Source organism: Poecilia mexicana, unplaced genomic scaffold (assembly GCF_051168715.1).
Source record: "Poecilia mexicana isolate PSO_F unplaced genomic scaffold, ASM5116871v1 scaffold_6, whole genome shotgun sequence".
Lineage (NCBI taxonomy): Eukaryota > Metazoa > Chordata > Actinopteri > Cyprinodontiformes > Poeciliidae > Poecilia > Poecilia mexicana.
In genome coordinates, this window is record NW_028263375.1 from 30,354,289 (window position 1) to 30,498,467 (window position 144,179).

General features: G+C 40.2%; 1 protein-coding gene across 1 annotated transcript; it reads left to right on the forward strand.

Moving 5' to 3' along the window:
• Positions 1-63,510: 63,510 nt before the first annotated feature.
• On the forward strand, positions 63,511-119,638 carry LOC148159494 (uncharacterized). The gene is made up of 3 exons (XM_088006752.1): positions 63,511-64,330; positions 66,787-66,888; positions 119,547-119,638. The coding sequence occupies exons 1-3, from the start codon at positions 63,511-63,513 to the stop codon at positions 119,636-119,638; spliced, it is 1,014 nt and encodes a 337-aa protein (XP_087862878.1).
• Positions 119,639-144,179: the final 24,541 nt, after the last annotated feature.

Below are 144,179 nucleotides of genomic sequence, written 5' to 3' on the forward strand. Positions count from 1 at the left end.
GACCTATAGGGCTCCATTCAAAGGAGAAAGGTCAAAATTTGGGTTTTTTTTTTTTCTCCAAACTTAGAAGATAAAACACTGAAGGCTATTTGTTATATGATAATACTCGTTGATCAGACGGGATATTCCTTCTTTTTATCTTCCAGATGTGACTCAGATTTGGTGTATTAGAAATGTAGGGGAGCCGACCTTGGCGGATGTCCTTTACATAGAACAGCAATATATTTAAACAAATTTCAGCAAGCCATTCTTTGTTTCACATTTGCTTTTTTATTTTAATTTCAGCGATCTTAAGCATGTCTTTTGGTTCATTTGAAACATGCATATCATATGCAATTGAATATTCACTTAACTCCACCTTTTTAACACTAACTTTTCTAACGGTTAAACAGAAGTAATTGTACTCTTGAGTGCAAATTACATTTGAAACATAAAAAAATATCTCACCATGGCAGTTCAATATTTACAGAATTTTTAAAATAAAATAACAGAGAAAAGAGCAAGTAATAGTCATATCAACAAGTGCAGGGCTGATTTGAAATATGACATATTAGTAACTATAAATGTTAATTATATTTTTAAAAGTTTATTATTCTGGGGTGAAAACTGAAAACTTGTCTGAATTTTTAACTGATTTTGATCTTTAAAAAAACAAAATTTATTCAGAGACTTATTGTAAATGACAAATGACTTGTCTGCATTAAAGTGATGGGAGATACTGAGATCTGGACTGCAGCACATAGGAAAGGTCTGGCTCAAAGGCAGTGGTATTGACAGGCCAGGTGGCATGGGCGGGCATTGGGGGACATTGCCCGCCCAGAGTCAGCCGTGACCCCCCTCCTGGACTGAAAGCTGTTTATTGTTTTTTTCCTCAGAATGGCCAACAGTCTGTTATTCCTATATCAATTTCATACAATAGGAGGTTCCGCACTTCCCATATCTGTGTCCTCTGTCACCTTTCCAGCAGTTAAAACAGTTTAATCCGTTGTTAACATGTCGTAACCTGTTTTTCCAGCCGCCTTTAAACGCAACATGAACGCTGAGATGCTTGCGCTGGGTTTACACCTGTGAAGGAGACCTGGTGCTGCTTGTCAAAGCTACAGGTGTGTTAGAATCATGGCAGCAAACCAGCAAAACGTAAATAACTTTGCACAGTTTTTCCCCCCAAACTAACCGACTGTTGAGTAAAGCTGTTGGATGAAGGTAATGTTAGCTAAAATATGACTAGCTAATAACAATACAGCACCTTAAGCTTGTTAACAAGTAGCCTGTAGGGCTACTGATGTTGTCTATGTTCAGCTACGTAGATTCATTTTACGTAGATTCATCTCTGCGTCACACTGCAGCTCAATGAGCTCCAGCTGCAAATGGTCTGAGTCACACGGGCTGCTGCCCTCTAGTGGGTAAATGAGGAACAGCATTTAATGTGTAAGCTACGCCCTATGCAGGTAACAGTACTGCTGCCCAATGTATTACTTCTACGTGCGGGCCAGACGTTATTGATTTTATGACAGAGGCTGCGGGCCGGATGAAATTTGACCACGGGCCGGACTTTGGACATGTCTGCTCTAGGACAACCTAAGATGAAGAGAAACAGTTTCTATAACTACTCTTTTCTCTTTAACATTAGATGCCAGGCTTTAACAAGAACCTGACTTTTACATACCGTTTTGTCCACAAAGCATTTATTTCAGCCCTTAAAATGAAATAAAAAAATTGCTGTTGGTACCTTGAACTGTGCCCTTGGCTCAATCCTCTATGAATAAACCATGCGGCACTATCGCAGCAAGGGAGTCAGCATCTCCCGCTCATCGGTACACAAGGTCTGATGTGCTGTCTGTTGAGCCAATGTCCCAGCATTGACTGGCGGTTGTAATTCTCTTAAGAGATTGGAGCTGACAATCTTCGGCGTGCCAACCGCAAAATCCTGTTTATCTGTCAAGGCGAGCCGCAGTAGTCCACCTCTCTCTCTCCCTGCTCTCTGTAAACTCTCTCTCCAGACAAAGTCTTAGACAGCATGAAGATGGAAACTCAGAGCCGATAGTAGAACTGGACGCATCAATTCACTCTATGAACACCAGATGGCTTAGATGGTGGAGGTTTACTCTGGACTGCATTCACATTCTATTTTGATACTTAAACTGCTGCCATGAACTAGATTTAGTTTACAAATGTGCATGAGACTGTCAATATTCTGCTAATGTCAAAAAGAGTCCAATTTTACAATTGCGGTTTTTCCATTAAGTAAGAAATGTGATCAAAATCACACGAGTGAGATTGTTCAAGCGACATGTCAGTAAATTTGAATTAGTTTCTCTTGCAAACAGAATTGGGTGGTTTTTAACCAGATGTACTTACAACAGGAGTGAACATTTTGCTCCACTAAAGACTCTGAGGTGTGTTCATTCTTACATTCTTATTGAGTATGTAACAAATCTGAGATATGTCACTTTTGAATTATGGAATTTCTATAAATACATATAGTTGGAAAAATATTATATAACGTATCACAGAGTGAAATTGTTTATTTAAATAAAGTGTTAAACTGTTAAAAATTAATACAATTTCAAACCATTTTGGTTTGTGTTTATTATCAATTTTTTTTCCAGATATGCGATTTATAAGGTGAAAAAATAATTTTCCTTTCACGATGATGTAATGCTAAAGAATATTCAGATACATTAAAAAGACCTAGTTAAACACAAATTCAAGAATTCTAATAGTTTCTTTGCTTAGCAACAAAAGGGAAGAAAAAATGACTGAAAAGGAAGGGAGAGGTGGAGGGGGTGGGGGTGCTCCAGACAAAGGAAATCAGTCAGTGACCGGAAATTACCAATTTGTCAGCTTGACTTGCCAGACACTTACAAATCCAATCTACTTTCGGTCAGTGATCGCACTATGACTAACTAACAGTTGGCACCAACAGTAACTCTCCTCGGTGTGGAAGTTGTAAATAAATGAAGACTTTTAAAGTTAGCTGTTCTGAGTCTCAGTAAGATGTTTACAATAATGACAGACAAAGCACAGCAGTGGTGAGAGGCTTTGTAAGAGGAAACTGCTGTTTATGGATTGAGTATTAGAAGATGTGTCATTTCCTTCATTTATTGTTGCAAATCATGCTGAACAAAGAAAGGAACTTAGCTGAACAGATATCAGAGCAGATGTTCTCTGTTGCAGGTGCTATGCTGTTCCCGCCAGAGAATGACAGATATGTTTAATTAGCACATTCCCCCAACCTCACAATCTCAATTAGGTTTTAATTAATAAATTGCAGAGATTTTAAAGTGTTAAAATTTTTAACTCAATTGGACAAGGCGATGGCACAGGGCGTCGCAAGTTGGAGTCCCGGCCCGTTGACCTTTTGCCACATGTTTCCCACCTCTCGAGTAAAACATTTCATCCCATTTCCTCCATGAAATGACTCCTGACAGAATGTAGCCTCAACAGCAACAGATTTTCAGCCATATCAAAACACTTTTCTCCATCACAGGTGTCACGTGATCAATGGTTGGATGTTACTACTGGAGAAAAGGACGAAGACGACGACAGGAAGTAGAAGTAGGATGATGGTTTTTTTGTGTTTTGTTTTTCCAGACAATGTGGAGCTGGCTCCACCAGAGCAAACACTGCATCGCACAATTCATAAAAAAAATGTGTCATTCCAACATGTTGAATCCATAACTCTTCTGTAAAATTAACTACAAGTCTCCTAAAACACTGCATACAAAGCTGCTCCCAAGTGGGCGGGGCTTGTCACTCCAATGCCTAGATGACGAGCGCTAGCACTACAGCTGAATTATGAATATATCTTATGTGACTGTTTATGTCTGTAACTGCCATGATTTTTAATGACTTATGGCGTGAATAAGCTTATTCACGTGAGATTTTAATTCCATTTCCTATTTAATGGAAACGCCACAATAGCAAAATCGTGTTTTGTCAACGTTAGCAAAATATAGATAAAGACTTGCATCTGTTTGCAATGGAAATGCAGCCAGCGTCACAGTTTATATTAAATGACCTTCTCTTATAATCTTTTTGGTACTAAAAATAAGAAGTCAGCAGGAACCACGTGAAGGCATCAGACCACTACAGTGTCGAGTGTTTCTGGTTTAACAGCTTACACACACTTGTTGTTGTAAGATGGACTCAAGACAGAGGGATTACAAAGCACAAGACATTGCCAGAGCGGACAAATGTGGAACTGCGAGAAAGATGGCAGCTGGGCCTGCTTTGGCGAGCGAGAAGGGAGGGCTGATGGACCTGCTGGGTGGAGAGGAGTGATGCGAGGCTGAGGTCGGGCAGATGGTGGCCGATAATGAGGGTGTAAAGGTGTGGGGAGGACAGGAGTCGTGCTGTTCTCAGGCTACAGCTCAGCAACAGAGGCTCCGCACTCAGAACGAGTCTGCAAGAAGGCGGTGTGGCAGCCGAGGCGGGGTAGAGAGGGAGGTAGGGAAGAAGGGGAGAGGGTGAGCCCCGTAGCTCGGTGCAACCTTTAACGAGTTCCCCCCCTGTCCTCACCAGATATCTGCACTGCCAGGCACCTACTGGTCTCAAAATGTTAGGAATATTCTTTATTTCTCCACGATTATATTTGCTAATTTTCTCCTGTCATGAATAGTTCATTAGCATTAATACATAATGAATGTATAACAAATTTTATGAGAGAGAGCGAACACACTCATTATGCTGCTGGGTCCAGCTCTTGGACAACATGCTCTCACATGCTACAGTTAATAATTTGGGGTAAAATACAGCCAGATGGGTCACGTCTGGGACAATTAGAGTTGTTTGTTTGGAAGAACTATCATGCAATCATAGTGAGTCTGGTTAAAAATGTAAAACTAAAAAATGTTTTTGTTGGGGTGTCTGCTTATGGAGTTTAACATTTTTGAAAGATATCAACGTTTTTAAAGAAATATTGTGAGACATTGTGTTTTTTTAGGTGTTTCTCATTCCTTTCATCTTTCTGCCTTATTTGGACATGACCATGGTTGATGAGCTCCACTGATTCTTTTCATTAGCAGCTCGTATCATCAGCACCGCGCCGGTGGTACACAGGAAATTGTATTCCGAATGGCGTCTCAAACACAATGCATTTCAAACACGAGCCCCCTCCGAGACATGATCCCCAGGGGCGAGCCGCTGATGAACACCTATTATCGTTATTGATCAACTAGCCGAATCACAGGGTCAAAGTCGCCTCCTGCTGAGGTTCCTCCATGTAAGATCCAGCTTTGCTTGTCATGTGTTCCTCCCCAGGTACCAAGGTTTATTGAGCTTTTGAAAAAGAAAAAATCTACTGAAATATTCAGATGGTTTTGGGCCTAGTCCACATGTAGTTGGGGGAAACTAACAGACTCTTATGCATTTTGGCCCTTCATCCTCGTGAAAACTCTGTTTAATGTTACTAAAAAGGATTGTAAAGGAAAAATATGGTTGTGTGGAAATGTTTCTGGTTGTGAAAGACAGACAATCCTGGAATGCTTAGGAGGAGCTAAGCATGCTCCTCCTAAGCATGCTTGGCTAGCTCTGTGCCTGGCTATGTTTTCACCTGTTAACTAGTTAAAATTGACTTATTGCACTTATTACACAATAAAAAGCTAAATTAGGACTTGAGCATGAAGAACTTGAAACATACTTCTGAGTTTAGCAGGTTTTGATCAATATTTTCTTAAGTCTTCATATTGAAATCTGAAAAGCGAATCAATCAAACTGATAAAATGATCATAACTTGAAATTTAAGCACTGTTGTGCCAGAATGAATTGAAATGAGCACATTCATGAGTGGAGCTTACATATTTTAGAAATCTGAACTCAACATCGGCGTTTTTAAGTGGACAGCCTGAAGGTAGCACACCTTTCATTTACGGCGCTCTGTTCGGGGGTGAACCAAAGAATCACACGTGGGCTTTTGGCAGCGAAATTTAGATATTTCACAAAGAGAGAGCAATAGCATTTCATGTCAAGTGTGCAACAGTAGAGATGCAGTTCAGCTTTGTGAGTTCCTCTATTAGTAATTTAAGCCCATGTGTCTCATCTTGTTTTAAACTGGAGTCTGTCGCCTTTGGCTTTGCTTTCTGTGTGAAACCTGAAGGCTTAAACTCCAACCTCTAAAACTGTCAGTTGACATTCAGGCTTTTCCAGCTGTCCGATGTTTTATTTCATTACTTTAGGGCAAAAGGAGAAGCTGCAGATAAAGACGCCTCTCTCCGACTGCTCTGCAGGTAAGGAATTGAAAGAACAAAACAAATGTTCTCAATTTACATGACAAAAGATGTTGTCAGCAAAAGTTTTAAAGCAGAATCAGGATTAAAGAGGAACATTGTGGTGTGTTAACTCCCTCACAAGCACAATTGTATATAGAGACCATCTGAATTTATTACGACTTTAATGGCTGTGAAATGCATAAAGGCTTTTTACTTCAACTTTCAGTCGTTCTCGTTTTCACAGTAACTCTCCGTTCACGTGCAAAAACGGCATTAGAAGAGTTAAATGTCACCGATGTTTCTAATGCAGCCTAAGTGGAACACTTTTCTGTAAAAAATGTTTTAAAAAAGACACGCACAGATATACACACACATACATACATAGTAAATATAAATTCAATTTCCCTTTGGGATTAATAAAGTATTTTTGAATTGAATTGAATATACATATATAGCTAAGTTATATATACAGCATCATACAGTATATAGCTCAGCTCCGGGAACAGAATTAAAATGTGAACAAGATCAACAATTTTGGAAATGCAGTCCTCATAAAATACATTTTTCTTGATATAAGGGGAAGAAATAGATGCTAGGCAATACCATGACCCATACGTATTTGTTAATGACATGATGACCAAAATTATATTTATTTTTAAATTTTATTTCAGACAAAATACAATACTTTTAAGAGAAGTAGTTCAAGCTGGGGCTGTGAACTTTAGTTTGTGAACTATGAACACAAATCATTTTGTTTCAACCTCAGACATTTCCTTGTTTTTCCTAGAAAAGATTTTTTGGTGGAAACTTACCTTCAATGGTTATCGTATACTAGCCTTTGAGTACACATAGCAATATTTTTAAATATGCAAATGATGCAAATCGCTTTGAAATGTTGCTGAAATGTGCTATACAAATAAACTTGGCTTTTCACCATATTCCTCTTTTCTCATTTCACAAGGGACTCCCCCTGTACCGCACAAAGATACTGAGGATATAAGACACATCAATCCTGAGCTTTGTTTAGTCCTGCTCTGGGTTTATTGTACGGGAAAGTTCCCCACGTTCTTGATCTCCATCTATGACACTGCAGCTGATACACAGGTATGCTCCTGGGCCCTCTGAGTCAATACCAGCATCAGTTTAAAACCTTTCATTAAGGTAGGTATAACACTTCACTGGCTATCTTATTTTCTCCTTCATCTTTGAGGCCAGAAGCAGGAAATAAAGCACAGGCAAAACCCTCAACTCCGTACGGGATAAAATCTATTCTCTATTATTGCACTGCTGTTGCTTGAGGGCCGTCAAGCTAAAGGTAATGGCATGGGCTAGTGATAAATTTATGGCAGAGTTACTCCGTGTCCATGAGGGGTGTAACGGGTTGGGAATTGTCCAGGTTGTCGAAGTCGTAGCGAAAATGACAAACGACGCTCCGGTGACCAATCAACGGAGTAGTTTGCGATGCCATTTGAATGACTGAGTGGGCAGCAATGGCAGCTAACACATTGTATTTACACAATGCTGCGGGAGCAGACAGTAAAGCTGTCAAGCCTCCAGAAGTGGTTTCAGGGAAGAGGATACAGAAAGGTTTGATTTTGCGCGGCGCGAGTTGCCTTGGAAACCGGCCTACGAGAGAATGCCAGTGGACGGCCAGCGGAACAGCTGGCAAGTGGTGATGCCTAGCCGAGGGCTCCGTGCGGACCATCTGAGGAGCTTGGCTTGCATCCGGTTTGTTACACCTGCTCTCAGCGGGTTGGACGCCGCGACTCCTCCACCTCAGCCATTCCCATCCATCCATTTGCCTGCTCCTCATCCTGCCAGGCAGAGAGACGGATCCTGTGCCAGTTAATCAATACTGAGGCTGAAAGTAAGCTGGCGCTACTTCAGCACAGCTAAGCTAATGGGGTGCTAAAATGCCTCCACATTTCCATCTTTTATATGGCATAAGACCATCTATTAAAATAGGGACACGGATCCTCAAGGACCTAACTTTTGTCGTCACCTACTCAATAATGATTGGTTTACCAAAGGTTAATTGCTCAATAGACACTAGACCATTGGAATTTAATTGTGCAGTTAAAAGCCTCAGTTGCAGCCCATTCTTTTGTAATAGCTCATTTGACTTGGAGTGAATGGAAAAACCGTTGGGTCCCCAGATGACTACTAAAGTCGCTAACTGTTGCAAAGAGCCTATTCCGAAATCAGACGCTATGTATCAGTGGTAGTTATTTAAGAACTACCTCCAGTGTCTATAGTTGAGCCTCTCGGAGCACCAACTATCTTTCATTTACTAATTAAGCACTTTTGATGATTTGTTTTCTGCTCCTGCAGCTTTTCATCCCGCATTAGCACCGGAAGATATACACGAGTCAGCAAGATCAGCTGCACATGGGAGACGTCTCTCCCTCAGCAGATAATGGAAGCATTAAAACGCCAACCTGGGACTTCACGAGCACATGCTTTATGCATATTAATTCTTACATCCCCTCAATGCTATCCGTTGCAAAGTAAATGGGAATTATTTCTCTTGACTGGAAGGGAATTAATGCAAATCTACGAGAGAGATTTGCTCTTGTGTTTAGCGGCAACTTTTCGGTTTAATAAAAGATAAAACTGTCTTCTTTCAGTGTCCTTCAGTCTGAAAGTTGACTCAGTATTCTTTTCTTCTTAACAAGACTTTGTTGTATAACATCAGAGAGCGACAAAAGATGTACGTTGGTGTTTTTGTACACGTGGAAAACATACTCCAGACCGTTGGGGAGGTGGCAAGGGAACAGTTTTAAGGTACACGCTGTTGAGAACACATCATAATGGAGGCTTTAATAAATTATAAGGATAGCATCCATTCCCTCTATCAGCTCATTTCCAAGTGGCTGAGGCAGAGCTGTATCAAATGAAGCTGCAGCAGACGTCTCGGGCCTGTTTATCAAACGTCCCCTGGCAGGTCGGCAGGAGCTGCACGCTATCGACTCAACTAAAACATAATTACTTTGTTTATGTGCTTCCTCTGCCCTGCCTCAGAGGGCAGATGTGACCCAATTATGACAAATGAGTGACAAGTTGCATTTTCGCCGCATGCTCTGGCAAATCAAAGCCGGTTACATTACAGAACGGGGGTTAATGCGCTGGTTGATCTCAGGGACGAAATGTTCATTGAGAGATCTGTGCTCTTTATTCTGAAGGAGACCTCTGATCTCGATGAAAACTGACAGTTTACTACACCCTTCAAAGGGCGAAATCTCAAAACTTTCCCAAGGCCAGACTCCAGACCTGAAAACATCAGGAAGCCCTGAGATAGACTGTGTGTTTTTGAACATATGGATGAGCAATACATGTATCCACATTCCATTATTGACAGACTGAGATATAAGAATTAGGAAATCCTGGTAATCTCTATATATATATATATATATATATATATATATATATATATATATATATATATATTCTTTACCTATGTTGGTAAAACAGGCCCCCTCTTTAGCAATTTGTAAATCTGCTCTTAAGACTTACCTTTTTTCATTTGGCCTTTGATTCAGTTTGAGATGCTGCTTTTCTGTATTAATCTGGGTATGTTTATGTATTATATAGAGTGTTTTACGTCACTGCACTGTTGGTTTTGATGTGTTTTAATTTTGATTTTTATTTGTTTAATCTTGTGATTGTACAGCACTTTGGTCAGTGGTACTGTTTAAAAGTGCTATATAAATAAACTTGCCTTGCCTTGCCTATATATATATATATATATATATATATATATATATATATATATATATATATATATATATATATATATATATATATATATATATATATATAATTTTATGTATTATTTTCTTTTCTTTTAGATTGTGTGCAGTGACTAGAATGGGCTGTTAGGGCAAGAAACTTTTAAAACACCTCACAATTGAAAGGGATGAGTCAGGCAAACCTGTCTCAGATCAGTGTTATGAAGCCTTGGCAAAAGTTCAATCTGGAAAGCTCTTTAGCCTCACCTGCCTCATCAATCAGCGCTTCCTCCTCTTCAACCTGGACCTATTAACGGTGGATCAAGCCTCGGTTCGGCCAATCATCGTTCGAGCTCCAGTTGAAAGGACCTCCTGGCCACGGCCTCCTCCGCTTACCAGCTGCGGTCAACCCACCTCCACCCCATCTTCACCTTCTGCTCCTGGCTCTCAGGCCACATCCTTCTTCGACCTCCGCCACCAGTATAGGTCCCGGGGAGATTACATTCCTATGCAGCATCAGGAATGTTTATCGAGTTTATCGAAATTTCAGCTCGAGATCCCCGGCCGGGGCCTGAACGCCAAAGGACGTAATGTTTATTTGTCATTAAACTTTCTTTAGTCGCTTTCTTTCTCTGTCTCTGAGTCTCTCCAGATTGAAAATAGTTAATAGGGTTACACCGTTAGCCAAAGGGAGTAACACAATTAGGAAGTAGGCACATTTTTATAAGTATTTTTTGTTTATTGGGTAGTGCATACTGATTAAACCACTTTTTTCCAGAGATGAATAAATTGAAGAAACTTCTAATGGGGTATCCTATTTTTTCACATATTCTTGCATACATCACACCTTCTACAAAGGAAGGAAGCTCATTTGACACATCTGAGTGCAGGCTGCCATGAGAAGTGATGTTCTTTTCCTGTTCTAAGTGATCCCTGTCCTGGCTTTTTCTTTGTTCTCTTCGACATAGCTTGTAAGGCTTCATGATAAAAAGCAATTTCCTCTGTTATATCAACACCGTCTGACACACAAGTGTTGATACCAGGTGATTATTTTTCTTTTTTTCATTTCACCGCGTGCCTTGTTGTATCACTGGAAAGGTTTTTCCTTTCAAAGAAAACCGACAACAGGTGCAGGAGAAAGTCAAGGCTATAGTGTCTACATCGCCTCCAACATGTTACAGAGGTAGAAACAACCCCCCGAGGCCAGCCCGTATGATTGAGGCCGGTGAAATTAGATTAACCGTCAACTTCCTGCTGTGGCTGTTGTGAGAGATCCTGCCGCCAAACGTTTGACAAGAATGTCACGCAGGAAAGCTGCTACCACCTCGGCAGGGCCGCCTGACCCCTGCGTGCGTCCGAGAGGCAACAAGTGCTTTCCATCTCATGCGACTGCTCCACCTGTCAATCTGCTTATTCAGAAGGTTCCCCTCCTTTCCCAGGAAAAGCTCATTTTCCCCTTCCTCCTCCTGGCCTCGGCAGTTTGTGTCAAGTCAGTTTTGATTTAACCGCATCCCTGAAGCCTCGCGCTACAGCTCCTGCAGTGGGAGTTCGGTGCGCCGTTGTGGACCTTCAGTCCAATTAGCACTGTAGGGGACAGGGGATTTTACAATCGGCGCCGAAGAGCCTGGGCCTTGCCCTGCACATCATCAAGACAGGCAGGAAATGTGTTCCCACGTGGAGGCTTTTAAAAAAATATACCCCAGCAAATCAAGTAAGAAGGCATAAACAGTTGAAGCAAATATCCATCCCCCAATCAGTCACATTAACCAATCTTTCAGTCATGTTGATAGGATCGCCGTTTTTTTTTTTTTTTTTTTTTTTTACACAGTAATATGTCTCTACTGAACTGCCTGCTTACTAGAATCCCGTTAGGCCCGAGGTCTGCCAACATGGCAGAGAAGTTGAATCTTAATAAAGCCTGAAGCCTGGTGTAGCTCCCAATCTGCAGCAGATTGAGGCCCTGTCTAAAAGAGTAATGAGAGACCTGTTCTGCCACAGAGATTTCCTCAAAGACTGGAGGATTAGGAATTCACAGGACTCACTGTTTCTGCAAGACAGCAAGCCCCGCTTTTCCCTGCAAATCAATTCTAATTTTGCTTTCTGCGTCGATATCCTGCTCGCAGCCTGCTTTTGTTTGGCCCAACTTGCCGTTTCCCATCATTGAGTTTCTTGCCATTGTTACTTTTGTGAACCAGACAACAACTTCCAGATTATTAAGCAGTGAGAAGACTCAATTCATGAGACAACCTCTAATTTTTCAGGGCCAGTAATTTGATTAGGCCAACAATTCTGAATTAAAAGGAAAAGAAAGGTAGGTACAATTTTACACATTAGACTCTTAATAGTCTGGTTATCCATTTGTATGCAGCCTCTTCAGCCTGACACCCCTACAACATCCACTTCACAGCTGTTCCGTGAAGTTAGTTGGAGAACATTTCAGAACACACAACATGATGGTGACCAATGACAATTTTAGACCAGCTAGTTATTATATAATTTGAACACTTCAGAGAGCTCATTTCAGTTCACTGTCTGAAAATGAACATGTTGCCATCCACCTTAACTGAAGCACCCAAGAGGCCTAGTAACACTGGAGGAGCTCCAGAGATCCATGACTCATGTGAAGAATCTTTCAACAATATAATGTTTAGTCACGTACTCCACAAATCTGGCCTATAAAGAGTGAAAAGTCATGATGAGGAAATTTGAAGGAAGGTGATCTGGTAACAGACAAAACCTACATGCAAAACACAGTGCAGAGGTGGGCACACTTCTGCTAATCTGCTAGTAGTAGAGATCATTTATTTTTTGTTTAGCGCTTTAGCTAACTCTGAAAATGTTCACCTCACCTTAGTTAGTAAATTTTTCTGGAGAAATTCAAAAACACCAATTTACTTGGCTGCTTTGCAAACTTTCAGTAGAATAAAGTTTGACATCTGTGTTGAGGTTTTTGTTGTTCACTGTTAAGAATTTGTCAAGTAGTTAGATGTTTATTTTTATGCTCTTATTATTAAGGGGTGAAGACTGCCTACGCAGCAGTTCTGTTTCCTCTCACATTCTCTCTTGTTGTCTTTCAAGGGCAGATATCATTTGGATTGAAGTTATCATTGTAGCATTAGCTTCTGCTAAAATCTGGGTTAGTGTAGTGCTTTAGTGTTAGCAGAAGTAATGTTTATGATTAGTTCTTTAGGGTTAGCGCAGCTATCGCTTTAGTTAGTGGTATGGCTACTGCCCTAAACAAACTATTTCCCTGATCAAACATGTTGGGTTCCAGGGACAGGGAGATGGTGAAGGTTGATGGGACGTGAAATGGCTTGAAATACAGGATAAAGCTGGAAGAAACGAAACTGTCTGTGGCTCCAAAATACCAACAACCCTAAAAATACAGCCAGAATGGTTTAGCACAGAGCTTATTAATGTGTGAGAATGACCCAGTCATAGTGCACAATTTAAGTCAAATGAGAATATATGCCAAGACTTTAGCCTCTAGATGTGTAGAGCTGGTAGAGACAATCTACAAAAGACTTGCAGTTACAATAGTGATGAAATTTAGTTTAGGATATATCGCCTGACAAGGGGTAATGCATAAAAATGAAAAACTATTTTTTTTCTTTTTTTTGCAAAATTACCTAATAACTACCCATCATTTTATTTCAACTTCACAATCTATCACACAGAACCCCAATAGAATACATTAAACTTTGTGACTGTAGTGTGAATATGAACTGAGTTGTGTTTTCAAACTAAATATCTTGACATCGTTTGAATTATTTCATCAAATTGGAGAACACAAACGTGACAATTAAGCCATTTTGTAAATTCCTCACATAAACTATCATTAACATTAGCATCTATTACAGATGTCGTCATCCTGATCTTCTGTTTAAAACTTGTGAAAAGCACCTGTAGTTCTCCTTGGTGCCCTTTATTTTCTTCTCTTTTCTCCCTGAACAGTCTGTTCTGCACATGTTAAACTGCTTCTTTTATTACAGGTGACATCTCAGCTCGACCGTTCATCTTTATTCAGCTCAAAAATGTATCAGCCATATCTGCACACTGTCACATTTATTATGCTGTTTATAATCAGGCAGCAAGCATCTGTTTAAATTACTGGCTCCTGAAGCCAATGGCTGCAAGGAACAAAACCGCAGGCAAGTAAGAAAAGGTAGCCATTTTGAGCAATCGGGACTTGATGTCATGTAGGGATGTGAAAATCTTTTTTTTTTGATGCAACTGTTGCTAATCTTTACAGGCAAATTAATTAGCATTATTGTAGTTTGAAAATGACAACGCTTATAATCGAATCCCGAAAACAAGCGAGCAAAATGAACTTCCTCCACAGGGGTTTTAGACCCACACTTCCACAGGAGTTAGTTGAGGTAAGTATGTTGGCTCAGAAGGGTCAACAAAATGCACAAGCCACAACACAACAACAAAAAGCCAAAACAAAAGTTATGCTAAAACTGTAGTTAAGCTTGCAAGTTCACCATGATGTCAATTTTATCATGAATTTTGTTTTAGCATAACTTTTGTTTTAGTAAAAATAATTGTTGCTATGTGGCTTTTGCATACATGTCTACAGGACTGAGTTGGTCTGGAAATATTTGTCCTGTCTACAGATGGCATGTGTTCAGGATTTGTGATGTATATTAACAGTAGTTTAATTGATTTGACGTATAAAACTTTTCTGTCATGACAGAAGTTCCTTTTTGACAGGAAATGCGACAAGAATACTTCAAAAGATAAATAACATAAAAAAGACATGTCTAAAAGTATCTATAACCCTCCAAAATTGCTACTTTCATTACTTTCATTCGATCATTAACTTTCATTAATGATCGAATTGTAATAAGAATTCCTGAGAAAAGATAAATCTGCAAAAAATTGTAAATTTATCTTTGGTGATACATTTATTCATTTGAAGTGGGAATGAATCCATTCTGTCTTGGTTCTCCAACCATCTCCAGTCAGAAGAAATATGTTGATAAAATACAAACGGTTACATTAATCTATATCTTCCAGCTGTATGAGCATGTTTTGCATGTAAGTATTTTCCTACTTAAAAAAAACAAAACAACAACTTCTTGTTTTAGAAGAATTCGAAAAAATTTACCTTTTTATCTCACACCCAGTATTACTGGAAAAAGGTTACAATATAGATTGTAGATAGTGAAGAACGCAACTCATGAAGATAAACGATGGGACCTTTAGAAATGAATCACAAACTCAAAAAAAATCAAATTATGTTTTAAAATCAGCGAAGATTCCCCAGCTGTGAAGCTTCATGATGACACCGCCTGTTGTCCTTTGACCTTTGGGTTTAGGTGTCATTCCCCCACGACCTCCAAAAAGATTAAACCGGTACTGAAAATGGACAGACGCTTCCCCCAGAACCCATGTACTTCCTTCTCTTCTGTGGCTCACTGCATTTTATTGGTGGACTTGATACGAGTTTGTCAGGTTACTGTACGACTTGCTGCTGCAGTGAAGAAACCGCCTCAGGGCAACATATTAAAACAAGTTGATAGGCTAGCTTTCCCTGGGGCGTCTTGTCAAAATAAGGTTTTGATGTCAGATGTGTGCATCACTCGAGGGTAGACTATATCACTAGAATAAGAACTGATGATTCTGACCACATCGATAAATTAACTAGAGTTACTTTAACTGACCCCCGATTGTATGTTTGTACATTAAGACACTGGCTAAATAAGAAATGCAAATAAAATCACATGTAAATAAGTTTGTTTACACAGTAAGTCATTAACAAACATGCCATACCTTCTTCCTCCCACCACTTCCTGTCGTCTTCTTTGTAGTTTTTACCAGTAAAACCATCCAGCCACTGATCACATGACTCTTGTGACACAAAAAAAGTTTTTTCATTGCAGTTTTGTGAAACATCTATTTCAATACAGCCAAAAAACTTGGCCTGACGCAAAAACTTTACTGTAAAACATAAGTTATTTTTTGTGTGTTTTTTTTAATCTGACGTGTTTCCAGTCAGCAAATTTATTTTCATACTTTCAATTTGTGCAATTTTATGGTGAATGTAAACCCGTATGCTTCAGAGTGAGCTTATTTTCTTTTTTCATCCTCTATCAAGATTAAATAAGTGCTAGTCAGTCATTTCAAACCGATGCACAGAACACGCATGATTCATAAAATTGTCCATCAAATTGAAGGAGAGAGGCTCCATTTACAAAAAAAACCCAGACATAAACACACTGAGGATGTTTGAAAGCTCCGCTGAAAGCCAAAGGCGTATCAGGGTAATTGTGACTTTCAACAACTCCTAATGCCAGATCTTGTCCTCTGGCTACAACGTATTGCCCCCTAAACACAAAAAGTCAGTAATTACGATAAACAGCGAGTCGGATGAAAGGCTGTTGGAAGGGGAGGGGGATTTTGGAGAAAAAAAAAAGAAAGCTGGACAGTCCAGACATAAAAAGGACAGCTGTGGCTGCTATCAGACGACAGAATGTGGCTATCAACCCCATAATCACAAAATTGGCCTCCGCAAAGGCAGCCAAGGTTTTTTTTTTTTTAACTAATTTCCTGTAGGTTCCGAGTCGCGCTGAGTAGAAAATTGCAGGGCATGGGCTCATAGATGCGTACCTGCTACTGTAGCACCTCTGTGAGATTATTTTGTTTGTTGAAGCCCATTTCTCATCCTCTGACTCACCGACTTTCATCAAATTTTCTGGATGGTGGCTTTTATCACAATAGCACTAATCACTTCTACTTCCCCAGGCTACAGTCATACAACACCAAAGACACACGGCATAATGATTGGGAAAACTGGGAGAATGGGAGAGGTATGATTTATAATCACATAGACTGGAGTGGCAAAAGAAATAAAAGAAAAATACATGAACATACCTTTTTAATCGATGAAAAAATTTATTTGGGCATGACGCCTGGTTTGATTGATTATATGTAGTAATCTTTTTAGGCAACACAACAAAACTACTTATGAAATGGGACATGCAATGTCTCAAATGGTGGGGAAAAATCATGGTAATTTTGTCATTTTTCTTTATCTAGCAGTTGTCAGACAGGAAGGCGGGTAATGAGAGAGGGGGGAAATATGCAACAAAGGTCATTCACATCAGGGCTCGAACCTCCGACAGCCATGTTCACTTTGGGCCTGCACCACCGCAGCACCACGTCTACCTGTCGTTTTATGGCAGCGGAGGAAGTGAACAAAGCTGTTCAGTCCATGTTGGCCACGCTTCTAAATATTGAGTTCACATTAACAGCCGCCTCGTTCTCAATGCAGACCAGAAGCTTCATAGCTGGCGCACTACATATGTCTGAGCCAAACGTTAGTGATATGTTAAAACAATCGCTTCTCAACAGACACAGCCCACTTTGGTGGAATTTTTCACCAAAGTTGAAAAGTTCAACTTTAAAATCCAATCCAATCACTAAATGTTAGTGACTGGGTAAAACTCCAGCAAACAATAATTCGTCTTCAAGAAATGTAGAACAAAGGACTGTTTATTTTCCCAGGTTAGCTAAACATAGTCCAAGACTAAGATGGTTTCATTTTTGTAGAAATATCCTATAATTTCCAAAATGTTAAAGGGAGTGAGTTTAGGAAAAGTTAGGAAGTACGAGTCACAGAGGGTTCACTTTGACAAGGTTAGACGAAGTTGAAAATGCTCTGGGAGCCGCATGGACACTTCCGGTGGTTCGAGTGCTAAACCAAACCACAGATATGATGCAATGGAGATCTGATCCAAAAATGTATCATAGTGAAGAAGACACTCTCAAGCGAATAAACTGGTGAGTTGGAAAGTTTCCTTCGTTTGAAGCCCGGGACCCTGAAAGCTTTGTCTCTGAAACAGCTAACGCACCGCTCTGCCGGAGAGAGGATCCGGCTCAGCCACGATCAACGACGCCAGCCTGCACCTACTCCTCTGTCGGATACGCCGCTGTGTGTTATCAGTGATCATCAAAGCCTCTGTCAAAAAAGTGTAGGACGCGGTGGAGGGGAGCTTCCATTGGCTGCTCGGGACGCGGCGCACATTTAAATGAGACGGGCTGAGTAATTCCTGAAAAGCCACACCACGTTTTTTTTTCCTCCCACAAGAGTCATTTTGGTACATTTAAAGATGATAAAAGCCTGGCCAGAGAGCTCTCTCTCTCTCTCTCTCTCTCTCTCTCTCTCTCTTTTCTTCCTCTGCACATACATCAAACATAATGTAGGCACACATCTTCATCTGATCACAAGATGATTACATCTCGCTTCAAAATGGCTGTCAGGATTTAGAACCTTTTGTTAATAAAGAAATAAGGTCATGTCAGCGTGAAAAAAAAGGATCTAAAACCACGAGCGGTGGATGAAACCTGCGGTTTGTATCTGCAACGCAGCTGGGTCAGACGGAGCTAAGTAGTACATATTTTAGGATATTTTCACACATCAAAAGGCGCTGAGTGCTGAGTGACGTGGATGAGTATTCTTTAAATCATTTCCAGAGGCAGAAAGTAAGTAAAGTAAAAAAAATAAAAAATTCTAGTCGTTCGGTTCGCTCTGATCCGGCTGCAGCGCTGACATGCGAACAAGGAAAAGTAGTTAATTCTGGAAAGTAAATCGCGATCGGAGAGAAGAGAAAAGGACAAAACCTTAAAACTTCTCAGCACCCCTCTCCCTCCTCAGCCGCGCCGCTCTGCAGTGTGTTATATGTGGAACATCAAAAGCTCTAATTTTCTTAATTACTCCTCCAATTGTAAGCAGGAAAGCTCCTTGAGACTGAAAATGGATGCGTTCCTATTGCAAAACCAGTCACTGAAATGCGTATAACTATGCAGTATGAGAGGCTTAATTGGTGAATTCATGGTTATCAAGGGGGTCTTCTTCATTATAATTCAAGAGGCTCCTTCATGGTGGCCATATTTTCACATAATGAATGTAATGCTTTTCCTGCCTCCGTGCAATAACTAATTGCAGCGACAGGAAGATCACCCCACCGCCCCCCCAACCCACCAACTGAACACGACCAACATGAAGTTCTCTTTGTGTGAAATTCAAAGCATAAATTAGAAATATGCTTTTTATTTGTGAAATAGTTTGCATAGGGTGCCAAGACTTCTCATACATAGCATATATTTTTTAACTAATTAGTTTCCATGATCATCATTACCAACATGGTGTATGAGTTACAACTGGAGCAACAGGATGCTAAACTGGCAAAAGAAAAATTCTTAAAGAGGCAGTATTATGTGTTTTTCAGCCATACAGAATAATTTTATAGCCAAATCAAGTAACTATGTTACTCTCAGTTGGGGTAAAAATGCTATATATATTAAGTATGACTTAAAAGAAACTTGACTTTGTAATTTATTGCCTCGAAATTGGGCCTATGTCTCTTTAAGAAACTCCTACTCTTGCCAAAAACTCCACCTTCAGCAAGTCATCACAACATCACTCCTCTGTTAACTCCTTAAAGGTGAAGTATTGTGTGATTTCCAGGCACATAGTGCCATTTTAAACCAGTCAAGTTACTATGTTGCCTTCAGTTGGTTTAAAAATGCCTCAGATATCAAGTATGACTTAAAAGAAATTTGATTTTGTAATATAACACATTGAAATTAGGTCTCTGTCTATTTAAGAAGCTCCTGCTCTTCATAACATTGCTCCTCTATTAACCCTTTAGCAACGTTTTTACCAGCTTTGCACTGAGAAGCAGCTTGTTTAGAGTTGTTTATAGATTCTGACAGTGAAGATTCTGAGCTTTCCAATAGATGTCAAACCCATGGAGATCAAGAAAAGATACAGCCGGTTGAATGTTGGCCCTTAGGAAATCAGATTTCTGAGAAGTTTCAAAAGATTTCTCCCCAAACCTGCTCAGCAACATTTACATTGCACTGACCCCACTCATCAAGCAACTGGTATGACTAGAGAGGCTTTTGTCTTGGTTATTTAGTTACAAATATCTACATTTTTATAAGCTTTCAGCTTATACTGAATTCTTTTACAAGGCAATATAGTACAAAAAAACAGTCAAACCTAGAAAAACCTTTTCATTGATACGTTTTCCAAGTTCCTGTACACATGTGGGTTTTCCTAAAACATAAATATTGGCTAATTTTGCTACTCTAATTTGGCCTTATGTAAGATATCCACACACAGCATTATGTTGCAGTGTTGAATTATTTTTTCAGTCAATATAACCTTTTGAAATAAATGTGTTGAAGATGATTCTTTGCCTAAGAGTTGTTACATATTAGCACTATCAACACCTGCAGCGGTTTCACATCGTACATGTCTGTATACAGACATTCCAGCTCTGTTTTCATCAACACAGAACGGGTTTATAACAGCAGAATGTAACAAATGGCCGGCTGTTTGAGTCCCTTCAGTTAGCTCCATCATGTAGCAATCCCTGCGTTACCTACAGAACCTTTGATCTCATCATAATTGATGTCATGTATTCAAGTATTATCTGTGTGGGTTTAAAATGGTGGCTACCTTTTGCTCACATGCTGAAAACATATTCTTTTTCCTGTAGAAAATGGGCAGAATGTGTTAATTTCTGTGGTGAAGAATCACGGTCCTGACATCTGCCCTTTTTTATTCAATCCCTTCTTGAAAATACTTGTGACTCCTCTTCCAACCTTGTTACCGGTTCAAAATAAGTTTTAAAAACTTTAATGAAATGTACTGAAAACAGGGTTAAGATATTTTCTTCTGGTTTAAAAAAAATAACTCAATTTAATCTTACTCTGTGTGTAATTGTCAGTCACACACTGGCTGCCAGCGTAGCGTTTACCAAAAATATAATTCAGATAGATTTTTTTTACTTCGTAAAAGGATCTTGTCCTTTGGCTGGAAAGTAGCTTTTCATTACACTTTCTGCTGCAAATTACTTAAAAGAAAAATAATAAAAATAAATAAATAAATAAATAAATAAATAAAACAAATATAAACTTATTTTTTGTGGGATTAGACTTGGGGTGATTTCACTCCTGATCGTCTGGTAGATTCAGTACTACTGGGGATCAAAGTTGCAACATTTGTTACATTTTCAGCTGCTGTGGTTCACTTTCTCACTCCAGTGTGTCAGATGATCAAAACTAGTAGAAAAACTTGTTCCCCTCCTTGCCTGTGGTGGCGCTGCACCAATAACTACTTGAAGAAATAACACCAAAACATCTGAAGAAGCCCTGAGCACTTCCTTCTTCACCAAAGGTAAACAAAAATGCAGTCTCATCAGCTTTGGAGGATTTCACTTTTGTCTTTGGCAAAAGAGGACAAGCCATCACTCCAGCTACAGCTGGACACATGGGTTTGTTTAGGTTGCTTTTACCCAGAATGCCCTGCGCATATAGTCTGCTTCCTGCTTTTGGATCTGTCTTGATAAAACTCAATTTTGTAATTGCGTAGTTTCCTTTAAATAAGAATCGCAATTAAAATCACATGTGAATAAGTTTGTTCACGCAAAACAAACTTATTCAAACACGCTGTGCCATCATTCTCCTACCACTTCCTGTTGTCACCTTCATCTTTTCAGCCAGTAGTAACACCCGGTTGTTGAGCACATGACTTGTGTGATGGAAAAAAAGTGTTTCCATAACAGTTTTGCGAAATACACTAATTTTGATACAATCGAAAAATCAGCTCATCCAAGCAGAAAAAACTTTTTAGAGAAAAACATGAATTTTTTCCAACGTTGGCGTGTTTCCATTAAGCAAATTTTTTGCATAATTCCAAGTTACGCAATTATACGATCAGCGGAAATGCAGCTATTGACACACAGGACAAACAAATGTGCAACATTTTTGGAGTAGTCAGTTATGTTGGTAAACATGACTATGAGGCTGGGATTCAAACCTGGGATCTTCTTGCTGCCAGGCAACAGAGCAGCAAGCAAAACCAAAGAAAACGTCTAAATTCTTCTTTTGAATGCCTCTGTGCACATTTAATAGATCAGTTCAAGACAAAATAGCATTATTTGCTTAAACTGGGAAATACTGCTTTGAGTTCATCGTACATGAGATTACAAGCAGAAAATACAAAGAGGCAGTGAAGAAGAACCAAACTTAAAAAGGCGCTCTGACCTGTTTTTCGTAAGTGTGATGAATAATGTGGCTGGACTCATTATGAGGTGCTTTGGTTCTTACAACAGGAGCAGAGGACAATTACAGAAGTTGACACTTCAGGGGATAAAAGCCCAGGCCAGTTGTTCAGCAAAGGCAGGAGTGACTGTCGGGGTTTGGGGTTAAAGGTTAGTGTTAGCTGCTCTGGGCCACTGCTGCCCGTTGACTCTGAACAGCAGGGTCAGCTGTGGGGGCGTGGAGACCTTTCCTCAAGGTGCGGAGTTCTAACCAGAACAAGAACTGAACATTTAAAGAAAAGATGGGAAACACACAAAACATGCTTGTTTTTAGCATGGAAAAAATCAAGTGTTACCAAAGTATTGTAGCAAAAAAAATCCAAGTTATTACATATGAAAGTATTTATAAATATCCCAAAGGATGAAAAATGGGTAATCAATGAATACATCAGAAACTTCAGTTTTAGCACAATTTCTTTTAGCCTGACTTGACCACAGAAACGTCCTTCACAAAGGAAATCACATTCAACTTCTCACACACTGATCAGCAGATTGATCAGCATGGAAGAGGACTGTGATCACTCAATAAAAAAGAATTCTGACTTTAATCTCAGAAGATTAGAGTCAAAATTCTGAGATTAAAATCGGAATGAATTCTGATAATCATTATTTGTGAACTTCCCCCACAAAAAATGTAAATAAAACTATTACATATAAAAATGGCTTGCTGCTAGAAAAAACGTACATTTTCAAACATGAATCATTCAAAAGACTCTTTTGAAGCGAACGGTTCCCTTCAAAGACCCATAAGTCGCACCGCTAACATACATGCTAATAATCATTTTGCGGCAGCAGAGGCGCAGATAACACGCATGCCGACTATGTATTTGTGCATCGACTGGAAATATGCATTACAACCTCCAGACCCCGAGTGTATTAACAGCAGAGTGATTGTCTTGTTGCGGCCCCTCAGGCTCCCGCGCTGAATATACTTGAATCTGAGAAGAAGAGGGGCTCCACGGTCGAGGGCTCCTCCCTCGCCGGCCGCCTCTTCAGCACCAACAGATAATTGTCTCCTCCTCTACCTGGAGAGAGAACGCCGGGTTTCTAGGACCTCCGCTCGGCGCTCCCCCTCTCTCGCGCAGCCCGAGATGTCACCGCGGTTTGCCATAATTACTTTTGCTGATAGAGGTGAGCGCGAGGACATTTGCATCAGATGAGGCGCCGAGAGGTTCAAGTCTCCCCCACTCGTCATACGCGGCTTTTAATGTCACCATAATCTCTAAAGGTTAGCACCGGCACCGCTACCGCTGGATCTCCACAACTAGCTGAATCAGTGATTTGGAAATAGGTTTGACATTGAGTTCGGCGAAACTCCAGAATGCACACAGTCTTGGGAACACACATACACACACACGCATACATACATACATATATATGTAAATACACACACACACACACACGCACACGCACACACACACACACACACACACACACACACAATGATAAGCACAAAGTAAATAAAGGGGGAAAACATGGAGTTATGCTGTTTGTCTTCCGTTAGTCTTTTGAGCCGTATCCCTGAACTAACATATCACACTGAGATTAGGGAGGTCAGGGTAACATCAACAGCCCCCTCCTTTTATGAACCATGTAGGCTGCAGGGATAAACCCACAACAGAATCAATAGATAATGAAATGTCCATTTGTTAAAAAATATAGATTTTCATGGGATCCATCTTCCTGTAAATATTTTCTCCCTCCTACTCTTTCTGAATCTTTAGGAAGTCATCAGAAAATCTCTCCTCTATTAACCTTTTAATAACGTTTTTACCAGCGTTGCACTAAGAAGTACCGCCTATAATGAGCTCAGCAGATGCATCATTTCACCAGGTATTTGCTAATTGCTGCTGGCTAGTCTGAAGGACCCGAGTGAGGGAGCGCTGCTCTGTGAAGCGGAAGTTTGGAAACCGCAGCTCAGAGGAGGAGCTTTGTCCTTGAAGGCGGAGCTAGGTCCAGCCAGGCGTTTTACACAGCTGAATGTTTGCTACGGGAGATCAAACATGCATGAAGGAATCAAAGCATCCAACACCAGTATGTCAAAAAAACTACCGACGTCAGCCGACAGTGATGTTGATGCCAATATGTCCCACATCCCTAGTTTTAATGTCATAGATAAATACTGCTCTCACATTACACTGGCACACATTTCCCACTCTAGAATGCACAATTTGAACAGCATATAAACTACCCTGCCACAGATTCTTTTGGACACGTCAGAAACTTTTGCTCCAACAGCGCCACAGTAAACAACCCATACAACCTACTGCTACAAATTCAATGCAGCTGCAACTAAAATCAGATAAAGATGAAAGGGAAACTTGTACCATTGCTTACTTGGCTAAAATCGGCTAATTCTGACCACACAGGTAAACATCAAATTGTCCTTCCCAGACAGTCAGTTTATCCTTTAATAACAACGACTTCAAATAAACGTAACACACCTGGTCATGGCACAGCAGAATACTGCAAATTGCACACCATTGATCCCAGTATACATGCACTACTCCGATCAGGAGAACATCAACAGTGACACACAGATTGATTGATATGTCAGAAATTTATATTCCACAAACTTTCCTTTATTATGTGTCGATCCACGTGATTTGGTAATCACCAAAATATGTGGGAAATAGGAAAAAAATCACAACAGAGGCAGTCAGTCAGGTTTGTATCAATAGTTCCCCCTACTTGGTCCACATAATAAATGATATCATCCTTTGGAAAAAAAAAATCATATTCTGATTATATTTGTTTGATATCAAAACTCCTTGATGACCTGGAACACTTAAGAATGACCACAAAAAGCAAAAACAGAAGGGGGCAAATACTCCACGGCACCGCACAACGCCTGTCAAAAATGTCATGCTGTTGTCATGTATGATCAGAAATGATAAAAATATTTTTTTAGGAAATTTTTATTTTTGGTTCCCACCAGGGCACACAAGCATGTTTTCAGGTTTTCTTGCTCGTTAGAAGGCTGGGAATGGAAGACGGTAACCTCAGAGAGATGCAATTTGGAAATGTCCTTGAATCCACTCGGCAGCTGAGCACCGACACTGCAGAGGTGTTCAATAAAGAAAACCTGCGTCTTTGCCTTTGTGTCACGGTTTCTATTCCTCCCGATCATCCACTCAGAGAGAGCGACTGCTTGCCGTAGACTCCAAATCCCACACCTCCCAGAGCACAGGCGTCTGTTCCTCACACTTTCCTCATTCTCTTCTTAGTTTTTTTTTTTTTTTTTTCTCCTGCTTCTCAGATTCTGGTGACATTTTCCCAGAGCCAGATCTTTGCCTTGAGACATTGTGCATGTGCCCACACCTCTCCAACCCCATGGAAGTACACACATGCGGCACGCGCAAAAGCAGACACACACACACACGCACACACACACACACACACACACACGCACACACACACACACACACACACACACACACACTGTTCGCCTGGAGTCAGGCCCCTCAGAGAAGCTGGAGCCCGGCGCAGAGCAGAGGCTCCGGCGAATTCTCTGCTCCGCCTGCCAGTGCTGCTCTTTTGATCTGCAGCCAGCTGATGACAGATCTACATTAGGCTCATAGTCTTCCCTGCATTCGCAATCCCCCCCCTACTCCCGACACCCATCCTCCTCTCATACAGGGAAGGATGCCCCTCTAAAATGTACAGCATTAGTAAATCTAGATTCCAGTGAGGTCACGACTCTTAAGAGTTTTCTTACATCAGACAGAGAACTGTTGGTGCAGACTGGCTTCCAGATGTCAGAAGACAACAGAATGTGTGTGGACTACAGATCCTGTAGAGCAAAAAAAAAGTCTGATATATTCATATCAGATTAAAAAAGATACTGAACTATGTTTTGTTGCATCAATCTGCATCCAGAATTCCTAGCATCCATCCATCCGTCCATCCATCCATGGCAGGGTTTACTTCAATTAAACCGAGATCAAAGTTTTAGGCGGATCAGAGTTTAGTTTTTGGTCTGCATCAGAGTTCGATTACACATCCCCAAACGAACTGGACCTTCAACACAAATGAGTTGATTAGTTGATGAGTTCGATTAAAGTGGACTAAACAGGGCCGCTGTGAACGCACCCGATTACAATGTTAGACATATACAAGTAATACAAACTTTTAGTAACTAAAGGTTTTAATTCTCCAACCCATCACATTACCATTCAGATAGTCACATAAATGTGTATCTTTCTCTAGAAGTGGTTTCAATTTAGTCAATAATTCTCTTAATAATAATAAACATTTTCAGTAATCCTTAAAGTTTAAATTTTATCCAACTTGGAGACATTGAACTCACAGCTGCTGAAGTGCAGTGAGTGACAGACAGCGACGGAGCAAAGAAAACCCAACCAGCTGTTCTGTCTGAGAGGCTGCCCCTGCCTTTCACTGCACTGAGCAGCAGGAATATCTGTTATTTGTCTTGGTGAGCATGTGGAGGTTAAGACCATATTGCTTCTGTTTGTTACTACAGACCTGTACTTTGATTCACTGAAGCAAAGCCTTTGTGCTGGCTGTAAATTGCCAATCAACCCTTCACATTACCATTCAGACAGTCGCCACGACGTCCCTATCAAAAGGTCATGGCCTGTCTCAGAGGAGTGCAGAGCGTTATTATGTCACACCCTCATAGGTCGTTTGATGCATTTTCTTGCCAGGAGGAGAGAGAGGTGCTCACAGATGCTCGGCGGCGTTGTGTTTGCATCTCAGAGCTTCGATGACGTCGGCGTGATGGAGATTTCTTTTGCCAACAAAACGAGGGTGGCAACGGAAGAACGAGCGCATCAGGACACACGGGAGCAAATTAGACAGAACAAATGTGAGGAAACACAGGAAACACGGGAGTCAGGGTGAACTGGGGTGGAGGGGGACTGCGAATGACGTCAGCAATGGATTCAGCATTGCGCCTAACGCCGAGCGCCCATCTGCAAATATCATACATTATCACTGCATCTGTCGCAAAACAGCCTAAAAATGTCAGCTGAATCGCAGGCGCGCCTTTTTATCTTGAGCCCTGCACGAGGGTGCCGCTTTGCTATTCAACAGGCGGCCAAATGTCAAGCAAAGTGTTGTATGGAAATGACTAATTTGACCTATATCAGCTGCTTCTTTTCTCTGCTAACACGGTTCACTCTGGTCTGCTATCAGACTGCAGGAAACACAGCGGTCCTAAACAGGTCTTATAAAAATACAGAGAATTCGTAAAGTATTCACGGCCACTATAACGCCCTGTAACGTTAGTATGGCTGAGGTGATGAGTCGATTTTTGAAATAATTCTCAACTAATTTAGGAATCAATTATTTACTCAAAAAAGAAGGCCATTTTCTAAAAGAACAACATACAGCTTAGTGATTACGGTAAAACTTTACAAATATAAATTTTTCTAAAACTCCTGAAGTGGCATCGTTTTGGCTAAATCTCCAAAAAAAAATCTCCTATTAAGCACTTTTTGCTACCAATTATTAATCTTTGAATAAAAAAAAAGATCAGTAGATCAACGCTACACTGTACTGATGTTAAGTCAAACAAAAAAGGCTGAACTTTTCACATGATGTTCAAAATGTTCTGTTAGCTGCAGATCTTTGTCCCTCTAAATGACAGGCCATTTACAGACAATGTGTTTTTTATACAGGTTTAGCTTAATCACTGACCTCAGTGTGTTGTTCTTTCAGAAAATGGACTTTTTGGAGTCTGTAGCGATTACACGATTACTAAATTAGTTGTTGATTATCTCAATAATCGATTAATCACAATTAATCTAATTAATCGTTTCAGCTCTAGTCCCTCACCTTAAGCTTGACAATTATTTAATTATATAGAGGAAAAATTTAGAAATATTAAACACTTTTCTGATTCACAGTAAGATTCCCAGAAGCTTGTTTCAGTGGCATTTTAAATCCCTACCCAGTTTTCGGACTATCTGTTGCAGGAGAGCATGCAGTCACTTCTTGCAAACAAATCAGCCGCCTTAGAAGCAACGCTCTTTGAAACTCTGCTCCTCCAAGGTTTCCCTCTCATTTGGAATCTAAACCTCCCTTCATTTTTCTGGGTAATTCTGTCCTGTAGGAGCAGCAGCTGTTTGCATGAATCTTTAATGTTCACCCACACTAAGCATGCCTTTCCAACAGATGAGAACCAAGACGATCACCTTGATTTGAAGTCCAGAACCCTTTCAGAATTTCAAATACCTCATTGAGCAACACTTTCAAATGTTGCAAATTAGTAGAAGAAAAACAACTCCAGTAAGAACGGTATGAAAGCGAGCCAGTCCAAAAGAAATGTTTGAAGTATAGAGAATAAAATGTTGGTGTTTAATCTCGGTTTACTCTTAGTTCACACTACATAGGAAAACAGAAAGCAGCACCTGTTTTTCCTTACTGTCTCACATCAAATCCGACCAAACTTTTCCTACACACTTTGCAGATTACATTTTTCTGCTCCTGGTCTGATTATTTAACTCTTCTTCGGTTGAAGATTGTGTCATTTAAACCGCACAAGCTTTTTATTCTGTGTACTTTTCCAAAGTTCATTTTTTTGCATGTGTGAAGTTTCAGAAAGACCGTCATACCGTCACTCCGCCCCACAGTCACTGTCTAACCGTGACATCTGCCATGCTCCTCCTGAGCATGGTGCTAAGACTGCAGGAGGATTAAGAGACTTTGGTCCATTGGACCCCTTTAGCTTTACCCCATGTGCGTTGTCCCGGCGGGGGTCACACCGATCCCGAGCGCGCTTTTACCCCCGACATTCCTCCTATCTGACCGTGACATATGCTGCACTCCTCCTGAGCGTCACACTAAGACCGCAGGAGGTTAAACCTGAATTAGATCCAGATAGTTGACGTTTTTGCACCTACCTCTTTAACAAGTTCTTCCTTTGCGCTCTCAGCCGTGCTGCTTCCCGCTAGTTCTGTTTTGATATCGACCAGTTACATCATCAACAAGTTTTAGCCGAAGGTTAGCCGGAAGACTACAGATCTCTATCATAGGCCAAATTTTTATTGTTTCTGCTGTATATATCGTGCATTATTAACGTGATAAAAGAAAAAGGATGAAATGGTTTGCTACTAATTGTCAACACTACGACAACTAGATAAGGCATCACATTTCACAGGTCAGGAAAAAGTTTAAAAAGAAACAGCAGGGCAGTGGGAAGTAGGTCAGTTATGCTAGCTTGACTTTGACAAGTTAACATGTAAATGTGCTGTGGAATTTGGTGTTTAGGTTCCGTAAAAAAAGAAATAAAAAAACTGATGACCCATACACTCTGACAGATCATCAGTAGAGCAGCTGCATAAATGAGCTAATCAACCACCGCTGTGTTCATACTATCACTTATTAATAATGGCAAAATAAACATTGAGTCTGAAAACATAAAACTGTAAGAGAATGAAGGTTATATTCTTTGTGTGGGAAATGTTTATGTCTTTTTTGGTGTTGAGTCTTGATAGATCAGTGTTGTAGCTACAGGTAGCGTAGTCAACACAGAGCGTGAGAAAATAAGATGAATACAAGCAGTTTTCAGTGTTTCTGCATTATTTTTCCAGTTGCTGTGGCACAAAGTTAATACCTATATCTCCAGGTTTCATTTTGTTAGCAGAATCGTCCTAGCGTGGCTATGGATGGCGAGTAAAAGAATCGTCTTTTGGTCCTCCAACATCACTTCTGAACAGAGAAGGGGATGATTTTGAATATGTTTTGAAAGTCGGACAAGCTTAGAATTAGACAAGAGTAAAAGGCGCAATAGAATTGTTAATCCTACATTGGAGTACTTTGTCCCAGGACCTGAATCGATCTCTTCCTCTCCACAGAATAACTGTATTTCTACATTTACTTAAGTTAAAAAAAGGTATTATCTTTTGCTTTTAAGGTGAACTTTCTTTGAAACAGTTGTTACAAGCATAACACAGCAGTATTAGGTTCATCACAACACAACAAAATTACAGCATCAACAATTCATGAAGCTGCCTCTGCTTGTTGCTTTTGCATACATGTAAGCAGTGAAATTTGAAGCTCATAATTACAGCAGCAGAGGGCCATGTGACGGCAGCAGATCCGCTGTGATGAACTAACGTCTTCAGCACGCTAATAATTAGGCAAGCTGATGTGCAGGGTGAGCATACTCAGAAAAAGACATTTGCACACACCCAAACATCGTTGTGTAATCTAAATTTAGAGGAAAATTAATCAGTTCTTTGGGTAAGTTGTTTAGCTATCGTACCAGGATATTTGGACTTGTTTAAACTTTATAAAAGGTTGCAAAAGAAATTTTAAAATAGAAAAAGCAATAATGGCACCAAAGTGCAACTACTGCAAGTCACTATCTTCGTCCATCCAACACAAGCATGGTTTGGTACTTTCAAATTGTCACCATAACCGAAAGTGAAGCCCAGAAGACAATCCTAAAATCATCATTTCTATTTACGGCTCCTTGTCTTGCCCCACAGCGCTCAAATACATCAGGTATAAAACTTTCAAGCTAAGGATCAAATCATAATCAACTTCATTGTTGAAAGCATAATAAACACTTTGCTTAAAAGCAAATGTGTTTTTATTGCAGCTGAGGCGCGTTTGCCTTTCCTAAAGCCTCCTCTCTGTGTGAGAGCAGCATTTTCTTTTTTACTAAAGCAAACGAAGGCAGCTGCAGGAAAACCCATTTGAACACAAACTACAAAGAGAAGAAGGGATTACCTTGAGAAGTTCAGATGCGTTTGTATGAGAGACTGCGTCGGGTGGCATGGACGGGACACATGAACACGTCTGCTTCTGCTGTACCTGGCAAACGATGACAGTGATCAGACATCAAACATCACTTTATCAATCCTGCAACACAACAGACAAAGAAAATGAAGAAAAGTTTGAACAGACAGTAGTCCAACTCACAACACACACAGAGTCATTCACACACACACACAGCGACGCACAAAAAAAAAAAAAAAAAAAACGATTAAAAAATGCTTTAAATTCCCAAAGCGGCCGTAGACTCAGCAGACTGCGTCGCCTGGCGCCTCACTGTTTAGGATGAATCTCCAGAGCCCCCCGCCCAGAGGAGAACAGCGCCGTGCCAAGGATGTCCAGAAACGTTAACTGTCGCCGTCTGTATTCCCGCTCAGACACTGAAGGCTCTGACGAGGAGGCGCTGCGCTCCCTACGCCGGGGCAGGGTAATTGGCTAGAGATGATGGGCCATAAACATACATCAGAGGGGCGGCGGAGCGCCAAGCAGACAGCTAACTAAAGGCTCCCCTTCTGCCGAGTGGCTCTTGTTTGTCGTACGCACATGTATACACGCGCTCTTCATTGTCTTGCTCTCCCTGGGCATTCACGCTCTTTGAACACATGGGCTGGCCCTCCGCTACTGTAGCAGAGAGAGGAAAAAGCCCGCCACTCCCCTCTATTTATCACCATAAACCCACATTGGCATGCTGTGTACGGTATTCTGACTGTTTCCTCTCAGCGTTACGGCCATGCCCGTCTCCGCCAGAATCCTCTTTCCTCCTGTTATCATCCACTGATAAAGGTAGTGCCCCATTCAAAATGCATCATAACCATAACTGATAGGATGTACCTCTGTCTTACCATTACTACCAGCACACAGCGGTGGGTAATAGGCTATCCTGTTCCTGCGGTGCTATCACCGCCATGCAGACTTCACATCCCATTACCATAAAAACTTGTGTCATAATAAGCAGGGAGATCCCACTGGTCATGACCACAACTCTTCCAGAGGAGTTCAGCCATGTCAGAGGGTCTCTGGGGGTTCAGCGAAAACAGGGCTGTGTGAGGGTGTTTCCATCCTGTTCCTTCTTATACCCCAACACAAATATTGAAGACACTCTTAAAAAATCTAAAAAATAAAAAAAAAAACTTAGAAAATGCCCCATGCTTCTACCACTCTAACTGGTTCTAAAATTCCATTTTGTAAGGTGACGTGTGGCGTGGTGGGTAGAGCTAAAGCCCCGTATGCCAAGGCCACAGTCCTTATTGCGGTTCTCCTGAGTTCTCCTGAGTTACATTCCTGACCTTGGTACCTTTGCCACATGTCTTCGGCCCCTTCTTTCTGCCCTCTTCCTGTCTACCTACTGTCAGAAAAATTTAAAAAGTTGTGTGTGCTCTAAACAATCATCCCCCACTGCAAATAGAGAAGTGCCAGGCCAAACAATATCTATGCCAGCAATAAAATGCTTCATGCTTTAATTGCTCGATATTTAGAAGCTGTCATGATCCGTGTTTTTCTGTTTATTTTGAGATTTTCTGTGTTTAGTCCTGTTTCCCTGAGTCTCTGTGTTGTCCTGTCAGCCCTTGATTGTTCCCAGGTGTGTCTCGTTCCCTTGATTACCCCTGTGTGTATTTAAATCTACCTGTTGTCTCTGTCTCCTTGTCAAACGTACGTTGTATGTCATTTGTCTGCCTGCCATCACGGTAGAACTGTAAAGCCCTGTGTTGGTTTAGCTCTCTTTTTCAGTCCTTTGTTTTTCAGTTGCTACCGGTAATTAGCAGTGTGCTAACGCTCTGCCATGCTGCCTGTTCTGGACTTTTGAGCTTTCTTCATTAAATCCATCATCATCTTTATCACAACCTGGGTCTCTGCGTCTCTCCTTACCACCTTGCAACCACCACACCTGACAGAAGTGTGGAGAACTCTGACTTAATAGTTTTGTTCACTTCCTCTGTTGCCTTTGTCAAACTACACACCCCAAGATAGACAAACTTAAATTCTAAAACGGCACAGAAAATGAACATCATCATTCACAAATTCTCCTAAATTGTCAATCGCAGGCAGGCTCAACCACCTTCACTCCACATAGTGTCAGGAGTCACAGGTGTTATAAATCTGGAAAAAAAAAAAAAACAGAAGCACACTTCTTTTGTAAAATTGTAGACTGTAAATTTCTGCTAACAGCGTTATATAAAACTGAGCGTTTTTCCACCATACATCTGATTAGCTTCGTTAGCCTTCGTGAGACGCCATCTTGTTACAACAGGTAAAAAAAACTGTTATCAATAATAACTTCATAGAGCTTTCCTCCAACAAAATCTAAACTACAATAAACCAGAATGGGATTCTGGAAAATTTTAGATTTAGAACCATAAGATTACAATGTCATAATACTGGTAACTGGCATATCCATCTGTTCTGGATATTTGGCATGTTTTCGATCATGAAAATGATTAAAGACCTTGAAACCAATGCCAGCTAATTTGGCTGACAGAGTAGCAGGTGCATGTACCATCTCATGATGCTCCCCCTAAAGATATTTCTTATATTCAACACAGCTTTGGTGTGACTTCTGACTAAGGATTTCCCAAATGGATTGGAAGTGTTTCTAAGACTCTATGTTTTCCGGAGACAAGTGGCAACCTGGAGACCCCTCCCTTCTCACAGTAAACTGAAACTTCAAGGGAAAAAGTATATCTGATGGCAAAAAGCAAGAGAGAGGAAGAGAGAGAGAGAGAGACGAAGCAACACGCTCATTATTCAGAGAGACACTCGAGGCCACAGGAAATGGCACACTTCATTTTTCTTGTCAAACTTCTCCTGGCTTAATGGTGTGCTCACAGCAAGCGCTGAAACAAAAGGGATGGCACGGCCAGCCCCGATACGTAGGAAGGAGGGCCGACCACGACGGCGGCTGCCGCCCCAAATTCCTCCTGGCGGCGGACCACCTGTGTCGCCGAAGCCGCTGAAGGCGTTCCGCCGGCAAAATAAATGCCTCATCTTTCTGGAAGGTAGACGGGCGAATACGGCGCGGGGCTAGCTTTCGCAGTCCAAAATGAAATATGGTCTCAATTACAGTCTAACTATGGAGAGGCACAGATGTTCCTATTGTTCCTCCCATTCCACATCCTCCTGAACCGTCCCTCATTATTGCCTTCATTACCGGTGCCATCGATATGGCAGGCAGCTGCCAGAAAACCTAGATGTATCCACAACTCATGATGCAAACAGCAATTAATCATCCGTCCAGCAATTACACAATGTACCTCGTATTGATTTCAAACGCTGACACTTTTTCTATTTAATTTATACGCCGCCAGCCCCAACGACGGAGGATACACGAGGCATGCAAAGCAATCTCTCTCCACATCCACAAAACTCCGGCTGTGTTTTGATCTGAGAAATGATGGGGCAGGTGTTACAGTACAGCCTTCATTCCGCTGCATTCCAGTTTTAAAGCAAGGCAGTGGGGCTGCGGTGTCAGACAGCCTCTTTTGTTCAACTCCTAATTGGAGTAATTTATTGTCCTAACAGGCAGAGCAGCTGTAGCTTTACAGCATCGCACCAATTAAAACCAGATGCTGGAATGAAAAGATGGGGCTGAACGTGACTGGGGGACCAATCACTAATATTAATTCAGATCACTGTGAGCTGAATACGGGAGGCTCCCTTCAACACTCTGCTTTTACAGTCGCACCGAACATGAGGGGTTTCATGACAGTCAGACCACCGAAACGTCACGCATCATTTCTAATAATGGAGGCCATTATCTGCCAGACTTAACAATGAAACAAAATCTACGGGAACGCCCAGCAGCCTCTGCAATTGCTAGAGAAGTGACATTCACATACGATTCAATTCTTCTGAACGGCTCTTTACCCTGAATGACACGATGGAGTTAATAAGTCATTCTTTGTTTTTCACAACTTCCATCCATTTTCTTTACACCCCTGTCCCTCAGTGGGGTCGGGAAGGATCCTGGTGCCTATCTCCAGCTGACGTTCCAGGCGAGGGGCGGGGTCACCCTGGACAGGTCGCCAGTCTGTCGCAGGGCAACACAGAGACACACAACCATGCAGACACACACTCACACCTAGGGGCAATTTGGAGAGGCCAATTAACCTGACAGTCATGTTTTTGGACTGTGGGAGGAAACCGGAGTACCCGGAGAAAACCCACCATGCACAGGGAGAACATGCAAACTCCATGCAGAAAGACCGGGGCCGGGAATCGAACCCAGAACCTTCTTGCTGCAAGGCAGCAGCTCTACCAACTGCGCCACTGTGCAGCCCTGTTTTTCACAATTTTTCTATTTTATTTAATTTAAAAATAGATTTATTTAATCTGCCAATGAATGAAAAAGAAGAAAGCAGCGCATAATCTCATTGGTCATTGCTTGTTTTTGTTGCATCTCATTGGCTGCTACTCTACCTGCATTTCCATTGACAATAAAATTGCGTATTTCAACATTTCCAAAATGAATTCACTTAATGGAATTATGCAATTTTGAAAAAAACACACATTTTTCAATAAAAAATTTTTATTTTTTGCAAAACTACAACAGAATCGCCTTTTTAATTGTTTTTTTTTTTAATCAACAGAGTCACATGATCAAAACCAAATGTTACCACTAGTGCAAATCACAGTCACGTTTTCTGTAATTTCTTTAAAATATATATATATTCAATATTACAAGTAGCACCAAAATTTTATTAATACACAGATCACATAAAAAATGGGTATTTGACATATTTTGAAATGTTATAGTTTATGAAAATACATACATAAAATAAATTTGTAAGATTGTGGTTATTTACTAAATACAGACGATTCCATTTATATATGAACTTCACTTTCAAAAACAATTACAAATATTATTATATTACGGCTAAAATGGCCTGTTCTCAGAAAAGTTTTCAAAAATGGATCATTTCAAACGGCACTGAAGTGAACAGAATCTGAAGATTCGGTTCCCTTCCAAGAGCAATAAGTCACATCACTAGCAATTAACCAAACTTTGAAAATCTTTCCCTGCCGTCAGTCTTTAAAGTAGTTTGTTGCCACAAAATGTCCAACCGAGTGTCGGGTGAAAACAAGCACGAACTCTGAGGAGTAAACGGGAGCGGCTGGGGGGAAAAAAATGAGGTCGCTGTGAAGATCAGATCTCTCCAGAGCAGAGGTAGCCTCGCCGTACTGCGCTTGGCCTTGACTGCCTGTTTAGTTCAGGCGCTTTACTTAAAGAACCCTGGGGACGGACGCAAACGTGACTAACGCGGTGAGATGGAGGAGGTAGAGAGGAGTTAACACCTTGCTACTGAGAACAACTTCTTTGGCTTAATATTCAGAGGCAGAAGGCAGTGAATAATGAGAAGGACCCAGTCGAGGTGTCCGCTCTTTAGCTCATCTGTCACTTCTATGGCATTTTAATAAAGTGTTTGTTTCTTCTGGCACCATTTGCGCTTAATGGAGAGTGTCACATGTTTGGCTTATTTATCATTGTGCTTTCTCCCCTGCAACAGAATGCTGCCATTTGTCATATAATGTATTGTGAAAGAAAAAGAGAGATTAACATGTTATTGATGATATATTATGATGGATTTTATCACTATTGTGTCAAAAAGTACAGACATACTATTTCCCCCAGCTCGAGTTTAAATGTGACCTTAATAAGTAGAAAATATTTTGGAGCCACCATAGTGGCCACTTTATTAGGTACACACTTTTGCTACAAAGCTGGGCTATGTAGCTTTTATCAAAAATATAAACCTAGGTCTGGGTTCGACTGAAGTGAACTCTGGGGTGGTTTGAATGCATATGTGAATGACAAGCGGACCATAAGCAAGAAGCAGACTGTAGCGCAAGGCATTCTGGGTAAATACAACCAACACAAATAAGCACGTCTAGCAGGAGAAATGGCTCGTGGTCTTTTGTCAAAGACAAAAGAGAAATCCTATAACTGCTGAAATTGGACACAACTCAGTTTTTGTTTACATTCTTTTTGGTGCAGCGCCACCACAGGCGAGAAGGGGGAACAGGTTTTTCACAGGATTTTGTTTAACACAGTGCAATGTGAAAGCCGTCCACAGCATCTGAAAATGTAACAAGCGTTGCAAGTTTGTTCACCAATCAAACTGAGTCTACCAGACTATCAGGTGTGAAAACACCCTAAATGAACAGTAGACATTCTTCAGATAAAAAATATTGACTAGATATATTTAGTTTCAATATTTTCATGGGGCACAGTCTTAAAGGAACACCTGTCCTGACTTCTTGTTAAAGCCATAACTTCTCTATCTACTTAGCAAATTAGTACATCTCTTTTGCTAGAACCACCACAGGCTTCATTGTTCAAGTTAAATGTGAGAATCAAATCAGATCGAAATCATTTAATAGAGTGCAAGTTTGACACGACATGAGTCAAACTCCATTTCTATAATTCATCTATATTATTGTTGTTCCAAGCGATCTTCTGAGAAACAATTAGGGACTATCGAGTCTACGTGGAGATAATTGCTTCGTTGGGACACGAGTGACTGAATCACACTCGCAGTTTCCACTAATGAAGAACCCAGCGGAGAGATGATTCATGGATTCGTTCGGCTGTTTGACACTTTCCGCTATCGGAATCCCGTCTCCGCCCGGAGTGCCTCCGAATCCCATTCCACTCCTCGACATGCAACCATCGACTTGAAACAATGAAACGACAATTTGGCGCGTCTTTTCGCTGTGGCCATGACAACGGTCGCACTGCTCCTGAACTTGGCGCCTCTACACTCCAGCTCACACTCTCACAGGGAGTCTGACTGTTTGAGGGCAAAAGAGCTGTAAGCCTCAACTGGATGCCAAGTAACCCCGGCGCTTTACGAGGAAAAGGAGCTCTGACCCAATTAGCTTTGTTAAATAAAGTTCCAGTGGCTCTCACCGCGTCCCACCTCCCCTCTTCCTCTGCTTGTGTTTTTACAGTACAAAGTGATTACAGATTTAATTAGCTGAAGACCTCGCTTCAGGGAGACTCCTAAATCCATATTGATATTTCTGCAGAGTTTGAAAATAAAGGCCTTGACTCTTGTGATGATGACTTAACGAGGGAAAACTTGGAAAGAAGAAAGGATTTGCAACTTCTCCATGCTGCTGTTTACCTTTTCCCCCCGGGGGCTAATCATTACTGCTTGGGAAAAAAAAAATAAAATCCTGAGAAATATGCAGAGAGCAAGAAGCTGATCGATACTGTCTCTCAGACATGGATTTAAACAAACCTCCTGTCAACATGCCAGCTTTCCTCTTTTGAAAATATGAGAAGTTAATAACTACTGTTTACCTCCCATAACACTTGTTTATTAGAAACGGACAATCAGAATATGCGTTTGGAGTGAAAATGCCCAATGCAGATGTTGAGTCCACACATGTAGAACAATGGAGATGGATGAACATATTGATGGGACGACTGAACCATACATCTTCGATAGATTGTAAAATAAATAAATACAAAAAAACATTGCTGAGTGAAAAATAACTCTAACCTTCAGTCAAGTCGCTCAGTTTAACCTGTTCGGCTCAAATATGGATGAATACAGCTGTGAGTTGACTTTACTCACAAAACCAGAGTTAAAGGTTTCATCTGGCAGAAACATTAAAAATGCATCCAAGCAACTAATGTCTAACATTAAGACATAACCTTAAGCCAGTAATATCTGGACTATAACTGAAATATTTTTTAGTAAGAGGGCATTTATGTATATATATTTTTTTAGAATAAAAGATAATTATTTTGGGAAACAGAAAAATACACAGTTTTAAGCGCTCTGAATGTTCAGGGCGAAGCGCCAAAATCGGCTCTCAGTCACTGTGTTGAAGGTTCTGCTTTGGACTATTTATGAAAAGTGTTGTAAATGTTGATGTATTCACAAAAACATCAACTCTTTTCCAGCTGTATAGTATAGCAGATTTAGATTTAAAATTATATTCATTCAACCAAGAAGTTTGATTCTAACAGAAAACCAGAGAGGGATCAATTCAAGACCATAAGACAATTGAAAACGAGAAATGGCGACAAATATCTGTTTTTAGGAGGTATTTTGATTTTTAAAGAAGTTCCCCTTAACATAACTTATAGACCTCCCAATACTTGATGGAAAAATCTTTATCTACTCCATAGCTGACTCCTGGTATTCATAGAGTTTAGGGACCACAGCAGCTAGAATCCGTGAACACTTAGACCCCCCTGACAGCTGCCTATTTTAAGTTTTCACACAACAAACATACCTTAACACACATAACTAGGCAAAGTAGAAACAGTCTTTGCACAACCACTGAAGCTAGCATTAGCTATGATCCAGTGACCATATAATTGCGCAATTTGATATTCAGAAAATAAATTTGCTTAATGGAAACACGCCAGTGTTCAGAGTTTTGGAGAAGATTGTGTACATTTTTGGACACCAGTCATATAAAGAACTGTGTTGTGTATCACTAAACCTGCTCACAGTAACTACAGTTAGGGATGTGCCGATCAGGTTTTTTCCTGCCGATACCGATCACCCATGAGGGCCGATACACCGATACCGATCACCGATACCGTTCACATAATTTTTATTATTATTTTTTTTTATCATAAACACTACCGGTTACATTATGTGGAAAAAGAAACCATGAATTCACCTTAATTTAGACAAAAACTTGTTTTTAATAACTTTTTTCAAGAAGAAAACTAAACAGATGGCAAAAACAGGTTCCATTACAATAAACAATCCAGAGTTACTGAATGAAAACTTCCTGATAGCAAGGCGGCTAGCTGATTACTGCTAGCTCTGATTGGCTGTTTCTGACTGAGCGGAGTAATTATGCAGATCAGGGAGGAGATCGATTATGTTTTTTAGAGATTATTTGTCTCATGTTAGGACAGCGAAAGTTTTAATACGTATGTAAAATTTATTTTTTTAGGTTAGATGCTGCAGCTTTAAGCAGGTTCGGTGTGAGAGTCACTACCAGGTGGAGCAGAAGCGGCGCTCCGTCTGTCAGATATTACTACCTGTAGCGTAGCAGCGGTTCAACAGGAGAGCAGAACCAGCGTCTTACATCGCAGCTCGAAGACTTAAATAATTTTGCGGGTTATTTGTTTAGCTTTCTGACCGTCATGCTAATCCGGGTGATTGTTTGTAGCTGTGCGCTGCTTTACCTGCTATCTGATCCTCCTTATGTCTTTTTTACTGCAGTGAGCCTCGATGTAGCCAAACTCCGTCAAGTATGGGATTGTTTTTATGTCGTATTAGCTTCGTTGTGTTGATGCATTTTGACTGCTTCAATTTTCCTCCGCAACACGCAAACTTCCCCATTCACTCAGTGCGTTATAGTTACACATCGCTTAGGATTTGTTGCTGCGCGTTTGCGCAGAGTGAAGGAAAGAGGAGACCAGCTGCAAAGGCAGGCTGGAAATTAGATGATCGGTATCGGCAACAAGAGCCAATCATGAAAATCGGCCCGATTATGATCGGTGACCGATCGATCGGCACACCTCTAACTACAGTTTATCATATTTTCAAATTTATTGATATTTACTGATACTCTCCATTAATAAAGCAATGCAAAAATAATTAATGATAACTTTAAACATCATTAATTGAAATTTATTGCGGCAATGATGAATGAAAATTCTTATCATTATAAGAAAATTATCACAATATATGATACGATGTAAGCCATCCCCCAATTCCATTCCAGACTCTGGAACTGAATATGGAAATAAATTGAAATCATTTTCTTGCTTTTATTGAAAGACACGCAGCCAAATGGTAGAAGTGCACCCAATACAGAAATTTCCAAAAGATTCTAAGCTGAGATTGAAAGTGTTTCCATTATGAGAAGGTGAGAAGAATCTTAAACAGAATACAATAAATTGCCAATTTTAGCATGAAAGCCTTCACAGACTAGTGATAAAAGCTTCCAATGAAATCTTTTCAGACATTGTTCCTGACGATATGCGGGCAGTTCTATTTTTAACATCCTATTTTCTCAGGTAAGTAATGTAAAAGCAGTGTGTGTGTGTGGGGGTGTGGGTGTGTGTGCGTGTGTGTGTGTGTGTGTGCGCCGTGAGTTTTTTTTTTAATCTCGACTGTACGGAACGCGTGGCTCGTAGCCGAACGGCAGACCGGAGGAGCTGGGAGGTAAAGTGCCGACGCAAGAGAGGAAATGAAAATGAGGGTGGAGAGAGCGGAGGTGTCAGAGCGGCTTGTCAAACTCTCCTAGCACGTACCGTGAATATTCGGCAGCTGACACACACACACACACACGCACGCACACACACACACACACACACACACACACCCCCACACACACACACACACACACACACAGCAGCCAAGCTGCACCCCTGGAGACAAACAAAGACAAAGAAACGAAGACAAACAGATTCTGGAGATAGATGCAGCAGGTAGATAGCCGTATGGATAGCCCTCCTTCTCCTCCTTCTCCTCCCACCCCGTACCCCACATGGATGGCTGTCTGGGCCTTCATCTCAGAGCAGTGCATTTTATGAGGCAGGGCTGACGGGAAGAGTTTCCCCACAGCTGACAGCACTGCCGTCCCACTCCTACCAAGGCTCGGCTGCATCACACAGGCAGGTGACACCCAGGACAGGCCAGCTGATTAGCGCCGACGCGGCTCTCAGGAAGACAACGGCTACTAATGCAGATTTAAGCTACGCTAAGGGCGGTCAATCGAGATGTAGTTTTATTTCGGTATTCTGTAGTTCTGCTACGATAACGACAAAAGTGATGATAAATCATGGTAACAAATTTTGCTGGGCGGTAAATCGTCCCAGAAGTTATTGCGATACACGATAATATTGTTGCTTTGAGACAATTTTCAAGTAACATAATAATAACTGCATAATAATGCAAGAACACATTCTCAAAGATCAATAAACCTTCAGTTCTAGTGAACATTTAACATTGGAATTTTAAATATTCAAAATAAACAACAGAAATGACAAAAAAATGAATTCTGAAGTCTCGGCCATCAGAAAAAGCGCAAGTTGAGTGTTCTCTGGTTTTATCGAGTACAGAGTAACAGAGCGACCTCTACCACTCCCGCCTGTTGCTAGGAGTAAGCTAACCCTGACCCCAGGATGTCAAGACTAAACATGCAGTATAAAGTCACTAACTTCAAGTCTTGTGGAACAGAAGAAATCACTCTAATAACTGAGCTTTTTTTGCCTCTCAAATTTATTAGAGCCGTTTTGTATTTCATTTAGCAGAGCGCAACTTTCGCCAAGAAACACTTTTTTTCTCTCTCTCTCTGTGGTAAATGTGATCCTAGAGGATTACCAAACTGCAACAGTTAATTTCTAGCTTCAGTCAAAGCTCTTGGAATCCAATTTTCCCCTTGGAGAAGTTTATTAATTCTAAATTTAGGCAAATAATGAACTTTCTTCTGTTTTTCTAGGATGGCGAGAATATTCATTTAACTCAAAGACTGCACCAGAAAAAAAAAAAAAAAACTGCATCAAATATTATGTATCAGATCACATGTAACAAACCGCCATAGGTTTTAATCTGGATTCCAGAGTCACATACAAAGAACCTTTAAGATGTGTTGTAATTTGCAATTTCCCACAAAAATGTTCAAAAACATCAGGTTAAGTGACTAACTCCTTCATGCAAGTGGCAGTACCTCTTACTTCTGCTGCACCACATAAATTAGGTGATTTTGATTGCCAAGACAAAAATATTGCTAAAAGAAAAGCAGAAATTCACACAAAATCAATATATTGCCACACTTTTTTCTTGGCAAATTTTACAAAATAATTTGTGGAAAATTTCAAAAACATTGGGTTTTAGTGATCCTGCAGGTGGCAGGATTTCTTAAATTGCTGGCTCAGCCTTACCAAGTTACAGTCTGTAATTGAAACGGTGAGTAAAAGTAAAGTAACGTTTACCGATATACATAACCTCAAAAACAACTTCATTTCTTACAAATTTTTCTTAACTGACGCTGCAAAGTCCACGATTTTGATTGTAAAATCTCACTAAAAACAATCACCCATCATTTTGGGACAGACGAATGTGAAAATATGCTCAATACCATTTAAATTCAAGAATGTATTGAATGCAGACGTTGCTATATATTCATATTTCAACGGTCTGCTAACGGATTTTATTGGTACTCTCTGCCACAGGCGGCCCTTTTGCAACATTCTTGATCTTGACTTGGCCTAAAAATGAAAATGCATTTGACACCTCCTGCATTAGATAGTCCAAGGTTGAGAAGTGAATATATGTTTTCATTCCACCAGGTTCATCCAACCAGGCCCGTTATGATTTAGGGAATGCAATGTATTCTGATCAATAGGCGGGGGCCCACAGGGCAGCTGGGGTGGAGGTCCACCGCGGCTGTAAATCAGACAGAGAAGCACTTACACTTATGTCCACTGTGTGTCCTCTGGGCCATTATCGCTGGGTACGTTCACACATCAAATTGGCAGGGGTCTTCCAGGCTAAAAAAGGAAGAAGAAAAACAAAGGGCCATTAAAGCGCAGAAACAAACCCAGCTCTGAGCACACACTTAAGCACCACTGCACAAGGACTGTGAAGAGAGTTTAGGGCCCACAGAGAAGGATAGAGATCAGAGGAGAGAGAGAGGGGACGTAACATTGATTTTTTCTCTCCCCCCTTCTGAAGTGCCAGTTCATCATTCTGTGAGACACACACTATCGATCCCTCGCCTTTCGTTTGTTTGTAATTTTGGGGGCTCAAAACTGTTCACAAAGATAGATACTCTTATATGCCACTTGCAGCTGAGATGAAGAAAGGAGGGATCAAAGGATGCGGCGAGATGACCTCATTTAACAAGGTTCTCCTCACGCCACTGCTCTCTGTGGCGTTGTTTATTATGGAGGCTTTAAAGGGAGCACGTTGTTATCCTTCCTGAGTGAAACTTTCTGTTTGTCTGTGTTCCGTAAATGTGTTTTATGAATGTGACGCACATGATCTGCATTGAAAGATCACAGACTATGGCTGCGTTTCCTCTGACCATATAATTGCACAGTTTGACGTTTCAGAAATAAATTTGCATAATGTAAACATGGCAATTAAAAAAAACTCTTTTTTTGATAGCAAGTTGTTTGGCTGCATCAAAATCGGTTTATTTAGCAAAACTGCAATGTTAACACTTTATTTTTCTTTTGCAACACACCAGTCACGATTAACAACTGGACGCTGCCGCTGACGCAAAGTTTTGAACACACTGGAAATGGAAACATAGCTACTAACCTTTAAAATGAGCCAAATTTCACTTCTCCTTATGCACACAGTCATCACAGTTGGAAGTTTTACCTGGTTTTCTTGCCTCTTCCAAGTAAACTAGAAACTTTTTTTTTATCTCCTCCTCAACCTCTTGAGGTACATTTTCAATTCTATTCTCTGAAAAGAAGTTAGTGAACTAAGTTTGGTCTTGCAAGTCAAGTGAGAGCATTTGATTGTAAATTGGGACTGTGTTTTATGTGCTTGTGGTTTGCGGGTAAGGCTGGTTGCCAGCATTGTGTTAGCAAGCGCAGCATCGACTGCGGCCTGTTTTCCACCGCTCCATCCATTGCTTCCAGGGAAATTCTCAACCTGGGAAAAGAACCACCCACGTACAGCGTTACCTTAGCATCTCCTCTGTTCTTCTTCACACCCTCGCTCCCTCCCACCACCACGTATTCAGAGCAACAGAGCAGTATCACCTGACAATTCCTACGGAGGATACTAGAAAGGTCAGCGCTGCCTGGAAAGCATGCTTTACCCCGGGTTCTGCAACCAAAACAAACACCTCCGTGTGTTCACAGAAAGGACTAAGCTAATCCTGACGCTTACATAGCAACATTCTAATTGCTCGCCTCAATATGAAATCATGTGTGAAGTGGTTTGCATTTTTGTCGGCATACAACGATTTGTGGAACATATGAGGAGAGGATGCTGATTGCCGTGTAGTAGAACGCAAGAACAAGCATAAAAATGCACACTCCTTTCTTTTTTCTTTTTTTACCTCCAATGAAATCAGTTAAAAACATTGTTCAAGTACCTGGTATTTGTTAGTATTTATACACTAACATAAAAAAGACCCAGAAATGTAAAGGTATAAAACAGCAGCAGTTTATTTATATAGTCTGAGTGTGTCTGGTTCACTGGCTTCATGTTGATGTTGCTCAACTTCCCACTGTGAAGCCAACAGTGCAAAAAGAAAAAAAAAACTTCGGGTTTCTTTTCCCACAAATAAAAAAGGAACTGTAGCAGAATCGGCAGCTTTAATATTAGTATAAATTGTTGTTTTTTTGGGGGAAAAAAAAACATCCCAGAATTTTAATCACAATGTGAGTTTGAGGTGTTCTGTAGAGAGACGTTGAGCTACTTATTGTCTTTACTTTGTTTGACCTTTATAGTCAACGAGACTAAAAACGCTTACATAGAACATTTATATGCCAGGTAAAGACAGAGAAATATATTCAATATCAGTAAGATAATTGACAATACTGAAACCAATTTCTACATCTTTGTCATATTTGCAATAGATAGTTAAATTAAATAGAGGTCCGAGGTTCTTTACATGGAAGACCATGGTCTGAGCATTGACCTTCAGTCTGTGAAACTTGCTAAGCCCGTGTAGTCAGAATAACAAACCGCTGCAAAGGGAACGAATTGGATCAGACAGAAGAAAAACACCAGCTGTTCAAGAAAATGCTGTTTTATTGATTTCCGCACTGCCTTAACAGGAATGCATATTGGGAGCAGCGTGGCGCATCACACCTGTCAAAGGATGCCTTTACCAAACTTTGTAAACATAGAGATGAAAAGGAGATTACTGTGCTTTGGCTGTGGATAGTTTCTTCAGCTACAGCAACCCAACAGAATATAACATGTTACAAAAGATCACTGGGTGTGGGGTCAGATGTAGCTTTTATTGTTAACATTTAAATAATTTGTGCTTTTGGTTTGTTACACAGCATCGTCATTGTTTGGGTTCTTGTTCTCTGTTGTGTATAACCACAGTTTTCTATATCAGCAGGCCATCCAATGACAGCACTTTCTAGGTCTAGAAAGAAGTACAAGGACATTTCAGATTTTTTTAGGCGTGACAGAAGTCTTCAGTTTTGGTGAACACCTAACTGATTTTATCAAGGTAAAGATGCTATCCAGGTGCCAAAATTGGTCTGGCCAGGTGAGAGAGAGGAGCTTGTGTGTGTGTCTGTGAGTTTTGATCAAAATGATTGTAGGGTTGTATGTGTTTGTGAGATTTTTGATCAGTGCGTTTGTTTGGAGCCACCTAGTGGTGTGATTGGTGACTGCATGCAACGGGTCTATCAGGCACTTTCGCGGCTTCCTCCACCAGAATTCTGAGGAGCGCTGGTGGAGGTAGGTGCGAGAGAGGCAGCTCTTCACTTCTTTTTTTACTTAGGGTCATATTTTTGTAGTTCAACAACTAACGAAGTATTGTAAGAATATTTAACATCTACAAATATAATTTGTAAAGTTTTTCTCGTGGTTGGGCTGGAAAAATGTGACCCTATGAGTGGGAGCTGCACCGGTTGGTGTTTGTGGCTGACCACTCAGTCACAACGCTAACCATGTCTTTTATTTTTCAGCCTGTCGGACCACTTGCCTGCAGTCAAAGCCACATTGTGAAGAGTTTTTTATTCTGTATTGTACTAGGTGAGCGACAACTAGACAAGTTCTGGTCCACTTGAACTCGCAATACAGAAAGAATGTCGGCCCTTTGGTGGCCCACACCTGGCAGAGGTGGCCAACACCAGGGCCACACATGGCACCAGCTGTGGAAACACTGGTCTAATCTGGTCTATCATAGTCGAGTGTGATGAACCTTATGTATACTATAGTGCATTAAGACCAAACACAATTTGAGTGTCAGGGGCATCAGGTTTACATACAAAGTCTACGGTCGGACTTTGCATCTGGGATCCAGAAGTGCTGCGGCACATCTAGTGGTTCATTTTTGCGTGTCTGGCACTGCGTTTTTTCAGATTTTGAGCATTTTATGCACAACATCAACTGATCAAAGAAACTCTGTTATGTGGCATAGGGACCTATAGGTGGAGCCCTGGCAGGAGATGAACACTGATGAGGGTCAGCAAGTCGTCCAACTGGGCTCAGGTGAGACGAAAATAATGCCAAAAACAATGCTCAGCTTCTGGAGTACGTGGTGAAACTACAACCTCTCTCAATTTCATCTTCCACTGAACAAAGAGAGCAGCAGAGGAAAACAACCTAAAGTCAAGAGGATCCTCCCAAAGCTGTTCCACTCTTTTCTCATTAGTCCAGAGTGTTCTATTTTGTAAAGGCTGCACCTATACTCATAGAATCTGGGGTTACATTATGTAACCAGCAATGTTGACGCTCGATATCAAGCGTCCAACTTGAGATGTTGGTTGCCTTTCTGACGTGCGAAACGCTTTTGGTCGGAACGCAACATGAAAGACGCCGATGGATGTGTGTTTACCGACATGCTAATGCTGATTGACTTTCAGACTTCCAAAACGTTAACAGCATTCAAATTCTATCATATTCCATCAGAGACAGAGGTGAACTTACCGCAGATGAATCTAGACTTATAGTGGAGAACACAGTGAAATGGCTTTATTAGTGTGTTTCTATTAAGGAAATGTATTTTCGTCATTTGCTGTCACTAAAAACAGCTACTGTTCTGCCTTCTTCTCTCAGCAGCTTCTACACTAAAGAGTGTTTTCAGCACGACTTGGGCATTCACTGTTACTTTGGAGTTTCCAACCAGCCGGTCATTTGACGAAGCTGAACACGGCGAAACATTTAAGTGTCACAAAGTCACCAGAAAAAAGTCCAACTACCGTATTTCTTGGGAATGTGAGTTTGCATTCCTCTGGATAATCTGTATTTTTTGCGATGTATACATCATAGACGTCTGCATTAAGAATACGTTGAAGTCTTTTCTCCAACCACACGCTGTACTATGGAAGCTCTGTCACCTTAAAATGCTACGACAAAGAAGAAACATCTTTCATCAACTCATATGCCAAACGCAAAGAAGTATGAAACATGCTCATATATCTGAGATCCGAAGATGGGATTGATGTGACAGTTCCTCCCTAATGAGCCTTCATCACCCAAGTCCCCCTACAGTGACAGACCTCCACACTCCGGGTGGAGGTCATCTGTGTGAACTGAGTGCTGCATCCACCAGATGTTTATGGCGTATTTGCTGCCGACGAGGGGAGTCCATCCACGGTGCTTCTTCATTCCCCGCTCCCCAGGTTTTTAAAATGTCATTTATGCCTAATGGCCATGCTCATTAACTGCATCTAAAAAAAAAAAAAAAAACGCGCACACACACACTTTGGTCATTACCAGCAACATTTGCAGTCAGGCTTCATGCCGAACTCTCTTGTCTGAGTCATCCGTCACAGCCCCGTTCCTTGGCAGTCGGCATCATAAATGACGCAAAGCACAAATCTTTTTAATCATCTGCAACTACCTTTTATCTGCTTACACTGGTGGTGGATGTGTTTTGACAAGGCTGTTTTATCAGTAGCAGTGAGAGAGCGAATCTGAAACAACATCCATCACGCCGAGGATGCGAAGGCCACTTGGGAGACTGCACAGGCAGCAGTGCGCTAAGAATTGCACTTTACCTTGGAAAGAACCCTCCTCCCCCATGTGTTAGGGGCAATATGGCAGGAAGGAGGACTGCACGTGAGTGGGGCCACATTCAAACAATAGCACTCAGCTATCTTTTATTATTTACTGTAGTGTGGAAAAAATAGATTTGTCTTCTTACTGAGTTCTACTTTTGGTTTTCTGTCACACTTTTTCACTTTTTACTTACTTTTTTTTCCACACTTTGTCACATTTTATGTTTCATATCAAGATAAAATATACCATCAGACAAAGATAAACGGAGCAAATACACAATGCAGTTTTCAGATGAGGAATTTGTCAGTGGAAATAAAAGCCATTGCAATTGCAGCGTTTCCATTAAATACATAACAAAATTAAAATCACATGTGAATAAGCTTGTTCATAAGTCATTAAAAGTCACGGCAGCAACAAATGTAAACAGTTGCATGAGCTATATTTATAATTCAGTCATGATGCTGGCGTTCATCATCTAACAGCCATCAGAGGAGACATTTAGCAACAAGCCCCACCTATTTGGGAGCGGCTACGTATGCAGCGTTTTGGGGAAATTGTAGCCAGAGATTTTGCAGAAAAGCTATGGATTCAAGAGGCTGAAATGACACCCATTTTTTTAGGAACTGGTGGAGCCAGCTGCAATCTGAAAAAAACCCCAACCCAAAACAAACCATCATCCTGCTACCACTTCCTGTTGTCTTCTTCATTTTTGCCAGTAGTAACATCCGGCTGTTGTTCATGTGCCTTGTGCGATGTGAAAAAAGTGTTTCCATTACAGCTTTGTGAAATACATCTATTGGGATGCAACTGAAAAACTAACTCATCCCAGCGAGAAAACTTTATCAAAAAATGTGAGATTTTGTTGATCTTTTTTTTTAATTGCTGTATTTCCACTAAGCAAATTTATTTCTGTCATTTCAATTTGAGCAATTCTGTGGTTAATGGAAATACAGCCAGTGATTTTGTCTCCAAATGCTCTTGAACTTCTTTAGATCGAGGCATTCTGGGTTAGATTTGGAAATCTTTTGTCAACAGGGTTAGTTGGCAAGAATGAACAAGCAAAATGTTGTCAATACGTCAGTTGGTGATTTAACATGGAGGCCATTTTTTTCACCTAGCGTTTCCCCTAAAGATAATTTTTAAAGATGAAGATTATCTTTATCTTTAAGTTTTTCTAATAAAATTTAATTGATGATCATAAATACACACATTTGCAAATAAAAAACATCTGTAAGGGCGCAAAAACAATTTTAAGGCATCTTAGAACTGTGTAAGAAAACTGCACTGACCTAAAAATAATCCTTTCCAAACAATCCCATTGGAGTTAAGAGGATAAAATAATTAACACCTTTATCATTTCTTAGCTTAGTCAATCTCAGACATCTATTCCTCTTCCTGCACCAAATACAGCACAAACGTAATTAAGAAGCATTTTAAAAATGAAATAAATAAACCGCTAATATGTTTATTTCTGCAGAGCGGTGTTGTGTGGGTGTGCAACGCCCTGTCAGAGGAAGAAATAGAGTGAGGGGGAAGAGTAGGTGGGAAGCGCGCTGGCTATCCTTTGTCAACTGCTCAGTGCCATTTAATGGCCTGTAAACCCGTTTTGCCGGAGAAAGAACAGGCAATTAGCATACTGAGTGGATTACAAGATTGCTCTGACTCCTGGATTAATGTGTGCACTTAATCTTCTCTTTGCTAAGCGATTCTTGGATATAAAAGAAGCAGCGAGTTCCCTCAGCTTTCTAAACATGACACAAGATGTTATTTCTACCTGTGTCACCGTCCTTACTGTAGTGCCTTTACATAAAGCTGTCTAACGATGAAAAGCCTGTAATGTCATAAAACTGGTGAACCCGAGCAGCTCAGGTGTCCTTCAGCATCACTTTAGCTCAGTGTGAAGTTATCATTCAGAGACTCTTGAATATCGACATTTAGTCTCCTTTGGAGGAAATCTGTCAACATCCACAGCCCACTTCAGACGAGTCCACACATTGTGCATTTGAATTTAGACCTGGACTTTGACTAGGCTAGTATTTCATGAAGTCATTCTTTAGTCCAATTGGGGCTGACTGGATTCGCAGTGATGCTGAAATAAATAAATAAATATTTATTTTCATCTTCTTGGAGATAATTGATTCTGACTGGTATCAAAATCTCATTTCCACCAGAGCTGAAGTAACTCCAGAGCATGATGCTGCCATCACCATCTTTAAAGGTGGCTTTGGTGTTTTTCTAGAAATGTTTTTGTGCCACATGAACCAACGGAACAGCCTGGCTGGTCTATGTTAATCTGCGATTAAAACTTGCTCCACAGCACAGTCTGGGGTTTCTCCCATTCACTTGTACTTCTCTGGTAGATTTTCAACCGGGCCAATCAGTGAGCAGAAGGAGAAGTTATGAACAATGATGTTGATTTTCTGCTGTGTTTTAGAATTATAGTCTGCCTGTAGTTTTAACAAAGGCAGTGGAGGAAGTGAAGGAAGCCGTTCAGTCCTTGTTGGTCATGCTTCTAACGATGTAATAAATATTATTAGTCACCTGGTTGATGTTGTGCATGCTATTCAGAACCGATGAACAGTTTTGTGCTTGCAAAGTTAACCTAGCGGTTACATGGTTGTTGTACACATAGGTTGAAGACAGCTGGTCTGAATCTTGGCCAACAACAACACAAATGATGGGCATGATTTTTACCACAAGCTGCGTTTCCATTGCAAATGTGTGCAAAAGTTTGTGAATATTCTGCAAATGTTGAAAAAAGACAATTTCACAGTTGCTGTGTTTCCATTAAATAAGAAACACAATTAAAATCGCAAATGAATACGCTTGACCAGGGGTCCCCAAACTTTTTCCTGCGAGGGCCACATAGCTGTTCCCTTTTCTGGTCGGGGGCCGGTCTTAGTTTTTCGAGACAGAAACCTTAGAAAACTTTTGTTGACCGGGGAGGAGTGAAACTGTGGACGGGTGGGGAAAGGGGAGCTGGATTACTGCCGACGACATATTCGCGTTTGTAGATAGATTTTTACCCAGAATGCAAATGGAAAAAAACCGTGAGCGAAACGGTGACTGGTACTGACTAGTATATATTCCATTGAGGGAAACTAAGTTTCTCTGGTATTGTTCAGGGGGCCGGACCAAATGAGGAGGCGGGCCGGATCTGGTATTGTTCAGGGGGCCGGACTAAATGAGGAGGCGGGCCGGATCCGGCCCGCGGGCCATACCTTGGGGACCCCTGCGCTTGACCATGTGATAAGTCATTATAGAACAGCCACTTCCTGTTGTCGTCTCCATCTTGGTTTGCGCCAGTTGCAACATCAGGTTGTTAATTATGTGAGCAGTGATGTGAAAAGTAAAAAAAAAGTTTTCAATGCAGTTTTGTGAAATAAACCAATTTTGATACAGCCAAAAAACAACAAAAAAACCTATCAAATAAAAGTTTTTTTTTTTTTTTCAAAATTGCAGTGCATCCATTAAACAAATTCATTTTTGAAATGTTAAATTGCGCAATTATATGGTCAATGGAAATGCAGCTCATGCTGGTGGTTATTAGATTTTAGGCTTTTTGTATAAATCGCTTCACTTTGTAAAAAAAAGAAAAACAAAAACAAAAAAAAAACAAACCAACAGGGCTGATCCCTTCAAACAAAAATGTCAAACTTAACAATATTTCAGTTAAAGTTACCACAACTTCCTTCATTTTCTCAAGCTACAAGCTTTTATGTAAATAATCCTCTTATGATGCAAAAATGTTAGGTTTGCAAATTAGCATTCAGATGAACTGGTGTGATGTTTTCGTGCAAATAAACAGTCTAAAATTCAAACTGACAAATTTCCTAACAGAGCTGTGCAGGACAGCACACGGTAGCCTTCAGCTCTCTAGAAACCCAAACTATTTATGAGCCGCAGAACTGCACTGCATGTCTTCACAAACTCCGGCTTCTCCTGCTATCGCTGCCATCGCTCCTGACTCGCTGTACTCATTCGCTGGCTTTGATATGATCTGTAATCCTCAGCTCCCCCACCTCACCTTGGAATCGAGTTGTCGGGCCCCAAAAATGAGGCGAGCTGATAACTTTGCATCACCATTGCTCTGTGTCAAGGTGGGGTATCTTAAAATGGCAACTTCAGCTGCTTAGATGCCACAGTCAGGATGTGGAGAGACACGACGCAGAGCACACTGTAGTTGAAAAAGTGTCAAAATCCAACAGTTCCACTTTTATTTCTATTTTTTCGTAGATGTTAAAAGGAAAAACATAAATACTTTATTCTTCTTCAAAAATCTCGGAGGCGCAAACAGGACTTTAAATGTTAGAGAAATCATGTGGTAACTAGACTAGCCACCGTTTAACAGTGCAAACAGGTTACACTAACTACAACACTCTTAAGTGTGGGGGTTGTAACTGTGAGAAAAATACAAAAAATTAGCTATTATCTGTATCAGTTAGGTTTTAAAATGAGTCAGATGAAGCACAGAGTAATAGGAAGCTAATTCAAAGGAAACTAAATGTTCTGTGTCTGTGTTGTTCCTTCAAGCAGCTAAAGTCAGGATGTCTGCGCCCTAAGACGGTATTAAAAAGCCTTAAAATCATGTGTGTAAAATTAATGGATTAAGATGTCTTAATTTCATTACAAAAGAGGTAATTTAGCCTTATATACAATACGGGTCTTAAACGTTGATCTGACAGGACTATTTCATCTCATCTATACTCGAATATGTTTTTTTTTTCTTTCCTGTCAGGCAAAAGTTTGAGTCACACATAGAAATCTTCATTGCGTTCTTGTGACTGGAAGTGGTTAAGACTACCAGTGACTAGCTGGCCAAATAGTCGTGCTGCCTAGCTAGCTAGCTTTTTTGCATCTATCAAGCGTGATTAGCTCCACACATGGTAGTTGGCGAATGACAGTGACAAAGCACAAAATTTCACATGTATGAATTGTCATCTTATTGTGCGAGTTTGGAGAGGGAGAGACATCGCCCTCTGTGTGTCGAGCGCAAATTTATCGCCAGTTGGCTAGACGAGGTTCGTTTTCATCACCGCCTCGGTTCTATTTCCAACTCGTATGAGGATATGTGGGTTCTGTCTCAAAAAATGTTTTAAGTTTGGTGCTATGATGGTAAATAAGGTTTAGAGAGCTGCTGCCCAGAGCCACAGACAGACTCCAGAAACTTCACAGTTTTTCTATTGCTTCATTGTATTACAGCAGAATACCCCCAAGCTTTCCCTTTATTTATAGTTTTTTTTTCTGTCTTAAATTTCGGTGAAATGTGGCATTAGAAAGGTCTTAAAAAATCTAAAATTTGACTTGCTGAAACCTGTAAACATCTAAGTTTCCCTCATGGATCTGTTACTCCCACAACCTGATCTCAGGATTGAAGATTTTTTTCTGGAAGGAGAGAGGCAGTGATGTGTTGCTGTATGGATTTTTTTGGCATCTTATAAGAAATACATTAAATAATGACGGCTGTATGGTGGGAAAATCTTGCAGATTTCAAAGCATACAGAAGTTTTACACTTTGAGAACTTTGAACAGTTTGTCTTGGTGAATTGTAGTGGAAGTGGACACTTTTACAGATTAATGTGATTGACAGTAAATAAGTAAAGCTGTTTAATCAAAAATAATTTTTCCAAATAGAAAAGTCTTGACAGGTGTGCTACTGCCATCAAAAGCTACATGGGCAGTTTCCCAGGGTGGCATTAAGGAAAGGGATGCCCAACAAGAAAGAAAGAAAGAAGCAGCAAGGTGAAAGACAAAGCAAGGCTGGATTTCCCCTCGCTTTAAGAATGCCTTTTCCTCCTAGCCAATCAATAATCGTCACTGTTGCCATCAGTTTCAATTTCTTTATGCATATTTTCTCAATGAGCCCATGGTAGAGACTCAATGTTTTCCAGCTCCTCTTCCTCCTCACTGCTTCGTCTCTACAGAGATTTCCAGAAAGTTCCCCTCTCTGCCTCTGGAACAACAATGTTTGGCTAAATAAAAGCTGCAAAGAGAGGCCTTGAAGCTGCTGTAACATAACCCCATGCCTCATTTCTGCAAACACATACAAAGTCTTGTTCTGTAAAGCGATAAGTGTTCCCAACTCAGCCCTCTGAATCTGCCTGTGTTTACCTCCAAGGTGCCCTGTGGCACAGCAGGGTTGAAAGCAGCATCAGACTGCCCAGCAGAGGTTTAATAAAAACTATTTACTCCAACCGAATTATCAACATTGACCAGAGACCGCGGGAATCTCTCAGACAGCTGCCTCTTGTCCCAAGGTCTCTCTCCAAAAACAGAGCGGAGGATGCGAGACGCACTCGCACATCACACACACGACAGCAAGCCTCAAACTGTGAAGTAAGCAGTCAAAAAATTACAGACTTCAGAAGCAACCTCGGGGGGGGGATAAACGCTTTCTGCCAAGGAAATGCAAGTGATAATTTTTCCATCTTGACTTGTAAAACACAGCTGGTTTTCCATCTGAGCAAAAGATTAAGTGAGAGAGTTGTTTTTGGGTTTTTTTTCTTTCTTTTTTCAATGAATCCGACAGAAACTTTCTGGAGTCTCGGAGGACCCTCGGCTGTTGCTGTACGCTCGGCGGGTTCCGCGTAGCCGTGTGTCTGTCTGTGGTGCGCTCGCTTCGCTTCTGCTGAGCGTAACAATACAGCCGAGCCGAATGTGAAGTCCTCACTCAGCAACTTTAGTGCTGGCTCCGCGAACAAAGGGGTCAGAGCTTACAGTAATTTCTGTTCTCTCCACATCGATATATGACGCTTCACTCAGGGCAATGAGAACCTGTCCAGAGCTATAAAACAGATCTGTTTATGTGAAGTCAAACGAACGGCCTCCGCCCGCGTGCACAGAGCAACCTTTTGACCCCTGGGTGTGAAATAGGGAGGCCATGTGTGGTTCAGTTCGACGTCCCCTTGGCAAAAAGCACTGAAGTCAGCTCCAGTTTATTACAGCTAATGTACCATCTGCTTCCCAGGGTGACTCCTCATTAAAACTGGAGACGATAAATAACATATCTCATGTCTGCAGGACTGGACCTTAATGTGACCACTGGTATAATACACTTGCCGCAATATAGTGCAAGCAGATACACTTTGAAGGGGGCAGTATTATGTGTTTTCCAGACACAGAGTGTAATTTCACAGCACAATCAAGTAACTATTTTACCTTCAGAATATAAAAATGCTATGTATATATCAAATATGACTTTGTGATTTAACGCTATGAAAATGGGCCTTTGTTTCTAGGCTGGGTCCACCCAGGCATTTCGCTCAGCTGAATGGTTGCCATGGGAGGTTGAAGGATTTCTCAAATATGCATGAATGAATCAAAACAAAACTTCAGGTATCTGTTTGATGAGTGAAGAACATTACAATATGATGTGAAGTTCAAAAAATGTCAGTTTTACATAATCCTGCCCCTTTCTGCAATTTAATATCACTCTATATTATCTCAATTGTGATGGTTTTTTAGTTACATAAATATTTACCCTTTAAACAATTTATTTAATACATTTAATCAGAATGTTTTTTTTGTTGTTGTTGTTTGGTTCCTGACCCGGAATCTTTGAATTCGTGTGTTTCAGGTTTGCCCCTAAATCCGATGCACAAACAAGCAGTGATGGATGACACAGCTACTTTTCTTGCCATTCATTTCTGCTTCAAATAGCTATCTGAGTGGACGCTGGAATGAACTATTGCTGTGTTCCAGTTGTACTAAAAGGAGTAAGCCCATAAGCAAAGCTAAAAAAAGCATCTCAATGTTAAACATTAGCAACACACAAGAAGGTCCAGGAACAATTAAATGATGCACTTTGCACTAATCTAATGGCTGAATAAACCAAAGAACAAACTGAAAACATAAGAATCTTTGTTGTTGAGCACATACGTTTTTTTTATTCAATAATTTAGCAGCAAAAAGGGATTTGAATTGAAAATGTTGCTTATTTTGCAGATGAATGGTTTTTGATTAAAATGCAATTAATTTAATTACAGACCCCGCAATTAACTCAATTAAAATTTCACCATTAATCAGAACGTTGCTGATGACTAAACACCTGAAAAGGCTACTTAACATGCGCTAAGAGACATTAAACCAAATATTTGTCAGGGTGCATATTTGAGGTTGTGTGTGTAATTTAGACACTGTGTCAAAATCCATCATGAATTCAACTAATTCAACAAACCTTTTTTTTTTTTTTTCTTTGTTGTATAGTCACAACCAAATCCAAAAACAGAAAAGCTCAAATGCATCTTTAAAAGCCCCAAATTACAGCGTCATTTACACCCCGTGATAAGTGGGTGTAAACTGCTTACTGGCTCCGCATTGTGTGAAGTCATCCTGTCACGGTTACACTCAGCCGGGATTCAATCGTTTCGAGTTTCACTCACTCCTATGAATTAATACGTCTTCTAAATATCCTGCTTTGCTTTGAAATGTTCACATTATGACATCAAAGGTGAGAAACGGAGACGGCGTGTAAAAATCCTTGTCAAGACAAAAGGCCCACTTCTCTCAGAGAAATTAAAGAATGCCTCTCCTAAACTAAATGAAAAAACGAGCAAGACCAAGCGTCATTTCAAAAGGGAAATCAATAACCAGATTATAGATGTGCCATCTCATGCAACACGTTGATTACCCAGTGGACACGCCTTCGCTATAAAATGGCCGTATAGTTTCTAGGGTTTGCTAGCTAAAACTTGAGGCAACACCGTTGTCAGCCTTATAAACTTGTCAATAATGAATCGTAATCTCGTCTGTTTACCAGCCTCCCCAGACGAGGAAATTAGCCATTGCTGTCACCATGAATTACAAGGACATATGTGTGTGGGTGTGTTGCTGTGTGTGCATGAAGGCAAAATAAACAGCAACTCCCTCAATGCTGCTTAATTTAAGTCAACCGGTTAGAGGGGGGTGAGGTGGTTTATATAAGCATCTGTTTGCCATCCAGACCCACTTATAAGATATGTACAATAAGACAAATCTAAAAGTGCAAACTTTTCTTAAAGGGGCAGTATTATGTAAAATCGACTTTTCTGAGCTGCTGTAATCTTATTCCCTCATCAAAAACATACCTGCAGTGTTGCTTTGTGTCTTTCATGTATGTTTGAAAAATCCTTGAATCTTCGCCTCCCCCACCACTCACTCACTCAGCTCCTTCAGACTAGCCAACAGTAATTAGCAAACACCTGGTGGAACTGGGCATCTGCTGAGCTCATTATAGGAGCTACTTCTCAGTGAAACACTGGTAAAAATGTAGTTAAAGGCTAAATAGAGGAGCCATGTTATGATGATTCCCTGAGTTTCAGACAGAATGACAGAGGCCCAATTTTAAGGTGTTTTGCAAAGTCAAATTTCTTTTAAATCATATTTGATATATATGGCATTATTATAACAACTGGAGGTAACATAGTGACTTCATAGTTATAAACCTTTAGAAGAAAAAAATTAAAGTGTTTTCTGTGTCACATTATCAGTAGTTACAACATAACCCTGACTATTCATTGTTTTTTATATGTACATTTTGAAGTATCGCATCGGAAAAGGTTGATGGAAATGGCGAAACTGGGAATCATTTCCTCAATTTTGCAAAAAAAAAGTTTCTAAGCTCGAGGAGATTTTGGCTTTTCCAAAAGAGTTGTAAAACCGGAAAATCGTTTACTGAATAAGTTCTGATGTAGTGAATGCTCCCATGGTGGTTCTGCGTCTTACCAGAGGAACAAAATCCAGAAAAATTTCAAAGTCCAAACCTCCAGCATGGAGAGAAGGACTGTCAGCCTGCAGTGGCCATCTGGAGGCAGTCTGGGCTGGGACGGGAGTGATGGAACAGTCCCATCCAGAAGTGGGTCTATGACTTAATAGAGGGAGAAAACTCTGAAAAATCTGTCCATCACATAGCTCTGACTCTTCATTTTTCTAAATTGTGTGGTCCATGCTAGTTTGCAATTGCTACTTCCTGTTTATTATAACCAGACGTAGCGTCAACATCAAATGAATTTACACTTTGAGCAACCTGGTTGATTCGCTCCAAACCTGAAAACGAAAACAAAGCTAATTTGCATTTTCTCTTGTTCTTTTTTTTTTTTGCAACTTTTTAACAGTTTGCTCAAAACTCCCATAACAACTGGATGAAAGCATAGCTATTAAGGAATTTCGGTCCAATCTTCCTCATCTGATGCAAGACCAAGTTTAAGCCTAGCTTTAATCGACTTAGACTCTAACATATTGTGGAAGGAGGTTATGGAAAACTGAATTCTTAGATTTGCTATCACATGTTTGTGCTAATATGTTGTTTAATTTTTTTTTTTTCCAAAAACTGACATTCCTATGTTTCCAGAGATGTTACGATTCATTCTGGTGCAGCAAAGCAGAACTAACCTGCAAGAAGGGCATTGTTCATTGTTTTACTGAGTATATTCGATTAGCAATCATGTTGTTTTCCTGCTGTATTGTGGTTCTGTCTGGTTTAAAAGGAGGAAGCGCTGCTGATTGCAATGTTTCGAAAAGCAACCTTGCTTCTCAACACGTCCAATAAATCTCTTTTCATTTGATACTGCACTAAATCTCGTGCAACACCTACAAGTGACGCAACGCAGCTTTCTTTCTCTCACCCCGAGAACAAAGGTTACAACGTAACCCTGACAGCTGACATTGTCACATAAAAGCTAAGGGGGGAACAGCATAAATCCCCAAGCTGTCACATCAGTTTACTCAGATCCAATGAACTCCTTCAGAGCACCATGTGAGAAATGATGCTGCAACGCTTCATCATCTATGACAAATATGCAGTAACGCCAACCAACCAATCATCGGTTGGTTCTTATCTCATCATTTGTGTTCATACCGTCCTCAAGATGTCAAAATGTAGCGTAAATTTAGCTTCTTTTTTTTTTTTCCAACTATGACTGAAATTACATATCACGAGGCAGAGATATGTCACAGTGAAAATCTATAGCAGGAATCAAGTTAAGAATCCTGCAGAAATGTGATTTACTTTCTGTTACACTTTCTATGAATACACTCTGCTGAACTGTGAGATGTACCCCATCAATCATGGTATTGCATCGGAGACGGGGGCATGGTTGGATATCACAGATGTTTCGTTGGAGAGAGGGATCACACGGGCGTTAACTACAGTAGTTGAAGCCTGGAACAGGCCATCATCAATATCAGAATGATCAAGTATTTGCTAGTAATTGTGTGCAAAACTGGGAATCTTGTCGATTCGATATCACACAAATGAGTACAAGGTAAGTATCAGAGATACAATAGGCAAGTTGTTTTCCATCTGCTAATTTTGCACATGCGCACAACGCTGAAAGGCCCAAAGATGATTCTTTTACTTGCCATCTATGGCAACGCTGCCATGGCAGAACAATTTAATTAGAACAAAACCTGGAGATGTAGGTATTATTAATTTAGTGCAATGTGTCACAGTAAAGGGAAAAATAATGCAAAAAAATTGGTTGAAGAATGACTCAAAACCACTTGTGCTCCTCTTTTTTTCTTGTTCTGTGTCAGCTAAGCTACACACAGACCCGTTGCCATAGCAGCTGATTGACAGCTACACTAATGTATCAGAATTCAACACCGACAAACAGGCAAACATCTCCCACACAAAGTAGAGAACAATCAGCATGCTTTTTTTGTTTGCTGAACCAAAACACACAGAATTCCACAGCACATATACATGTTCAAATTGTCAAAGTCAAGCTAGCATAACCAACGTACTTTCCTCTTCCTTTTTTTTCATTAAAACTGTTTACTGTCCTGTGAGATGTGCTACCCTTTGACCTTATTATCTAGTTGCCATAATGACAATTAGTAGCAAAGAACTACATCTTTTTTTCTTTTATGTATGACAGATTTAAGATTTAGTGTGTTATATTTACAACTTGACACTAAAACCATTTGTAGTCATGGTCAGAGAGCGTGACGTCACGTTGCAACGTGCTTATACTTTTTTCTCCTGACATGTCATCATTTGATAATTTAGTGATATGACTTCAGTTAGTTGATTATGAAACAATTTGGGGCAAAAATTTCAGGCAAATTTGTGTTTTCTTTTTAATGACCAACTAGAATAAAACAAAGTGGACCAGAAATAAATTAATTCCCTTTTCACCTTCTACTGCACACAATTGTTCATTAGCTCAGTCTTTAACTGTAATCTGCATGTAACCTAAATCGGAATGCTATTTTCTCCTTCAGTAATTAACACAACAGGCATGAAATCCTGCTCTCAAATTGAAAATGTAAGCTCTTTATATTTAGAATTTTAATTCTTGAATATGCACCGGAATGAACTCTGAGTAAATTTGAGTAATTTACTGGACACCTGGGAGAGAAACTGCAAACAAAAAGTACAGACCTCCTCATGTTAGCATCGATCCAATACCATTTGCTCACCTTAGTATATATAGGAGATCAAACCTGTGATGCCCATGATTTATGTGTTTTTACACCCACACTCTTGGACTGTATACAGCATACGTTCAAGGAAAAAAAGCTATTCACATTTCACATCTACTCCCAGCATTCTGTCATTCTTATAAAAAACAAAAAACACTTTTCTGTTTTTTGATCCATGCAATAGTGAGAGTTCACTGGCCCAAAAATCCGGCATGAGAAACTGCTTCACCCTCCCATTTACTTATACAACAGAACTAGCTAATATATTCCACAAGGATTTTTTATGGCTCTGTATAATATTATATTATTGGCCTGAAGTTCCCCACTCACAGAATTTCTCATCCAATTTCAGAACAGTCAATCTGTAGCACACAATATAAACCAGATAAAATTCACCACTTTTTAAAACCTCCTGAAATATTTAAACTCCTATTTTACACACACACAAAAAAAATATGATGGAAACTCAAATCTCACCATGTTAGACCCTCGTCTTTCAGGGATATTATGTAATTGCCTGATTGCAGGTATTCAAGCTAAAAGCGATGCTTATGCTCTGTATAATCATAAGAATTGTTTCCATTTAAATGAGTGAAATCAGCTGAAGAACACTAATGCAAATGTCACTTTACCATTCCTACCTCCATGTTGTCTAATCACAATCTGTGCCTCCTCGCATCTTTACAAGCAGCTACTGTCATAGACACTGTGGACTTAATTCCACAACGTCCTGCACTGCTCACTTTTTTTCATTTTTCTGCTCGATAGAAACAGAGCTCAGAAACATGAAGGTTTGCCGGGGGGGGGGGAGGACAGTTCTTATGCTGCCACTCTGAAACTAAATGTAGCATATAATGAACAAAAAATGACAACAAAACCATTAATCATAATTATGTGGAAGGTAAAAACAAAAATCAGGGTAGCGATCCTAATTACTAGATGCGATAAACTAAACGGTAGAAATTCTTCCAAAGTGAACTTTATATCTTTATTTTCTGTAGTGCGAGGGAAAACATTGAGATATAAATGAGTCTTTTCTTCTTGTTTTTCCCCTGTCACCAGTGGGGACATTGGAGATGGACACATACTGTGCAGCCTCCTCAGGAAAACACTGCAAGCTACATTCGGTGAGGCACAGTCTGCAGGCTGGAGGCTTCACTGAAAGCTGAAAGAGCGAAGGCTCATTCCAGCTTGCGTCCAGAGAGAACAAAAGCTGGCAAGAAGTTCCATTTGTAACTTTAGCAACAACTAGAAAATTTCTGAAGAAATTTAAATGGGGCCTGCCAAAATGTGCCCATTGGTTGGAACTCAGCGTTCTGATGCTACAAATTAGCCTCAATGCTAAAGTAAGCTGCAATGTACTCAATAGCATGTGGAGAGTCACAAGCATGTTGAGTAACATGGACTTATGCCATTCAGTATGTTGAAATTAGTGTACAAGTTAAAATGAGCCAAATTGCTAACATTCGCCTAAATGCTATCAGTAGCATGTGGGGAATCACTAGCATGTTGTCTGACATTGACTTACTCCATTCGGTGTGCTAAGCATGGCTAATAAATAAGAAAAATAGCTAAAAGCTTTTTTTAGAGAAAAGGCTAATACTAATGGAGGGCAGTGAAATGCTAATGTTTGTGTTAATGTTAATTCACTGCCTTGCACAGCAAAGCAGTGCTGTTCACAACTGTTGTACAGCCACGAACAGCACAACAGTTACCCGAGCTCCACAAGGGCATCTTATGACACGTTCCAGTAGCTAGTTGCTCTTTATAACAGGTTAATGTGTGATTCAGTTTGGTTCTAGTCCAGTGGGGGGAGATTATCCGTATTACGGTCTGAAGCGCAGCAGCTGCGGTCATTTCTCCGCTGATTTGCAGTAGCACTCAGCAGTGGAGAACCTCGAGGTTCTGGTTCTGATGGACAAAATAAACAAAGATATTTTATTTTGTCTTATAGAAATTTATTTCTGGCCCAAACATAATGATAAAACACACTTGCTGCAGCCACTTCATGAACTTTATTATATTTTAAATTCAAATTAAACATCAAATTCACATCACACCAAGCTAATATTATGTAGTTCTGCTGTTTTATACTGTCGGCACAAACCTGCAGCTCAGAACTTCCCTGCTTTTCTCGTCTTTATTACTATCAGCCCTTCAGAGAAACAAGCTGCTAGCAGAGCTGTTAATTCACAGTCATTCTGTTACAAAACTTAACGCTGTGTTCCTGTTGCTCCCGTGATTAAACTTATAATTATGATCCTCTGTACTGAACAGCTCTCTGAAAGCAGACAGCGTGTCCGTAAACAAGTTTTAAATATTATATTGTACAATAACCGAAAAGAGAGATGTAACTTCTATCATGAATACAGATTAGCCAAAAATCCTATAAATTACAATGACATAATGCTACTTCCGGTGGGCACCAGAAGTAAGACCCATAATCGATTCCCCAGTAAGCCTCCCAGGAATAAGGTGGATAGAATGTTCAGTTCCAATGGTATCAATGACATCAGCAGTGATGTCATCACTCTATGATGCCACAAAGGAATCTCTCTCTTGAATGTAGTTCACAGACAGCGTTTTCTCAGACCTGTTCCACAGTTCTATCGTGACAGATCACTCTTCAGAGCACGTTCGAAATTAATCGAAACAAGCGGGATATTGATTAGACATGAAGCAACAACAGATTGTTTGTGAACATGAAGCTTTTCCAGCTAAGCTTTCATGGGTCGACATGGTGGATCTCAACATCCAAGTCGACTATGACGCTGTCGTTTTCCCTTTTGAAGAAGACACAGACAGCCCCATTGAGCCGGAAGTTGAATCAGAGATCCAGGGGGAATCAAGTCCTTCCGGCAGCTTTGAGACTCCAACATCACTGGAAGTCGAGCAGGAAAGAAGTCCCTCTGCTGGCTTCAAGATTTCCCCCTCAGTGGAAGTCGTGGAAGAGACTAGCCAACACATCCGTGATCTCACAAAGCAGGTAGACGATCTTAAAAGAGAATTGCAGAGTAAGACATTTGATCTCCATGAGGAAAGAGACCGAAGGATTGCATGTCAGGCTGAAGTCAGATCACAGCAGGAGGAGATTAAAAAACTGCAAAGAATGTTAGAAAAAGAACGTCACATGCAAGGTAAACGTGAACATGAAAGAAACGTGAAAGAGATTACAGATGTGTCAAAGGTGTATTGCTCTTCCAAAGGTACAGCAGACAAGACCATTCTTCAACAGCTGGAGTACTTTAAGAGGGAGGCTGAAAAATACGCCTCCCGCAACAAAGGTTTGATAGAAGTAATGGTTGAAGAATACAGAGTGAGACTGAAATATGAGGAGCAGCTCAAAAGTCACACAGAGCAAGCTTCCAAATTCAAAGAACAGGAGGAAACAGTGATATCTTTGCAGGGTCAGGTTGCAGACCTGAAGATGAAGTTGAAACGTGCTCTGGAAAATGACCATCCTAGAGTCTCCGCCCAACCAGAGCGCCCCCTGCAAACAGAAGGCTCCCTACAACCAGAGCAAAGACAGACCTTCAAGTCACCGGGGGTCTCCATGAATAGCCTGGCTCGGCCTTTGCGCCGACTAACTCCCAGGTTGCAAACAGAGGAGTCCATTCACAGAGAGACCTCCAATCAACCAGGGAGGTCCGAGGAAAGACAGACCTCCAATCAACTAGGGAGGTCTGAGGTAAGACAGACCTCCAATCAACCGGGGGTCTCCATGCATAGCCTGGCTCGGCCTTTGCACCGACCCACACCCAGGCTGCAAACAGAGGAGTCCAAGCAAAGCCAAACCTCCACACAAACATGGAGGTCTGAGGAAAGACAGACATCCATGCGACCAACCTCCACTGGTGGCATGGATGGCCTTCATGTTGGCATTGGCATGAAAGACCTATGCCCGGCTAAGCCTTTACGCCGACCCACACCCAAGTGGAACTAATCTAGGTCACTATCCAAACCCAGGTTTTGCTAAACCCAGGTTTTGCTAAATGTGGGTTTGGCAAAACATTATGGAGATTTGAGGCTTAACACAAATTTAGGAAATAAAAACAGACACAGGCCTCAACGCAAATAAAATTCCTGACTCCAAAAGAAACGAGAAAACACAAGATCAGTTTCAGAGTTCAAAACAGCATAAGAAACATTATTAAAAAAATCAGAACCAAAAAGGCAAACTTTTGGTTCTGATTGGTTTCTAATGCGTTGAATGTGTCTCAGCACATTCAACGTATTAGACTACTAGTGTAGTGCAGCTATGCAATTGGCAGAAAAACACCCTAACATTATATCATCATTGGTTATTTGTAGAATGATTTAGAAAACAAAATGCTATGCAGGTTTGTCAAAACTATTCAGCCCATATTAGAACTTAGCATTGATTTCCCTTCATTTTAGTAGCTGCAATTTTGCCTAATCCAGACATTTTCCCTAACCCTAACCGCATACTAGTCTATTCCTAACCCTAACCCTATCTACACTTAATTTGCATCTTACCTCTAAACGCTACCCCTGACCCAAAGCAATGAGTCCATCATATTAGGACCAGGCTTTGGTCCTAATATGATGGAACTATTCTATGACACTGGACATATAATGGGTCATTCACACCAAATGCGTTTTGAGCGTCAGGCGCATCTGGTTTACATTCAAAGTCTATGTGGAGGCGTGTTGAGGCATGTGCGGCGCGTTTGAGTCGTCGATCGCGTCCAACGCTCCACATAGACTTTGAATGTAAACCAGATTCGCCTGAAGCTCAAAACATGTTTGGTGTGAATGCATCATTAGAATGTTCAGTTCCTATGGTAACAATGACATCAGCAGTGATGACATCACTCTTTGATGCATCAAAGGAATCTCTCAAGTGTAGGACACAGACTACTTTTTTTCAGTCTATGTGCTACAGTCCTGTTTCAGACTTTTAAGTTATAAGTTATGAATCTTCTGCAGGAGCTGTTAAAATTATTTGAAGGCACAGAATCAGCCCAGTACAGGTTCGCATTCTCAGGTGAGAGAGACTCACCTGATATAAAGTTAATTTTTCGGTATTGGAATTACACTGAAGATTAATTCGTTTAATCAAAGCACATCGTGAATATGTATTCATGTATTCCATCTTAAGTTCAGAGCATACTGTTTTTTTTGTTGCTTTTTCCACCACTAGTTGATATGCATGTAGGATATAATATAAACAGCACTATTCAGAGATTCAATGAGTTTATAGCATTTGTTCCACCATGTCTGTAGTTCTGACATTCTGCCATCACTGTAGTTCTAAAGAGCAGCTCAGGGGGAGTTTACACGACAACGATCCAACAAAAACGGCACTTTTGTTCCGTTTTTGTTGGCTCGTTTACATGACAACGTTCTAATTACGATCTGTGTTTACACAGTAACGGTACACATCGAAAACGTGTAATGTCCTGCCACACCACTAGTTGGTGCTAGATTCTTTGAAACTTAGGTGCACATGCGTAAAAAAGGAGTTGTACCTGAAAACTGTTACAACCGTTAAGATGGCAGCGAATAAAGTATTAATAATAAGTCGATGCCCCCCTGTTAAACTAGTCTGGAGCCGGGGCTGGTCCATAGTTGTCTAGATAAGAGCGCTGAACAAGCAGCCGTGTATTTTGCCACTTGGGCGGTGCGGAGCGGTGAAGAGATGCTGAGGGAACCGTATGTGATGGGGAAACAATAACACCAGCATTGGGAGAAGTTTCTTCTTCTTCTGTGGATTGTAGGAAGCAGCTATGTTTTGCATCATACTGACAAACAGATCCGTTTTCTCTGTTTACACGACAACAGAAAACGGTACATTTCAGAAACATCGCACTCTGGAAGCCGTTTTCAATCTGTGCCATTGTCAGAGAAAACATTCGGTGGTTTCCTGTAAATGCACACTACAAACGCAACAAAACTCTTCCATTTCCCCCCGAAATCGTTGTCGTGTAAACGGGGCCTCAGAGGAGCAGACCAAATTCTATGTCTATTGACCTTATTCCTGGGGGGCTTACTGGGGAAACGATTATGCTACTTCCGACGCCCACCGGAAGTAGTATTATATCATTGAAATTTGTAGGGTTTTTTGCTAATCTGTATTCATGATAGAAGTTACATCTCTGTTAATACAATATTTAGCAAAAACTTGTTTACAGACACACCGTCTGCTATCTGAGAGCTGCTCAGTAAAGATTATAATTGTGAGTTTAATCACGGGGAGCGACAGGAACAAGATCTTTAAGTTTTGTAATGGAATGACCGTGAATTAGCAGCGCTGCTAACAGCTCGTTTCTCTGAAGAGTTGACAGTAATAAAGAAAAAGCGGAGAAGATCTGAGATGTGTCATAGATCTGAGTTGTGTTGACAGTATGAAACACCAGAACTACACTACACTTGATGTGATGTGAATTTTATTTTCCGTTTGAATTTAAAAAATAATAAAGTTCATGATCTGAGTATTTATCATTATGATTGGGCCTGGAAATTTTATTTAAAAGACAAAATAAAATATCTGGATTTATTTAATCCATCAGAGCCAGAACCTTGAGGTTCTCCGTTGCTAAGTGTCGCTGCAAATCAGCTGAGAAATAACCGCAGCTGCTGCTCTCCAAATCTTGCACAACAGCTGAATCTCCCCACTGGACTAGAACCGAACCGAATCACACATTAACCTATTCCACGCGGCATTTATTTTGAGGTGTAGAACAATAGGTGCCTGCCATGCATCGCATGGGACTGACTGACTGACTGCTCTCCCTATGCATTGCTATGCCAGGCCCCAATAAACAGACTAAAAAAAGGTTTTTTCACATCAACCAGAAAACAAATCTTTTAATATTTACCACCAAATTAAATATTACATTAGCAAGCTGCATATACAGGCTGCTAGCTAAATATTTTTCCTTTATATTGAATATTTGTTAGCAAGTTAAATATATGGTTTGCTAGCTGAATGTTTAGTTTGAAATTAAATATTTGGTTAGCAAGCCAAGGACTTAGTTAGTAAGCTAAATATTTAACTTCAAACTAAATATTAGTAAGCTACAATTAACCAGACATCTAGCTCCAAATAAAGTCCAAAATAAACATGCATGTACATGTACTGTACCAGTGCGTAGAGTGCAAAGAGTGTTTAATAGAACACACCTTGCTTTGTTTACAACACCTTCGTTAATTTATAATATAAGACTTGTGTTGCAAGCGTGACCTACCATCTTTCAGCTAAGTGGCGACTTTCAAAGGAACTCTGCTGCCGTGACGACCCTTTGGCCCTCCAGCAGCTCCAGAGCCGGGTGACCCTAATTACAGAGTTGGCTTTGCTGCCAAACCATCTCATTGGAAACCAGCCACAGCCGTGGTGACCCCCAGCATATGAGCTGCTCCCGATGGAAAGCAATTTAATGCTTGGCCGCTCAAAGAACAAAATATACGCGGGGCAAGAAATCCCTTAGATAAATTAGAGAACATGCAAGTAAACTCTGGGTGAGCTGTATCTAAGGCCCTGAGGAGCTGCCTGCCACCTGAAGAGGTGACATGGAACCCCAACATGGCAGACAACATCTGAAGACTGTCGCCAAGCAGCGGGTGGAGGGTTCCCCACGATGGAAGACTGCTGGGAGTAGAGCAAGGCTTCAGAGTTCATTGGTGTTTTTGAACAACAGGGAAACTGGCGACTTGAAGAACTGAAGTGGGATATTCTCATCCCGCTAAAACTGATCAGAAAACATTTCAACTTAACTTAAACGCCTTAGAATGTTTAAAGGGGCAGTATTATGTGTTTTATATTATGTATTTTCCAGACACATAGTGCCATTTTATGGCACAATCAAGTGACTACATTACCTCCGGTTGTTATAAAAATACTACATAAAAATATGACTTAAAAGAAATTTCATTTTGTAATTTAACGCCTTTAAATTGGGTCTCTGTCTCTTTAAGAAACTCCTGCTTTTTCTAAAACTCAGGAAGTGATCACAAAGCCTCTTCTCTATTAATCCCTTAACAATGTCTTAGACAGCATTTGATTGACAGTAGCCCCTATAATGAGCTCAGCAGATGTGCAGTTCCGTCAGATGTTTGCTAATTGCTGCTGGCTAGTCTGAAGGAGCTGAGTGGAGGAATTGTGGTGGAGGGGTGTACTGTGAGGTGGAAGCTCAGAAATTTGGAAACTGCATCTCTGAGAAAGTGTTGAATGGTTCCCATGGGAGATTAAAGGATTTCTCAAACATGCATTAAAGAATAAAAGCAACACTTGTGGTATGTTTATTAGGGCTGTGTAATAATATCGATATTGCGATATATATCGATATTTTCTTTCCTAGAAAAAAATCGACATTCATCTGCAAGTATCGTAACATCCAACTGTCACCTTGCTCACTCACTGCTTGCTTCGCCAGGAGTTTGATTAGGTCATCAGGCTTAGAGTGATTCCTTCAGATGTTAAGTGTCAAGGTTAAAAAGGTATCAAACTATTCAGAACATGGTACTTGGTGCACTTTACTTTACACATGTGTATAAGCTACAGTTTGTACTGTTTCAATTAAAAGAAATATGTTTTCTCACCACTTCTTTGATTCATTTTGTCCAGCTGTCGACTTTAAGTCTGTCTCCATGTCCAACCAGAGCCAGGTATTGTGTAGTTGGTGCTTTTAATCAGTTTTCAGTTAAATTAATTCAATCCAACTCTATAACAGTCACAAAATGTCACCAAAATCACTCTGTCCCTCTAAAGTCTTTCAGAAAATCGCAAAAGTGTATTGAATTGTATCGTTTGCTGAATACCGCAATATATATTGTATCGTGGACAGAATACTGTGCATCATATCGTATCGTGAGATTATTGTATCACTACAGCCCTAATGTTTATGATGAGGGAATAACATTATAACATGATGTAAAGCTCAAAAGAGTTGATTTTTACACAGTACTGCCCCTTTAAAAATCTAAAAGAAAACTAGAAACGAGGCTCAAACTTGAGGACAAAAGGAATCCTTGCCACCGCTGTAGTGAATTATTGAACTGCACTTGGCAGTTAGCAACATGCCAAATATGTAATTAATGAATGTAGCAAACGGTAACAATGACTGCGGCCCCAGAGGGTTTCAGGTCAATGTGCTGAGCTGTTGAGTCAGCCTTCTGCATGACATTTTCCTGCTACCTGTTTCTTGTTAAATTTAGCATTTCTCAGTGAAAAAGTCTCACTAAAATCACCACCATGTTCAAATTTTCATAAGCTTGTCAGCTGCCTGTACCATCTACTAGTATTGATAGAAGGGCATAAGATGGTATATTGGTGTAGTTTCATGGTGTTCTAGTAAATTAGGGATTAAAATAGTCAGTTTGTCCATCAACATAGTTGAAGTTGGTATGTGCCAGAAATCAAGACTTGTATTTAGAGATAAAAGTGCTGATTAAACCTTTCCCACAACTTTCTCCCCGAACTGTTTCCTTTTATTTTACAGTATTTTACATTCTAAGGCTTTGTGTTATGTTTTCACTTTTGACACTGCAGGACCTTTTTCACAGTCCTCAGATTTAAACCAATTCCTGCCATTTCTACACTGCAGGAACTCGCCGGCTCTTGTAGCGGCTATTCCTGGATCTTTTTCTCTGCTCCTGCTTCGCAATCTGGTTTTCTTTGCTGCAGCAGCTTAATGCACTTTGGCTATGTTGAAGTAGGGTTCTGTTAGGAGGTCAAGACCAGGAAATATCCTAACATCTCCACATTATACTACTAGCAGCTTGAAATTGCTTCAATTTTTTTTGAAAAAGCATGCTTGAATAAAAAAAAGAAAACTGTTATTTACAGATCTGGAGTGGAGGTGTGGTCAAGGCTTCTTTGGAAAGAAAACACAGATGTTTCTCCACAACAGTGTTATTGTCGCACATAAAAACATGTTTTTCAAATTTATATATATATATATATATATATTAGAGGTGTGCCGATCGATCGGTCACCGATCATAATCGGGCCGATTTTCGTGAAAAAGTGCATGATCGGTGATCGGCGATCATTGGCTCTTGTTGCCGATACCGATCATCTAATTTCCAGCCTGCCTGTGCAGCTGGTCTCCTCTTTCCTTCACACTGCGCAAACGCGCAGCAACAAATCCTAAGCGATGTGTAACTATAACGCACTGAGTGAATGGGGAAGTTTGCGTGTTGCGGTGGAAAATTGAAGCAGGTCAAAATGCATCAACACAATGAAGCTAATACGACATAAAAACAATGCCATACTTGACGGAGATTGGCTACATCGAGGCTCACTGCAGTAAAAAAGACATACGGAGCGATCAGATAGCAGGTAAAGCAGCGCACAGCTACAAACACTCACCCGGATTAGCATGACGGTCAGAAAGCTAAACAAATAACCCGAAAAAGTATTTAAGTCTTCCAGCTTCGATGTAAGACGCTGGTTCTGCTCTCGCTGTTGAACCGCTGCTACGCTACAGGTAGTAATATCTGACAGACGGAGCGTCGCTTCTGCTCCACCTGGTAGTGACTCTCACACCGAATCTCTGTTTAAAGCTGCAGCATCTAACTTAAAAAATAAATTTTACATACGTATTAAAACTTTCGCTGTCCTAACATGAGACAGATAATCTCTAAAAAAATAATCGATCTCCTCCCTGATCTGCATAACTACTCAGCTCAGTCAGAAACAGTCACTCAGAGCTAGCAGTAATCAGCTAGCCGCCATGCTAACAGGAAGTTTTCATTCAGTAACTCTGGATTGTTTATTGTAATGGACCCTGTTTTTGCCTTTGAATGTTAAGTTTTATACTTGAATTTTTTTGGCAATGTTGAGAGGTTTTATTTTGGCTCTTTGCATTATTTAGCCTCTTCAGAGCCTTCATATGTTATCAGTCTGTTAAAGATAGTATTATCAATAGCAGTACAATTTGCACAATGCCTGTTTTGTTTAGTTTTCTTCTTGAAAAAAGTTATTAAAAACAAGTTTTTGTCTAAATTAAGGTGAATTCATGGTTCCTTTTTCCACATAATGTAACTGGTAGTGTTTATGATTAAAAAAAAAATAATAATAATTATGTGATCGGTATCGGTGATCGGTATCGATGATCGGCCCTCATGGGTGATCGGTATCGGTATCGGGAGGAAAAAACCTGATCGGCACATCTCTAATATATATATATATATATATATATATATATATATATATATATATATATATATATATCGCACTAGTTCATCTTTTCACTTTTTGCGTGTGACTCTGCATTGTAGACCGCAGTACAAGACAGTGTAATGTGCTGCTATTAGCTAGCTAACCCATCACAGGAAAGAGGCTTGATATCAAAACAGGTATTGCAATAAATCTGCATTATGTAATATTAATGAGTTAAACTTTTCATATTGGCCCGTTAATGTTGGCAGCCCCAGATCAAACCCATCCCTCATCTGAGGTATTGGTGTTTACAGAATTTTAATGGCTATTTGATACATTAATCACCAACAGAGTTTAGATCGGCCCGAAAAAAGACCAGATTAATTAACTTTAAGCTTTAAGCCCGAGTCCAAAGTAAACTGCTGACTCCATCAAAGCAACAAAAGCTACTTCCTGTATTACATCAAACTAAGACAAGAAGTCATATACTGACAGTAACTGGAAAGATTTCACTTTGACATGAAATATAACAGCATTTTAATATGGTAATGTTGTAATGTTAATAGGGATCTTGTGCAACAAAATAGTAAATAAGCACTTCATTATTCCTGTGACAGCTCAGACTCAGTTTTAATTTCTACTATGTTTCTACTATGTTTATGGACTCGTAATGTACAAAATCAAGTTCAGCTGTTCAAAGAATGTTATGGGGCAAAGCTGCTACTGCTTCTTTTCGCCTCTGCAGCATGAAGAGACGAAAACAAGTGCTAAACAAGACATTAGCACTCTTTCTTGTTGCTATTTCCAAATTTTCTCAGCATATTTCCAACTCTGCAGCCATCATTACACTGCAGGCATCTAGCTAACAGGCAACAGCAACTGTGGCGTTCTCTGATGGTCAGAAAAGAGTTTACAGGCCTAGTCATTGTTCAGCTAGAACACAATCAACACAAAGAAAAAGTTCTTATAGCCACTTTAAGAAAAGCAAGAGCTTTTGTAGCAGGAATACAGAACAAAAAACAAGTTGGAACGTAAGAACACTTAAGTGTTGCTTTGTTCAATGAGTAAATCTTTCTGAATAAAAAAAAGTATCATCGACTACAATAAGACCGCCAGGACTAAAATATTCTGCACTTGAGAAATTTCTGAGAAGATGGCCGCAGTTAGTAGACTATTTACACCGCGTGTTTCTTTTCATCAATTAGACATAACGGCGAAATAATGTTTCAACTATACCACACCAGAGCGGTCGGGGAGCAAATCAGCCGGGGCTGAGAGGTGCTCTGCAAGACCTTAAACTACGATGACCTTTAGAGTGTAACAATGTCCTGGGGAGCAAAACCCATTAAGCACAGTAGCTGGAGTGAGCCCTGCACTGAGAATCCATCTCCTTACAGCAGCCAAAAGCGACCCGGGGCCAGCGACCAGAGCCGGCCTCAGTGGATTGATGCCCGCAATGTTCAGAAGCAGCGTGAGCGGCCCCACTGACCCGCTAATCACAATGCTGCTAGCTTTGTGGAGGCTTTCTTAAATGGGAAAATATGTACATAGAAAATATGTACATAGAAATGTGAAGACAGAACTCCAAATTCCACAGCGCATCTCATGCTGTCAAGTTACAGCTACAAACTTAAAGGGGCAGTATTGTGTGTTTTCCAGCCACATACAATACTTATAGCATAATCAAGTAACTATATTACCTTCATTTGTTACAAAAATGCAGGTAACATAGTAATAAATATATGTAAAATATGAGTTAAAAGAAATTTGTAAAAATGCCTTGAAATAGGGCCTCTGTCTCTTTAAACTCTACCTTCAGGAAGTCATCACAACATGGCTCCTCAAACTCAAAGCCACTGCATTATTTTTCCAATTGCCGTGGCACACTGCACTAAATTAATAATACCTACATCTCCAGGTTTCATTCAACAGAATTGTTCTAGCAAAGGTCTGGATGGCAGGTAAAAGAATTGTCCATTTGCTCTCCAGCCTTATGCGCATGACGCAAATGATAACATGCAAAGTGTCTATATGTTCCCTTTGTGCTTCCCGTGTTCCTTGATCTGTGGAAGTTTTTGGATTTTGTCAGCTTAAACCCATCTGACTTCACGCTACCTTAAAACTGCCTAAACAGCATTTGGGCCCTGAATAAAAACTCAATAATAGATAACAGAATTAATGTCATCTCAAATTTATTTCAAAAATGGTAAAATTTGGACGTCTCGAGGCACAAGCCATTAACACTCAAACTGATGCTCAGTCATCGGGTAAAATAAACCATTACACTCTGATGCATTAAAAATCACACACTAAAAGTCCCAAAGCTCAATGTCATTATGCTACAAGGTGCCCTATTTCTATCTGACTACAGATAAAATGCACCACCACCTTTTCACCTCACCACTCGGTTTATGTGGCAGGTGATGCACCCATTCCACAGATGGGGTACAACCCCCAAGTTGGAGGAAATATTTTCAGGACTGCCTCAAATGCCTGTTGTTCCTCGATAATGAGTATTCCTTAAACATTTTATGTCTCTTTTAGTTTTTATATTTTTATGGAACACAGAACTAAAGGATGACAATTTTTTCTGCCTCCTTACTCAACCTCATGTCTTTAGTAAAATGGCACTTAGTTCCTCAGCAGCTGTACAGTAAGTGGGTCTTTAAAGTCCAGTTGTACTTTCACTGGCACTGAGAAAGGAGGTCGAAGTATTCGACTGCTTATTGCCACCGACAATGTTTTCAAAATGATGCATCATTGTCTGTGCTGGTATTCTCTGTGTTGTTGGGGATAGACGGGGCAACTTGTTCAGTGTACCCAGCCTTCTGCCCAATGACTACTGGAAGTAGACACCAGCCTCTTGCAAGGAAAAAAAAAAAATGGAAAGAAAAATGGTGTAAGACGTAAAGGTAGAGTGCTCGGCTCGTGTACGGAGGTTATTAGTTTTTGATGCAGCCATACGGGGCCCGATACCAGACCAAGGGACCTTGTCTTCCTCGCACTTCTGTCTTTGTGTCATGATCCGTGTTTCTGTGTATTTATATTAAGGTTTTTCTGTGTTCAGTTTCTGTCCTGTGAGTCTCTGTTGTTTCTGCGTCTTCCCACCTGTTGTCTGTGTTCCTCGTCAGATCCTCGTCTAACGTCTTATGTCACACATTGAAGCTCTCCAGTTGAACTGTTAAGTCCTGGTTTGCTTAGCTCTTGTTTTTCAGTCTTCAGTTATCAGTTGCTACCGGTATTAGCTGTTTGCTAACTCTCTGCCGAGCTGCCTGTTCTGGACTGTTGTTGAGCTTTCATCATTAAATTCATCATCATCTTCATCACAACCTGGGTCTCTGCGTTCATTCTCACCACCACCAACCACACCCTGTGACACTTTGCCCATTTTCAGTCTGAATACTGCAAATAAAACCTTTTTCTGCTGTCTGTAATATCTGCACTAAAAAAAATCTTTTTTTGTTTTTCTTCCATTTTCATAACTTTACTTGGGCATCTTTGTAGAGATGCACCAATCTGAATGTTGTGGACAATTTTCTAGTCTCTGGTTTATGCAAACCAACATTTTCAGCTGATTCCAATTTCTCTTTATGGACGACAGTTTAAGATGATACCAGAACCACATTCACATTGTTTTTCTATACTTCCTGCCAGGAGTTATCAATAGTTAGCTGTGCTACAAGCAAAGATGGTGTATGAGTGCACGTGTGTGTGTGTGTGTGTGTGTGTGTGTGTGTGTGTGTGTGTGTGTGTGTGCGTGTGTGCGTGTGTGTGTGTGTGTGTGTGTGTTTGAGAGAGCAATTGCTGCAATATAAGATTCTGCTATTTTACAGCAAACATAATGACAAAGTAAAGACTTTTAGCTGTGGTTAGCATCTTATAGAAGATATTAACACGTGTAACGTCAACATCTGATGAAATCATGCTTTGCATTACCTGGTTGATTTATACAGACCAGGACTAGAGCCACTAGAAAACTGTTTTCTCAGAAATCTGAGATGAAAGTTAAAATTAAATGAAGGGAATTAAAATTCCCTTTTTGTCTTTTCAGTGGCCCTAATTCACTTCCGAGCTTCGTTCCAAACCAGTAGATCTAAATCGCTTTTTTTTCCTTTCTATTTGCGACATTCTAAAAGTTCACTCAAATTTCATATGACAACTGGGTGGAAACACAGACACTGAGAATAACTAACTTTGAGTTGTTGGCTTCCGTCAATTTGGATTTTCTGACTGCTGGATCATTGATTGGGTCTTAAACTGTTTCTGCTTTCATACTAATGTAACAGTAAGTTCAAACAATTCAAGAATCTAATAAAAAGAGCACACTCTACTACAGGCCGAAACAAAACACAACACAGTCAGTATTTTACAAGAAGCGGCAGTGCTGCGTTTAAATGACATTGGGTAATATCATTTATTACAGTCTTGTTGTGCAGTCTTAGCTCAGGTTTGTCTTTAAGTCTTCAGTGTATTTAGCCTCTGTCCAGTGCCACGCTTTGCCGCTCTCCATGAGACGAGACAGAATTCCATGACACGGCAACTGAGGACCCCCCAACAACAACTAGCTCTTGTTTCAATCACCCACACAGGTGGATGAGAGCTAACGCTCCAGTCGCCACACTGCGGACCACCGGAGGGCAATGAGGCGTGAGGAGGAGGCACGCAGAGGGCGGCCACTGGAACGGAAAGACATGCTTGAGCAGAAGTCCTGCTCCCAGAATAAGAGCATCAATCTGGGTCAGTTAGGAGAATTTCAAAAGAGAACTCTGGAGCTTGAAAAGGTACGCTGTGTAGTGACATGTAACTAATTATGAAATAAGGACAAACTAAAAGAATTTTAAAAAAACATGTCGTGGTTTCTTTCACACTGTTTGACTAATCCATCTCACAATATCATAACAAAGCAGTTTCAGGACTCCCGCCGTACCGCTCTTATTATTTGGAGCACTTTGAGAAAACACAAGCTTTTCATTGCCATCATCGTCAAATTGATGGCCCTTCTCCCACGGACTCCGCCCACTCTGCCGGTGTGAGGCGAATGGACCGCGGGAAAACAAACACCATCAATCATCATGATTGTCACACTTTTCACCGAGTTCATAATTTCCCCTGTTAAAAAAAAAAAAAGAAAAAGAAAAAGGCGGCAGTGCATCCACGGGCTGTGAAGACGATTTGAGGCAGTAATTAACTGTGTTATGAGCGCACATTTATAATTAATGGGTGACAGTTGCTGGGGGAGGGATTTGTGGGAGTGCTAATAAAATTACTTTGTAAATTCTTATGAATGTCACCTTACTTCTGTCAAAAATGTGTTGTGTGCGTGTGCATGCTTGTGTGTGTGTGTGTGTGTGTGTGCGTGTGTGTGTGTGTGCGTGTGTGTGCGTGTGTGTGTGTGTGTGTGTATGTGTGTGTGTATTCCCCTGGGCCGGAGTGCCTGCGGTGATTGAATGCCATCTTGCCGCAGGCCAGATCGTTCAACTGCATCTCTCCTCGGCTCCCTGTTGTAACTCTTTGTATGCATGTCCCCTGTCTGCCTGATTGTATATACAGCCCATAAATGATATTAATGGATACAGCCTACAGGGAAGATGGCGGTGATAGCACAAACATACTACGAACTGAAAAGTTGACACTGAGAAATACTGGCAGGAATTAAGTCAAAATTGAGGCGTTAGAGAGGGTCATGTCAACATGGAAGTCATCCTTTCTGAAACCCTGACAGGAAATTTAGCCCAAAAATAAAAAATAAAAATTGACCTACCATTACCAACATCTGAGTTGCACAAAAACATACTCACTATGTAATTACCGCAGGGTTTGTAGTCTGCCTTCTGGGACTACAAGAGTTAATCAACCTGTTCTCGCTACATGTTAGTTGCAGAACATGACTGCACATGACTGAGCTGAAAGATTTATATGAGCATTTATAGAAACAGTATGTAATCATTTGTAAATGGAAAGAGTTTCAGCTCCTCCACTTTGGACCCTCAGTACTTTTGTCAACACCGGTTGTTTGGTTTACTTAAAGGGGAAGAATTATGTGTTTTCCAGCCACAAAGTATCATTTAAAAACACAAACAAGTAACTATGTCACCTTCAGTTATTACAAAAATGGTATGTACATCAAATCTGAATTAAAAGAAACAATGACTTTGTTATTTAATGCCTTTAAATTGGGCCAGTGTCTCTGAAACTTCTGCTTTTTCTGAAACTCCACCTTCAGGAAATCATAGCAACATGGCTCCTCTACTAACCCTTTAGCAACGTTTTTACCAATGTTGCACTGAGAAGTAGCTTGTATGATGAGCTCAGCTGATGCTCAGTTCCACCAGGTGTTTGCTAACTACTGCTGGCTAGTCTGAAGGAGCTGACTGGGGGAGAGAGCTGCTCTGTGAGGCAGAAGCTTGGAAACTGCAGCTCTGAGGAGGAGCTGCGCCTCGAAGGCGGCGCTAGGTCCAACCAGGCGTTCCACCTCACAAACACCCCTGCTCAGCTCCTTCAGACTAGCCAGCAGCAATTAGCAAACACTGGGCTGCCTTTTTCTCTTCATTACATGAGATAAAAACTGTTAAGACTCAAGTTTCAGATCAGGAGACCATGTCAAGTCTGAAGTCTTTGTATCTTTGCTAGTCATCATCTCTGTTGTTAATGTTTGCCCAATCTTTCCCTTATCTGATCTAATATAGTTTACCACATTAATTAACCAATTTAGATTTAATCTTGAAGTTGGGAAAGCATTCCTAGGTAGAATTTGAAGAACATCTTACATGAAGATGTTAGAGTGTCGTCTGAAATTCAGGTACCAAGCTGCTCATTTCTACAGTCCAGATATGTGACCACATAAAAATCAGCAAAGGAACCCTCCTCCTGGTTCACTGGCTTCTCTCTCTTATAAAGAATAGTGAGAAAAATATGTATTCAGATAATCAGTGGTGGGAAGTAACGAAGTACAAGTACTTCATTACTGTACTTAAGTACAATTTTCGTGTATCTGTACTTAAGTAGATTTAATAATGGATACTTTCTACTTTTACTCCATTACATTTTACAGTAAGTATCTGTACTTTCTACTTCACTACATTTCTACAAAACTGTCGCGTTACTCGTTACATCCAAGTCGCGTTGGGCTTTTTTTCCATTAAAATGTGAAGTTCAGGGTCTTAAGGTGGCACCGTAAAATCCAAGCAATAACGTGACTTAGTGTCTGTTGTCACCCATCGCCTCCACCTTTACTCGCATGCGGAGCTCCAGACATGCGCAGTGGTTTCCTCTGAGCAGGAGAAGATGTCTGTCTAATGTCAGTAATATAATAGCGCTGCATAAATCATAAGATATGGCGACAAGTAAAACCAGCAGCGCTTCGCTTTCACAGACGGTGGGGACTTCGTCCAACTTTTAGCATCACTTAGAAGGAAAACTTAAAGAAAGGTAAGATCTGTGGACGTGATGCTAGCAAAGCTAGCTGTATAGACACATGTTGCATCTGGATGAAAAAAAGTTGTCACTCATGTGCTGAATTATTGTGTGGAGGTGTTGACTGAGGTGTCGCATATGGGACAACGCTGTGACCAAAGTGCAATATGACATTCAGGAACGATCCGATTCTTCTGGACGGATCTTTACTGATTAAATTTATTTCAGCTCTAAGTATTTAATATCTAGGTGCTTTATGTGAATGTGGATTTTTCAGATCAATTTGAGAAGTAATTTTGATAGGAAAACTTAATTTTTTTGTGTCACGTAGCGCGGGGTGCTGGTCTTGACTTGGTCTTGGGTAGGTGGTCTTGACTACAACTCTGCTACGTGGCTCCTCGGTTGCATGTCCTCCCCCACCCACCTTCTTTCCATCCCCTTTCAGTTGGATTTCTTTCTAAATAAATGCCAGTAGTGGCAAAAAAAGTTAAGTTCATGCTATGTTAGGACAGGAGACAAGATGTTTCCATCCCTGAAATTATGATGCATAGAATCATATATCTAAGTCTAAACTATGTTACAGAGTAAGCACAAATAAAACATGCTTTGTCTGTGGCATTGTTCATTAAAATGGCACATTTCTGATGTATTCAAATTAAATACGATCGGTACACTTTGTATTAGGGATTAGGTAATGCATTCAGCAAGTACTTTTACTTTTAATACTTAAGTATTTTTAAATGCCAGTACTTTTTTACTTTTACTAAAGTACAAATGTTAATGTGGTAGTTTTACTTTTACTTGAGTACATTTTTGTCTGTGTATTTGTACTTTTACTTAAGTAAATGTTTTGAGTACTTTCTCCACCACTGCAGATAATCCAGTTGCTTTGTTTATTAATACTATTTTAGTATTAATAAACAGTTGTAGTTTTCTTGAAATCGCTCTTAAAATCATCCAGGAAGCTTAATCCAACAGCAAAAGCTTGTTAAATGGCTTCCAACAGGATTCCTTTCTTGCATAGACAATCCATGCAAAACGCCGTCTATGCAACACTGACCTGCAGCTGGAATAAAATGATCAATAGCATATGTAACAAAGCTGAAAAGGCCTAATGCATCACCACTGCCATGTGATTTATTTTTTATTTTTTCAAAGTGAATGTCACATTCAGTCACCCTTTTTGAAATTCATTTCTATTCACACCGGAGCTCTCTCCAGGGATCGGCAAGACGCTTCATGACAAACCATACTGCTGTAGGTCACAGGGAAAAACACATGGCTTCCAATAATTCTAAGGCAAACAATCTATTTTCAACACATCCAACCTCTCTGACACACATGAATTTCACATCGGGTTTTCTTACTATTCTTCCACTCTCCTTCTTGCTTCCTGTTCGGTCGACTCTCTCGCCGCCTGGCTCTGGTTTCTGTCAGGCTAACCGTACGTCTGACGAGCTGCGTTTCCATGACAAATGTGCGCAAGTCCTTGTCGATATTCCGCTGATGTCAAGAAAATACAATTTCGCAATTGTGGTGTTTACATTAAAAAAAGAAAAGCAATTAAAATCCGCACGTGAATTAATTTGTTCATGCGATGAGTCATTAAAAAACACGATCCGCCGTCATCCTCCTACCACTTCCTGTTTTCTTCTTTGTCTTTTCCATCAGTAGTAACGTCCAGTTGTTGATCACGTGACTTGTGTGATGTAAAAAATTAATTTCAGTTTTACGAAACACTAGCTTTAATACAGCCAAAACCAACACCTTATCCTAAAGAAAACACTTTTCAAGGTTTTTTCTGAAGTTGGAGTGTTCCCGATAGGCTAATTTATTTCAGTAATTCCAGGTTATGCAACTATATGGTCAATGGAACCTGAATGGTAAGTCTGTAGAGAGGGCAAACCAAGCAACTGGGCTTTCACTGGGATTGTTTTGGCCTTGTGAAATTATTTTTGCACTACCAAGGATGACCCCTTCACAAGTCCTGATTTCTCCCTGATCTTCTGGAGCGTGCATATGTGAAGGTTGCATACATTTTACGATTTTCCACCTAGAGATTCCAGCAAGAAAAGTGCGGCTGAAAGTACCGATTCAGACATGACTGCATGGAAAAACCGGCGCTCGGCGGCAGAACGGCATTAAAGTTTGATGGACCCGCTCATGAAATATGAAAGCATTGATTAAATGGATGTTAATCGGTTGCCCATGGGCGAACCCAGCTTAAGCGTAAAGGTGAAGCTACGTCCTGCTGAGATGAATATCAAAGGTTTGGGGAAAGTGTGTAAAATATTAACTCTGCCAGTAAAGATATGCTGTTCACTTCACACAGAACAGAACTCCCTTCACACACACACGCACACACGCACACACACACAGCGCTGTGAAAAAGTATTTGTTCTCTTTACAGCTTTATTCTGTTTTTTCTTGTCAAATGCAAAGGTTTAAGATGATCAAAGTACAGGTGCATTGATTGCAATTCCGATTTTGTCTGCCACCGACTTTTTTCATCTGAAAAATCTCAAAGTTTACAAAGGTAGGGTGTCTGTTGTTACCGTTTGCAGCAGATAAGATCGGCTTCCTATGCAAGTGTGAGCCAATCATCAATATGCCAAAATTAAGGGAAATAGGGCCAATTTATCAGTGCACCCTGACATCAAACTAATTTTAACAAACAAGAGTTTTCAAATGCTTTCTTTTTGGGAATGGAAGAAAACCCAAACCAACCTGGACGTGTGTATTTGCAATAACCGGCAGTAAGTGTTCACTGTGGAGTTTGTCAAACTCTCATTTGCAGATATCACTTTGTTATTGGAAATCTCACATCTTCAACCAATAATTATGGGCTGTGTTTTGTTGCTAGGAAACAGAGGAAAGTTGCACAAGTAACAGTAACACGAGGAGAAGAGGGAACGGAACTTGGAGCAGCTAATTTTTCAAACCTGTGTTGCTTGCAAATGTTTAACATCACTTTTAGAAATTTACAGTACACATTGGCATTCTAAATTATAAGAACCATTTCTCAAAGTGAAAAATATTAACATTTTTTTCCAATTCGGATTTTATGTTTTTATGTTACTGGAGGTCTGATATGCAAAAACAGCAGAGCCAAAAAAACATAAATGCAAATTCACACAGATCAGGTTGTGCTGAAAAAAAACAGAAAACCCTTGGAGGCAAGATTAATGGTTTCTATTGAGAAATATAAAGGTAGGATCAAAACTGGTCAAAATCAACCATAGCGCCTGGATCCCAGGGTTAAAGGTTGTTTACAATAAAACGCTGACTAATTTTTATTTTTTATTTTTTTGTCTCACTCCCATTTCTGATTTTTGCATTTTGAAGCTTTTATTTGGAACCTTCTTAAGATCCAATAGGAGAAAAATTCTTAGTGTTTTTCAACTGGTCTTAAAATTTCGATCAAGTAGTGCATTTTTTATTTTTTTATTTATTTATTTTTTACAAAATTCATATTTCACTAAGAGACAAAAAAACGAGAAAATATTTCAGTCACTTTTAAAAATACCAACAGTCATAACGCTTCCATAGACGTTAAGGTGCAACAGCGGTGAAGTTGGCTCAACTCTGACATAAAGGCCCAGTTAACGTTCTGTTCTGACCCACTTTGAGCGCACGGGGTGTGAGAGACTAATAACATGTTTCTGTTGCTCTTTTGAGAGTGACAAGAGATAGGCGGAACTTGAAAAGAGGCTGGAAGCGCTAATGAGCCTTATTTTAACAACACAACGCATCCATGAATATTTAACACGGCCAAGTGTGATGAATTCTCCCCTCTGAGTGAAAAATGATCTCTGAAAAGCCGCTGCAGCCAAGATGCTGCAGTTCATCATCACTCTACGCAGCGGTGCAGGGGCTGCTGTTGAATACGTTTAATAAAATAATGTAAAATACATTCGCTCAATAAAAAGACCAACACGACCACTGACACTCTTGTATCATTACTTTAACTTTTTTTTTTACTTTTTCACATTTTGTCACGTAACCTTACAGTATTTCATCGGGACTTTACCTGAGGTAGACTGATTAACAAAAAACAGGACATGGTTGTGAAATGAAAAATAATTGATACTTGGCCTTACTTTTTTTCTACAAACACGAGTTTGAAATGTGTGGAACTATTTATTGATTCTTTTTTAGCCAAGTGTTTGGATGTAAATGAATGACAGCAACCAGAGACACAAATGTTGCTCTTGAAAAACATTCCTGTTTGCTACACCAGTCACATAAAGAACTGTTATTTATATCAAATGTACTTAATTTTCTATTTTCGAATTTAATGATTTTTATTGATACTCTCATTGAACTTACAGTGAAGAAAATAGTAAGACTAACAATCTCAACCACACAGAGTATTGTGAGGTTTTAAACATTAAATGAAATTTATCATGACATCAATTAATCAAAATTTGTATCACGATAAACGATACGATGCAATAAAGTTTCACCGCTACTTCTTACGGCTTTCCACTCCATACAATCCCGTGGGCATTTCGGATGCTTCTTGGAGTATTTGAATTTATGTTTAAAATGATTTCCACTTCACAATTACGTGCTAGGTTGTGTTGGTCATAAAATCCAAATTAAAAATATTTCAAAGTTCGTGCTTGTAACTACTAAACATGAGAAAGTTCAAAAGGTGCGAATATTTTCACGAATCACCATAAAAGTCCCTTACTTCTCACGAACGGCGCCGTACGCTCAAACTTCCCCCGAACATCCGAAGAGCGCCGTTTCTGGGTAGGCGGTGAGAATCTTCCAAGACGTCAACTTTCATGGACTCACTTTGTTGCTAAGCAACAGCAAGGGCACCAGTACCTTTCCAGGAAAACAACTTCACCATCTGGGAAGAGAAAAAGAAAAACAAAGAATAAAGATAGAGGGAACACACGATGAACCTCTTGAGCAGGGTTAAGTCGCAGAGAATAAGACTGAGTCAACAAGAAGCGGTGCGGCTGCCGGGGCCAAAGATCTGTTTGTGTTCCGTAATCAGCTTCTTCGCTCGCAGCACCAAATGATGCACGCTCAATACGGTGAGCATCAGGAAATTAAAGCCACCGTTGCACCTTGTAAAGATAAAACCTCACTGTTAAAACAAAATAAAAAAATCAACCTTTTTTCCCCCATTATCAACATCTGTGGACACTCAGGAAACGTATGCAAATGGTGTTTGTGTCCTTCATTACACTGAGATATGTAAGCAAACACCCTGAGAGCAGATCAAAAGGCTACTAACAACAGTATCTGGGTCTCCTTTTCAAAGGAGGCCGGTTTTATCTCATTAAAGCAGGCGAGAGAGGAGGGGAGGGAAAGCGTCAAGTCCGAAGGGAAATGAAACAGTTTTGCCCGTATTTGCTTTGTTATTTAGCTGGTAAAGCTCAAATTAATTACTCTCATCTCCTTCACTCTATTCATTATTCTAGCTGTAAACACATTAGTCAAATAAAAAGTCTCTGGCACACCTGGCTTCCTTATCATTTTGTGCTTTCCACCACAGGAAGGTTGGGGCTTTCCAGTGCGCAGACTATTACAGAAGCCCGGCCTCATTTATGGGATATGGTACCTGCTGCCTATTCCACCGATAGCTGCCTCCCAGGAAGCCTTAATGTATGAGATTTGTCAGTGTCAATTTCCCAGTTAATCTCTCTGGTTCACCTCGCCGCTGCCTGCCTCGGCTGCCCATTCATTCTGCTGCTGATCTTCCTGCTCCTGCTGTAACTATGGTGGTTAGGGGAGGGGGGGCACGAAAGCGGCGGGTAGCCCAGGAGCAGGAAATGCATCCGACGAAGCCATGTGTCTCCCTGTCTGGGAGACCGGCGGAGTTGATACGGTTCTGATAAAAACTCAGATTATGTGAACGAAAGGCGCAGTCTCACCATTCGTTCACAGACAAATAAAAATCTGAAAACTGAAATCTGGCTCAGTGAAGTTAGTATTGCGATAGAAGTACGACTAACTCCGCAGTAACACAAAGTGTCAGGATAACAAATTTTGCTGGACATTAAATTCAGCAAAAAACGAAGACAGCGGAAAGCTCACAAGGAGGAAATGCATCCGACGAAGACGCATGTCCCCGGCTGGGAAACCGAAGGAGTTGATACGGATCTGACAAAAACTGTCGGGATCGCTCAAAATATTTCAAAGTTCAAGCCAAACTGGGCCTTTGGCTCACAGAAATCTAGAGATCTGAAAACTGAAATCTGGCTTGGGGAAGTTAGTCACAGTTATGTTATGGTTTAAGTAAGACTAACTCTGCTGTAACACAGCGTGTCACAATGATACATTTTTCTGTAAATCCAGCAAAATACAAAGGCGGCGGGAAGCCTGGGAGCAGGAAATGCATCTGAGTACACCGTGTCTCCCTGCCAGCGGAGTTGTTAGGAATCCGAGGAAAACTGGCGGGCTCACGCTCGGAATATTCCATCGCAGTTCTGCCTTTTGTCTACGTAAATATGAAAATATGAAAACTAAAGTCCGTCTTGAGGAAGTCAGTATGACACACTCTGCAGTAACATAAAAACTTCTGCTGGATGATAAATTGTCCCCATGTGATAAACAATGTTATTGTCACTTCGACATATCGGTGGGCGATATGGACTTACAATTTCAACACAATATTTTGTGGTAGTTTGTGAAAACAAAAGTAAATACTGCTCTCGAAAAACATTCCTAATTGATAGCGGCTTCTTTATTACACCAGTCACATAAAATGTGATTTATATCACTAAACTGCATTAGAGACTTAGACGTATTTAGATGCGTGTTAATGTGTGCGTGAATGAATGTAGAGTGGAGCGTGTTGGGGTAAGGTGCTATGCAAGTACAGGCCATTTACCATATTTTAAATTTTCTGAAATTTATTGATGCTCTTGTAAGGAAAGAACAGCAGAAAGTAGTAAAAATAACATTTCAGTCAGTTTTTTAACATTAACAGAAATGTATCACGAGAATGATAAATCAAAATTCTTATAATAAAATTTTTCTTGATAAACGTCAAGACGATGCGATAAATCTTAAAATGGTCATAAAACTGGTAAAGACGTAATACTGTAGGTTTGTCCTCTCCATCCAATAAGTTTAAAAGTTGTAAAGAATACTGAACACTGGGAATGGAAAATATTTGAAATATCCAAAATGAAACAGAAAAAACTAAACAAAAAAGAACAAAAACAACCACACACAGCCGAGACCAGAAATTTATATTATATAGAAAACTTGGGTTTAAGTAGCATTTGGCTGCTGTGTGAACGCAGCTTAAGTGTGTGTGTGTGTGTGCATGTGTGTGTGCGTGTGTGTAAGTCGTGGGAATGTTTTTGCTCCAGCTCCAGGTGTTATCTGCAGAGTGACCTTGTTGTCTTCACTTGATGGCCGAAATGCAGACACCTCTACAGAACGAAAAGCTGACCATCCTATGCTGACCGATTTCTACTGTGTTGCAGGTCAGCATTCATAAACCTTTACCTTTAACAGACGTCCTGCCACCCTCCTCTCAATAACAGCTTTTCTACCTTGACAGTAAAAACATAAACAATGAAATAACTAGTTGTGGTACGTCCATATTAAAGCCTAGTTCACACAGCAAGATTTCTAAGCCAGTTTTAGTCTCTCTGTTATGATATTATGGTTGTAATCTCTGAACACTTGGACACCATCTGATTTTTCAAGAGAAGAAGACAAACAATGTACAATGTGGGAAAAGTTGAGTCAGATTTCATATCAGACAGAAGGGAGAAACAGACTCAAAGGAGGTATGAACGACACAGAGAAAAGATTGGTATAATAATGTATTTATTCATGCCTCTCAATAACCGTGTCTTTCTCTAAGGTGAGAAAAGCCAGGATTACACAGGAGAACAGGAAGTTTTCACTTTGCCACCAGACCAGACTTTGACAGGCCGAGAGACGTTTGTTTCTCCGCTGTGAACGAAATGCTAATTTTGGCTGGTTTCGATGAGCCTCTTTTCAGCTCCTAATTACTGGACACTGAAGGCCTGCCGGCCAATAACATCGCACCATTAATTAATTAGGATGACTCGGCAAAAAACCTGATTAAAACATTGCCTCTTAGTAATATGAAACCTGAGAGGATGATGCTCTAAATGAACAAGCAACAACATGATAAACGAGCTGATGCAGGTGCCAAAACTGTTGCATTTTCACCTATTCACTCAAAACAAAATAGCTTGGTTAACTGTGTGATATCATGTACTGCTCCTGCTAAAGATGGCAAAAGAGACTGTTGCCCGCTTTGACTTTGTCAAAGACACCGAGGGCACAGGATGACTAAATTACGGATGTAGCAGATTGTACGGCTCTGTGCCTGCTTAAGTTCCACGGACGTGTTAAATTACATTATCTCCCTAAGCTCTCTGATATTTGGTATTCACAACACGCTCCTTCAGACATATTGCTCTAATTTACTTCGCAACGTAAGGGTATTAAATGTTAAATAAAGGTGAGGCTGTATTTTCAATTCTTCTGGTTGGCAGTATTGTGATTCCTCATGTTTTTTTTCAACGTTTCAACGAATTGGCAAAAATTAGAAACCAGCCACAAAAACTGTTAGTACAAATTCAGATTTAGCAAGTTTATGCTGGTGGCTGTTAATGATTTTTCAAATGATAGAAAGTAAGGCGTGGGTGTTTTGTAACGCTTCAATTTTTTTTTTTTTTTTGATAGACAAGTTCAGAGTGGTCCAACTAGAGTAATTTTCAATGCGTTTTATAAACAAATTGACAGCAACTGGGTTTCCATCGCAAACGTGAGCAAAACTTTGTCGATATTCCGCTAATGTCAAAAAACAACTTTGCAATTGCAGCGTTTCCATTAAGTAAGAAACCCAATTAAAATGGTGAAGTTTGTTGACGTGATGAGTCATTAAAAAACTAGCCATGCCCTCGTCCTCCAACTACTTCCTGTCTTCTTCTTGGTGGTTTGTGCCCGTGGCAACATACTGTTGTTGATTGCGTGATGCATTGCGTGATTAAAATGTGTTTCCATTGCAGCTTTGCAAAATAAACTAGTTTCAATTTGGCCAAAAAAAACAACAAAAATCAATCACATCCTTATGGAAAACATTTGATCAAAAAACCAGAGTTTGTCCGAAATTGGTGTGTTTCCTTTAAACAAATGTTATTTTCAAAATGGTCAAAGGAAGTGCAGCTTCTGACCGTATACATGTGGAGGTGTCAATTTATCCGTCACCAATTACATTTTATAAAAAGTTATTTTCTTCACAAAAATTGCACAGATAACAGAAGGGATTTTAGACACCCCAATAAACTCACATTTTATCTCATCATCCCTCTAATGAGAGTCCAACTCGAAGAGCTTACACCATCCTAACAGTCAAACAAGAGGAAGATGCTTTCATCGTTTGCTCAGCATTTGTCTGTTTCCATTTGTTTCCTCAAGTTTCACGGCGTTAAGCTCCTTTTTTGGCCGTCGCTTTATTTCCCTGCAGTGATTAGGCGGGCGAGGTTTGCGGTGCGACGGAGGAAATCCAATTTGGCAAACCGAAAGAAGAGAGTGGCATTTGTGCTGGACGGGTGCCAGGCTGGCGCCGAGAGAGAACGACCGTATTTACACGACTGATCTATCCGTCGCACTTTGCTAATTTATCGGGATGTGTTCCATTAACCTCTGCAGGAAGTCGAGGCTGGCAGCAACGGGAACTTCTTGAGAGCACGTCGGCTCGTGGAGAAGAGTCTGAGTCAATCAGGGATGTCGCATTGTTAAGACCAGCGCGTGAGATCTCAGTTATACCCATCAAGATGAGGTTTACTTTTCAAATTTCCTGAAAGAGTGCTTTTTGTTAGCAGAGCTGGAAGCTCAAATGGCACCTGGAGCATTGCTTTGACTGTATTTTTTTATATTTCATTTGTGTGAACTCAAACTAATGATGTAGATCATGTCTGCCGGTTGTTCAGCATCTCAGTGTGATCGGAGTAACATATTAATAATCCGTATCTTTACTTGCTCTTACTTATCAGTGAAAGTCAGCGGTGATGAAATCTGATAGGTACGATTGTTCAATGATCCTCTGGAATGAAATGAAGCTTTAATGGATTTTTTTTTCTTTTATTCTTGATCCTAAATGAGTTGTTAAAGCTCAGTCTGGTGCATAATTCTCAACTTTTTAATGTGCCAGTGTCAAGATCTGTATGTGTTTGGACTTTTAGTTTCATCTGTGCTTCTGGTTTGGATCATTTCTCAATTATGTGCTCTGGCCTGGTTTAAGTTTATTGTTCTACATCATTTTCTGCTTTTTTATTTGTTCACTTAGGACACGTTCACACTAGACCTGTTTATTCTGCCTTGATTTAACTCCAGTTTGTTTCCTAGACAACCTGATTGGTTTGGGGAGGTGTGAATATGTAAGCTAACTTTGATGCGGATCAGAAAAAGCGAACTCGAACTAAAAACCCAGCTCTGCATTAAATGAACTCTGGCGCAGTTTGAATGCACATGTGGATGCAAGCTGGCCAGAGACTGCTCCAAAAGTCAGAAGCAGACCATAGCGCAGGGCATTCTGGGTAAATACAACCAAAACAATGGTGCATGTAGGAGAAATGTCAAAGACAAGAAATAAATCCTACAACCCTTAAAATCTCACAACACTCCATCTTTGTTTAGGTTTCATGAAGCAGGAGGTTGAGCTCAGTGTCTTCTCCAGAGATTTTCATGTCGTTTCCTGCAGTGGTTCTTATTGCAGCGCCACCAGAGGTGAAGAGGGGAACAGGTTTTTCAAAGGGTTGGGTTGGTTTGACAGTGCAGTGTGAAAGTGAACTGCAGCTGAAAATGTAACAAATGTTGCAACTTTGGCCCCCAGTGGAACCGAGTCTACCAAACTATTAGGTGTGAAAACACCTGAAGATTGAGTTGCCTTAGATGTGTGTTCCTTTGTTTACAGTTTATTAGTTAAAGTTTTTTTTTCCTTTTTTTTCCCCATTTCCCATGTTGTTTCGTCTCGTCTCTTTGCCTGCCATTTTGCTTCCCTTCCACACTGTTTTCACCTGTCCCTTGCTGCCACTACTCACCTCTGATTAGCTCTTCACGTTTCTTTCCACCTCTCCCTCAATATTTAAAATCCACGTTTTCACTCACTGCAGGACTCTTCCATTTCCTTCCCTTTCCTCCTGTTTTCTTTCTGCCACCTGCCTACCCATGTCTAGCCCCGATTTTCATCATGCCTGCCTTTAAGTTTCATATTTATTTCTTCATGAAAGCCACTTATGCCTCCAGGTCCACCTGCTCCTGGGTCTCACTTAAACCCTTATGACAGGTACCTTGAGCTAAGGATAAATTATGATTAAAGTAACTTCAGTCGTTCACCGCGTTGAGTCAAAAAGTGCCTACAGTCAATAAAAAAAAAAGACAAGTTTTGTCAGTTCTGCCTAACGCTACAGTGTTGAAACCCTTCTTCTGTACGGCACATTGATTTATCTCCCAACCGACACAAAGCGATGAACTCACGGCACGCGACATTACTGCTCACTCAAGGCTGTCTGGGGAGAAATTATAATGCCTGATGGTGTCTGAGAGTTAAATCCACAGAGCAGATGCACGACGGGTGCAGAATTCAAAGCGTAAAGAAACTTATCTCTCCAAAGCACAGCAGGCTCTATGGAGACAAACTTGCTAATGGCGCCGAGCGGAGTTCTGGGAGTTTCCAGTAACAGGAAAAAAAAAAAAAAGAAACACAATTAAACAGGGATTCTCTCCGTGAATGTTCTTCAAGCTGTCCCCGTGACAGAGGACAGACGACTGGCAAATCTTCAGATGAAGCCAGTTATATCGGTTTGATCTCCGAAGGTTTAAGTCTGAGCTGAATTAAAATCTTTCCACTCGAATGCCAATAAACATGCAATTTTCGTAATTTATAACAGAAATGTTTATATATTTGAGCCCAAAATGATTCAAAGCCCTGATTGGAAGAAAAATTTGGATCGGTCACATCTGAACCTGACAGAGAATCTATGGAGGGAGAAAAAGTTTAAAGGAGTTTAAAGTATTAGGTGTTTTCTTACCACATGGTATCATTTTATAGAACAATCGAGTAGTTATGTTACCTTCAGTTGTTATAAAAATGCTACATATATATCAAATATGACTTAAAATAAATTTCACTTGACAACTGTTTTTTTTCTGTCTGTTTAGAAACTGTAACTCCACCTTCAGGAAAAATTTTATGTAAAATAACAAAATAATTGTTAAGATTGGAAAATACATCAGTGGTAATAGTCTTTAGGGGTTACTTGATGTCACAATATTTTTTTAACCTGCATCTACAGTAGATGGAGGGACTGGATAATCCTAAATTGCTTATTCGTCTGTCTGCCATACTGGATTTAAAAATGTTCTTGCACTTGCAGTGGATGGCCGGTAGTTGATAATGTATTTTATGATGCACTAGTGTCCACTATGTCTATGTCCATTTATTACATCAAAATTCACAAGAAAATCCTTTTAGACAGCTGTCCACCGTAGTGATGAAAGGGTTAAGGTCATTTTCTAGTAATTTTCTAGAGTCGTATTCACCCAAATGTTTTGACAAATATGCAAACATTCACACAACAACATGCAGATCAGTAGGTAACTTGAGGTAAATATTCATCCCAATATTGTTATATTTAGCAACTTTTCCAACAACAACAAAAATTCAGTGTCGGCCAAAATCAGAACAGGGAGGTCAGGCTTTTTAAAGATTGGTGCACCGCTAACAGCTGTAATGCATGTATAGTTCTACATGCATAAAGTTACACTCATTATTATTGTTCCAATGTGCAAAAAAGAAATGAAAATAATAAGATTCAGACACAGATGAACATCTGACAGAAACTGTCTGACAAAAACTTTCATTTTTAAAGTGTTCAACTGCGAACCACAGAGTGATCCTTCAGTAAGAACAGACAAATTAGACAGTTCCAAGTGTTCTCCACGTCCTACTGCAGTTTTATTTTAATTATTTCCACCTTTATGGATAAAATGAATATAAAGACTGCAGCACTGCACTGTACCATATAATTACAATGCTATGCTAAACTGCTGTGGGGGGGATTTTAATGGGCATCATCACAGTTTTGCAGTGAAGTCCTGAGACCAAACTAATGTCAACAGTAAAACCAGACTGCAGTAATAAAGCAGTCGCAGGCTAATAGCTGCCCCTTGGGATCTGATTATGCCATTTGTGTTACTCATTAAAGCAACACTGACAGTAAAAACGCCAAAACCTCAGCAATAATGACTTGCAGTAAGATGCATGTGTGTAGGAAAAAAAGTCACAAAAACACTCCAGAGTCCGCTCAGCTCGCCTTCCAAACCGTTTTCACAAGGTAAGTAAATGACAACTTTGAGCTCACAAAGGTCACCGCTGCCTCTTTTTCTAGCAGTTTAGCGCTTCAGAGGTAAAGAGCTCCAGACGCCGTTCGGAGCTCGACGAAGGGTTTCTGACGCAGGCAGGGACACGGTATACCCTTCCAAGGCTTCGGCACAACTTAGGTCCGGAGACGGAAACACACCTGCTCAAAGTAAAACGGGGGAAAATACGATCGTGAGAACAACTCCCAGCTGCGTTCGGCAGCCACGCCTTGTGATGTTTGGCGAGTCATTTCCATTCCACAGAAATGAATTTGCATATGTTTGATTTCCCCTTCCCTTTGTGAAACAACAACACAGGCACAAATAAATTAAGGTCCATCCTTCCTGGTGAAGATTATTTATCTCCTTTACTCAAGCTGACTGAACTTCCACAAAGGCGGCATCGAGTTACTCGCCGCCCGGCGCCCACTGCTTCCACACTAAAGACTAGTCGACTCCACACGGGTTCCCTTTTCTGTAAAATCAGCTCTATGCATCTGATAATGAAGAGCTTCCTCAGCCCGCTTTGACGCACGGAGGCAGCGTGAATCACTGTAATGTAATGCACGCCTATAGCAATAACTCCGATGCTAATCCTTCAGCTGAAAAATCAATTTTTCACTTTTGGCTCCAGCTGCCCTGAGGAAGACAAATCACACGACTAGTCAAACCAGAGACCGGAATCAAACAGACCGGGAATCGGGGAGCGTAATGCGTTGCGTGTAATCGGTTACAAGTCGTTGCCAGATCGAGAACGCCACCGTTTCATTTTCATCAGCCTCTCATAAAGACAAATATGATATAATTAGGGCGATTAAGACGAGCAGAGACTAAAGGCCAACAGTGTGAACATAGCCGGAGATAATGGGAGGATTACTGGTGACTCACTTAGAGCAGCTAATGGGCTTTTTGAACACAAAACATTCATTCGCTGGCAGACGTGATTGACGTGCCAGAAAATCTGTGACTTACACAGAGCAGGAAAAGTATTCAGACCCCTTGAACTTTATCACATTTCAACCACATTTAATGCGTCTTCCTGGGATTTTCTACACAGGGAAATGAAATAAAGAAGTGAAAATAATGGACGCCCACCATGGAGTCGTATGCACCGAAAAGAGAGAATGGAACCCCAACTTAGATAAATGAGTTAATGTAATGAAATTCAGCTCGTCAGGTTTACTTTATTTATGTTTGTTTAACACAACGGCTTAATAAACTTGATATATTTACATGGATAAACTTAATTTGACTAGTTGTAACTTCATTAAATTAAGTAGCATAACCAGTTTTCTTTTTTAAAGGAGTTATAGAGAAATCAAGAAATTCATACAAGGTGGTACTACTTCAACATATTTTTACTCAACTAAATGTAAAATATATTCTTCCAAGAAATGAATCAAGTAATAGTAAAACAATACATTTGCTAGAAAAAGGTTACTCAAGTACTCAGTAACTGGTCGTAACATTTGATTTGGTATTTAAAAAATTATTTTATCACAAAGAAAAATGTGCAAATTCTGGTATTTTAAAGACCAAAAAGGAAAATAAAATTCAGAATATACTGTACTATACAGGATTCAAACTGAAACAATCAGATTCAGAGATGAATTGATTATTGAAATTACCATTTACTAATCTGGTTATTGATTAATCGTTAACTGGGGTGTGCAGATTCAAAAGAGACTCCTCAAGAAGCATAATTTCAGCTTCACCTGCTTCAAATTTTGTAAAAAAAATCTATAATTTATTAAGCACTTTTGCTGTCCAAATATTATTGATTAATTAAAAGAAATAGGCAACACATTTTCCTTACACTGTACTAATGTTAAAGCTGCAGTTTGTAACTTCTATTGTCACATACGGGATACCACAAGGTTCAATCCTGGGACTCCTCTTATTCAATATCAATATGTTCCCACTACTCGGGTTATTACAGGAAATAAGATGAGCTATTATAGATGACACACAGCTCTACTTTACGATGTCACCAGTCTCTTTATAGTATTGCCACCAGGGGGCTGAAACAAATTGCATGGAGCAGAAAACCATGTGTTGTGGTTTGACATGAAAACATGTGACATTCAAAGGACTTTTCTGAACATTTTTGTACTGGCAAGTAAAAAAAAATCTGACCAATCGAGATATCAGGTCTGCAAAACCCAGCAGCACAGGCTGAAAAAAGTCACTTAAAGTGTCAGATGGGAAAAAAATGCCCCACACCTTTAGGAAAAGAGATCAGCACTGAGCAGATGAGCGCTGACCTGATCTGACCCAGTTCTCCCTGATTTATGGTTCCCATTCTCTCAAAAGACACAGCTTTGTTCTGGGGGGGGTCATAAATCTCCCTCACCTCAGAGCTGATCAGCTGACCCTCCAGTCCCGGCAGCCGTCCCATCCTCTAACCCTCCAACCCCCCCCACGAGATCCATCGCCTCTTCTCTTCACACAGCGCCGTCTGCAGCCGGGCTCTTGACACAAAGCAGAAATCACCCGAGCCACGAGGGCTGGCAGTTAATCACAATGAGCAGACAAAGGTATGAAATAGAGCCGAGCGGGCCGGCGAGAAGAGACTCGCCGCTATCGTTGAAGCCGCTGAAATGGGAGGAGGTAACCTCTGCTCCGTCTCCGGGCTGCGCTCCACTCCAACGTGAAATGAAGTTCTCAGTGTTTACAATGAGCAAGTAGCAGGGAGGAAGGGCGAGACGGGGCACAGCTGTGAGGACGTGAAGATGTCTCGGTGGGAAGAAAACACAAACATGACAAAGTGACCCCACTGCATGTTTGTGCCTCCAGCAAAGTCTAAAAAGGCTAAAGGCTGGATTAATTAGGAGGCAAATTCATTAGAGTGGTGAGCTCATGAGCTTCTGAGAAGCTGAAACATGAAAGAGGTCAACAAAGCAAAATGCAGCCCAGCTCAGCAGGCTAACTGTTAGCCGCAGCAGCGCATGTCAGAAACTGGCATGGGTCGGTTCTGGCTTGGTAAGATATGGTTTCAGACTGGCACTCCACACATTCCTGTGGAAAAAAAGTGATTTTTAAAAGAAATGCCAGAGAAAGTTCCAGAAGGACAGTCAGCAGTAAGGCAGGGCTGTCCCCTCTGTTGCTGCCCACTGACAGTTAGCTAGCTAGCCAACCATAGCTAGCCACTCATCGCTAGCAAGCTTCTCACTAACCGCTATTCCTGTGTAGCTTTCTATTACTAGCTAGTTCTGTTGCTTCCCACTGACAGCTAGCCAGCCACCCATGAGCCATATTAGCTCACCGTCTTCTAGCAATTGTAGTATGTTATGGTATGTTATTCATGATGCAACTCTACATTACTGAATGCATACTGAATTAATATTTTTTTGCTGTGAACGTGTGCTCAGCAGTCAGTAGTTGCATTTCAATTACAAAGGTGCACAAAACTTTGTTGATGCTCCACTAATGTCAAAAACCAATTTTGAAAATGTAATGTTTCCATTAAATAAGAAACACAGTTAAAAACATACTGCACTGTGATCCTCCTACCACTTCCAGTTGTCTTCTTCTTCTTACCCTAAATAGTAACATCTGGTTCTTGATCACACGACTCCTGTAATGCGAAAAAAGTGTTTCCATTGCAGTTTTGCAAAACACACTACCGTATTTTCCACACTATAAGGCGCAACTTCAATGAATGGCCTATTTTAAAACTTTTTTCATATATAAGGCGCATAGAATAGACGCTATAGTAGAGGCTGGGGTTACGTTATGCATCCATTAGATGGAGCAGCGCTAAAGGGAATGTCAAAAAAACAGTCAGATAGGTCAGTCAAACTGTATTAATAGATTACAAACCAGCGTTCTGACAACTCCGTTCACTCCCAAAATGAATAAACAGCTGTTTTATTATTTTTCCCGAGGTAAAGTCAGTGACGTGGTATTTTTGTGAAACAGTTTATCTTTTAACAACAGCAAGGTATAACATGTAGTGCAACATTTATATCACATAGTGGAGGGGAACATTTCCTCGATTCAATAAACACGTAAAAAACTGTGATACTGTTACGGTAAATCAAATGTTAGTGCAGTCACAATATAGTAACACTCGAAATAGTGCAAAGCATTGACAATACATCAGTAACTCAACATTGTTCAAATGTTAATGTCCATATTCACAATATGACAAACCTTGTTCAGCTGTAAACACACAAAAAAAAACCAACATGTAAACCTCACTTTATTAATTTATTCCTCATCCACAAATCCCTCAAATTCTTCTTCTTCAATGTCCGAATTAAACAGTTGGGCGAATACGGCATCCAACATGCCCGGCTCCGTCTCGTCAAAGTCGTCATTAATCGAGTCAGTGTCGCTGCTTTTGTCTAGGAATCAGTGACAATTCCTGCCTTCCTGAAAGCTCGGACCACAGCTGAGAATGATATATCAGCCCAGGTATTTACAATCCACTGGCAGATAGTGGCGTAGGTCGTCCAGCGCTGTCTCCCCGTCTTGGTGAACGTGTGCTCGCCTTCTGTCATCCACTGTTCCCACGCAGTTCGCATTCTACCTTTGAATGTCCTGTTGACACCAATATCTAGTGGCTGGAGTTCTTTTGTCAATCCACCCGGAATGACGGTGAATATTGAATTAGTGTGCTTCACTTGTTTTTTGACACCATCAGTGATATGGGAGCGCATGGAGTCATAGATCAATAGGGACGGAGCTGTGTGAAAAAAGCCACCCGGTCTCTTCACGTAAATTTCTCTCAACCACTCACTCATCATTTCTTCATCCATCCATCCATCCCTTCGAGTTAGCTTTGATGACGACGCCGGCTGGAAAGTTTTCTTTTGGCAAGGTCTTCCTCTTGAAAATAACCATTGGTGGAAGTTTCTAGCCATTAGCCTGGCAAGCAAGAACTACAGTGAAGGATGACTTCTCACTCCCTGCGGTGCGAACATTTACTGTATGTTCTCCCGTTTTATCCACTGTGCAATTCACAGGAATATCAAAGGTGAGTGGAACCTCGTCCATGTTGATGATGTGCTCTAGCCGGATCTTTTTTCCAGTAATCTTGTCTTTGCAATATGCTCGGAAAGTGGCCAGCTTTTCTTGGTAATCTTTTGGCAGTTGCTGCGAAACAGTAGTTCATGTGCGGATGGAGAGATTACATCTTTTCATGAACCGAAAGCACCAAGAAGGACCGCCTCTAAATTCCCTGATGTTAAGTTTGCATGCTAGCGCTATTGCCTTCATTTGAGTAGTGATTGTACTGACACTTCTACTTGCTACTCTCTGTTCAACAACCCACTGTTCGAGTTTGTCCTCCAACTGTAGCCATGTCGCTTTGTTTCCTTGGAAACTCTGTTTAGTCTTCTTTACTTGGCGCAGGTGATCTTGTTTTCTCCACTTCCGCACCATTGATTCATTAATGTCTCTTGCTGCTGCTCTATTCCCGTATTCTACTAAGTGACTGATCACCTTGAGTTTAAACTCTGCGTCGTAAGTGTGTCTCTTAATAGGAGCCATTTTGGGGTTTTTACACAAACACACAAATGGAAATGAAACGGCATGTTTCACGCAATCATATATCCTAGCATGCACCACGCGCTTCTTCTTCTACGGGAGAAAATGAAGCCGGCGGCCGCTTACCAAAGCTTCGAGACCTGTTGGCTCAATATTGGTTCATATATAAGGCGCACCGGATTATAAGGCGCACTGTCGGCTTTTGAGAATATTGAAGGTTTTTAGGTGCGCCTTATAGTGCAGAAAATATGGTAATTTCGAAACAGCTGAAAAATTACCTCATCCTAGTGCAGAAACTTTTTTATCAAAAAGCAGGGGTTCTTTTGAATTGTTGCGTTTCCACCAAGCAAAATTATTTTCGAAATTCCATTTTGAGCAACTATATGGTCAATGGCAATACAACTAATGTCAAGTCTAGAAAGACAAAAAGGCAAAAATGACTACAAAGAAACCTGAAAGGAAGCCAAAACAAGATGGAGAACAAATGGCAAACAAGGTGCGGGTGTGAATTAGAAAGGGAGAACGCTAGAGAGACGAGTCAGACATTCCTCAGTGAAACAATCAGCCAGGAAACACACACGAGCGCAGCAGCACACCGAGACTACAGATTGAACCATGTCGCCTCTCGTGGCAGCACCGTCATAAAATCAAATCCACGCACTCGCCTACCTAAATCGTGTAAAGCTTCCAGCACACGCTCCTGCTCAGTGTTCGTGTATGACGCGCTTGCCACCGAGCCTAAATGATCTCAGTAAGTCATGCAGGAGGAGATAATTGGCTCTCGGAGAAGTGGGACCAACGCTCATTGTGATGGTGAAGAGTAGCCAGGCACTAAGTTGTCATCTTTTTTTTTTCTATCAATCCTGCGCATGGATGTTTCTTTCACCGTCTCATTTGTTCACTAGGTCTCTCAAGAGCCCTCCGTCCGTCCCCACCCTCCAGTTTTTCCACTCCACACTCTTTATTCCCCAAAGTGTCACACCTCTCTCCAAGGTAGCAGCTAACAGTCTGTTTTCTCAGAGGTTTTTCCAGCCTTCTCTCCTTGTTTTCCCAGCTTTGTGGCCCTAGAGGACCAATGTTTTCACACCATCTCCAACACTTTCCACTCTGTGACCCATATAAAGTGTTGCATAAAGACAAGTGGCAAGTTAAACAAATTACAGTTCAGGGTCAGAGCAGACTGGGACAGACCTCAAGAATTCAGGATCTCTGTTTAAGGGACGATGACAAAGGAGTATTTGATGGAACGGTGTCTCCATATTTACAAGATTGTGTAGTTTTCGTTCTGATAGATGCAAACAGAAAGGTCATCTTTTCCTTTTGGTTGAAAGCATGTTAAATAGTGAAGAAAAACAAGTTATTATTTTACCAGGCTTACAGTATCTTTCAGGATTTCTTAAACAATTGGATGATGTTTAAGTACATGTTTTACTTTCCAAAGAAGCACAGTGGCACAGCCAATAGAGGCGTCAGGAGGGGCTATGGCCCCACTTTTGAAAAATCCTGGCTACCCCAGAACATTATATTGAATTCATACGAAGGCGTACATAGTCATCTTCTTCCATCATGATATAAATGTAAAAAACAATAAATAAATGAACATCTAAATAGAAAGTTTAAAAATAATAATAATAGCAATAGTTATGTAATATTGCTCAAACAAAATTAATTATATTTACATAAGTTGAAAACTTCAACCATTTGATAGCAATGCTAGGAAAAAAAATAAACATTTTAATTCTACAGAATTTATTTTTATCATGATGTAACAGACAATATGACAGTTTTACTTTTTACTTACAGTATTTCTAGTATTTCTAGTGTCCTAATTGTAAGAAAACCAACAGGTGGTTTAGGAGCCATGTAGTAGTAGGGGAAAAAATGTTTTATTCCTATATCAGTAAATAGTTCAAAATAAGACATCTCTATTGTCTTTATGTGCTTTATTAATCATTGCCTTACAAAAATTGGCTTACTTTAAATGCAACCCAATTTCTTAATGGTGCATCAGGAAAAATGTGAAGCCACACTGGTATGACCAGTCGTTCAAGGAAAAAAGCAACAAAAGTTTCCACAACACAGTCTTCCTGTAGTTCCACAGCAGACACACACAGGTTCCCCTCCATGTACAGAGATTCCTGTGTGTGTGTGTGTGTGTGTGTGTGTGCGTGTGTGTGTACTAAAGTCAGACAGAGAGAGGTTAGCAGTCTACACTAGACAGATAAACAGAATGGATGTAGTGGAGATGAGGAGAGAAAATGAACTTGGTCAACTTTGTTTTGTACAAAGGGTCTAAGATTGTCCTGTGATGTATGGAATGTTTGTTGCTGAAGCTTGCATGTGCTGTAAACAACCATCCCCCTCTGCAAAGAGAGAAGTTCAGAGCCGAACCAGGCGGCTGTTTATGTTGGCTCAATATTTGGAAGCGTTGGCCAACATGGGCTGAACGGCTACGTTCACTTCCTCCGCTGCCATTGCTAAAACTACAGGCAGACCACAATTCTAAAACACTACAGTTGTTCACAACTTCTCCTTCTGTGTGCTTATTGGCCTGGTTGAAATTCTACAGGCAGAATCTAAGTGAATGGGAGAAAATCCAGACTGATAGTGAAGCGAGATTTGAATCAAGCAAATAGGTTAGGAAAACAATGGTCAGACTGTAGACAGAGAAAAATGATTAGTTTTTCGTGTAAACCAAACGACAGCTGTTTAATGTGCCGGGCTTTGGCTATTCACACACTGATCAGGTTCAGGGACAATTCTTTTGAAACTTTGAAGCCTATTTTCTCCCTAATTTTGTTTACAGAGTGCCAACATTCAAATGCCCATATCTCCCTCATTTAAAAAAAAAATTATTTCTATGCGTTTGACATCAGTAGAAACCTCAGAATCCACACTTTCAGAATTTGAAAGTGTGGATTCTCAAAGTCCTCCTGGGAGATTTGTTCCTGGTTTTGTTGTGGCCAGTGACCAGGAACTGTGACATCAGTAAATGTTATCACTACAAAATGCCAAAAAAGACTTTTCCAATTTCCCAAGCATAAAACATGCAACATTTTGAGTAGTTGAACCTGGACATTAGTGTTTTACACAGCTAACAAATTCAATAGAGAAACAAAACAAAAAACATATTTGTTACAGTTCCTAAAAAGTAACGTCTGTCTGTGCAGGGGGAAATAAAAGAACACTTCTGAAAAGTATATTTTAGCACTTTCACCATTTTTTCTAAGTGAACTCCAGGCCTCCAGCTCCAGCAGTAATCTCCAGACCTGTAGCTGCCGGAGCACCTGCGTTGTCTGGGTTGCTGCTGATGGATTAGTGAAACAACAAACAGCTTCAGTTGCAGGTGCATCAGCTGTGCCATTTGAATTTTCTTCCCCTGGCGCTTTGAGCAAATGCTGACATTTGAAGTTTGTATTTCTGTCAGTGGGACGTTTCCCAACCTTAAACGGTTCACTGAGGAACGCTACGTATGGCTGCAGCACCCGGGAGTCTGCTTCGGTTTTCCAATAAATTACTTCTACATCATTACTGTGTCAAAAAAAGTTTTCGTCCTGAATTTTATTGTCTTAATTGAACTCTTTAGTCTGATGTGTTGCAGCTATTAAAAGCAGAGCTCCAGAAATGTTCACGTTTTTACACCCCGACAAATTAAAATTCTTTTATGAGAGATGAATAATGCAGGAAGCCGGCGTCGCCTTCAGGTCCACATCTGTACTGTCAGTCTCATTACACCTACTCTCTCTGATCAAAGCTGCTCTCTGCCTTCATCAACAGCTGGTGAGAAGACAAAAAAAAAGAAAAAGAAACGAAGAAAAAAAGAGCAATGGCATGACAGCGTACTTCTCCAGACTATCTCAGCCATCCTTCCACCAACTTTTAAACACGGTTTGCCTCTGGTCTTTACTTCTCTGTCAGAGATGCATATTTCAAATGGTAATTCACCATCTTTCCTTTGATTCTTCTTTTTTTCCCCCTTTCTTTGACATTTGGTAGTGTTGCCAAGCAATCTACTAACTTTCAGTGCAATCTTAAAAGATAAAAGAATTCTCATAGGTTAAATTTAATATATAAAAGAGTTCTCTCTGAATTTTTTATCTTTTTAACTCCGATGGAGGTGGGAAAGATTATATGTTAAACCCATGCCAAAATGAGTGATATGCAAATTTTCCTGAGGTTTCCCCCCCTCTTCATTGATTCTCTTGGATGATACCGAAGCTGGCATTCAGATTGTAGCTTGACAAAAGATCTACTTCTGCTTTAAAGAAATGTAAAATACATTTAAGTCGTCAGAATTGGACCAAAGAATTCTCAACTAAAAAGAAAGGATAAAACAGAGTGTGTGGATGGCACCTACATTTTATTCTTTTTGTAAAAAGAATCAAAAACTGGATTTCAAAGATAAGAAATCATATGCAGCAATATTCAACATTACATTATTATTAAGTTCATTTACTTCAGCAGCTCAATTCTCTAAGTCAAACACACATAGATTAATTCAACACATGCTGATGTTTCAACCCTTTATTTCCAATAGTTATTTTCTGCTCAAAGCCAATGAACAAACAACATTAAAGATTAGATTATGTCAGATCGTTTTAATACAGAAATGTGGATGTAATCAAAGTATGTTTAATCCCTACTTAAAGTTTTTATATTCAGAAGGTATTTTTCATCTGACACAGTAGCTTTATTCAAATGCATATTTTAATATACTGAATAGAACTGTGTATAAACGGTCTTACTGATCGCAAATCGATTTTGAACAATATAAACAATGTCTTCAGTTAAAAATTGGTCCAGATTTCACCAGTTAAAGTATCTTAAATAATAAGCTGAAGCTGATCAAACACAGTGATGAAATAAGACTTTGTTTAAGCTACAAACAGGATGCTAATTTCATGTGCACCATGGTTACCTGGGAGCTCGGCGGCCTGGTCACTGCATGACACACTGGGTCGTTCTGCAGAGCTGTGGAAGTTTGCTACAGACACTGAAGCCCCGAGGCGTGGAGTTAATGGAAATGAACTGCTTCTGCTGCGAAATTCAACTGGACAGATCTCCGTCCACGTGGTTCTGGTGAAACACACCACAGCACTCCTGTTTTTATGTTGCTGCAGCTCATAACTATATGATATGTGTGCAAACATGTCGTGTCTTGTGTTATGTCAGATGTAAAATGTAGAAGGCAGCTAGCAAAACTGCAGTATGAAATAGTTGAGATAAAATTTCTAAAAAAAAATGAATTATGAATAATAGAGAGAAAAAGTTTCTAACCCTAAATACTTCAAAACAACACATTTTAATAATCTTAGAAAATCATCTTGAACTTTACAAGAACATCTGAAGATGTTTAAAAGTTAATTTATTTTTAAGAAATATGTGCAGATGAACAGAATTTAAAAGTCTTTTTTTCCTAGAATCAAGGAAACATCTAGCAGAGACCTGACATATAGGCCACGTTTTAAGCTAGCAGCTTATTGGAGCTAAAGCTTTTGTTCGCTAAACTGCCTCTGGTTTTGGTGTTTCCTGTACATTTGTAACGAACCTTGAAATCTCACGTAGACATATACGATCCACCAATATGAACATTTGGGTCAATATCAATATTAAATACTAACATTGCTGCTATAGTCAATAAGCAACATATAAACCAGTACAATATCTGAATAGCAAACATTTGACAGTACAGTATGTCAATGCCGATATCTTGCGTATCCGTACTATTAATTGACCAAAAACGGAATAAATATCGATCATTGTTCTGACTTTGTTAGCTCATTGCTACAATTATCAGTTGAGGGCTCAAGCCTAATTTATTTATAAACGACAAAACAACTCAGTGGCATAGCTATGTAGATCTGGAGTAAGGTCAACTTCGTCCACATCTGCTTACTTCATTACAAAAACTTTAATGTAGCATACGGGATGTTTCCTAGTTGCCAGTGACACCAGGTTTAAATTACAAAAATCATTGTATTCAAATCAAACTTTGACAAAAATAAAATGGTCGTAAACAAGGTTAAAAAAAATTGACTTTAAGTTCTCAAGCAAAGTACAAATAGACCTTACAGGAGACAAATTCATTAGTTTCATATAGAAAGGCTCAACATCTGTCAAGAAATTCCTTCCAACATGGCTGTTTGATTTTTTTTTTTTTTTTTTTTTGCTTCTTGTAGTTTGTCACAGAATACCCACATCAGAATTTCTCAGCCAAAAATGAAACACGCAGAACCAGCGAGTGCCCCTAGGGTATTTATTAAAATAAAAGGCAACAAACTAACTGATTAATAAACAAATGACATGGAATCTTCTACCATATCAAATTATTTTTTGTGGTACGTAGCCACGTCTACACATGATCTACTTGGTTAACCAATTCAATTATAAGTAAATGGAAAACAATTTCATTGGACCAAAAGTCTGTCGGCTCAACAAACATGTGGAACGATGTTCATATAGAACGATGATCCAGTGCTTCTACAGACTGAAGACTTCTCTGAGTGAATGTTTTGTATCCAAGCAGCTTTAGCTCAAAATGTACCGAGCCGAGCCTTCTTCAGTTGGAAAACTGTTGCTGTTCTGTCAGTGTCCTTGACATATCCAAGAAATGGCCCCTGGCGTTGGTTCCCGATGCACTGGTATCAAGCAATGTAGCAATCTGACAGCCAACACGGCAAAAATCACCGCTTGTTCGCTGGCGAACAAGCAGCAAGTTCCTCCTAAAAGCCCTCGGAGGTAGGATTGGGTGAGCCAGGCCTCAGAACCACTCAGCTCATATTATCACGAACAAACTGGTGCAATGAAATTGACTTCTTGCTCAAGTTCAGCTGCAGAATTTTGGAAAAGCCATCCCCTCGAACTGGAAAAAAAACTAGAGACCCCCACAGTGGGAGCAGCTAGTGATTCTGTCAAGTTACGTCAGATCAAGCTATAAAAGCACAGACTCCCAGTGTGCAAAGAAATAAATTATCCACTGTATCCTCAGAAGGATAAAATAACTTATTTCCTATGTTTGTAATGTTAACTTTAACTATTATTTCCAACGCAAATTAAACAGTTTATGAAGAGGCAATTTATTTAGTTTCATTAAATCTACAATTGTATTACTTTTCGAAAAGCAGTGCCCTTCCGTGTTTGTTATGAATATTGAGAATTTGAAGGTTTTTGTCCGGCCGGAGTGGTAATGAACTAATGTGTATGAGGGGAAGCGCGGCGTAAATGGCTCACAGTCGACTCTCTAACAGCAGGAAGCTAAACCTCAGCAGGATTCACCAATCTCAGACACAGCAAGGAGGTTGAAGCTTTTCTCTCTGAGCTCTTGGTACAAAGGCTCCTGCTACAGAATAATGGGAATGTGGTTATGAACCTTTCACACAGGAAGTCAATATGGGGAGTTGAGTCAAATACAGTAGGGGAAAGATAGAACTGCTAAAGGATGGATGGAATGTAGACTGGAAGAAGTTGGGCCTTTTTAAGGAAGGCCGTCAGACTAGTCTGTAGTTCCTATTTAACCCTTCCAGACTGAATGTAGCAGTGACGATCCAGCCAAATCTTCATTTCTGTAATTCCACCACACTTATCGCTATCTGAAAAATTCCAATGGTTTCTAAAAGGGGAGACGTTGCACTTTCCAACCAACATTTGAAAACATTTGAAACTTAGGTCTTATAGGGTTAAAGACTGCTACTGGTTTTCACAACTGTTGACTATGTGATGTTTATGATGTTTTTATGTCTTTATGATGTAAAACCACTCTGAACTGCCTTGTTGCTGAAATATCCAATACTGATAAATTTGATTGAAAAACACATTATAAGGAGAAAAAAAAAACTACATAGTGTACAGAATATGTTAGAAATGAAAATACATGTACAGAATATATGTCCTTCCATCAAACATTTCCAATATTTGTGTTATCAATTAGGACATAATGAACACATCTGTGAGGGTGGTCGCAATTCTACCTGCTATTTGAGGCTGACTGCAGTGCCGGTGATTTACCTGAAATTGTAAATGGATGCAAAATTGAAGCAAATGTACCAAGAGGAGAGAAGCTGCAAATTGAAGCTGATTTATTTCTCTCCTACCAGGAAATAAATTATTCCAGGAGTGTTCTTTCCCCTCTTAGTTAAGAAATAGTTCTGGCTTTAAAAGTATCTTAACCCACTGCCTTCTGCTTCGAGGGCGAACGCATTAAAACACAAAAGATGTTGGACTACGACGGATTCTGAGGGGGAACCTGGTGTTGACCACGTTGGGGGGCTTACTATCACAGCCACAGCCTGGGACCCCTCATCCTCCTGCTTTTAATAAATATTAAGATTCCAACTTTGCTTTGTTGGGCTTCCACTTGACGAGCAACATCAATGCATCTTGGAGTGTATGAATATACAGTTTGGATTCCTGCCAGGGTTCGCTCTCTCTCCTTCCTGTGTAAAATCTTGGCTTGGATAACAAGTATTTCAGTCCATTCTTTGGCTCTCTCTGCCAGGCAGGAAGTGAGTCGGTAACTCAAGTCAGTTGATGTTAAGATTTCTCTGAGCGCAGACAAAAAAGCTCACTTCCTGCTGTCACTGGAGATGGCTTCATTCTCCCTCGGCCTTGGTAACCCTCGTTTTCCCAACGTTAGCCTGGCAGAAGCCCAGCTAGCCGCCCAGGCACTCATGACCCGCAACACCTCAGAAAATCGACACGTCAAAACTCCAGGGACCGGAGAGTACAGTCGAGAGGCAGAGCAACAATTATTTCTGGCATTTGTCTAACCTTTCACAAATAAATGAAGAGAGCCACAGTCGGGACCGTCTCTGCAGATGCTGTGGAAATCATCTGTGATTAGCTTGTGACTAGCTTGGCTTGTTCAGTCTACTGCACCCAAGTAATCTGGGTTTACACTACACAAAGGCTATGACGGTTATTAAAAATCCTCAACTATGTCTTTGAGATAAAAAGAAAACAGATTGTAGAGTAAATTAGACTTGAACATCAATATCAAACATATCAGATGTAAATTAAACCTGGTAGCAAAGTATGAAGGAAAAGCGTCACCTCCTGCAACTGTGAAGTCTATTCTTTGGGAAGAATTACTTATTTAAATTTCTTGTACAATATGGATGAAATGTGACTGTATGAGTCACTTTATGAAGGGTAGTCATTTTTTTATTTTTTTTACTAGCGAGGATAGAAATATGTCAGCCATTTAGTTGGTTCTGGCCAGACTTCTGTCTCATTCTCACAGCCGGAGCTGGCATCTGCCGCTCCGTGAGGCGGAACCATTATGTCCAAGAAGGGCAAACAGAGCACACGGATACGGTAATTGTTTCTACGCTCTGCGGTGTGTGTGAGTGTGCATGCGTGTGTGTGTGTGCGCGCGCACACTGCTCTGGCTTCTGCCAGGAGTGCTAATTGAATGTGAATGCATGTGCTGAGAAATAGTATGGAACTTTATCCTGTAGCTTTCAGACTATTCCTCAGTACTATGTTTTTGAGGTAACGAAGATCGAATTTTTAAAAAGATTCATATACGATAATGAAGCAGCATGACAGAGTGGGGATAAACCTTAAAAAGCCATTGGCTTTGTTTCCATTGCAAACGTGCACAAAACTAATATTGAAAAAACTCAATTTTGCAATTGCGGCATTTCCATTAGACGGGAAACCCAAATAAAATCACATGTAAATAAGTTTGTTCATGTGATGTGTCATTAAAAAACATGCTGCGCCATCATCCTCCTACCACTTCCTGTCGTCTTTCTGCCAGTAATAACATCTGGTTGTTGGTCTCGTGGTTCATGTGATGCAAAAGTGTTTCCATTACAGTTTTACCAAAAACACTAATTTCGATATAGACAAAAAAAATAACGATACTCCCTCATCTTAGTGTTTACAACTTTTAATAAAAAAAATTAGTTTTTCAAAACTGTTGTATTTTCATTAAACAAATTTATTTTCATAATTCCAATTTGCGCAATTATGTTTTCTACTGTGACACTAAGCTCCGGTAAGCAGGGGATGTAAAACAGATATGATGTAATTAAAGATCAGCAGATTTGTTTTGTAAAACCTTCACCTGCCACAACCTGTTTATCCTGATCCTGATTTTTCTCAAAAACCATTAGAGAAGCGTTCATATAATTTCTACTAGCCTTTTTACTGTGAGTAGCCATATTTATTAATATATAGAAAAGGCAAAATTACACCTTTATGACAAGACAATTTGCTGTAACGGTTTGTGATAAAACTAAGAAAACATTAGTACACACTTTAGCGTCTTACATTAGGAATTACCCAGGTTACCACAACCAGCAGTCTTACAGTAAGAGTGTTTATACGTCTTCTCATAGGAAGTTGCGTTACAGTAACTACATTTCCAAAGGGCCAGTACAACAGGATGAGATGTTGACTTGTTCACTTCTTGTATTTTTATGACAAAACTAGCAGTGGGATTCGATGATTATTATTATTATTATTATTATTATTATTATTTATTTTATTTTTATTTATTTTTTGGGGGGGGGGTGGAAGTTTCTGTAATTAATTGCATTTTAATCAAAAACGATAAACTGACTTTGAATTTTAACGTTTAAGGAAATCAATTCAAAAACTTTTTGTTACTGCTGATTTACTGAATAAGTAAGACATACGAGTTCAATGACAAAAGTATTTATTGTTTTTTTAATCTGTTATTTAAGTTATTAAATCATTAGATTGGTGCAAACTGCTATTCTACCCATTCAGCTTTCCAGTATTTCTGAAACCCCTAATAATTCATGGAAGTACTTAGAAAACACAATTTGTCAGAAATATGCACTCTAGAATTAGCATTGGGGACGTCTGTGCTGCTCCAACCTGTTTAGCTTTGAGATAAATAGCTTCGCTAACATGCTAACTCCTTTTAGGACTACTTGAACACAACAATAACCTTTTCCAGTGTCCAATCAGATCATTTCTTCCATGCATAACGTGGAAGAAATAACTTGTTTTAATTTTAAAAATCTGGAACCAGTATTTTTTAAATCAGTATTAAGGAATTATTGACTTAGGACAAGCTCCTATATCTTGCTTAAAAGTTACATGTCAGTTAATTTCATCTTATTTCTAGTGTGCTAAAATAGTTGCACGAGAAACCAGACACAAATACTTTAAGATTTTGCGATTTTGCAGTGTAGTTGCCCTTTAGGTTTTACACACAACAATATGCTTGACATACATATGAAGACATGGCATTTGGCTTTACTTATCAGTGAAATTTGGGCCCCTAAACAACAGCATAGAGAAAGAAAAGGCTCCAGGAACCTGACAGAGTACAACCCAGGCTGAACTGATAGATGGGAATATTATAGAAGCATGCACAGCACAATTCTGGGAGCTATTTTCAGATTGATGTGGGTTGTGGGTCGGCCCTGTCTTCTCCGCTGCCTCACTCCAGATTTTCCTTGTCACACACCTCTGAGTCAGACAGCGACAATCACAACTTAAACTGCATTATCTGGAAATCTGGGCTCACAATCTCCTTCTGCTAAACTTTGGAGAGACCAGAGCAGGAAAATGAGGGGACCACGTCCCAGTGCACTTCTGTCAGCCCGATGATGAAGCGTTCATGTTTTCAGCTCTTCCTAAACACCGAATTCCTAAGTAACTTGAGAGAATTTAAAATAAAAACGGTCCTCGGCACAACGCACAGATCCAGTTGGAGGCCGACTCGCGCTTGGCTTTCCGTCTGTCGGCGTGAGTGGAATTCATTCCGGGAAAAGCAGAGGTTCCAGCGTGCGCTCCGGTAACAAGCAGAGGCTCATGGTGTGAGCCTCGCCCCGCGGTGACCCCTAATGAGCCGGCAGCCTCCTGCCAGAGGCGGCCGGGCTGCTGCACTTGTAATGAGCTGCTGTTTTGCTGCAGGCCTTTCAGATGAGCCATGGAGCTGTCGTTGGCACCGCAGGACATGAGCAACTCTGGCAGATGATGCAACTCTGTGGCCATTTTAATGTTTTTATGACTTATGTGAACAAACTTAGTCACGTATCATTTTATTTGTGTTTCTTATTTAACACACAATTGCGAAATTATGTTTTTTCAACGTTAAGTGAAATTCAGCTAACTTCACCTGGCACTAGTTAGCTGAATATTGACAAAGTTTGTGCACATTTGTAATAGAAATGCAGCTCTCAGACCCCGACTGACTGTCATATAACACCTTTATGGTCGTCTGAACTTTTTCCATAAAAATGTGGAAAAAATGATAACCTTGCTGATGCATTTCTATCCTGGAACTAGGAAAGGACTTAGAATTTTATCAATATGTTTTAGTCCTATCGTGATGACAATAGAAAACTATTTATTACTTCTCTTTTACAACAAACATAAATGCTGCCCTTGAAAAGCGTCTCTATTTGAAATAAGCTCCTTCAGGATGAAACGTATCAGTGATTCATATCAATCTGCACATTAAGACTTAACTGATTCATATTTATTTTTAATTAACTGATATTTTTATGCTCTTGTGGGAACAGTAGAGGAAATAGCAAAAAATAAAAAACATTTTAGTCCGTTTTTCTTTTTTGACATTAAGTGAAATTTATTGTGACGACAATATATCAAAATTCTTACCATGATAAGAAATTGTCATAATAAATTATAAGCAACATGATAAATACCCACACCCTACCTGGAACATATTTGCAAATGTTGACATCAAAAGCAAAAAAATAAATAAATACATTTTGAATTTCATTGCTTTTCCTTTTTGATTTTGATTTAGTACATAACTTGGAAGTAGAATGGGAAGAATGGTTTTCGAACAAAATTTTAAAAGTCAACTTCTTTTAGTCTGATTAATGAGATTCAGTGAAACTAACTCCCTGTTTTATGTAACCCAATTAACTTTAGCTTTGGAGGGGCTGCAGAGATTCATGAATCAACAGGATGGTTATCAATGTGGAAGGAAGACATTTTTACATGAAAGCTAAAAGAAATCCAGTTTGTAACGAGCAAAACCTGTTAGGAGGCTGTGAAAAACTTGGTTTAGGCAACCACAGCACTTATGTATTAGAATGGCCCAGTCAAAGTCCAGAGCTGAAAACAACATAAGCATTTGTTGTAATGCTTATGTTCTTATGCTTATATTATGCTGCTGTTCTCCATCTAGTTTCACTGATATGTTTGGATAATTCTGCAAAGAAATCTTTCCATTTCAGTTAGCTATAGGCGGTTCTAGACAGGGGCCAACAGGTCCGGGCCCCTGCTTTGGCCCCTGTACTGAAGACATAATACAAAATCAATAGTCTTACCATGTTTTTTTTTTTTTTAGAAAACAGGGCACACAAATTTGTTTTGCTTTTCTTTCTGATCTGTCATGTAAAACATTGTATTAAAGTAGTCTGCAGACACATATAAACTTTAAATTTTCTAGAAGATTTTAACAAAAATAATTCAAAGGAAAAAAAACATAAATATGCCTACAAGTCAGAAGTTTGACAATATGTCAAATTTAAGTCATGAATATTAATATTGGTATCGGTATTGGTGATACTGGCCCTGTATTTACTTGTAATGGATTTATACCAAAATATTCCATATTACACAGCTCCAATAGAAATTGTCACTGATTCTATTCACAGTTTTACACTAAAAATCAATAAAAACAAAAAAAGAAGCAGTTCTTTGGTTCGTTAGCTCAGTCAATATTTTAAGTGATGAAATATTGCCCTTTTTTTAATTACTCGCGGTTTGGTTCGGTGCCTCCATGATTAGCCCCTGGTAAATTTGTTCTAGAACCGCCACTGCAATCCCTAGATGTAAAGCTTGTAGACACCAAAAAGGTTTGCAGCTATAACTGCGGGAGGAGGCGGTTGAACAAAGTATTGATTTAAGGGACTGAATATGACTGCACGTCACTCTTTTTAGATTTTCCCATTTAAAGAATTAAAAAAAAAAACTGTTTTGGTGTGTAATATAAAATCTTAACAAAAGATGATGAAATCTGTGACTTTAACGTGAAAAAATATGGAAAATTTCGAGCTATATGAATACTTTTCCATGTCACTGTACAGTGAGGATTATTTATGCTCAGACTTATCGCTAATTTCGCAGATTTTAAATAATTTTTAGACGTAGCGGAAAGTAAACCTTACACCAGTTTTTTACATTCAGGGACTGACTCAAAGTGTGATGTGACAACCTGCTGGATGACCGATGGATTTCTCCATAAAGCTCTAGTTTTAAACAGAACCAGTCAATCACCAGGTTTGATCTCGATAAGCTCAGCCGCCAGCGTGCATCTAGCCCCGGCTGCCGTGTCCAGGTCTGCAGGATGCGTTCCGCGCTGCAGACACGCAGCCCCTCGCACGCTGGGAGACAGGCTGCAGCCCGACGTGCAGAAAGTTAACACCCGGTCTCCATCTGGACACACGGCGCCGGGTCAGAGGCACAATAAAGCTGCTGGTGCCGTGATCTGACCGACCACGTGTGTTTTTGTTTTACCTGACACACTTTGAGCTCGCGGGGAAAAAAAACAAAACAAAAAAACACAGCCAACATCTCGGAAACACAACAATTCCACTCACCTGCGCTGCGCATCGGCTGCACACGCACATCTGCAGATGTCCTGTTTGTCTTCCCGTCCTCCTGTCTCTCTGCCCCTCTCCCGGTTAGACTGTCATCAACCTCTGCAGCGGAGCGTTCGGTTCAGTCGGGAGGAATGAAACAAGGGACGCCGCCACGAGATTTCTGAAGCGGTCGCTTTTCCTCTGCCGGGGTTTTCTCGCTCTCTCGCGGAAGGGAAACTTTGCGGATTTGGGTTACACGAAATTAGAATTCATGCAGCAGAAATCGCGAACCGCATCCCGTTATGTGTTGAGACTCCTGCCGCTGCGCTCCCGGTCTGCTCCGCTCCGCTCCTCTCCTCTCCTCCTCTGCTCTGCTCCTCCCGGCGGTAGGAGGGCGGTGCGCTCCAGCGGTGCATGCGTGGCACGAACGGCCGAAAATTCACCTGTCACCGCCGGATACAAGCGCATCCTGATGTCCAACACAGACGGTCTGGAGATGGATGAACCTGCAGGGGCGATTTTTTTTAGTTGTTTCTTTTTTTTTTCTTTCTTTTCTTTTTTTTTTTGAGGGGTAGGGAGGGTGCGGTGACTTTCAGGGGTTTAGTGATGCTGTTAAGGGCTGCAGCAGATAATCAAAACTGGCACAAAAACAGACATTTGTATAAATTAAGAAATAACTTAATAGTTAAATGGCAAAAAATGTATATTTTATAAGATTAAGTAAAAAGTAATTACTGTTGAATTATGAACAGGTATAAAACAATGCGTTTATTATACTTTATGTCTGCATTATAGAGTTTAGACTGGGCCTTAAAAATTCAGCCCAAGCTCAATGGCATTTTGTCTGAGCTCAATCTGACCCAACTAATTAACTGTAATTGTAGGCCCAAGCCCAAAGTAAACCAGACATATTTTATTTTATTTAAGATTTTACACCTTAAGCATTTTAGCATTCATCCAGCTCCATCTCGTCACTTGTGACCGCAGGCTGAGTCAAGCACAATTCATCTGGGATGTCAGATTGATAGGAGGGGAGCAAGGTGGGGCTGGCTGCCCATTATACTCTATTTACACTATAGTAAATAGATTAACACAACTTTATATTGTTCATTCTCGTTTAGTTTTCTCTGTTTTGTGTCTATTGCAGGCTTATTAAATGGGCCACAGAAGCCCAAACCTGACCCAATCCGACCATTAAGGAAATCATTTTGGCCCGTTCCAACCCAAGCTTTGGGTCGTGTTAGGCTCAACCGCTCTACTTTCAGCTGCCTGAAGGTGCCACATTCAATTGCTCCAACAAAGACCTGAACGTATAAACACTACCTGAATATCCAGACACCATGAGGCCCAGGAAAAAGATGGCTTCTGGGTCACAAAGACATGTGGTGTGGAAAGTATTAACCTTAAAGCAAAAGATCTTGTGAAGTTGATGACTGAAGTCACACTGAGAAACCGTAGTTCTGTATCAACATGGTCTAAAATGGATCTTCCAAAGAGACATCGGTCCTAAGAGTATCACCAGATTTGTTACTATATGCCTCAGAAACAGTCATTGTTATATGCATGCTGCATTCTGTTATGTGGACACAGATTTTTATCTTAATTGTTTACAAAGATTTACTGTCCAGTTCAAAAACGAAACAGTCTTAGATGTAAGGCTCACTCATATGTGATTGAACTATAAAAGACAATCACTGTTGAATTTTTACTTTTTTTCCACAGGTTCAGGATGTTGCATGTTTGAGAGGTAGCCTAGCCAGAGACCATTCTTGTAAAGTTAGAGCCATGATGCCCAAACTTTTATGTCAAGAAATCAATTTTCACCTAATAGGGGTCTGAAGGACTTAATGGAGCTTTTGTCCCATGAAGCCTTCAAAGGCTTTTGTTACCTTTCAATACTGATGAAGGGGAGATAACAGGGAGAGTGGAATTGAACCAAGCCTCGTTTTGACAGGGACCCTCTTCAGCAGCCTAAGCCCAAGATTAGGAAACAGCATTCTCACCCAGTTTTCATTCGCCTTTTCTTTCTCTTCTGAAAAAACTATTTCTCTCCCTAAGACCACCTATAGCTGGGAAATACAAGCCAATGTCTTATACAATTAAAAGAGCTCGAGAGACTAGAAAGAATTCAGTAATGGACTCAAACGTTGGTCAAAACATTGTATTTTTTGGAAGAACAAACCGTTTATTTTCTAAAATGCTGAGGGGGGGGGATGGTATATTTCTTTTTATATGTTTCCAAAACTGGCTTGTTCTGGCTACTTCACTCTCAGATGTGAACTATTCAGTTGCATGTCAAGTTCACTGGCCAAACATGGCAGCAGAACCACATATTCAACAATTAACTTGACCCTCAGGTTTTCAGACCTCTACACCTTCTGACCCTGTCCATGAACACCTCAAACAGGATCTGGGACAAGGGGCAGCACCGCTACACTCCAACTCACTCTGGAAACTAGTTCAAAATTATGCTTTGAATGTGAACACAACTCTTACTCTGGCTATGCTAGGACTGGCTAATCCTTAAAAGGATCCCTGGCACCATGTACTCCCATGGCACTGCCCACAAAATGTCTCAGGGAACATATTCATAAGTCTTCTCTAGGTTCATAAAGCTTGTGTGTACTATGATCCAACTTCCCATGAGCACCTTAGCAGTTTGGCACAGATAAAGATCAGGTCTGCTCTTCTATGGCAAGGACTAAAGGCCATACTGCTCCTACTGTTCCAAACACACTAGAGTACGCTTTTCCATGGAGACTGAGACGTTGTTTCCCTTGATAGTTGGGACACAGTTTCTTAGGGTTCATTCACACCAGCCATCTTTAGTCCGGTTTAATTGGATTCTTGTTCATTTGCCTAGAAAGTCTGGTTTGTTTGGAGAGGTCTGATGCAAACTTTAAAAACTTTAACCCTACAAACCTAGGTAGGGATAAAGTTCAGTTTAAGTAAACTGTGGTGTGAATGCCAAGCGAATCAGAGGCCACTCATTCCAAAAGCAAGAAGAAGACTAAAGCTAGCACGTGCCTAGTGCTAGTTGGAGAAATGGTTTGTGTTCTTTTACCAAAGACAAAAGAGAAATCCTACACTGCTAAAATCTGAAGCCACTCCATTTTTGTTTAGTGAAGAAGAAAGTTGTGCTCAATTTCTTCAGAGACGCTTTTGTGTTGTTTCCTTCAGTGGTTTTTGGAGCAGTGCCACCACTGGGTGGAGGGGTGAACAGGTTTGTCAAAGTGTTCAGTTCCTTTAACATAGCGCAGAGCTAAAACAAACTGCACCAGCTGACAAAGTAACAAACGTGGCAATTTTGGTCCCCAGTTGGACCAAGTCTACCAGACTATCCGATTATATTCCCTTGGAAAATGAAAGAATGCTGTAAAAGTGAGAAAATAACCCAAATTTGACAGAGAGAGAGCAAACTTGGAGACATTTATCTGTCAAAAAAAGGCCATGAAAGTTATCAATTTGTCTCCAATCAAAAGTGTCTAAGCTGAGTATGCTAAGTATGACTGATTGGGAAAGTTCAGGGAAATCAGCAGCCAGTTGGAGAAAGCTGCTCAGAGCGCCAGTTAGGGTCACATTTAGGCTAATCTATTTACATGCATATTCATATCTGAATCACAAATACCCCGGTATGCATAATTAAATAGAGCAGAAGCAGATCCTACTGTGACCACAGAATAACAGGACAGAGGATATCTACAGCAACATGAGCGTATTCCTGCACATGATGAAAAAAATTAAAGCTACTGACTAATCTTATAATAAAAGCAGTCTCCATTATAAAATGCAGGCACCTGCCTTATGTGAGTGCATATTCAGAATTAACACTGTACAGAATGAACAGATCGGTGTTTCTCACCTTTTCCCAGTGTTCCATCTTTTCATGAACAAGTTGTCAATCATAGGGAAATGAAAAGTGTATTTAGCAAAGGAGGAGTTGAAAAATGTTCATGTCCTTCTCAGTGGAAGAACGTACTAGACAAAAAAAAAAAACACATTTAGGATACTTTTAAAAAAAAAAATCATACATAGTAGGACTGAAGAAATTGCAAATTCTGATCAAATTGACAAAGTTTGGCAATGACCATAAATCTGGATTTTATAAATCCTCTTGAACACACCTGTTCCAGTGTTCTTTAGTCACCTCCTTCAGAGCACACTGATGAAAAAAATTATATATATATATATATATATATATATATATATATATATATATATATATATTTATTTATTTATTTTTTTCTCTGACCAGCTACTTAAAGGGGCAGTATTACGTGTTTTCCAGGCACATAGTCCCATTTTATAGCACAATCAAGAATATGCTACCTTCAGTCTTCAGTTGTTATAAAAATGCTAGATATATCAAATGTGACATAAAAGAAAATACACTTTGTACTTTAAAGCCTTGAAATTGACCCTCTGTCTCTTTAAGAAATCCCTGCTGTTTCTGAAACTCCTCCTTCAGAAGTCATAACAATATGGCTCTCTATTAACCCTTTAACAATGTTTTTGCCCCCAATTTGCTCTGACAAGTAGCTTATAATGAGCGCAGCCGATGTGCAGTTCCACCAGTTGTTTGCTAATTGCTGCTGGCTAGTCTGAAGGAGACTAAGGAGAGAATAAATTATTTTTCAAACATGCTTGAAAGAATGTAGGCAACACCTCAGGTATTTTTTGAGTTAATATTGTAATAACGTGAGCTTTAAAGCTCAAAAAATTATTTTACATAACACTGTCCCTTTAAGATTCATACAGAATGGATGAACACATAATGAGTTACCTCCACCAAGAAGACACTAAATATTTAGAACATTTTGCCAGAACCTAACTACAAAACACCTGGACATGTATCGCCATGAAAAGAGGCCTAAGGACAGTAAAGTTATTTTCTTATGTCATTACAGGATAAGATTCTTACCATGTTTCTAGCTGTCTTTTGCATATCGGCGAGTGAATTATAATGGTAGAAAAATGACAATATGTGACAGCCCATTGTGAGTTTCGTCTGGGTGAGCTCTCTGAACTCTGAAAAAATCTCATTGTGTTAACAACGATCTTGGAATGCAAGCTGACTACTGAAAATTGCATTACTATTGTCCAGATTTATAACAACCCTGAGGGATACAAACCAAATTCAGCTTCCCTCAGCTATCACCACGCATAGTTTTTTTTTTTTTTTTTTTTCTTTTTCCCCGCTGGAATAATGTCTGTTCGGGGGAGAGCTCACAGGCTGAGGAAGGGTTTAAGATAAGTCAGACTGACAATTACTGAAATGACACATCTTGACACATCAGACCTTCAAACAGCCACTAATGAATCATAATAGCCTGGCCAGAAATAGCTGCCCTTGCAACAGCCAAAAGCCTCCATGTCAGCTTAGTTTTGAATCCTAGCCATAAGGAGTGTCTTAAGTTCATCTGTGCTCTAAAGCTAATCAGAAACACTCCAAACAGGCTTATAGTAGATAACCCAGGTATGCTAGGAGAATATCAGCAGCTGGGACAAAGAATTAAAGTGAGCAGAATGACTTTCAGCTCTAATGAGTAGAAGGCAGCACAAAGGGGAAGCCATGTAATTCCAGGGGTGAGAGGCAGGGGTGGTCCTAGCCTGTTAGTTGCCCTTGGCCAACATGCTCCACTGTGGCACATTTACATTATCACGTATCATCATTAGTTGTGTTTCCATTGACCATATCATTGCACTTTGCAATTATGAAAATAAATTACCTTTGTGATTTCTAAAAAAAACTCAGCTGTCAGCTGTATTAAACATTGACTGAACAGAAAATTGTGGATTTCTCACATTATCAGACTTAGACATATTTACAGAATATAACAAAACAGGTACCTCTTAGGTTGCTGAATAGAAAAACTGAAAAAGAATAAAACATGTGAAACACTTAACATCCCATGAACAGAGAGATGTTCATAGAGAAGTATAATCTGTGGTTACTCTTGAAATAAAGTTAAAATGTATCTCCATGAAGTGCATTTATGATAGCCCTGTAATTTTTGGACGAAGCTGAAGTTGGTGTTCAATTCCAGCTTCCAATCTCTAAAGGGGGATTCCACTTAATTTTTCACTACTTTCCGCATCTTTAAACAACTCTAGTTTAAAAACTACTACACCTAGAGACTTGAAACCTGGACTAGATTATTCTGCTCTGATAGCAGAATATTTATGACCATGTTTGGGATTTGTGAAACTTTTATCTGATTTGTGAAAACTCAATAAAGTTAGATTTTCACCATTTTTGGCACCTCTTTCATTACTACAACTGCTCCAGGTTTGAAGAGTCTAGGAGTTGTAGTTTTTTTAATTAGAGCAGTTGTAGTTTGTGCCAAAAATGGTGAAAATCTAACTTTATTGAGTTTTCACAAATCAGATAAAAGTTTCACAAATCCCAAACATGGTTTTAAATATTCTGCTATTAGAGCAGAATAATCTAGTCCAGGTTTCAAGTCTCTAGGTGTAGTAGTTTTTAAACTAGAGTTGATTAAAGATGCGGAAAGTAGTGAAAAATTAAGTGGAATCGCCCTTTAGCTATCGGAAGCTGGAATTGGAAACCAACTTCAGCTTCGTCTTCAGCTTCGTAGGTTGATAAGTTGACTCTAGTACACCATTTGGTTAAACGTTGTTAAGTTGAATCCTTAAGGAGTTTGCTGAGTGTTTGTATTTCTAAACAAAACCCCATAAAGTAAATTTTTCACTTTATGGGGTTCCCTTACCGGGCTCTGTTTGATTCGTTTCTCTTCGCAGTTCTGGAAACCGTCCTCCGCCACGTATCTACAGGCTCGGTTAAAGATACCAGCGGCGCCCTCTGCTGGATGGCGGTCACGCTACAACGCTAAAAGAAAGTCAAAGCGGACGTTGCCAGTTAATCGATTGAAACTCATTTCAACCTAATAGACCATTAATCAACAATTAAGTCTATTAATTGTTGATTAATAAATGTATGGATGTATATGTTTCATCCAAAGGAGAACTTTTGTTGTATTTATTATTAAAATTAAACCAAAATATTTTCAGGACACAACATTATGCTAATTTGAAGTTGTTTATTAGCAGCACCGTCCCCTGGAAATCAGAGATTACTAATACCTGAATAATTCCAGCTTCTCCTCCCTAAGTGATCCATTTAATACATACAGTGATGCTCCTACTGGTGCTGTTGATGACGGCTGCTGGTTCCGCTGTGAGGCTCGGTGTTATTCCCTCCGCTACGTTCCACATGTATTATGTAAGAGGCTGCTGTAGAGGACCAGCAACAAGTTTGTGTGAATGCATAAAATACAAGGCAGCTCCCCTGGGCAACTGTCACACTGCGAACGCGCCACTTTGTTTGGCTTGGTGGGAGCAAACAACGGGTCATGTGTGGATTATTTTAGGATTCTAGCTCCGTTTGTCTGTCCTCTTTATTTAAATAAGCATGCGGAAGGTCCAAGGGCTACATCCTGCCCTCTTCACATGGAACCTACTGAATCAAAGTAATGAATTACAGAAAGTTAAAGGGCGTTTGGACCGCAGGAGAACAAGATTCACTGAAGCATTTCTTGTTATTTTCTGAGCTATTTACAAAATGTGTTTTGATATTAAAATCAAATATTAGAAATCAAGGTGTTTTTTGTGAACGTTGACCTGAACTGAAGCAGTAAGGCCTGCAGTGTGTTAGATGTTATTTTCATTCTTTTCTAACTAAGCCTGGAGGAAAGATGGCTTTTTAGGGCCATAGTAAATAGAAAAAAATTTTTTAAATTTCCACCAAACAACTCAGAATTTTTTAGATTAACCTCAGGAGAAAAGAATGAAATGTCTGAGTTTCTAAAGACAAAAAAAAGCTTGACTTTTGAAACCGAGAAATTTCCAACTTTCTTCTAGACCAGGTAGTGGAACTGTAGCGCAGAGGAATTTTGGGTAAATACAACCAAAACAAACACGTGTCTAGCGCTAGCAGAAGAAATGGTTTGTGGTCTTTTGCCAAAGATAAAAGAGAAATCCTCCATCTGTTAAAATCTCACACCAGTCCGGTTTTGTTTGCGCTCCATGAAGAAGGAAGTTGTGCTCAGTGTCTTCTTCAGAAGTTTTTGTGTCACTCACGTCAGTGATTTTTGGTGCAGTGCCACCACAGGCGAGGAGGTGAACAGGTTTTTAAATTTGTTTGGATCGTTTGACAGTTCGATGTGAAAGAGAACCACAGCAGCTGAAAATATAACACATGTTGCAAGTTTAATAATTCCCAATGAAACCAAGTCTACTGGAATAAGAGGTGTGAAATTGTTTGTCTTTTATCAAAACTCTTTTCTTCAGAAATATTTAAGTGAGACATAAAACAGACTTTAAAAGGAACTTCTCAACTAGATCTGTGAATCCCACTTCTGAAAAGGAACCTTTGCTGAGGTGTCTCTTACGCAGTGAATGATATTTAAATAATTCATCCAAGAACATTTGTTAATGTCTTGTTTCAGTTCTCCTCATGTTTTTATTTTGTGTTCCCCCTAGCCTTCAGCAGGCGGGACATGAATAAAACTTGTGAAGGGGTTAAAGCCATTGTCAGTGCTACAATACCCAATCGTTACCCTAAAATAACAGCGACTCATCCTTGGAACTCTCGCCAGTGGAAAGATTAGCTGGATTAGCAGCAGGATGATGCAGCTGAACGGCGATCGCTGAGGGTTTAAAACACATCTGCGAGGAAAGTCTTTTTAGATTTATTTGTTAAAGATGCAAATCCTCCCACTGTGTTAAAGCTGGAACATAAACAAAGCTTGTTCCAGTGTGTCAAGGACATTTTGAAGTCTAAGAATAAGTCAATTTGAGAGTCTTTTTTGGGAGGCAAGGGGTTTGTTTGATGCAAAGCAGAGATACTCTGGGAGAATACCACACCTGAGGAAAACTTTTCCTTGACGTTTTTTTCCTCCATCTTAATTCCCAGTTTGACAGAGGCTATAGCGAGCTCTTTGGGAGCGTGGCAGGATTTTCTGAGGCACGCCGTAAATCTTCGCCTCGGAAAGCCGTTGTGGGCTCGTTATGGTCTCGCCTTATGAATAACACTGGAGATCCTGCAGCCTTTATAACCTCACTAACTCAGTATTCCCTTCCTCCCTTCTGACACTTTGGTCGTTGGGATAGACAGCGACCATACTCAAGGGTTCCTACGAATAGAAATGTTTATAACAGCATGAGACGATTTGTCACTCTTTAGCGCAACCCGCGTCTCGCAGGATGCCAAATAATGATTTTAACTGCCCGTCTCGAAGATTGATCCCCCTAATCCTCCCCACCTTTCTTCACACTGAAAGGTGCAGACTAATTTACGACGGGCTGCGCTTACGCCTTGGAATGAGTGATCTGGCTTCTGGCAAAAAGAGGTAATTTCCTCTTAATGTAGTGCTGTAAACATTTTTCATCACGCTGAGCCGACAGCACATTGACACAGCAAGGACTCTGACGCTGCCGACTTTAATCTGTGGAGATTTTTGCCCGTCATTAGCGGCGCAGACTGCAATCCTCAGACACGTCCTGGCAAATTTTTCTACTTCCTGTGAAAAACACGGCTAATGAACTGATTTAATGGGTAGGCGGGTAGCTGACGACGGTAAAAAATAAAATGGTAATCCATCTAATTCTCAGTCCTTTTGATGGGTAAATTTTCTTGTGAAGTTAAAAATGTGCATTGGGGTCAGACTTAACTCTTTCCTCATTCTGTCACAGTACAACCACATATTTCAATGTATGTCATTGGGATTTTATGTGACAGACCAAAACAAAACGATGAACAATTGAGAATTGTTAGAATAAGGATGAGCTTTCAACATTTCTATCAGAAGCTGCGTTTTCATTGCAAATATGCGCAGAATTTTGTTGATGTTCCACTAATGTTGAAAGATTATGGTGTTTCCATTAAATAAGACACGCAATTAAAATCACATGAGAATATATGTCTTCACTGGATAAGTCATTAAAAAACATGCAGCACCTTGGCCTTCCAACTAATTCCTTCTTCTTCGTGGGAACTCCAGTTGAAGATCATGTGTGATGTGAAAAAAGTGTTTCCATTACAGTTTTGCGAAATAAATCAATTTTCTCATCCTAGTGCCGAAACTTTATAGAAAAATTGGTTATTTTGAACCAATCAAAGCCAAGAGGGTCTTAGCAGTGTCAATCACCCTTGTGAATGTGCTGCTAAATGTGCTAATAGCAGAGGAACAACTTACTGTTCCAGGAAAACTGTTTATCCGTCGTGATCGGTAGCCATGCTAACTAGCCTTAGCATTCTTGTGAGCAGTATGTACACAAACTGGCTGGCAAACATGGCCCTTCCCCTCGCTCTGATTGGTTATTCTCACCAGGAGCAGTGCATTTCTGTAGTTAGCGCTGGGAAAAGACAAAGAAGCTTGATTTTTTTCACCAATCGTCTGTCTCATGTTGTGACAGTTTTAACAAACATGTAAAGAATATACTTTTTTTTTTTAGTTACATACAGCAGCTTTAACTAAAGTTCATTCTTTTGAAATGTTTTGCCAACAGTTAGATGGACAGACGGCATTCAGATGATGATATTGGCCATGAGAGGATGCATATATAGACCTGAGATTGAATCACTTAACACTATTAAAGACGTTAAAGACAAATATCTCCTCTTTCAAATCCTTGTTGGTTATTGATGAGCAATGGGCCTTATTTCAGTAATATCACAGAAATGCAGGAAAGTGTTCTTTGCATGCATCCTTAGCCACACAGAGTCTGGACGTTATTCTGATGAATTAGCTGACTGACTAACTAAATCATCTTGACAATGAGGAACATTAGCACTGAATTGGAGTCATGTTTCCATCCACTTCATGAATACGTTTATTGCTTTTTTCTCTCCCTCTGTCAGGCACCTGAAAACAAAATTAAGCCTTTACACTTTTTTTTTGTTTTTCGTGAACAGTCTTTATTTATTTTTGTCGGGTGAGCATGGTAAATGACGGGCGACTGGCGGGAATAATCACATATTGTTTGGCAAAAGCAGATTGAAACACGGAGCTTGGCACAAATGACATTTTTTCTTTATAGTTAGTTAGTTTAATCAAATACCTCACAAATGTTTGGATGGGGGGGAAAACAACAACATTCATTTCTTCCACAAGTCTTTGTTCACATCCACTTTTTGCACATAATTTACATCTAGAACACAAGCATCCAAAAGCAGATTAGTACACCATCACACTGTTGCATTTGTGCCTTTTGTTCCTGTTCCTTAAAACACATACAGTCAATACCATTGACTATATGTCAGTGGTATTGACATACATTGACTGCTGCTGTTTTGTAGACAATGTAGTTTGATCAGGTAATTCAGCTGTTTGTCTAATGTTATTGATGTAAAAAAAAATCATGTGCGTCCCTGCTGCAGAGTCAGTTTAAATAATAACACCACTTGCAGTGTTTTCACACCTGATTGGTCCTCAGTCGAACTGATTCTACTGGAGTAAGTTGCATCATTTGTTACATTTTCAGCTGCTGAGGTTCTCTTTTGCCTTGCACTGTCAAACGATCCAAACTAATAGAAAAACCCGTTCACCTCCAAATCTGTTTTTTGTTTGTCTGTTTTTTTTTTTGTTTGTTTTTTTGTTCACTTATCCAACCAAAATTCTGGGTACCAGCGTTTGATCCAGTATTTGTTGAATCTATGAGCCTCTGACCCCATCCAGGATCTTGGTTGTTCCAATAAATGATCAGTTTTTAGTGGATCTCACTTATTGTTATTCCAGTATGTCGATGACCTTATAGTGTCAATTAGACATCTATAAACCTGATCAAATACTGTTGGAAGTCGTCTTTCCGCAAAGTTATACATTTTCAACTCGGTATAAAAAGAAATGCAACTTGATGCAACCCGCCTACATCACAGAAGATATAAAAAGAAGTGATTTTAATTAATTCCACAACCGATTCCATTATAATTTTAAATTCAGACAAAACCCCGAGGTCTAAAGACCACCTGATCTTTTCTTTCTGTGCCAAACTTATTCAAGCTTTCTGACCCTCTACTCTTTAAAAGTCCTCTTCAAGATTTTCTCTTTCCTCCTGTGCTTCATCAAATCATTGCCAACATTTTTTTGCCCTCTTGTCCTGTAGCTGTTGACAGTTGGAAAGCATATTAAATCTAGTTTCTCCAGAAGATCAATACATACTGAAAGCGATGACACTTCTTCTCCCCGGGGACTCGGTGTAGGCGTTCATTTGCATCGCTCTGTGGAGGACTGTCTGTGGCGGTGTTAAAGTTCACAGCTAGAGAGTGGAGGAGATCAATCTCTGCTCTGTCAATCACAATAAAACTCAAATGAGCAATTTTAAGCCGAGCACATTGGACGACCTGTCAGAGATGCGGCGGTGTGGTGTGAGCCGTCGTTTGTTTTCAGCAGGACTGCGTCTAATGAATGTCTCCGTTGAGCTGGTTTGTTTTTCACGTGGAATACCGCCGGAATACTTTCCTTGATGTTTGTTGTTTTAGCACTTTTCATTTCTTTTTAAAAGATAAAAACAACAAAAAGTGTAGCCCACACTGAACACTCTTACAGAGAAACCTTAACATACACAACCACTCTCTCTCTATCTCTCTCTCTCTCTCTCTATATATATATATATTTGTATTTCTATGTTAGCACTTTGCATTGACTTCTATTCATTTTAACTGCATTTAACCAAGTCATTTTCCCTACAACTAATCCTAGTAATAATAACAATTATAACATCACCAGAAATGGTGGATAACTTGCTTAGGGCATCATTTTAGAAACATGCTGTTTGTTGCTCTGGTTTCTCTGTTGTTTTCTGTCTTTCTGCAGGTTTAGACTTCAGGGTCTTGTCTCGTGTTCCCTCTACGCTTCGTTCTCTCCTCTGCTCCTACCATTTCTCTTTCTTTCCAGTTAAAGTTCTCCTCAACTTTTTCCCATTCCTTTTTACTTTTCATTTCAGTCTCTGTGTCCATTAAATTTGAAATAAACTAATAAAAAACAATAAAGCCATTTATAGAAAAACAAAAATCAAATAAAAGGACCATAGCGAAAGTTATAATGCTTTGCTTGTTAAAGTAAAAAAGAAACAGAAGAAGATATGGCTGAGAGGAAGCAGTACGATGAGCTCATCGGACAACTTTTTCTCTGTCGTTCACATTGTTCCATGTAACTTAATTTCTGATTTTTTTTTTTCTCTAGTTTTCGTCTCTTTTTGTGTATGGATCACTTGGGTTGTTACCAACACCTGGGGACAATTTCATGTCAACAGCAACTTTAGAAATATGTTCATTGTTTACCATGAAAAATTTCTATATGTTCAAAACATATTTTACCCGCTGTATGAATACATGCACATCTTGGACATTTATTTTCCTCAAAGTACCCTACACAGTCCCACATCGATTTTAATCAGAATATGCATCTTTTAATTACCGTACAATTACTTATGTTGTAAATTTGCCCACTAAAATCTCCTATTAATCTTTTTTATTTATTTATTTATTTATTTATTTATTTATTTATTTATTTATTACTTCTTTATCAATCTATACGATGGTGTATCAGTTCCACACTAACGAGAAAAAATATATGAGAAGTCATACATTTAAGAGAATAAAGTCCAAAAATTACAAGTCATAATATTGCAAAAATAAAGAGAATAAGGTCATAAAATTACAAGAAGTCATAATATTATCAGAATAAAGTAAAAAAAAATATTACAAGAATAAAGTCAGATTGCGAGAATAGTCAAATTATGAGAATAAAGCGAAAACATTCTGAGAATAGTTATGTTACAACTTAATTCTTGTATTACTCTCAAAATATGACTTTATTCTCAATTCAATTTTTTTAATTTCTTATTTTTTCTCTTCGTCTGGCCTTAACACTCCATCATGATTCTGTATGCTTCAATTTATCTTTAACTTTCTCCTGGAACTCTTTTTTCTTCACTGTGGGACCAACAAGGTACATTTTTATTCTAATATATTCATGCAGCAGTGATATTTTTAACTTAAGGTTTTTGTAAAATAAGAACCTAACACTGACTCCTGCCTTGGAACACAAACAGTGAATTAGTGTCTTTTTGTTTTTGAGCCGATTCCCAGCAGGTCCATTATTTGGACTGTCACTTCAACTCATGAGCGATTTCCTAACCAGAAATGTAACTAAAACCTAGAGGAACATAAAATGAAAAAGCAATTTGGAGATTTCACTTCAAGTTAAAAAAGTTGCAGCGTTGACAGGAAACTTGTTGCGGAAAACGAAACGATCAACATTTATAACATTGTGAGCATTCTGCTGGTCATTTTTCAGAGCGTTTGCACTGCTCAGCCGCTCTCTAATGATCTGAGCGCAGCCCCACAGGTCTGATAGGAAACGCTCATTACCCCTACATGGTAATGTGCAGCTCAACCCCCAGATTCAGTAAATTGTTCAAAGTCCTTCCTCTACATCTGCTGTTGTATACATAAAACAATATTGTGCTCCAGATTTTTTTTTTCCAGCACTGACTGAAAGGTTCAGGATGACGGTGACTCAGATGAGAGTGACAATGTTGATAATGACAGAGAAGATGAAGATGATGGGATAATATGACGATAATCATCATGCGGCGGGCGACCCGTTTAAAGTCAGATGTGACCTTTTTGCAGTTTTTCAGAGTACTGGTGAGCATTGCGCATGTTTCAAAAGGAACACTTCAGGTTTAATAATTCATAAATGCATGGAGCAGCAAAATGGCTCCTGAAGGAGATCCATGTTCATTACAAAATGAACCTGATTTTAAGTAACTTTAAACTTTTTACAAATTGAACAGATAAGTTTTATTTCTTTTGTATCATGCTCAAGGCGTGAGCCGCAGCTTTATGACTTCTGTTCCACCGGTGTAGTTTGGGCTGGTGTCATAAAATGCATTTCATAAAACATAAATAAATCGGACAAAGATAACCTGAGCAGTTTTTAAATTATGATTTTGTTTATCAAAAGGGCAAAAAAAGAACAAACAAACTTGTCCTTATGTGAAAAAGTTAATGTCACCTCAACAGTCAATTTGACCTTTTCTGTTGAGTAAATCATTAAATATTTAGAAATGCTGCAGCTGATTTTTTTTTGTACTTTCTCAGTTAATTATCAAGACTGATAATTTGATTGTTTTTGTTTTATAGCATTTTAAAAACTGACCAGTGCAGAAGTGACTGCAGATCTGAATAAACCAACAGACCACAATAAGAAAAAATGGATACAGGATGTGTTAAAAACCACTGTTGGTGTGGTTTTTGATGATTAACAAAATTTCACTCTAGAACTTCACATGTATTTCAATATAAATATTCTAATACAGGGCTGCACAGTGGTGCAGATGGTAGAGCTATTGCCTTGCAGCAAGAAGGTTCTGGGTTCAATTCCCAGCCCCAGTCTTTCTGCATGGAGTTTGCATGTTCTCCCTGTGCATGGTGGGTTCTCTCCAGGTACTCCAGCTTCCTCCCACAGTCCAAAAACATGACTGTCAGGTTAATTGGTCTCTCTAAATTCTCCCTAGGTGTGAGTGTGTGTGTCCATGGTTGTTTGTCCTGTCTGTCTCTGTGTTGCTCTGCGATAGACTGGCGACCTGTCCAGGGTGTATCCTGCCTCTCGCCTGGAACATTAGCTGGAGATAGGCACCTTTGACATGACAAAATGAGTGTGGAGTACATTTAGAGACGGCTAATAAAAGAAAAGCACTTTGAGGCAGGTGGCTGGGCGACCATAGTTTAATTTAGCTGTCAGCAGTCCTGGATTGTTGACAAACTCGAAGCTTTCTCCAAACGGATGCTCGGTCCGATGATGACAGCAGCAAACCACGCACGATTTCCCGGGTTGACAACAGCGACGCCACAAAGAGCTTTTCCTTTTCAACTTTAAGATCATCCTTTTTCTTCAGAGATGAAAGCAGCATGACCAGACCAGAACCCATCGAGAGACAGATAAGATCCAGCAGGAGATAAGTCGAGTCGGAGCGAGCCGATCGCAAAGAGCTCATAAAAAGAAAAAGAAAAAAAAACACACGAGAAGTCTCAAATTCAAATGAATCTCTTTGAAATGCAGTGACATTTTAAATAACAGAGATATCTGTCTTTTTTCCAGTGTGAGGTTTTAAAGCAGCTTTTTTTTTTCTTTTCATGTTTTGTTCAAAACCACATCAGGATAAACAAGGAGAACGCATCTGTCTTCACCACGCAAAAAGTCTAATGATGTGCTGCTTAAAGTGATGACAGAGAGCTGGGTCTCCGGGGCGACGGGGGTCTCTGCATTTGTGATGTTGAGAAGCAATCAATTAAGAGGGTAAGATATATGCGTCTGCTCTTACAGAGTGGCAGCTTAATAGCGACATAGATTTCTGTCAATTATGTTAATTACTCTGTTTAATTTACAGTGGTTTGTTGCAGACTTCGCATTACCGCAGGGACTGACGGGAAACTGGAGACAGTGGAGGGAAAGTGATCAGACTCAGCTGTAAACGCTGGGTTTGGTCCAACTATTCCAGTTTATTGAAGTGCTTGGTAATCTGCAGCTTTATATAAAAAACTATTTCATTTTCTTTGATTTGATTTGATTTGATTTGATTCTTTCATTAGAAGCCAAAAACTGCAATGTCTTACAGTGGGATTTTATATGTTAAAGAAACATAACACACATCATTACTATTAAGTAAAAGGGTAACATGGAGTTACTGTTTTGTTTTTTTTATAAATAAATAATCCACAAGTATTGTGTGCAACTATTGATTATTTCAAGGAATCGATTATTCTATTGATTAATCAGTTAAGTGGATGATAAAAAATTGTTCACTTCACCTCTTAAGCTGTTTTTTTTTTAAAACAATATCAGAAATAATCAAGTAATTCACTTCCTCTTTTAAATGGTAAATGGACTGAACTTATCTAGCGCTTTTCCAATCAATCTGACTCAAAGCGCTTTACACTAAAGTCACATTCACCCATTCGCACTCATAAAACGATCACATACATACACTGATACACAGATCGGTAGGCAATTTGGGGTTAAGTGCCCAAGGACACATCGACATGTGGCAGGAGGAAGCTGGAATCAAACCTACAACCTTCTGATCACAAGACGATTACTCTTTCCAAGCTGTTATGATCGTAGATGTTCGAACATTTAGTTTCAGTTCCATCTTGATCATTCTTTTATTGTCTGTTTTCTGATGTCTTTCTTATTGTCTGTGTTTTTGATTTATTTCTTTAATGTTTAAATTTACTGTGGATACTAGATTCAGGTCTCCTTCCTCATTTTCACATTCTGATCAGCTAGTTTCCTTATCAACAACTGTCTTCCTCATGGTCATGTAGGCCATAAAGTATGATATATTTTTAGCTATATCCTCAAATCAACAAAATTAGCAAAAACAAACACTTGACATATAAGTCCACGTCTGGAAAGAATCAATTCAGCATATGTAGTTATTTTTTAAACTTGAAAAAAGTTGTTTTGTGAGGATGATCCAAATCACTAAGATGCAGCTGTATAATTTGTCCTTCTTCTTTCATTTATACAAGCTGGCTGCTTCCCACACTTCCAAGTTGAAGTCAAGTGTTTCCTGTCAAACAACTCATTTATCAACTCATTTATTTCTGCTCTGAGGTGTGTGTGCCAGCTCAACCTTTATGGACATTCCTACACGTTCTGCTGCTCAGAGTCAGAATCTCTCCGTCTGTCCATCTGCTAGCCACAGACCGTAATCAGGAGTCATGGAACCTCTCCACTGTTCCACATTAAAGTTTCTCCTGTAATTATTCCTTCAGTCTGTGTGGTATGGTGCTACTTTGATTTAGTTTTAAAGACAACATTTAGCAAAAGAGAAATAAAGGCTGAATATTTCTGTGTTCACCTAGCAGCCGAATACGATTCACTTCTGAATTTTTTGGGCAATGTGCGATCCATGTTTGACTTTTTCATACCAGGGTAAACGACCCACTTCCAATTTAATCAGGCTGCAGCCTGAATGGTCACATAGCAGTTCATCCGACTTTCACCTCACTGATGTGAGGAATCAGATTTCTTCACCACCAGAAAGCCAGACGCTGTGACTCCAGCAATAAAAAATAAAAAAATGTCTCAGAAATATAATTATTAAATTCTGGAAATATTTGTTTTGGTAGCTGTGTTTCCATTACAAATGCGTTCAAAACTTTGTCAACATTCCGCAAATTTCAAAAGAACAATTTCGCAACTATGGTGTTTCCAATAAACAAGAAATACTGTTAAAACCACATGTGAGTAACACGCAATAATTTAATAAAAACATACTGCGCCATCATCCTCCAACCACTTCCTGTCTTCTTTTTTTATTGTTTTCGCCAGTAGCAACATCTGGTTGTTGACCACATGACTCGTGATTCGAAAAAAATTTAAGTTTCCATTAGTTTTGTAAAATATACAAATTTTGATAGTCAAAAAAACGTCTCAACCTAGCGCAAAAACTTTATCAAAGAACGTGAGTTTTGTGAAATTAGCGTGTTTCTATTGAGCGAATTTATTCCAATTGATTGCAATTTACGCAATTATTTGGTTAATGGAAACCATACTTCCACCATTTCTGGTTTTGACTATGCAGCCAAACAGACTCTCTAAAGAAGTTGCTAATAATGCTTTACAGAAGGGCATTTCCATCAGTTGTGCTTATTAGTTGCTAACTTCATCTTGTTATGATCTTGTGACCATGCTGTCGGCTAGCGTTGCTTAATAAACTTTAAAAAACTATCCAGAAATGGCCCAATTTTCAGGGGATCGTAAACCATTTACACAGAAGTCCTACTGCACAAATAGCACAAAACTACAAAAATCGGATTTCAGTGAAAAAAATCGGAGTCGAACGTCTGCCATGTGAACATAGCCTCTGTCAAGTCTCAATTATTTCAATCCAAATCAAATCTCAAGTCTTTAATGACTGAAGGAAATATGTTTTATTATCAACCCAATTTGTCCAACACTGCACTGCTGCAGTTAGAAATTCAGACGTTGTGTTTGTCATAAAAGCTGGTTTATGACAAATATAAACCAGCTTAAATAAACATTTAGTGATTGGAATTGAATCTTTTAACATAATTCAACCTGCAAAACATTGGCAATAAGCAATTATAACAGTTAAAAGCTTTACTAATCTTTGGGTCATTTAAAACTGTCCAGTTGACACTCAATAGCTCGTGGTCAATGAGAAAAACATGTACAACACATGCAGAGACTGGTTCAGAAAAATAACGTTGGGATCTCCGAGCTCTAAATTCTGAATTTGCCAAGTTTGTAAAACTTTACAACCCGATTTTCACTTATTGTATGTAAATGGATTTAACTAGAATAGCTTTAGATATAGATGACATTACAAATCCTGCAGCGTCATCTCAATTTCCAACACTAAGCTGCTGCTTGTGTTTGTGAACATAACTCAGGTTAGATTTTACATGTTCCTTCAAGTAGTGATTATCCTCCTCTGCTATAAGTGTCTTTTTACAAGGAGACATAAATGTTTTTTTTCTCCTCACGGTAAGCTGTGACCCTTTTAGTTTTTACAGCTGTTATGGAAGTCACTCAGATTAAAACCTGTGAGCTTCCTGGATGTTTTTGCTGTTGTGTGACCACTAATGCTGAAAGCCAATAAAGTCTTTCAGTGGGTCTTACAAAAGTGCTTTTTGTAAGGCTTGTTTGCCTTACAAAAATGTTTCAGGAAGTAATAAAATACTTTGTCTTCCATGATCATGTTCATCTTATGCAAAAAATCGCAATTAAAATCACACAAGAACGAATTTGTTCACGCTGGAAGTCAAATAACATCGTCCTCCAACCACTTCCTGTCGTCTTCTTCGCGGTTTCTGCCAGTAGCAACATCCGGTTGTTGATCATGTGACTTGTGTGACGCAAAAAGTGTTTTCATTGCAGTTTTGCAAAATAAAATCCCCAACTCATTCTAGCAGCAAAACATTTGAACAAAAAATGAGTTTTTATGAAATTGCCGTATTTATTTTCTTAATGTCAAATTGCGCAATTATACGGTCACTTGAAATGCATCTAATATGATTGAAAACTTTGCAGGTGTTTGGAGGTATAATTAGCCTATGAAGGTATGACAACATTCTAAGACAATGGATTTTGAGCTTTTATTTCCTGGATGATGTAACAATCAAAAATACAAAAAATAAAAACTTCAGATCTCTCACTCTATGTTTAGTGAATACATTTCACCAAAAAATACATTTAACATTTTCATGATATTCAAATTTCTTTAGATGTAACTGGATATCTTTGGACTGGTTACTTAATTAAATCAATAACACTGATGGTGTTGAGGAAGGCATATTTTTTAACACCAATTGGCCATGGGGACACAGTCACGCCTTACAGGGACTTCAGAAGCTCGAGCTAAGCTAACTAAGGATGTGAAGCGCTTGCCAAGACTTTCTGGCTCTACTTTCCATCTGTCTACATAGATTTGGCTCAGAGGCCTCAGTCTTTCTCTCCACAATTTTACCAGTCCAATTTACAACCATTTAGTTGAAACTTGTACTTTTGACTTGAGAGACCAAAGCAGGCAGGGAGAATAAAAACGAAGACACACTCTATGTGTGTCAATACCAAGTGTTTTTCAGTCGATCTGAGGCTGTCTCTCCAGAAGCTGAAAGTTGGTCCAAACTGGGTCATGAAAAACACCAACATCCCGAAATGATTCAAAAGGTGTTGTAGAGGTTCAGTTGGATTCCAGATCTAAATTTGATTTAAATGCTCAGGCTGGACATTCATAAATGACCCCAGCAGGGGTCTGCAAGCTGTGGCTCCGGAGCCACAAGTTGCTCTTTGGACCTTTCACAATGACTTTGCTAAAAGTCATGAAGAACTAACTGATGTTTTTAAATATGTAAACACATATTTTGTAAGAGGGAGGATTATTTTGACTCCTAGCTATTTAACATGGCATGTTTTTTAAAATCATGTTTGAGTTTTGTAAAAGGTTCTAGCCAGACTTAGTCCTTTGGTCATTTTTCACAAAGTTCTAGGGCCCAGCACACAGGACCAGACACCTCTGGCCCGTTTTGTCCTCTTTGTTCCTCTCAGTCTGAAAGAGAAGAAGAAGAAAAAAGAATCTTCACGTGAGCACACGGGTGAGTCACCAGGTTGACCGAATCTCACCTCCGCGTGTCTCTAAATCAACGCGTTTCTGTCGGCTCCAATGGTTCGGACATTTCACCGCTGCGCAAGCGTGAAAGCACCCCTGGACTTTTGGCGCCTCTGCTCGTTCATGCCGTCCAATCACAGCTCAGCCAGGAGGAGGAAGAGCAGAGTGAGTGTCAGCACACCTCTGTGATGATGGATGGGCCTCAGTGGAGAGATGATGGATGACCATGGTGGCCATTTTTTGTGTGTGTGTTTTTTTTTCTTGTTTGTTTGATGTTACCCAGGGCGAGTTCCCATGGCAACTGTGCTTCTTCCATGACCTCTGCTTGAACCATGAGACCCTCAACAACTTTCCCTGCCACCAGGAGGGGGAACACAGTACCTGTAGGTGTAACAAAATCTGGGAGATTAATTTAATATGAGATTTATCGTCACAATTTTTTTTTTTTTACCCCAAAAGACACCCACCAGTGACTGACTGCTGAGGTTTGTTTTCTTCTTCCAAGCACAAAATTCCAATAAGCTGTGCTAATTAAACACAGAGGAAGTAATTAAAAAAGCCACTATCTGCAGTTGGCAGATTGCTTGTCTCACTAAGACATGTGATAAATACGCTGGCTTTTATTTTTCTTTCAATGTGCTTTTGAAAGCTGTGTAATGGTGAGACTCCATTCCTGGGACGATCATGAAAGAGTTTCTTAAACAGACAAAACAGCGTCTCAAATTTGGGATCGGTAGTAATTTATTTAACTTCTTTAAATTATTGTTTTAAAAAAAAGCCTTAAAAAAAAGAAATGCCCTAATTCATACTTAGAAAAATAAAACAGGCAAATGTACAAAATAATTAATCAGAATTAGCCATTTGTTTGCTTCCAAAGGATTTGAAGGGTCTTATTTCCAGCTGTCAAGTGTCTTTATTTATTGACTGTCAGTCTAGAGAAACTGTTTTCCATTCTAAGTTCATTCTTGTTAACTGTGGACAGTGCTGTAAAAATGAAAGAAAAAAGTTGCAAACGAGACAAGGGGGTTGGTGGAGGGAAACCTGTAACAAAATTCCTGGAATGCTTTAACTTGACATACTTCCTGAAAAACACTTCAGAGGAGAATCAACGAGAGATTTTCCACACGTAGCAAAATTTGTTCTATATCTATTACCAAGTGATTTGGCTCTCTTGATTACAGATTATTTACAAATTGGTGGACATGTAGTTTTCCCAGGAGGGAAGCAGGTGGACGTTCTGGCTCAATCCTTCTTCGTAGATTAGTTCTCGGGCAGAATATCCCTCATTAACAGAAACCTTTATCATGGTTGCTATGGAGAGGAAATATTAGTGGAACACCCTGAGAAAAACCAAAGAAAATACGGCAGAAATAGCGACTAAAATCTTGAATATTTGCACCAGTATGAACATTATTTACTCTTTTGATAGAGACTAGAAAAGGTTGTTATTGTAACATTAGATATTAGTATTGTTTGAGTTGGACATTATGTCTTATTTTAATTTTGTCAAAAAAAAAAAACTTAAAATACACTAACATTTTGATCAAATTGCTTCTCCTCTAAGCTTGCAAATAAACTCATATTTAAAAAAATCAAAAACAGAAAACGTCTTAAACACTACACAGATGCCTTTTTCTGTTTTCCTCTCCAAAGTTCAGTCAGTCAAATTATGTTTTAGCACATTGAGCACAGAACAATTATTCCATTTCCTTCAGAATTCAAATGAAATATTCATAACACATAAATTGAGCGTGTCTGTATTTGTGGGCTGAGAAACAGAGCTGAGAATGTGAGTTACAGCCGTTAAAAACTCGTCACATCCTCTGCTCTGGTTTGCCTTAACGCGTGTTACTTCCACACATCCCACCGCTACCACCTTTTTTTCCCTCATTAAATCAAAAGTGAAAGTCTTTGCTGTGCGAAAACGGCCAAAGCAACAGCTTTACATAAAAACAACCCGCGTGTTTTCACCAGAGCGAGTAAAACCTTAACTCAAATCATAACCTTCAAACGTGAAATTCTTCATGGATAACTTTATCGCCTAACTTTCTTTCTTACCTCAGCAGGTGATCTTAAGTCAAGTGCAAATGTGATAAGAATCTAAAGGCCCGCGCGCGCGCACATCGCTAACGGCTACTTTTCGCTTCGCTCTCTGCAGCTCGCGCAGAGACTCGGCTTGTTTCCATCACGAACTCCGCCGTGTCGTCATCACAAAGACGTTGCCCTCCAGCAATGAGAGCGGGACGCAACCTTGAAATACAAATAAGAAGTCTTCAAAACGGGGCTCCCCGTGTGTGTGTGCGTGTGTGTTTGTGTGTGCGCAGCCGTTTAATACCCTCTGAGAAGCACCTTGAGTTTTCAACCTTTAAAGTGAAGTGAGATCAGTTTGGACAGAATGAGGATACAGAATGTTAAGGTTACAGCAGAGGTTACGGTTAGGGAATATTTCATCACAAAGTCCCCTCTGCTTCTGTCTGCACTTGACTAATGTGAATTTGACAAGCTAAGATCTCTGTGGCTATATAAATATAAATGCTAGTTCGAACTGATGAAGTCGTATTGGTAATTTTGCAAAGAATTATTGTAGATGTACAGCTCTGGAAAAAAATGAAGAGCCCACTGCACTGAGCCTCATTGAAAACCTCATGGTTATTCCACCAAATATTGAGTTATTCCTGAGTTAAAACATTAGTATTGTTTTTAAATGAACATGAACTTGTTTTCTTTGTATTATTTGAGATCTGAAAGTCTTTTTTATTTTGACCATTTCTCATTTTCTGTAAATAAATACTAACTTTTTGTTTGGAGACATGTTGTCAGTAGTTCATAAAATAAAATAATGTTCATTTTACTCAAATGTATACCTGTAAAGAGTAAAATCTGAAAACTGATCATATGAAGTGGTCTCTTATTTTTTCCTAGAGCTGTATGCCATGTCTTCGTCATGTTCTTGATATTGTTATGCACATGCAAAACACTCAAAACAGAATTCTGGAAAATCTGCCCTTTTTTTCAATGAATCTTGAGGTAACACAAAAGTCTTAATTAAATATCTTGAATGTCTGCTTCTCAAAAATAAATTCATACTTTTTATTAGGATTTTATGTAACAAACCAACACAAAACAGTGCAGGAAGTGTAGAAACACACGCGGTTCAATGTCTTTATTTTACATATACGAACTGTAAAATGTTGTGTGCATAAATATTATATACATTTAGATCAGCAAAGCTATTCAATCTGGAAAGACTCAGACGAAGAAAAAGGAACAATTAAAAGATTTAATGACAGCAATGAATAACAGTTCTTTGGCGCTCGGGCCCCGGCAGCTGATCTGAGCCGAGATTTGATGTGAACTCGATGAACATCCCGATAACCGATTAGGGATGCTCTCCCCCGGGGCCCGACACTGGTGGTGGAGGTCTGGAAAGAGTGCCATCCTGGAGCCAAAGGATGAGGGTGGAGAAGGGGAGGTGGTGGGTTGAACGCAGCTGGGAAGCGGCCGATGACTTGGGTGTGGATCCTTTTATGCTGAACTTGATTGATGATTGGACACGTCAGGTGAGGTCCAGCGCTGAGGTCGGAGATGAGCATGACGCCGATGGACGAACGGAGGGGATGGAGTCTTCCAGTTTGAATTTTCGCTATTAGCTCCATTTCAATCTGGAAAGACTCAGACGAAGAAAAAGGAACAATTAAAAGATTTAATGACAGCAATGAATAACAGTTCTTTGGCGCTCGGGCCCCGGCAGCTGATCTGAGCCGAGATTTGATGTGAACTCGATGAACATCCCGATAACCGATTAGGGATGCTCTCCCCCCAAAAAGGGGCTGAGGCCGGGGCCGAGGCCCGAAGAAAAGGGGGACCTAAAACTTGTGAGCTGCCTTGAGGGTGCGGAGAGAAACATCACAGTACTGGTAGTCGCCAAACGAGTGCAGAAGTCTAGAAGGTGTTAAGGAAGAAAATATCTAAATTGGATAACTTTGGAAAAAGTTTGGCTCCCTCTTCCTCTGGATCCCAGGTCCTCTCGGCGGGCCATGTGTAGCCACAAGGAAAACAATGCGTGTTGACGTCACAGAATTACAGAGTTTAATCCAATATAAGACAATGCACAGAAACTACCGAACAACGGAGACATACATTCATTTACCTGACATAAATGGAAAGAAGAAGAAAAGCAAAGACATCTTTGGAGAGTTGCCAGAGCAAATCTAATGTGTTACTTCTGTGTAGAAAGTTTTATCTCCTTTAATTTATTCAAATAAGGCGTATCTTTGCTCATCCAATCCAGGAGCCATCTCTGGCCCCTTATCTGAAGCCTAAAACCCCTGCAGTTTACGGCCTTTCACAAATGGGCGCGAAAAGCCGGAACCTCCCCTGTACTGCTCTCCACACAGACAAAAGGCAGTTCAAACGATCCTAGCAAACCATCCGCTGCAGCCACAGGCAAAACAAAGGTCAACAGGCCAGAATAAGTCACTGATTTAAAACCACAATTTAGGCCATTTGAGTCAAGACATGCTCAGTTTTAAAATTAGCTTATTTTAAATTTATTTTCTTAACAAAGGTGAGAAGCTGGTAGGAGGAATCAAATTTGATTGCTAGAGGGGTTTTCATGATATCATGAAGCCCATTCAAAGAATGAAGGCATTCTAAGAGAAAGGCTGAAAAATACCAGGCAAGAAAGTGAAGGATAGTTGAAAGCGCGGAGCCAGGCAGGAGATGGGATCAGTTTCGGGGGACACGATCATCTGGAGACAGGCTGGAGGATAGGTGCCTGCTATATGGGAGCCCTGCTGAAAATATGAGCGAAGAACAACTGAGACATGGGCCAACAATGAGAGGAAGGCTAGGACATGGGCCAGCCGTAGGGCAGGCCATGCTGGGACATGCCGAAAAACTCGGACGTAGAAATGAATGATTGAAGATTTAAAGACAAAATTAATAACGGTTCTTAGGAAATGAATGACAGTTCTTTGGCGCTCGAGCCCCGGCGGAATATTTGAACTGTGATCTCGGGTGAACGCCCCCGACTCTGATTAGGGATGCTCTCCCCCCCAAAAGGGGCTGAGGCCGGGGCCGAGGCCCTAAGGTGAGAGGAGGGAAAGGGCAACTAATCCACCTGTACATACTGCTGTAAACACCGTCTTATCTGAGCTCTTCATAAGAAACATGCAAAGGTAATAAAGCGAAATAACACAGACATGAAGCAACATGGTTACATTTCTCTAAAGCAGCAACTTTGAACCTGAACGGTCAGCTGAAGCAGATCTCTGACACCAGAGCTGGGCTACTGTTAAGCTATGAGGCTTGTTGAGCTTCGTCAGGCTTCGGAAGCTAAAGCCCGAACCGTAACCTCCCCCGTTAATCTCTGACACTAACGACTTGAAAATAGAATAAATACATGTCCGTTAGAATGTTTAGATACTTAATTAGCACATTTTTACAAGAACAATGGCAGAGAATATTGCCTACTAGCATAAGCTAAAGTTAATGTTAGCCACAAAGTTTAAGTAAAACTCACTGTCGTGTCAGTGAATGTATAACTAGGCGTGCATCTTAAACATTTCTCCAGCTGACTTGTTGGGGCTTCGGATCGATGTACAACCTTGGCCAAGCACTGCAAGCACCTAGTGCAAATGATAATTGTAATGGATCGGAACAATCGAGCCGCTCCGCCCGGAACGCGGAAACTGAGGTGCAAAGAGTCCATAGTGGGACTCTGAACCTGTGAGTTGATTGGGGGACAGGAGGAGGAGAATGCTGAGAGGAAAGAAAAGGCACAGCATACAAGTGGTCAGCCAATAGGGATGTTGATCACGAGAAAAGGTGAGGCACTGATGGAAGGAACAGATATGAGGTGACAGATGCCACGAGGAACTTGGTGGAAGAAGGCCAGCAGTGATAAACCATAACATGATGCCAGGCTGGAGACAGAGTCAGCGGAGGAATACTCTGCGAGAGTGAGACCAGGCAGGAGGAAGCAGGACAGCTTGGTGGTTAATGTGATGGCGGGGCCAGGCAGGTGAGCATGAACAGCTTGGGGGCTACTGGGATGGAGCGGAGCCGGGCAGGTGAATGGGGGCCAGCCATGGGGATACGGGGCGGCGCGGAGCCGGGCTGGAGGGTACGGGTCAGCTTGTGGGGATGCAGAATAGCCTGAAGAAAGGCTGAACGACAGGTGCGGGCTGGAGAGGCGCCTCGCTGGACAGACAGAGGGAACAGCTGGGACATGGGCCAGCTGAGGCGGCGCGGAGCCGGCCTGGGGGGTACGGGACAGCAGAATAGCCTGGAGAAAGGCTGAACGACAGGTGCGGGCTGGAGAGGCGCCTCGCTGGATAGACAGAGGGAACAGCTGGGACATGGGCCAGCTGAGGCGGGGCGGGGCCGGGCTGGGGGGTACGGGACAGCAGAATAGCCTGGAGAAAGGCTGAATGACAGGTGCAGGCTGGAGAGGCGCCTCGCTGGATAGACAGAGGGAACAGCTGGGACATGGGCCAGCTGAGGCGGCGCGGAGCCAGCCTGGGGGGCACGGGACAGCAGAATAGCCTGGAGAAAGGCTGAATGACAGGTGCGGGCTGGAGAGGCGCCTCGCTGGATAGACAGAGGGAACAGCTGGGACATGGGCCAGCTGAGGCGGGGCGGGGCCGGGGGGTACGGGACAGCAGAATAGCCTGGAGAAAGGCTGAATGACAGGTGCGGGCTGGAGAGGCGCCTCGCTGGATAGACAGAGGGAACAGCTGGGACATGGGCCAGCTGAGGCGGCGCGGAGCCGGCCTGGGGGGTATGGGGCAGCAGAATAGCCTGGAGAAAGGCTGAATGACAGGTGCGGGCTGGAGAGGCGCCTCGCTGGATAGACAGAAGGAACAGCTGGGACATGGGCCAGCTGAGGCGGCGCGGAGCCAGCCTGGGGGTACGGGTCAGCTTGAGGGAGTGACTGAGAAGGCACAGAGCTAGTCAGGAGGGTGAAGGCCAGCTGGGTGTTACAGACTGGAAAGAAACCTTAAATTAAGGGTGTAAAGGACAGAGGGGAAAGATATGCGAAATATTGACAGGATAACATTCACTTGCATGAGGTTGACCAACCACCACCAGAGAATTGCGCAGTGCTCGTCTGGCACTGGATGTTAGCGTAAGGCCAAGAGAGTACCTCGAGACTGGTGAACGTAGTCGAACATAGACTTTTTTTTTTTTTTTTTTTTTTTCTCTCCCCTCAAGGTTGCATGCATGCAGGGCTTGGAACTACGATGAGCATGAAGAAAAAGCCGAGACTCAGAATGGGGATGAAAACTGAGGAAATATACAGGCAGGATGAGATTAAGCTTGAAATGGGTGACTTGTCTAATAGCAGGACTGGACACAGCACAGGCAGGGAGATAGCTTATCGGCAATGGTGTTAAAATGACCAGATGCAACACGCAGGTATGCTAAATTAAATGGTGGCGATAGAAGACATGAGACAGATGGTGGAGGATTGGCTTATAGTTAAAACACAACTTATAGTGAGCGATGATCGGGATCGCTTGCTGACATTACTCTCCGGAAACAGGTTAGACAGTGAAACGAGTTAGAAAATGCTGAGGACTTGAGCTGCTGAAATGGATGATGCAAGCGAGAATTCATGGCTTGTTTAATTGATAAGGTCTGGAACGATTGTACCGAGATTGTCATGGAGGGATTTAAGTCAACTTCACGATCTGTGGCCAGCAACTGAACAGCGTGTGATGCCTCACAACTGAGGCAAAACTCCTAATTACTGGATGATTAATACGTACTCGTGCAGAGACAATTGGCAATATGACTTGAATTATGACAGTCAAAGACAGCATAGTCTTCGGTTGACAAGTTGGCTGATAATGGAGCTGAAATAAAAAATGCGGTAGCCGACACACCCGAGACAATGGGCTGCATGGCTCTCAGTAGCTGAGTGCGCATACGAGTGCTGATATATGAATGAGTAATCCCTCTAGGCTGCCCCGACTCCAGACGAGTTTAACATGAGGGCATTGGCTTATGGGGGCAGAAGGTACACTGCAGTAAAACTACCCATACGAGGACATTTCCAAAGCGTTCAATAACGAGGGTCCTACACTCTTTAGAACATATCAGCGGGCTACAGGCCACTAGTCGACGAGCTGAAGGTGCTACATTGTATAAACTTTCATTATTATTTAACGTTGCCTGCCTCCAACGCTTGCTCGACTCAGTCGGTTAATTGAGGAAACTGTGCAAAGCTCTGCGAATTGCTGGTTGCTGCCATAATTCGAACACACACGGAGCTGAGACAGCAGCAGCAGGTCTCTTTAGCTGTCGCACGGGAGTAAACCCGGTGAAGAATCTTAGAGCTCGAATGGCGTTTTAAAGTGCCTCCCCAAACACGACAAATCGATTCTTCAACATGCAGTTAAAAGCTCTCGAGAATATTGGGCGCAGCCTGAGTGGCCTACGAGTTCGGGAGAGAATAGGCTAATTGAAATGCAGTTCGTAATAATGCGAATGAGACATGAGAATGCTACGTCTTACCCCGACAGCCCGAGATGGGCGTAGAGAGGGAAATCCGGAAAGGTGCTGACCATGGCGGCATGCGGAAGAGAGAGAAGCTGTTGACGTGGCTGACCCATCGCGTGGCAACGGTGTGAAGACGATGCGAGAGCGGTGGTGGAGAAATGGAGGGAGAATGGATGGTGAGCTGGGAGAAAAAGGTGACGTGGATCGGTGCAGCGAGACCTTGGCGGGCGAAGGAAGACGGCCTTGCTGCTTCCGTCGGATCCTCTCTTCGTTTCTGTCGTCTTTTACGTGGCATATTTTAACAGGCTGTCTCCTCCACGTAGAGCTCCGCAGTTAGCTAGCTGGACTCACTGACTGTGCGGGAAGCAATTGCGTCGTGCGTCATGGCAAAAGTTAAAAGGTAACGAGGTGACGGGGCTTATTATGACGTTTTTCGAAGGTGGGACGAGGAGTACGGGAAACCCCAGATAGGTGAGAGATAGGCGGGTGAGCCTGCTTGAAATAATCGAGGCTGAGGTCGGGAGAAACATCTCTTGCAACAGAGGAGCGTCTGAGGGGAAAAGAAAAGGCCAACGCAGGATGAGAGGTAGAAGGACGGAGAATCACGAAGCTGTGGAGAAGATGAGACGTGCTGGCTGAGAAGCTGTGGCGAGCAGATGAACGGATTGAACGCAGCTGGGAAGCGGCCGATGACTTGGGTGTGGATCCTTTTATGCTGAACTTGATTGATGATTGGACACGTCAGGTGAGGTCCAGCGCTGAGGTCGGAGATGAGCATGACGCCAATGGACGAACGGAGGGGATGGAGTCTTCCAGTTTGAATTTTCGCTATTAGCTCCATTTGGGGCAGACTCCCAAAGTATGGAAATATTGAAATGTGCAAAAAATACACACACAAACCTTTGTGTGGCTCTATAACAAGATCCCAATAAATAAGTTAAAATAATTTAAGCTGAATTAAATCTGTGTTATTCTGCTGTAAAGCTTTTTGACAAGAACATGTTTTCCCCCGTCGTCAGTGAGTTTGTGCTGGCAGAACTAGACTGAAGGTGTCTTCCTTAAAATCAGAACCTAATTATTGTAGATCTCGGATATTTTAATCATGAGCTACATTTCTTGTCACAAGTGTCACTTCACAGGCAGGATTTTTCATATGCTCACTGGAGAAATGTTCCAGCTTTTTGTGCTAACTATGTTACAAGTTAGAAGAAATGGCATCGGAAAGTATATTTTGTCAAAGCTGTCTTGCAAGTTTAGTATGTGCTGTATTGTTGCTTTCAGTAAGGCTATAAATTCCTCTGGAGTTACAATATTAACAATCACAAAATTATATAGTACGTATATTCTTTTTGAACAATATGTAATTGCAGCTGGATTACCTGTAAACTTAAAGGTTTATTTTCTGTGACAGAGATGGAAATTGTTCTCAGCCAAATCAACTGAAATATTTCTGCTACAATTGTAAGCCTATTCAATATCAAAAACGGTCAACTTGCATACAATATAATGTTTAGGTTTTATTTTGCCAAAATTGCTACTTTTCACTAACACAAATGGTAAAAAGCTTTTCTAAAAAAGTGGAACAGAACATGTGTTTATTAGTTAAGTGTCAAGCAATTTCTAAATTCACATCGTCTGTCTCTAGTTAGAGCAGTGGTTCTTAAACTTTTTTGAGGTACCGAACCCCCCAGTTGCATATGCGCATTCACCAAACCC

Coding starts and splice junctions, on each gene's coding strand:
- LOC148159494 (XM_088006752.1), top strand. CDS start 63,511: ATGAAGCAACAACAGATTGTTTGTGAACATGAAGCTTTTCCAGCTAAG. Junction 64,331..66,786: donor CCAACCAGAGCGCCCCCTGC/AAACAGAAGGCT, acceptor TCGTTGTCGTGT/AAACGGGGCCTCAGAGGAGC. Junction 66,889..119,546: donor ACTTCCGACGCCCACCGGAA/GTAGTATTATAT, acceptor TTCTCTTCGCAG/TTCTGGAAACCGTCCTCCGC.